This window comes from Leuresthes tenuis, unplaced genomic scaffold (assembly GCF_036924035.1).
Source record: "Leuresthes tenuis unplaced genomic scaffold, fLeuTen1.0.hap1 SCAF_2, whole genome shotgun sequence".
Taxonomy (NCBI): Eukaryota; Metazoa; Chordata; class Actinopteri; order Atheriniformes; family Atherinopsidae; genus Leuresthes; species Leuresthes tenuis.
The window spans coordinates 7,670,148-7,797,783 of NW_027325356.1; the positions used below are offsets into that span (position 1 = coordinate 7,670,148).

The 127,636-nt window shown below is 39.4% G+C and overlaps 6 protein-coding genes across 32 annotated transcripts; 3 read left to right on the forward strand and 3 right to left on the reverse strand.

Annotated features, from left to right (window-relative positions):
* The first annotated feature begins 11,320 nt into the window (after positions 1–11,320).
* Positions 11,321–13,737, forward strand: fibinb (fin bud initiation factor b). The gene has a single exon (XM_072380010.1). The coding sequence runs from the start codon at positions 11,683–11,685 to the stop codon at positions 12,304–12,306; it is 624 nt and encodes a 207-aa protein (XP_072236111.1). The 5' UTR covers positions 11,321–11,682; the 3' UTR covers positions 12,307–13,737.
* Positions 13,738–15,143: 1,406 nt separating this feature from the next.
* Positions 15,144–39,848, forward strand: bbox1 (butyrobetaine (gamma), 2-oxoglutarate dioxygenase (gamma-butyrobetaine hydroxylase) 1). Of its 2 annotated transcripts, none has more exons than XM_072380035.1 (8): positions 15,144–15,164; positions 19,150–19,593; positions 21,170–21,284; positions 34,262–34,460; positions 35,290–35,395; positions 35,559–35,755; positions 36,386–36,552; positions 37,797–39,848. In XM_072380035.1, the coding sequence occupies exons 2-8, from the start codon at positions 19,189–19,191 to the stop codon at positions 37,955–37,957; spliced, it is 1,350 nt and encodes a 449-aa protein (XP_072236136.1). In that variant the 5' UTR covers positions 15,144–15,164; positions 19,150–19,188; the 3' UTR covers positions 37,958–39,848. The 2 variants fall into 2 exon arrangements, with proteins under 2 accessions (XP_072236136.1, XP_072236135.1); XM_072380034.1 differs by lacking the exon at positions 15,144–15,164 and adding an exon at positions 17,214–17,305.
* madd (MAP-kinase activating death domain) lies at positions 39,183–83,640 on the reverse strand. Of its 23 annotated transcripts, none has more exons than XM_072380020.1 (37): positions 83,341–83,640; positions 76,159–76,357; positions 75,297–75,938; positions 72,361–72,664; positions 71,108–71,239; positions 70,866–70,979; positions 70,345–70,425; positions 68,462–68,518; positions 67,501–67,673; positions 67,134–67,369; positions 66,877–67,033; positions 65,541–65,644; positions 65,259–65,455; positions 64,925–65,061; positions 64,465–64,604; positions 63,552–63,653; positions 61,841–61,900; positions 58,566–58,674; positions 58,099–58,285; positions 57,518–57,668; positions 56,970–57,173; positions 55,586–55,636; positions 54,178–54,281; positions 53,797–53,880; positions 53,029–53,187; positions 52,372–52,492; positions 51,668–51,730; positions 51,081–51,201; positions 49,850–49,955; positions 49,636–49,746; positions 49,450–49,557; positions 49,205–49,369; positions 49,047–49,119; positions 48,665–48,771; positions 45,585–45,654; positions 43,139–43,185; positions 39,183–41,751 (listed from the first exon to the last, which is right to left on the reverse strand). In XM_072380020.1, the coding sequence occupies exons 2-37, from the start codon at positions 76,215–76,217 to the stop codon at positions 41,638–41,640; spliced, it is 4,950 nt and encodes a 1,649-aa protein (XP_072236121.1). In that variant the 5' UTR covers positions 76,218–76,357; positions 83,341–83,640; the 3' UTR covers positions 39,183–41,637. The 23 variants fall into 23 exon arrangements, with proteins under 23 accessions (XP_072236121.1, XP_072236113.1, XP_072236112.1 ...); XM_072380012.1 differs by having other exon boundaries at positions 53,800–53,880; positions 64,808–65,061; XM_072380011.1 differs by having other exon boundaries at positions 64,808–65,061.
* Positions 83,641–85,686: 2,046 nt separating this feature from the next.
* On the reverse strand, positions 85,687–102,194 carry nr1h3 (nuclear receptor subfamily 1, group H, member 3). Of its 3 annotated transcripts, none has more exons than XM_072380037.1 (11): positions 102,044–102,194; positions 98,805–99,024; positions 96,019–96,101; positions 95,203–95,445; positions 92,601–92,867; positions 92,282–92,484; positions 91,988–92,167; positions 90,368–90,467; positions 90,064–90,177; positions 89,787–89,881; positions 85,687–89,256 (listed from the first exon to the last, which is right to left on the reverse strand). In XM_072380037.1, exons 3-11 carry the CDS (start codon positions 96,059–96,061, stop codon positions 89,110–89,112), a joined length of 1,392 nt encoding a protein of 463 aa, XP_072236138.1. In that variant the 5' UTR covers positions 96,062–96,101; positions 98,805–99,024; positions 102,044–102,194; the 3' UTR covers positions 85,687–89,109. The 3 variants fall into 3 exon arrangements, with proteins under 3 accessions (XP_072236138.1, XP_072236140.1, XP_072236139.1); XM_072380039.1 differs by having other exon boundaries at positions 98,800–99,024; XM_072380038.1 differs by having other exon boundaries at positions 102,040–102,194.
* Positions 102,195–104,285: 2,091 nt separating this feature from the next.
* Positions 104,286–108,464, forward strand: arl14ep (ADP-ribosylation factor-like 14 effector protein). The gene is made up of 5 exons (XM_072380040.1): positions 104,286–104,452; positions 105,700–105,895; positions 105,978–106,103; positions 106,340–106,380; positions 108,026–108,464. Exons 1-5 carry the CDS (start codon positions 104,382–104,384, stop codon positions 108,252–108,254), a joined length of 663 nt encoding a protein of 220 aa, XP_072236141.1. The 5' UTR covers positions 104,286–104,381; the 3' UTR covers positions 108,255–108,464.
* Positions 108,465–118,938: 10,474 nt separating this feature from the next.
* LOC140302375 (gonadotropin subunit beta-1-like) lies at positions 118,939–121,055 on the reverse strand. 2 transcript variants are annotated; one of them, XM_072381202.1, is made up of 3 exons: positions 120,958–121,055; positions 119,547–119,730; positions 118,939–119,207 (listed from the first exon to the last, which is right to left on the reverse strand). In XM_072381202.1, the coding sequence occupies exons 2-3, from the start codon at positions 119,703–119,705 to the stop codon at positions 119,019–119,021; spliced, it is 348 nt and encodes a 115-aa protein (XP_072237303.1). In that variant the 5' UTR covers positions 119,706–119,730; positions 120,958–121,055; the 3' UTR covers positions 118,939–119,018. The 2 variants fall into 2 exon arrangements, with proteins under 2 accessions (XP_072237303.1, XP_072237302.1); XM_072381201.1 differs by having other exon boundaries at positions 119,547–119,772; positions 120,958–121,023.
* Between the last annotated feature and the right edge of the window lie 6,581 nt (positions 121,056–127,636).

A 127,636-nucleotide genomic window follows, 5' to 3' on the forward strand; every position in this document is an offset into this window, starting at 1 on the left:
AAAAAGAAACAAATAAATTGGAATGGAATAGATTAAGCTGAGTAAACATAATGCAAACAGCAATTACAATAAGATATTAGCGCTGATAATAATAATAAATAAATAAATAATAATTATTCATTTCAATCACATTAAACATATCCACATAAACTCTCTAAGAGGACCGATAGAGCACAAACTGTATTCAGCACCTAACACAAAAAATTACTTCAGGCTGATGGACAAGCTATTTGTTTTGCAGATGTTTGAAGATAAAGCAAAAGTTTTGAGCAAATAAACCTGAAGCGGATAAAAAAAAAAGATTATAAAAAGATTATTTTCAAACACATTTCAAGGCAATTCATCCAAATATCTCAGCCCTAATGCCAGTGGCATTGATACGGGAAAAGTCAGGGGATCATCAGAGTTTATTTGCATGAACGTGAATGTCAGCATCACATTTTACCAGAAAAAGATCTGTAAACTTTCAAATTTTTCAACATTGAATGTGTGTGTGTGTGTACATGTTTAGTCCGTTCATATAGTCGAAGTCATCAACTCTAATCCAAATGGCTCAGAGCACAGGGGCCTGAATGAGATCTGCAGTTGGATCCTACTCAGCAGACTGGCTACTCATACAGTCATGCTTGTGGTTTCGTTGCAGTGAAATTTCTCTGATAAAGTCTATTTCTAGTCAGCGAAGATTGTAGATGGATTAGACCTGTACGTGCTCTGCGTGTGCAGCTGTGGGCATTAGAAAATTGCTCACTGTCTAAAATATCCACCTGCCTCTATTGTAGCAATAGATGTGAGAAAAAAACAACACTCTTAAACCAACTAATCTGTTCATACCTAAATAGCTCACGACTTGCCAATTACAATACATAATTTGGTTCTGCATGTTCATATAAAATCTGGAATGTGTTTCAGCTATGAGCAAAAAAACATATTTACTTCATGAAGTTGCCTTGTGTCACCAGGGCTGAGGGAGAGTTTTTTCCATACATAAAATGGCAGAACTGTCAGCTCTGCAGATACAAGGAACCTTTAACCTCACAGATGCATTGTTTGAGGCTCTTTTGGACAAGACAATACATCTTCAGCCTTGGCTCTTTCCCTGCTGCACTATCTAAAGTCTCCTTTTTCCACAATCTGTCAGGAAATACAATAGATTTGCTGACTTGCGGAAGCAACTGATAATGAAAAAAGAATAAGAATGAACATTGGAATTTTTCATTGTCTCACATTGTGGAGTCTGATTTGCTTCACAAAAGTCCACATTTTGTATGATGTCACTGCCACCATTCTGTATTCACTGTGTATGCTGTAATGTCCTTGGCTTTTAGCTATGTAGCTACATGGCTTTGTGAGAGCCTTTCAAAGCATAGAGTCTGGCTTTAATTTAAAGCAAACATAATTTCTCAAAGTAAAGAAGGTTGTAAGATGTGCAGCCAAAAACAATTTCATGGGAAATTTTGAGTTTTCTTCTTACTGGGGTAAGACTGGAAATGGTTGAGTTTTGCCAGCTCAATCCAAAACTTATTCTGTATAATTGAAGTGCAACACAGTTTGTGTGTTTCTCCAATCCCCTTCAACAACATGATCTAAAAGAAATATATGAAAATAAACTGTAGGAACGTTTGTGGGACTTTGGGAGTTATTTATATAAAAGTTAATAGGTATGAGTATAATGTTCACTAAGAACATTAACAGAGAACCATCTCCATGAAGTAGATCGAGGGCTACTTTAACTCCTTTAAAACTCAACTGGCTCAATTTTCACAACTTACATTGAGAACGCAGTGAGTGGACACATTCCTGACTGTCACCAATCGCTTTGTTACTCAGGAATGGGAATTCGAATTTCACAAATGGTATCAAGTCACAGATGTACAACACTGCACAACAACTTGGAGAAGTTGCTCATACCTTTGCTATTTAAAATTACAAGAAGGTTTATATTTTTCATGTCACTTAACTAGGAGCTGGCACAAAGAAGCTCAAGAAAGGAGCAAAGAAATTGTGCAAATAACTTGAGTAATTGGCAATAAGCTTTTTTGGTTTTCCCTATTACACCATCAAACCTACACTGCTATTATCTGTAAATATCTGTATTTTTTGTTGTTTTTTTGTAAATTTTTACCCAAATAAGGGAGTTTTGTGCCTATACAAGTGGGAGTTAAATTCAAAGCAACTCTAAATGTTGAATCCTGATGCAGGTCAGTAACTACCGGTAAGTATTTTATGTTTGTTCAATATTTTGCATGTTGTTTAATCCTGTATGAATAATTATCTAAATTATCCACTTGCCAGTATAATTTATTCATCATGGTCTTCAGGACCTTGTGGCTTCCTGAACTGGGATTAGTAGATCTTAAAGATAATGCATATGTGCTCAGCTTCGATAATGCAAGTGACAAGGCTGGATGTAGTCCTGATTGGTCTCAGCATCAGCTTCTCTCCTCCATAAGGAGGTGCATTAGGAGTCTTCAGTATTCCCTCGTCAACACGCTGACTCCATGTTGTTGGCGGAGAGGGTCAATGTCTGCTTGTTTGCTATCCACTTCAGTTTGAGGCAAAGTTGAATATTCAGAAATGGAGAGCATATTCAGTACACATCACAGTTATAATAAAAATATTCATGCTTGCCATTTTTAAACCGCTTTTCATTTCAGTGCTAGCCATATTCTGCCGTCTACCGTTAAGTCTACAATTACCTGTCACTACAAGCACACCTTCTGTAATTATCATAATCAGGCTTTAAGTATGTACTGAATGTACAATACATGCACCCTTTGCCAGATTGTTCACTGAAGCTTTATCTTTTAGCCATCTGTTCTTGTTTTGCCTGATTGTAAGTTCTGATATTTGCCTGTTTCATCTGCCAGCCTGCTCCCTTTTGGACTTTTGCCTCTGCTGACTCTGTTCTGAACTTATCCCAAGTAAACTTCTCTCCCTTTATATTGCACTGGCAAAAAATGAGATCCACAAAAAAATTAAGGTTTCTGGAACATACAGAGAATAGGTTTTTAAGAAAGTTAAAAATCAAGCTTATGTAAATGTTATTAAAATATCAAAAGAAACTTTGTTAGTGTTGAAGTATCATACAACCGTACAATGTTTTGAATACCTTTTATAGCTGTTCCAAAAGCAATAAGGAAGTTTTTCACAAGCATAAAGCGATTCAGTGCAGGATCAGTGTCCTGATTTGAAAATCAACCCTTCTCTGCAATCATGAGAAGTGCTCTGAGCCTGGCTGCGGAATCTGCTTTATTCAAGCTCAGCTTGGGAAACAGTCTTCCAAACTGGGATTTAATCTCAAATTGGTCAATTTAACTCAAAGTTGGAGACACTTTATCACAAATTAGTTAGTTTAAGGCTGTTATATATTGTTAGATTCAAATATCATATATTACCAAGACTTCAGCAGAGAATCTGCTGCTCGTGTTTTGTGTTCTTGCTTCAGTACTAAAAGGAGGTCACTCACAAGGCTTTTTTATGACACTGTCCTATGTGAATGGGTGGAGCCGTTTCTTTCTTGAGAATGATTTAATGTAAATGCAATCAGGCAGCAGAATACTTCAAACCGAACCCATACATTGACTTCATTTTTCATTTATTTTCTTTTTTTTCACTTTGACACCAAATTTAAAATTCCCTTTGCAGCATCATGTCACAGACAGGCTCTATTAAGTTTCTCAAGGCCACTCAAAGCTTGACAGTAATCACTTTCATTTGCGTCAGCAGTGCAGATTTCTGATAAAAGTGGACGTGCAATGATCAACAGAAAAAGTCAAGATGATTACCGGTAGTTGTTTTTTTATTTGCACTTAAAACAAAAGCAATCTGCAAGTGTTATGAAGGTAAACAAATCAAAACAAGTTAATCTGGGATATGATTGTGTGAGAGCAAGACAGACAGCTTCTAGCTAAAAGTACTAAAGTGCAACAGATTACATGGCGTGTTCTTTCTCTGCCTGCAGGCAACCTGCAAAGGAAAAGCACATCAGAAGGAACACTGACAGCCACAGGCGGTCACAACATGCTGATGTATGTTATTACTGTGGGTAAAACCTATAATGGTAAATCTGCAGAAACTTGTGAGCAACAGTTATACTGAGAAAAAGACCAGGTGCTAAAAAAATGTTGAATTTTGACCTTTTCCTCTCTCATGTTGTCGAGGTTAGCTACAGACAGGATGGGATTAGGGATGAGGAAGTTCTCCACATTATAAATCACAATGATATGCATTGCAGACCCTGGTTTATATAAGCGTTATGTAACGTAGTCATACCCTGCTTTCATGAATTACAACCCTGTTGCCAAAAAAGCTGTGATGCAATGTACATAAAAGAGAAGAGCACATTTAAAGTACAGTTCATAAATAACAATATTAAAACGAGGATATTGGTTGATTTTTTTTCCTTTCTTTTTTCTTTTTCTAATATTTCAAATTTGATCCCTGCCATTTGTTTAGAAAAGTCAGGCCAGGGGCATATTTAGTGCAATGTTTCATCACCTTTTCTATTACCAACACATATTTGAAACTGAGCAGACCAACAGCAGTGGTTTTGAAAGCGAAAGTGTTTTCCCATTCATGCATAACACACATCATCTGCAGAATTATGGGGCAAATTACACAAGACTCATTTATTTTTGAGGAAAGTCAGTGCTTTTTAATAAATCCATGTCATTGAACTGAAAAAAACATGCTTTTCTTTAATAAAAACTATTACTGAGTATTGTCTCAAATGAGTATAAAAGTGTATGTAATTATAAGGCAACCTCTTTACAGATACTTTCAGCTGTATATTCTCAAGTTTTAGAGTAAGAATAAAGTAAGAGTAACGTTTTTAATTTAACAGGTTTTTTTTCAGGTCCATTTCATTGACCTTCCCTTTTAGTGGTTGTCATAAGCCTTTAAAACGTGCAGCCAGTGATGTGTCCATGATCAGCTTTCAGTGAGTCAGCCTTAATGTTCCAGGACATGTTCTTGATTTTCTGTCTGACACTTCCATTTGAGAAGCGTCCTCTGAGTCTCAGCATGATTTATGTCAGGTGAGACAACAGCAGTGTCAATATTGTCATGTCTGCGGCTTTTGATGGATAGCCAAGCAGCCAAATACCTAAATGTGCAATGTCATGCATGAATTGGAATCATTGAAGCTGTTGACTTTTTGTTGTTCCACTGCTTGACGAAACAATTTTCCAAGAATTGTGAGCATGTTTGGAAGTATATTTTTAATGAGTGTTTGACCTGAAAAGGTCAAATTGGCTAAATGGTTGTTAATAGTCAAGTGGTGGCTGTGTTTTACCACGACCATGTCCATGAGTACTGACTCATGCAATTGTGGCAAATTTTATATCTAATCTTTATCCAACCCTTTGTAATCAAGTTGTGCATGTTCTTCTTTAGATGACTGTTGCATCTGCCTGAAAGCCTTGTTTAATCTATTAATTATCCAAAATATTGATATAAGATGTTAATCATGTCGGGCTCGCCCTTCACTTTAACACAAATACAACAAATGTTTAGCAATCAAGTTAAAAATAGTGTCTTGGCATGATTATGTTTAGGATAGTCACTTGCAGTCATATGCATGTAATGTAGGCTTTCAGCTGCTCAACAGTTCAAAGCTTCCTTTGTCGTTTTTTTCATTTCATAATGCTCCATAATGTTTTTAGTAGGTGACAGCTCTGGACAGCAGGCAGGCCCATTTGGCCTTCACACGTTTGTGCAACAGAGCCTTGCATAGTGGATACCTTGCCATGGATGCCATGCCTTATGCAGTAGTACCACACATGCTTCCTTTTGAACTGAGGAAGTCTTTACATGCAGTTTTATATATACAAAAATCAGATAAATCTCAGAGGTTCTGAAGTTGTTATTTGAAAAGAAAGAAGAAGAAAAAAGTGCCTTATTTACCTATTCACCAAACTTGTTCTTATGAAAAGTTCAAAGAAAAGTTTATTTAAGATTCTTAAACTGCAGAATTGTCTACATCTGTGCATTTATGATAATGAATTCCATCTTCTTGTATACTGAAAGTGTGTGTGACAGTTGTTCCTAATTTACAAAAGCCCACACGTCACCATAAAAGGGCACAAGATTGCAGGGCCAAGTGAACAGAAATCCAGCAGGCGACAGTGAGACTTTGCAGATGGTGAAGCAGACGGCGTCAACAATGGCCACAATTTCCAAGAAAATAATATGACTACAGTTTTCCACTGTCACCTATTTATTAAATTATATGTTTCTTCTTGAGATTGATTAAAAGCTTTAGGTAATCATACTGTGGATGTCAAATAACTTTTTACTTAATTATCAATCGTTAATCATTATCTCTAATGATTACCACTGAGCCAAGTGTCTCCAGTGGCTCCTCAGTTGTTGTTTGCACCTCTTGCACAGTTAGTGTTTTTGGACACATAAGTTGAGAGTGGAATTGCTTGCAGTTGTAATATGGCAACAGATGTGGCAAAGGTGTCTTAGTATGCATGTGTGCAGTCTTTGGCACTAATCATGCTGAAACAGTAGCAATAGCCCACTGTGCCAGTAGACCTGCTTGGGGTTTAATAATGGCCTGATCAATCACTCAGTATTCGCTGGGATAGTTCCAATTTAACATAAATTACAGGAACTGAAGTGTTAGACTAATCAATTTTGTTAAGCAAGTAAAAGAGTTTATTTTTAAGACGAGCTTGCGATGGAGGCCCAAAGACCTAATACACAAATCTGTTTCGAGTTCTTCAGCTTTTTCCCTCATGTTTTGGTCTTATTTTCATTTGATACTGAATCATTTGAACATGTTTTAAATGAAATGATGGAAAAAATTCAGAGGGAAAATGCCAGTTTTGTGGAGATTTTAATAACTTGCAGACATCTGAAATTTAACCCAGACGGCTTTGGGTAACATGTCAAGTGACATAGAGTTTGGAGGCAGATGGTTTACTTTTAAACACTGTGCTGTATTTTGATTGCTTGTCATTTCATCCATTGTAGTAAATCTTTATTCTAAGGTCTCTTGTTATTAGAGTTGCTGAATAAATATACTGGAATGGATTTTAAAAACAGGACTGGTTTTTGGTTCGATATAATGTGTCATGTCACGTTTTGAGTTTTGTTTTTTGTCATGTCTTGTTTTCAGGTTTTAGGTTTATTTTTACTCAGTAGTTTTTTGCTATGTTTTCCCTTGCCACATTAGGTTCACTCAAGTCACCTGTCTTTGTTTCACAGCTGCACCCCATCACCAATCACCTCTCTTAGTATTTATTTCCTAGTTTCCCCAGTCACAGTGTCAGATCCTTGCCACCTTACTACCGGTTATGTTGGCAGGTTGGGTCATTGTTTCATAGTTCAAGTCATGTCATGTTTTGTTTTGTTTTGTTGGTTTTCAGGTTTGAAGTTAAGTTTTTGTAATCCGGCTCTGCTTTTTGTTTGTGTGTTAATGAATCAAGTTTTCTTTATAAATATCTGCATCCGGGTCCTCCCTCTACACAATTCCTGACATAATGTGCACAGAGATGTATCTGCGTTTTTCCATTTCTTTTATCTAATGTACATGATAAAATCCACATTTTCTTATTTAACCTGATTTGTCCACAGTCTTTCACAGAGCATGTTTTGAATTCTGAGAGTCTCAGCCTCTCTAGAATGCTCTTTTGATACCCATGTCATGTTACAGAAATGTTGCCAGCTAACTTGATTTGTTGTGATGTTTTCTTTTTTTAAGCTTTAAAAAACTTATTCTGGTGGCCCTTTCCCCACTTTGTTTTAAATACATTTCGGATATCAGATTGAAAAAGGCAATATGTTCTTATTTTCAGTTTTTTGTTATTATGTCATACGGCCTCCCAACTTATTTTGGAAAGGGAATTCTTTTTGATCTTCTTATTTATACATTTTTAAAACATGTTTACCACTTGGAAATTGTTTTTTCTCCCACTTAACCCAGGTCACAGCCCCAAATAATCCCCCATACTGTGGAAAAGATGAGAACGGGGCTCCTCAGAGCTAAGCAATCGTATAACTACTGCTTTTTCCACTGGAAAAATATGCATACACTAAGTGAAACCACTATGGGTTTAGAAAATTTGATCAGTGTTAGCATATTGGCTCTTGAACTACAAGATCATGGTTCAAGAATAAATAGTTATCCCCTTAGGGCATTGCCTCTATGACTATGGTGGCTTACTGGAAATTCCAGCCTTTAACTTATCTGCCATAATGTTTAGCTCTATTTGTTCTACATCCAAATAGCTTTCAGCATAGATGAGTAAACATTTAGACAAATTACAGGTGCTAACTGTAACACATTTTAACTCATTATTCATCAGGTTACTTCTGTGTATTTTTGCTTCCTTTGAACTAAACTTGACCTGTCATTTGATGCCAGCAAGTTTCCAAAAACAGGTGGTCACCATATTAAAGGCAGTTGAGAGAACATGTGTGTTGCTAGCTACACAGACATGACATAGTAAGCTTCACAATGATATTTGATTACATTGTGTTGTTTGAAAGTTATTCTTAGATACAATATACTGCAAAAACTGGTAGAATAAAATCACAAAAAAAAAATCATGGAATCAAGAAGCAGAGATTTGAACCTTTTAATAGTCCACGTGAGCCACAGTTGTTCTACAATATCAGGGCGTAAATACTGTTCTTCATATTACATAAAATTTGTGAGGGAACTTTAGTCACTTTCTTTCCTCAGATGACAATTTTTCATAGGCTTCTTGTTCACCAAAAGCAGGAGGAAAATATTCTCCCTCTCAAGCTAAATAAACTATTCAATAATCCTCCCTGATTAGACACAAAATGCATCATCTTAAAGCAAGGCTTTTCTTCAAGACTCATAAAAAGTTTACTTTTTTGGCACACATTTTTCTTACCATACAGTGACTCTGCCAACATATGATAATCTTCCAGTATGTAATATACTGTGGTAAAACTTCCCTTGATATTATCTCTTGAAATTAGCCCAGCCCAGAACATCTATTGCAATAATTAGCAACATAACACTAAGCAATGAAGCACAGCTATAAAAGGTATTCAAAACATTGTACGATTGTATGATACTTCAACACTAACAAAGTTTCTTTTGATGATTTAAGTATATTTTAATCATAGTTACATAAGCTTGATTTTGACTAAAACACTTCCAGTGATTTGTTTCCTTTCTTATCCATACTTTTGTGTAAATCGAAGCTCAGAAAACAAATTATGTAGAACTCTGTAGCCTTCTTTTATACAGAGGTTTATAAATTGTAGCAGGAGAAGTATTTTGATCATTTAAAGTTCTTGTATGTGACACATTGGACAACATATAGGCAAAAATGCACTATGATGTATTAATAATGATGATTTAATTGGTATAAAAAAGAATCGTTGGGTTTTTTACATGAATTTGTCTGCATTTTCAACTTTGAGCACAAGATGGCACTACACCCAACCCATTGGATCCTTATATAAAAGTTATACAAAACTGTGAATAAAAACTAATAAAAACCCATACGTTTAAGATGTTATGTTGGGTAATGATGACAAAACTTGAGTCGGGATAACAAATTCAGTTAACATCACACATAGCCATAATACATTCCTGCTTGTTCTGAGGATGTCTTTCATATGCATGGACACTGAATACTTTCTCCGACATGGTGTATCTTTGCTCAAATTGTATGATTGGCCTTTAAAATCATATATCAATTCATATTTTTCTCCTTAACATAACAAACCTTTATCATCCGAACAGTGACTTATATAACCCACTGCATATGACTCTATAAAATAAACAGACCACTGAATGTATTTGGAAGCACTGTAACTTGTTTACTTTTAACATTTTTAGTCAAATAGGGGGTCAGACTTTGCAGGTGGTACCCTATCAGATTTTAGCACATTACCAGCATGTTAACTAGTAGATCTTGCCCATAGTGGTACAATTCAATTTCAGATCTTTCTTCTTTTCCCTTTTACTTTCTCCATCTCTTCCCTTCTTCACCAGATTTTACCTTTTTAAGATACTGTCATCTGCCGAAATATATCCCCATTAGGTGTTCGTTCATGCCAGCCAAAACAACCAATCATACATTTGAAGAATATGTAGCCTCTTGTTGTAGTAAAGCCATCTGCATGTGAATTTTAAAAATGGTGTCCATGCAGGTGATAGGTGTGTTGTAAAAAGAATATATTTTAGTTCTAACCATGAACCTTTTATAACTATAATCAAGTACTTTGTATTTCTAACCCTATCCAAGTGATGTTACAAACCCAAGCAAACAAACAAGCAACAAAGTTTTCATTGTAATGTGTTGTGTTATATGTAAACGCAGCAATCAGCAAATTGCATCCATGAGGGTGATGGTCATGGTGTAAAAAGAATAGATTTCATTGCTAACCATAATCTTTTTCTAACCCTGACCAAGTAATGTTATAGCCAACATCATTTAATAAAGTGCTAACGCTGGAAATGTGAGTCATATTTTCCTCTTGCCAGTCGACACTATCATGATTTCTATTTAAGGATTTGAAAAGGACCGATACAACTGTTCAACTGGAGGACTGCTGGTCACATTATTGTTTATTAGCTGGTGGAAAAATTCGAAGTAGCAAAATAAACAGTAACTAACTGTGATGTAGTTGCACAAAATTTAAATATCCCTGCAGGAGAAGTGTTCAAAGGTCAGTTCTTGAATAAATGGATATATCATTTTCTACCACTGACCAAAGGCAGCATTAATTTTAGGCCAATATGGGCTACTCAGACTAATGTCACAATATTGTCACCCATTATATTAATCCCATGTTTTTTACATCAATACAATATGTAAGAAACAAATGAAAATTCATTCTGAGGCATTGTATCATGTAATATATTGTATATTTCTAATATTATATGGAATATGATGTTATTACATTATACTTTTGCCTATTATACTATATATTCAGTATAATCTTATAATCCAATCCAAAAGAGTATCATGCATGAGAATTTATAGTATTTCTGTCACATGTCATCAGGTATTAAGAGAGTAACTTCTCTAAAAGTGTGCCATAAGGCTGTAATTACAGGGCTGACTTGCTGGATTGAATTTTACGTTTATATGTGCCCACTTGTATATTTCTCAGAAGTGTATAAAGTTGAACCATCCATGGCAACTTGTCACGGTTGTGTGAATTAACACAAACTCGATCTTTCCTGGTCTCCGTGAGCCTCTACAACAGCTTTGGCCCCGCCGGTAGCCTGGACCAAACTGAATGCAGCCATTTAAATGACGGAGGGGCTGTAATTTGAGAGTAGCAGAGAGGTATTATTAGCCAAAAACCGAAGCGCGGCACTTGAGACATCCAGATGTTGCGTTTGAGGCACCAGGCGAAGTCGGGAGTACAACTGCTCCCAGAGCTCAGGCAAACTTTTATACAGCGCGTTTGTTCTCGCCAACGGTGATGCTAGTTGGCAGACTGGATTAAAGGACCATAAGTGGAGCTGTAAAAAAATTTCACGCTATTTCTGTCTGTTTGGAGACAGTAGACGGACTGACACTACTACCAAACTACAAATAGCTTCGCAGTTTCAGCGTTTAAACCTGGCCGCAGTATGTGTGTTGATATGAAGTAGTCCAACAGGGTGCCATTATCGATAACATTTAATACTCAAATATTTTGTGTTTGTGAGTTTATGTGGAACAAGTGGGCATCATGTTTTTTCTTCACTTGCTCCTGAGTGCCGGGATGTTGTCACTGCCAGTGTGTGGAGCTTTTTTCCGGGGACCGTTACATCCGGAGATGTCTAATGGCACTTTTCATCATTATTTTGTGCCAGATGGCGACTACGAGGATAACGACGATCCGGAGAAATGTCAGATGCTTTTCAAAATGACTGACGAGAGAAAGTGCAGTCTCGATGAGGACCAGTACGCCGTCATTCGGGATGATTTCACCATCATCAAGAGGCAGATTGAGGACTCTGCCAGGGTGCTGGAGGGGATCGGTAAAAGCATCTCGTACGACCTGGACGGAGAGGACAGCTACGGGAAATATTTGCGGAGGGAGACGGCCCTGATCAACGAGGCGTTTACAAACTCGGAGAAATCCCTGCTGGAGCTGGAGGTGAAGTTCAAGCAGAGCCAGGAGAGTGAGCTGAAGGAGGAGCACCGGCTCAGTGACGACTTTCTGACCATGATGGTGCACACACGGGACGTCCTGAAGGAGACGTTGGACATTTCTCTGGGCCTGAAAGACAAACACGAGCTGTTGTCTCTGATCATCCGCAGCCACGGCACGAGACTGAGCAGACTGAAGAACGAGTACATGAAGTTCTGAAAGAAAATAGTCCCTCTTTGTCTCATTACAATACTATTATGAATTCTTATATTTTAATTAAATTTAATTGAAATTAAATTGAATATCAGGGACATAAAACCAAAGCTTAATAGGTCAGTTTGCCTTAAAAAAAATCTTTGAATATTTTTGTGTGCAGATTGTTTTGGGTGAATTTGTCCAGATTTTGTGTATCCAAAGTTCCAAAGCCAGAAAAGAAAGGAAACAAAAATAAACTTCACATCAGCTAAACTGGGTGCTGTATTGTTACCTGGTCTCAGGGTCCTGCTTGGGAGAGCAGCCACTTGTCAGAACATGTTTTATTATTTTGGTTTATATTGTTCTCACATGGTCCATTTTCCTAAATTAAGTTGTGTTTGAAAAATAAAATATTTAATACTATGAGGTATGTACTTAGTGATTTATTTACAGTAATAGTAGGAATTTTAGAGAAGTCTATCTGTCTATCTGTATAAAACCGATTAGTAAAATACTTCACTATGAGTTGTGAATAGTACGTGTCCCCATCATCGCCACAGTATATGCAATTATTACAATACTGTGATAGAATTTCCAAACCGTCACAGATTCGTGCTTGCAAGTTTGTGTGAGTGTGCGTGTGTGTGTCAAACAACGGCTTAAACTAGCCTGCCTTTTAAAAAAGCAAGAAGCAGAGCCAACTGCTTCCAAAATGTAGGATTTATCTAAAACTCACTCAGTCTTCTTTGATGAAGAACAGAGGAAGTTTTAAAGGAGGTTTAGCAGATTCATGTGTGTGCATATCAATTCCCTTCATGCTGTGTCTTTGGTTTGGTTTGGATACCGAAATTTGAATGATTGAGTTTTGGGAAACTCTTTCTGTAGCAGCTGACAGGAATATGTAGCCTGATTGAAAGCTCCTGAAGCAAGAGCCTACAGTTGCTCTCCTTTGACGCGCACGATAAATGCTCCAAAGAAAATGAAATAATGTTTACATATGGTCATATGTATCTTATATATAACTGTTATATTATTGGTGTTTTTTGTTTTGTTTTACAGGCTAGCCAACTTTGCACATTTCTTTACTGTTTCAACACTAAAGGTTGTGACATGGTTTGAAAAGCAAGGCCTTCACTGTGCTGTTTTGCACACGTCATATAATCTTATAAAATGTACAGTATATTGTTAGAGGTAAGTAAATACTGTGATTGACAATATCTTTATTAGTGAATGTCTTCATCTGTACTCATTGTTCATGTAAAGTTTCAAAATCAATGAACATATCCATTTTTGTTTATCTTTAAGATATATGGCGAGATGTAATTCTTGATAAGACTGCAGGCAGCACTCGTGGAATTCTGTCAAACACTAATCTGTATGATAACGTGCTTACTGGATTGTCTTGTGTCTTCTCAAATAAAGTAACTGTGTTTAAATTACAGTGGTGTTGCAGGACCAGTGAGTTGCTAGTTGGACCAAAGCATTCGTCCTTTACACGATTCTCGTTACCTCATAGGAGTTCAGTGATGTAAAAGTGAGCTCAACCTGTTGCTTGTGTTGCATAAGAAGCATCCAGGAAGTCTTTGGACTTAGTGGTGTATAGCAGACCCACCCCCCAATGTGGCAGTAGCACCATATTAAATGGCAGTGCATAACATATAGACACATGCTTGTTCCCCACTATGCGCCTGAGAAGGTTTCGAGGTCTGCTGTGGATTGTACTCAAAGGCATCGGCCTCGTAATTATAAGTGCTTTGAAGAGAGAAGTTGCTACTCGGTATTTATGAGGAACAGAGATGTGAGGATGTGTGTTTTAAATGCTGCGGTGGGGCTTACAAACAACTTGTTTGTTCTCATCCAGTCTGTTGGAAACAACTTTTTTTTAAATATAATTATTCAGCATTTGAAGGGCATGTATGATGTTGAGTAAACAGTATGACACTTTGATTTGAATGAATTAAAATGTCATAACTCCTTAGAGTAAAGAAATAAAATGCCAACTGTTGTAAATTATGTAACACCGCAAAGGGCAGTTTTACTTGAGGAGACTTTGAGCCCACTGATTACACTCTGGATGTGGCTAACATACAGCTAACATACAGATGGGAAGCCTTTAGCCTACCTTGTATGTTTCCATGAGAGGGGAAATATGGTTTTCTCATTGAAGTTTAAACAGATTTTGGCATCATGTAGTGGAAAAATCATATATGTAACATGCATCTTTGACAGTGTAAGTAGTGTCATGAGGGCTTTTATTCTAAGTCTGCAGCAGAAATCCATTATCATAACTAGTGTTTTATATCCGTTCTAGTGTTACATAAAGTTAACATTTTTCATAAGTGACTAACCTTTGGTCTGCCAAGGAAAATAATTTCAGTGAAAGTTTTGTGCAAATTTAAGTGACATTAACAGGATGACATTGAACAGAACATTGTTACCTTCACACATATAAAGGTTTAATATTAATCTTTTCCAGATGACCATTGATGTATAAAGCAGCTATACTTGAACATCTTTCACATGCACAAATGATTTTTTTCACAATTATGATATTTTGTTTTGCAGTTTTTTGACAGTGAAAGAAACATTGACCCTCAAAGTTTTATGATAAAGTTCCACTTGAAACAAAAACACAAAGTCCACGATACAACTACAAATACACCAGTTGTAAAAGTCTGTAAAAGTTGTAATCATCACTAACCCTTTGAAACTGCAGTCACTCAAGTCATAATTTCGGTGACTGTGTGATCCTTGGTTAATAATTGCAAAATTACGCTTTTATAAACTAAACTTGAATGCTGGCACTTTGTCCACACATCCAATGGGGACTGATCATCATCTCTGAACCTCCAAAGGACAAAGGAAGAATTAAGCTGAAACAGGTATGACTGATATTTTTTACTGTTATTACTATGTCTATGAGATTCTTGATTTATCAAACAATCATTTGGTGTATAAAATGTAAGAAAACAAGAACAAGTGCTGAATATTATTTCAGAGACTAAGCTGACCTCCTTTACATCTTGGTTTGCACTTTCAAGGGAACTTTAAATAACTAGCTTTGACTTTGTTACATCTATGCCACCACCAAGGGATGGAGGGGATCCATGACTTCAGTCCAGACTGAAATATAAATAACAAATACTGAATAGATTTCCAGAAACTCTGTTCCAATACTCATGCCCCCCACAGGAAAACACTACTAACTTTGAGGATTTAGTCAATGTAATGGTTTGCATTGCTTTGTCCAAATAGCACTTTCCAAATAAAAAAAATGAAAAAACTTTACCAATGGATATGTCTCTCTGTTTAATTTTTTAAGAATCATGTTTGGGTTGTTGCTTTGTAGAGACACCAGCAATCCACAGAACCAGTTGCTTTTATATTGTAGATATCATACAACCATACTCTCTTATTCATAAGCTACATTCATTCATGCAAATTCAACATAAGTCAGTCAGCAGTGCAGTGATAGGCCTTGTGGTAGAAAAAATAATAATGATTATCCAAGCACTGTTAAGGTGAAAAGCACTATGCAAGCTAACTTCTTCTTATCTCTGGATGAGCTGGACGGCCTTGAGGAGTGCACAAAACAGAATGAACAATGAAATACAGAAATGTTTGATTGGAAACATCTTATGTGTCTAAGTCTTATAAGTGATGCCTGGGAAAAGGAGAACCAAGTTTCACAAGTAACAAAAGAAATATTGTGCTGTAACATCTTGTGCATCTAATTCCTGGGAAAGAATATCAACTCTTACAAGTGATTTAAGCATGATGAGACACAAGCATAAGGCTAAATAAAATTTTCCATTACAGCCTAATCTAACTTTTGCCACAATGTAGGCTGAACTGCCAATTAGTCTCATCATTCCTTTTCCCATCCTTTTTTTTCTTGGTCCTTTATTTATTATTTTAATCCAACTTTGATCCTTCACCATTTGTTTGTGGTCATTTTGGTCATATATTGGTCTAATTCTGATTGTTTTACAGCTGCTTTTGTTCTTAGAGGGTATTTTGCATCTTGTTATAGTCTACATCTGTGTCACTGTTAATGTTGTTTCTCTTTTTATTCAATTTGCATATAATTAAGACGATTTTGTGTCATATTTTATTCCCTGTTATGTGTCACGCATATCATTTTATGCCTCTTCAAGGCAGATCTAAATCATATTTATGGGATAAGACCAGGGTCCTGCCAGACAAATTTGGCTTTGGGGTCTTTGATTTATAGGCTGGTTCAGTATTCTATCCATGCCACAAATGAGTGCCCTCATCAGACAGGATAAATCCTGATCAGTATTTCTTTGATAAAGATCAGAGGCAGCACATGCGTTACTTAGCTCAACCATAGGTCTACCCTGTTTATCTAGCCAGGAAGGTCAAAGTGAGATACAAAAAAAGATGGCACCATAAAACAATATATAAATTCTACATAAGAAACTAATTTCAGATGTTCGTAGATACAGGTGTGTAAATAGGGGACTGTCTGTAGTCTGATATACTTTTGGATTTATGGGGCTCATTCAGTGCACGGATAGCATAAAGGTAGAGAGCAGCTTTACTAAGTTTTACTCAATTTATGTGCACCTCGGGAACATTTAAAATAATATTTGATCTAGTGCCATAATACAAATTAAGCATATGAATAAACAAATTAAAAGGTTGAACTATAGTAAACATCTGTTAGCTGGGATGCTGATATTAGAATTTGTCTCAATCTAGGGAGCTTTATCATAATTTTACTACGCATCGTTTGTGGAGTTAAAGTACTCTTTAGTATTAATGTTTATCAAAAATACTGGACATTATCATGACGAAGCGTATCCACTTTGGGTTCGTTATCAACTGGATAGGCGATTGTATTGTGGGTGAGAATAGAAAGTAGAGCAAAGTTCACGCACTTGCAGCGATTATGTTACTCTAAGACTCTTCGCCTACTTTCCGCCTCACACCCACGGTTTGTGTTGACGGCCGCCGCGCTCGTCAGAACTACCAACCAGCTGATATTCATACAATTCAGGTAACGTCTATTAGAGACCAACTCTTATTTCCAGCTTTTTAGTGCCACTTTAATTTACGTACTTTATAGTAAGTCGGTAAGACAGAGTAGTGAGTGTTGCTGTTCGCTTTGAAACTCGATCCGGATATGATTGTAGACCTGTCGGGTGCGTTTACTTTAACTAGCGTGCTAATAGCCGGTTTAGCATCTCCAAAAACGACAGGATAAACTAACGGATAAACGTGGCACTGAATGGGTTTTGATCTGGGCACCTTTTACAAAAGGTCTGCTATGGGCAACGCACTTTTTCTGCTCTGTCTACAAGCGCTTGGTATTCCTCTGTGGCTGTATGCTGTGTGCTATCAAAGCCACCAGCTGTTATGCATCTGTTTCCTTGTACTTTCACTGCATCAGAAAACCTGAGGTCAGCAGAGTAAAGAGATAAAGAGCTCCCACTGAAACATTGAAAACAAGCACCCTCGTCAATGCAAAGAGGAAAACAGACTACGTATTTAGGAGGCTACACTTAAACCTTGTCCCAGGAGCAACAAAACAGATGGCAGTCAAATGAGCAAATATACTTGGCTTTAGACAGTTAACTCATTTTTATGTCGGACAGAGTAATATATTTGATCACTCTGGGATTTGACCTTTATATTCCAGACCAAACAGATCAACAAAACTGACTGTAAGTGCACTATTTTGGACCAAATAATTATTTTTATTGCACACTATATAAATGCAACTACTAACAAAAGAGACCAGTATCACTTCAAAAGGTGGTGTGTATAAAAGCTCATATTTAGTTTGCCAAAAGCTTGTTTACTACCACAAATTTGTCGTACCTAATACTGACTCAACAGCCTGAACCCTCTTTGACAAGCTTTCTTGTAGTTTCTTTAAGCAGTCTTCAGGAATAGTTCTCCAGGCTTCTTGAAGGACATCCCAAAGCTCTTCTTTGGATGTCGGCTGCCTTTTGTTCCGTTCTCTGTCAGATGATCCCACACTGCTTCAGTAATGATGAGGTTCGGGCTCTGGGGAGGATTCATCACTCCACACGACCTGCTGCCACTGATTTTCAGCCCAGTTCTTGTGTAATTTGGCACATGTCAACCCTTTCTCCGTTTCTGTTCCTTAAGAATGGCTTCTTGACAACCACCCTTCCATGGAGACCATTTCCGATGAAGCTTGAGTAAACAATTTGATGGATTCATTGAAAGTCTTGTGTCACGTCTTCGCTGAATGACTTTGTGTCGACATATGTCAAGTTTTCAGCTAATTACTCTTTGGGAATCACCTTGTTTTTTAAAAAGATACTGTTGTATGCCTGTCAAACTGGAATCTTTGGTATTTTTAATCAATGTAATTAAAGTAATGGGAACACATGATGTGTCTTTGTGACAGACTGCTAGTAACAAAGAGCCTAAAGATGCAAAACTGTCTCTTTGCTAAGGTGTCTGTTATCAGTAGACACAATGCGGGTTCACCCCCTAAATACGGGGATTTTTTTTTAATGCTTGAATGATTCATAGCTTAATGAACTAATGAAAATGAGTGAAAAAGCAGCTAGTGGCCAAATAAAAACTGAACAACCTTCACAAATCCTAGAGAACTACTGCTCAGAGGACTTTAAAAGATGTAAAAAAAAGTCTGGCTCCTTGGAAGTAAAATATCAACTCTTTTTAACATAATTTTCTGTACATGAGGTTGATGGTTTACCATTAATTTTGACATGAATGAATTGCTCTTAGACGCTTAATATTGGTAGCTTTAGGAATATGGTGATTATTCCCCCTGTTTGTTCATTAACTAGCATATGATGTATAATTCTCTGTTTTCCTTTTCTTTTTTCTTCAATCCAACAGCATCTTGATATCTGAGCTTCCAAGAGTGAGCGTTTAGAAATGTGGATGAGTAAATTAGCACGTTGTGCCCTGCCTTCCCTGCAGAGGAGCACCTCTGCCATGGCCTGCCAGGCTCTGAGGGCTTGTTGCAGACCGGGACCAGCTGCCACTCCAGTGCCCTTTCGCATGACTGCGATGCAAATTCGTGGGCATCAGACACTTGGTTCTGCCTCACTCTCTTTGGCTCGCCACTCAGTGAGGCACGTCCGGGCTCTGGATGAGGAGAGACTGATGGAGGTGGAGTGGGGGGATGGAGACCACAGTCTGTACCCATTCACCTGGCTGAGAGACAACTGTCAATGTCCGCTGTGCACCCTGCAGTCGGCTCGGGCCCGCTTGCTCCTGCTGTCTGACCTTAATGTCCACACGGGAGTAGACGCTGTGGAGATCACCAATGATAACAAAGTAGGTTGTTGTCATGATTTGACCTCTTCACACACACACACACACACACACAATATGTATGTCTTATATTTAGAGTAAAAATGTGAATCCTGAGATTATGACAGCCGCAGTAAAGCTCCAGGTTTTTCTATCAGTCCTAGTTCAACATTTATTTCCTGATGGTAATAATGGATATTTGGGTGTTCTAACTTTCATTTTCACTTCCATGTGAATAGATAACAGAATAAGTAATGAAATAATCTCTGGATTTAAAGTTTGACTGTAAGACCCATCTTGCTATCTTACAGTTGCAGCTGTGGTAAGTGATAGGAAGGTGGTGGGAAATTAGAGGGCAACTCATTCTCATTCAACCAAGACTCACGGTTCATGAATTGCATTGTTGGTCAAATGTGTCGTCGCCCGCTTATTTCCCACCACTGGCCTATCAGTTTCCAGCGGCAGCTTATCATTGGTCAAATCACCAGCTGGCTTCAGCGAGAGTTTAGCCTCCACTGTCCTCTCAGTGGTCTTAATTTTGTCCGCTTAATTGCCAGATGGGGGAACTTTTTTGTCTCACATTATAGTAAACTGTATGTAGGTTATTTTATTTTTTATTATTATTTTATTTTATATTATTATTTTATTATTATTATATTTTTTTATTAGCTCTTTGAACAAATTTGATGACGTCTTCTTTGGCATTTTCATTGTTTTCTGGTCATTAATAGGCCAGATGAATTGATAAGGAAAATAAATGTTAGTCTCAGCCAAACGTAAGGTATTACTATTTCTCCACATTTCCCATCATTACAGTAAACAAAAGAAATGTTCTAACCCCCATAAAACAATTTATCTTGCACCAAGAACAAAGCTCAGCTACTTAAATGAAGACTTAACTTGCCTTAGTTTAAGAGTCCTGAATCATTGAAGGCAACTGCCAGGTGATAAACTTTGGCAGTTGTGAGGAAAGATGATCTAACCTCAGCAGAAGTACACGCTCAGGCTGACCTTTAGGCCCAGCAAAAGAGACCCCTGCTGTTATCTGTCTTTGGAGGATCCAGCTCCTGAAGTTGGACTCGGTTATTAACACATTGGTTTGACTTGATGTTCCTGCCAAGTTACCTTTTGCTATTGTTTATGAAAACTGAATACAACCAGTCTGGTCCTGATTTCTGTACCGAGACTTACAGGATAGCTCACTATAGCTTGCATCTGTTTTGAATAACTCATTTAAGATTTCATGTTTGCCTCGGGTGCAGGAAAAAAAAAAGAAAAATTTGAATTGATGGCATCTGCCAAAAGCTTCCACAGGTATTTAAAATGCAGCTGGTGAACAATAGAAATTCTCATAAAAAAAGCAATAACGGCTTCAGAGCTTCACGTTAAACGGACAGACCAATATTTTTGCTCATAATGAATTAATGAATTATGGGGGGTAAAAAAACCAAATCACTGACTTCTCCATCAAGAAAACTGTCAACGGCTGTTAATTTGTGAAAAAAGAATAATAAATAAAGGTGTTCTCTGAGTTGTTATCACAAGACTCTTAGTCAAAGTCATGTACGATAATAACTGCTTTAAGGAACTCTCTCCTCAGGTTTCCCTTGTGTGGCCAGACCAGCACATCAGTGTGTTTGATGCAGAATGGCTGAAGAAACGCTGTTTCTCTCCCACTGCCAGACAAGCAATGCAAGAGGAGCTTTTCCTCAATGGTGAGTCTGACTTTTAACTTTCACTTGGGACCTCTCCTGTGCTCGCTTTTTTTTTTCTTGGGCTAGGTTTGGTGTGTTTTAGTTTCAGAGTATTGAGTTTGTGCTTTCAATGACATGTTTCCAGTCTATAACAGCTTCAACAATAACGGTACAATATAACAGTCACAAATGTAGAATTTATTACGAGAGCTGCCATGTAAGAGTTTATTGAGTGTAAGCAATAAAGTTACAAGTAAAGTCTTTTTCAAACATGGGACATTAATGGCCTAATCAGTCTGTTAATGCAGCGCCATTGAGACATTGGCCACTCCACAGCTCTGACAGTGATGGAAAAGGCTACAGTGTGTGTTACATTTGCCATTCCGAAAAGACTGGACAGTAAATAAGTTAAAGTTTGAGTAAATTTTCTTGCAGCATCATATCACGTTGCTAAAAAATGTCACATTAGTATGATGAGCGCACTGTGGTAGAGTAAAATATGCCACAAATGGATCGGATCAGCTGAAAATAAAGCTTTTTTACATGCATGAGCACCTCCTCCCAGATGTATTTCCAATTACACTAATGTCAGGTGGGATATGTTACGGTTTTGTTAAGACTTAAAGTGATACACAGTGCACATAACTGCTGACAAAAAAAAGTGCCATAGAAATTTGGCTGCTCAGTTCTGACACTAATAATTTCTTTCTAATTGTTTTGATGTAATGGGAAAAGAGATTATTTTTAAAGCAGGCCATAAATCACAACACAGCTGTCTCACAATTAAAAGGAAGAGCAAACACTGTGCTGAATTACTTCGATTTAAAGCTGCAAATGAGAGCGCCAATTCATCAGCTTGCCAAGCAGCAGGTGTTACTTGCTTTTACTTAAATAGCAAAGCAGCAAATCTAATAAAGCTCGTCACGCATGACACTTCATCTTCTATGACAACACGCTGTTATGAGCACCTTTGGATGATACACCTTTGCAATACACGTCTCAGTCCACAAGGAAAGAAAAAGTTAATTCATTAATAATAGTTACTCTGCTGAGGTGATTCTTATCCTCACATATATACATATACAGACAAAAAGCACCCCTATCAATCCTTCTCTTAGTGCTGTTTTTGGTTAGTTTTACAAGTACAGAATTTTTCCAACAATAGTAAGTCTAAGAGTTACTTCTGATGCACGCCTGGTCCTTTTGCTGCATGTCATCCCTACCCTTTCCTTCCTTTTCTGTGTAAAAAAAATGTGTATACAGAAAAAAGACGTCTGACATGGTTGTGCTTTCTGCTTTAAAGTCTAAAAGACTAACAAAAACAATATGGATCTAGATTAAAATATGAAGGATAACATTTGACCTGTGGCAAAAACAGGAATCGATTTGATGTGAAATAAGTGCTGGTTTAATGTTAATGTTACTATGGAAAAAAAAAATTAGGGTACTTTCTCCAGTTTTTCACTTGGGAGGGTTGGTGAAGATGGCTCTAATTTAAAGTAATTCTTTTTCCTCAGAAACATTACAGGGTTGAAGGTTTTTCTAAAGACTGGATGAGAAGTCATTTTACAGCACATTTACAATGGCCCAATACACTTTACAGTCTGCCAGACAGCAGAGGAGAAAGTTCAGCTGTGGAACAAGGTAGCGGCACTTCAGTGGAGCGAGGGGTGGACTGTAGCCGGCTTGTGTGCACACACGTGGTCCTGAAGGACCCACAGGGCTAAGCGGCTCTTGTTCTGTTCCAGTCTGATTAAAGGTGTGTGTGTGTGTGTTTGCATTGCAGAACTCCTCAATCCATATTGGAGTGTAAACAGACCCCTCATTGCTATTAACAGATGGGTAGTCATTTTGTGTAGTCTTTGTCCACCCCCCTCTGCTTTTTTTTTAAGCTCTCAGCCAGGAGCACTCCTGGAAGACTCTGCTAAGCTCATGCACCAAAACACAATAAAAGATGACGTGCACACACACAATCTCTGGGTTTAATTATTTCCTCCTGAGTGCCGGACTGAAATTCCTTGCTTAGAGGATTACCAAGAAGGTCTCCATTCTCATAAGATGAATGATGCACAATTATTCACCTTCAAGGATTTAGCTCGGATTCTCACTCCTTCGTGTTAACTCACTGAAGTGAAGTCCACAGTTTGGATTTCTGTTTTCCTTTTCATGCAGTGCACCAAGATTTTACAGGCCCAAGTCTGCCTGTTTAGTGAAAGTGTGGTGCACATGGGCCCCCGAGGTCAATATGATAATTGGAGCTTTGGGGTTATTATCCAGGCTGTACTATACCTTCTGTTTTTATGTTTGAGTAAATGTTTTTCCCCTTTGCTTTTATTGTTTCTATGGAGTTGGAGAGTACACCCCAAACCACAGCATGTATTTCAACAGTGGGACACGGAAATAAAACTGTTCAAGGACAAAACTTGGTGTAAAATGAAAAAGCATGCCTATTAAATGTAATCTGATTCAGTTGTAAATATAGGAATCAACTAAAATAAGCTGAATTTGTGCCCCTCACACGTTTCAAATGAGTCTTTATGAAAGGAAGCTCTAGGATTCAGTTTATAAGCAAGATATATGGTAGATGACTTTGTTTTGTTTTTCTTTAAAACTCCCTTAACTCTTCATTTTGTTTTTTATCTTGTCTACCTTAGGTGCACTTGCAGTCGATCAGCATCTCTAATTTAACATTCTTGTGTATTTACTCAAGTAAATGTGAGCTGAGCGGTAGGTTGCGTGTGAGGCATTGGTGCGTCAGAAAGGCTGACGTCTGTGTAACTGAGAGACTCAGTCAGACCCCCGTCTGTCTCGGCCATATGGCAAACCGATTTCAAGTGAGGGTCGAGAAATATCTGCATGTTCTTACCAAACACAAAGTTGGCATGGACAGTATTTCCTTTCATGGGAATGAACAGATCCCTGAGCATACAGATCCCTGCCACCAGGACGTCAAACTGCCCTGTTTCCAAAACTGGACGGTTCTTACAGACGTTTTCTTCAAGGCTTTTTGGCCTTTAATAAAGTCCTAGAGACAGGAAAATGGGCAGAGGGGGGGGGGGGTGGACACGAAGTAAAGGACCACACACTGGGAGTCAAGCCTGTGTCAGCTGCATCGGGCAGCCTTCTGTCTCTGTAGATGTGGTGCCAGCTCAACCAGGCACATCTCATTTTATTAATACATTTCCTTCTAAATCTTTTTACAATATGGAGAAAGCTGCATTTTCAGCAGACAGCAATGTGACAACCCCATGGTTGTTGCTCTGCAGACGGCACTACATGTTGGTTGGACTTTTCCCAGCGTTTTTAGAGCAGATTCGGGGCCAAAATTCCAATCAGATTTGAGATCTGTTGTGTAGATGATAAACTGAAACTAACTCTACACACACTGCACACACGGAGCAAACTACAGCGCCGGCCTGGATTTTAAACACCGAATTTTTGCAAATGAATCAACATTTTTTTCATGAAATGAAGAAAGTTATTGAACAAGCATACTTTCTAAAAGTGAAATGAAGAGAAATACGGATGTTTTATATTCACAGGAGACCATAACAGATACGACTGATGTACATTTTGCAGTGTTCACATAAGCTGAAATAAGCAGTGAATTGTGTGCGACTCCTTTCAGTTTCTTCCTCATTATAGTAAAGACAAGAGAGCTGTCGAAGCATCATTAATGTTATTATTAAAAACATAATCATTGCAAAGGCTACAAGATGATCACTAAAACACTCACAAGAAGTTCTTCTTGTCAAGAAGTCTCATTGTTCTTCCAGAACATGGAACCGAGAAGAAAGTCCGTGAGAGTTTGGAGTCTGAGAAGTCTGAGATGGTTGGAGAAATCTGAGGCAATCATATGATGCATACTGAAATAAGGAGGTCTCCATAGGCAAACACCAAGGAGGACATCACTATAGAAAGATAAACATTAAAGATGGATCTAGAATCTCAGTATCAGTGTCTCTGGAATAATGTGCCTGAGGAAGCATTGAGAACTCAGTTTGATTTGGATCTTGGATATTTCAGTTGAATGACAACCCAAAGCACACTGCCAACAGCACAAAAGAATAGTTGAAAAGTAGGACTGTTTAAATTGGCCAGCGAGTCTCCACTTTAATCCCACAGAAAAAAACCTTTGGAGTGAGCTGAAATCTGTCATTGCAGTAAGGACTCCTGCAAACTTATAGAAGAGTGGGACTGACAGAAAACTACCAGCAGCTTCTAGATGACAACTTGAAAGATTTAAAGAGCTACTGCTGCACACGGTTCTGAAACCTAATTTTAAGTGAGAGGGGCACCAGAAAAGAGTCAGGGGTACGTTTTGTGTTTGTATGCCTCGTGCTGTCTATGGACATTTTAGTGTAATATTAATATTTCATACTCTGTTTGTTATCTCTGATGATATTCATAACTCTGTGCTTAAAATTCAGAGCCGTCAATAAAGCACTGTAAGTCAGAAAGTGTCCCAGTCAAGCTGTCTGAAATAAATGCTCAACCAGATACTTTTTACCTAAATGAATTGCACACATTGACTTTTTCTCTGGCACCCAGATAAGGATGACATTTGTCTTTTTGATTGAAATGTGAGGCAGCTTCAGAAAAAATTGCCAGGCAGTTTGACTCATTATCTTCCTCTCGGGATGAATTGCATTGATTTGTTAATTGATCCTTGACTTGATCTGACTTGTTAAGCGATGATTCCCTGTACCCACAGCTGGTTGATGTGCATCTCAGGCTTGTGTATTAGAGTCTGTGTGAACGGATCATTTGATATCTGCTCTACATGAAGGGTACGGGACATCAAAAATGGCCTTAATTCCCTTCAGTGTTTCTGCTACCTTGGTGGGCCAGACATCAGTCAAATAAGCTGCAACAAGCCTGCTTTTTTTTGTTTTAAATCAACCACCTTCATCTCTGTACTTGTCTCCATAGTTAATGACATCTCATTCATGTTTTCAGGACCTTCAGACTGCACACGGGCCATTTTCTTGCTAACATGTTTGCTTTGAAATTTTTATGTCACTTAAAGGAAAGTGAGGACTGTCCCTGAGAACAACAAAAGCTTGTTTCACTCTGTGTGGACTCCTTTCACTGATAAATCTGTCAGTGACTTACTCAGCGCCTGTCGGATGCTTTTAATATTTAAACCAAGTCATCATCTCAGGCCTCCCCTTTTTCTGCTTGTCATGTTTGTTTAGTCGGGGGTGGAATCAGGCTGAACTGGTATTTTAAAAGACTGAAAAAACAAATAACTGGTAAAAATAAGCCCAAGAGAGATATTTTGTAAATGGGCTTAATGAGCTGCACCCTCGACGACTCGTGACGGCATGTCATTGTTTCACGGCTCGGGTCATTTGTTCCGATCAGTCAGTGTGACCTGAGGCATCGTGTTGTTCAACAGAAGCAGGTACCACTCTTCTGTGTTGTTTGCCTCGCCTCTCGTCCACATTTAGTGTAGTTTTGCACATCAGGAAAACAGTTTGATGAAGGGAAGAAACAGGAAGTCTTTGGAACTTTTGCCTCTGTTTAGTTCAATCATTTGCAAATATTAGTTTTTTCTCTTGTTCCTGATTTCTAACTTTACATATAGTTGATGTGCAAAATTAGAGCTTTATGTTGGTCAAACTGATATGGTGGTCTTGAGTTTATTCTATTCATCTAACCTACTCTGAGCTAGTGGCTAATAAGAACTTTGTGTCCTTTTTTATTTATCAGTTGTGATCAATCAGTGAGACGTGAAGGCTTCATTTAAAAGAAAGATTTTGAAAACTTGGGAGACATTGAAAGCAACGTCCCAGACACATTTTTGTGAAATTTCATTTCTGGAATAGTGATCAGAAATTCTGACACTGTAGGTGCAATGAGATTTCTCTTACTTTAACAGCAGTCCTTTATTATTTTCTCCTTCAGCCTGCCAAAAATGTCCCGAGTTACAAGTTGCAGCCAAAGAAAAGGAAGCATCCCTTTTTCTTTTCTTTTTTTTCCTGGAGTCTGACAAAGGCCCTGAATGCACAGAGGAGTATCCCCCCCCCCCCTGCTGTGTGCACTGGAGCTGTTTGTGTAACTCATTAATACACTTTCAGTAACAACACAGTTTGATCTCAGGGGAAGACAAAACTGGCATGAATGAGTTTCGAGTTGAGCTTGGCTGGTTGAGAACTGGAATTAGGAAAGCAAACACTGGACTTGTGTTTTAAAGGCCTTTTTTCAGCGGCAAAGCAACACTTCCAAAAACCCAACATTTCATTTTTAAGGTACAGCAACAGTGACCGAACCAAAGAAAAATTCAATGTTTTGTTCTGGGAAATCTTTTTGTGTTTTAATGCAAAACGCAGATTGACCTGAAAACATTTAGTATAAGTCTTTCGATTGCTTTGTAGTCCGAATATTTAGCTCGTATACGAATTTCCACGACTGCTTTCTAATCAAGTCCAAGATCAAGTGCAGTTTACACACACGCACACACATCTGCTTCCACAGACACATTAGTTTTTTGTGTCTTGGAGTATATTTACATGGACATTTTTTGTCGACTTTTTATTTATTCTAAGTTGGTTTCAATGACATTTTTATACATTATTCTTACTTGTTTATTTTTGCTTTATACATTTTGCTTTAGAATGGTCTCAAAATAAAGTTGGAGTAATTCTACAGCTCTTTCTTGTAGTTCTCTCTGCTGTGTGGCTCATTATACTGACCTATTTTCCTGCTTTGAATAGCTGCACACGTCGTGAGTTAGTCTTGCATTTGAACAGCACATTTATTACTATAAACTTACTGAGTGATCACTACCTAAGTCATAAACGGTCTCATTTGAGTTTGGACTTTTCGCCATTAAGTCTGCTGATTGATTTTATAAATGAGCCAAGCAGCAGCAGATTTTTTTAGTTCCTCCTCTGGCTGTTGCTTTTTTTCTTTTCAGTCTGGTGTGGATTTAGCCGTCTGTGTCACTACTTGTCAGTTGAAAGAAAAGCTCCTGGAAACACGGCTGTGGAAGTTCATCCGTGTTCTTCCAAACTTGACCATCGCTTCACACGTCATTTACAACTTCAGCTAAACCAACTTTCAAACACATGCTCTTCAGGTGCTGCGTTATCAGCCTGAAAGAATTTAAGGAATCCATACTGTAAACCACAACTTGCATGTTTTTAATTTGTCATGATTTGCCTCTTTAACTGCTCTGTGTGCTGTAATGTGCTGCTGATAGTTGTCAAACATGTCAGAAAAGATCCGCCAAACCTTCACGCATATCAACTCTCTCTTCCCAGAAATTTCTCTTTTTTTCAGCCAGCTCACAACATTAATTTTTCACAGTGTATTCCTCTAATTCCTTCACGGATCAGCTATATTTGTCACCTCCTTTGAAGTTTCAGCACCTTTACGTCAGACTGCACGGGAAGCTTAATGATTACAATGATTGGATTTTCTTATCCATTTCTTATTTTTTTGGCAAGGCAGATGTCCTGCTTGGCACTTGAAGTCACACTGACAGCATTGACTGTAAATGGCCAAAAGGGACACAGTTCAATGAACTACTGCAAGGCTCGGTCGAGTCTGGCTAACCTATTCTTGCAGATGTGGAAAGCGTTCTGTTTGGATTAGTGTGAGGAGGGCCTGCAGCTCTCCAGTGAGAAGACAGAGAACACTGCTCTCACTGTCTCTTAAACTGGGAATGCAGAAGTCAGCTGCTCTGTCTTCCAGGTCTGTTTTATAAATAGGTGTTTGTGTTGGTTTAGTGAAGGGTGGAGTGAGGTTGTTTCCCACACACACACATATATGCTTTATGCACACTTTGCAGTACAAAAATGCGTGATATTTCTCAGTAAGAACAGGGTTGAGTGTTTACACGGTTGAAAACCCAAATGAAGTTTCTCCTTTTCACATAAAGTCTTCTTGAGTTAGTTTAACACAACATGAAGCCTCGTACAAGGCACAGAAGTCTCGAACACTGGTGTATAATATTCTACATTTGTTAACTTTGACATGAACAAGTTACCATATATGGTGCTATATGCTGTGTCATAAAAGCAGTTTAGATGCTCCAGTTTGTCAAGCACCGAGTTTTGGGATTGTAATAATACAACTAAAAACACAAATTCGTGCTGGGAAGCTGATTTAAATTTGAGTTAAGCATTTGTATTAATCTTATGAATATTAAGTGGGGACATTATATTAATTATGTATTACTAATGATTGAGAAAATTAGCAAAAAGTCTTAACGATACCCCTAAAAAGTTGCTTTTTTAGAAAAAGTTTTAAAGCAGACTGTTGGCTCAGTATAAAATTAAGCCTACACATTAGTCACATTTTATACACATTTTGTACATAAAATCACTATGTAAGCGCTATCCATTACTAGATATATTCATACTAAAACAAAAAGTCAAAAGGATCAAAGAACAGGATATTTTAACATCAAATTGTTGCTGAAATATCACCATCATGTTCCAATTTATTTCACTAAAATCTTTTCAGCAGTTGGAATCTGATTTATAAAGCCTTTCTTTTTGAAGAGGGTATTTATGCCCATGTGGTAATGAACCTTTCTCTGAGCATTCAACAGATGGACCATTTAAGTGAGATGATCTGAGCTCTGAGATAAAACTTAACCAAGTGAAAACAAAAGCTCTCCGGATAACTGCAGCGATTCAAGCAGAGCTTTGAAGGACTCCCAGCTGCAGAGAAGAGTGGCGCAGGCCTCCAAGCTTAAACAGAGCACAGTGAGGGGAGTGCCATGAGCTGCCTGACAGCCACAGAAGCCACGGCTTCAGGTTTCCTCATCTGGAAAAGCTACTGTAGCAGATTAGAAGTGAGGGAGAAACAGGGGAGGGCATTATGCACATATACTATCTTGTCAAGCTGTCAGAGGTGTCCCTTCAAGCACATGCCAACACGGTTCTTCCTGTAAAAAACAGTGATTTCACATAATGAGCACACAGCATAAATTCAAGGCTGTCTCATGCTCTCACTGTGGTTTTTCCTTCCATACAGACACTTAAAACACACACTCACACACACGTGCTAATTGTGGCATTATATATCTGTTAGACACAGTTGGAAGCTGTGCAGTAAGGATTGAGGTTGATCCAGGGGAGGAAAGAACAAACCATTGTGCTGGATTACCCTGGAGTGTTAAGTAGAACACAACTGTGAGAAACACATACACTTTAATACTTGTCGGAAAAATATTTGTTAGAAGACAAATATTTTTGGCTCGGCTTAATCTGAGTGTCCTGCCGGAGAACATTGGAGCTTACATGAGAGGATGCTGAGATTCAGACCAGATTCAGACCAGTCATCAAGAAATTCTAGACACCCACGTTGTTTGTCCTACGTGTCCATGCTTGTTACCCTTGTTAGGGGCGCTGACAGAGGCAATGAGCCGGAACACAGGGGTTAAGACGATGAAATTGTTCTATTTTGAGTATTGCTGGAGTTCAGACCTCTTTAGACTTTTTGTCTTGTTGGAAGTAGGTGAAGTTGTGTCATAACAGTTAAAATGCATCTCCACATGCATCTAGAGTGACCGCTTGTAATCAAATGTCACTTCCTTCGGGATGAATCTGAAGCTTCGGCTCTGCGCTCACAGCTGCTGACTGGTGAATGTTACATCATATATGTTTGGACTTTTTCCATGTACTTGCAGAGCCAGAAAATGACTTCATGGAAACCCCGCTGGTTGGGTGGAGGAATGTTAAGCGGTCAATCAGTGTGGCCCCGGACACATTTGTTAGAAGGATGTGGCCACATGTGTCCAAGTTTATTTTGCTGAGAATTACCCTTTTGTAATCTTATCCACCAGGACACGTGTTAATGCCAGGTGTAAATGTTGTAATGTTTTTACTTCAGTGTCACTACCAAATTAGTAAGTAATGAGTCACTTATTTTCCAGATAAGCAGATACAGAGCAATATTAAGCTTTTTTATGGCAACATTCTGAGTTGTCTTTGTGTTCATCTGATGGTTAATCTGATTCTGGTGCATAGTCATCATTAAATCAGGTTTACATCTGCTAAAAGATCCCATTAAAAAAAAACGTCCCTTCTAAGCTTTGATGAGGATTGTTCATGTATATGGGAAGGTTGGACCAGATGGGACACAAGAGATGGTTTATGTTTTCTAGTTTAGTTAGAGCTGGTAAATTGAACTTTATGCATTGTTTGCAATCATGTTGCAGGGCATCTAATCAGTTACTTAAAGTCACATCAACCCCCGTGCATGATTAGGATCAGTGGCACTGCATCATGAATTAACAGCATCAGCAATCTGAAGCATAAAAAGCTGTTTGTGATGAGAGCAGAGAGTTCATCCTCAGGCGCTCTCATCTGGAGAGCTGCCAAGAACACTAAAATCTCAGCCTCAGTCCCAGCTCAAGGCTACCAGAGTCCAGTTTGGCACCAGCCGGCCCATTTCCCTTCTCAACTGCAGGGCCAGAGTCTGCGTTTGTGAATGAGGACATGATTCTGCCAAACACTGACAGCACTGCAGTACCACAGAGATCTCTGGGGAGTGGAGTCCCACTTCTCTGAGGTGCCATTCTTTCCTCTTGCTTTTTCCTCTCTCTACCTTTGGCTTTCCATGTGTATACAGTGGAAAGTTCTCCGGTGGTCATTCTGGGATACTTTGCTGTTCCATGGCTTTCCGTACATGCACAATTTGCCATATTTTTGGACGGGGTGTCCCAGAACACAGCCATACTCTTTGATATTAATTACTGTAATTTGAAACTAATCTCTTTGAATGATGCCTCAGCTGATACAGTGCGTACTGTTTCAGTGTCCTCCTATTCTTGTGCTCTCCTTTAAACTGCCTCACGCAGCCCCCACAGCTCCTTATTTTCATACTATCTATGACTTTGATGTCATGTCTCGTATCAGTGTTTTCAGCTCTGTTTTCTACCCTGAGGGGTCTGTGCTGTGCTTTCACTGCCCCAGGCTGTCCGTATGTGAATGTGGAGGGGAAGGAAGGTCCCAGAGCAGAGCCTTACCTTCAAATACAAATCCCTAAAATGATAAGAATGGTCTCTTTGATTAAAGTGATAATAATTCATGTAGGATTACTATTTAAATTTTCATGGGCTGCTCTGGATTTTTGTTTTAATGCATGTAAATAAATTTTTAAAAAAAGGGGCATTTGAATAGTTCATTGATGATGATTACCATGGCAACAGTCAAAGCTTTGACCTTAGTTCAAACTGGCATTTAACTCTGTAAGTAACTGAAGTAACAGAGTCCCTTTAATCTAAGTTTAATGGCAATAAAAGTAGTTGTACAAAGGCCTCTTAAGTGTACTTACAGGATGCAGAATTGATGTATTTTTCAACTTGCTGTCTTTTGAATCTGTTTCAAAGTTGACCAGACTTGTATCTTCAGCAGTTCAGTTGAAAAGCTCCTGACTCTCTGTAGAAGAATTTTCTTTTAATCCTTCCCCTCTAAGATGTGCGATTAGCCTTCTCGGTAAAACTAGCTGATGTGGGGGCACTGATTAGACGGCAGATATTCATGCAAAGTTCACATATTTTCTTTATCCCAGCAGGAACACTGTGAACCCTCCGGATAGAAGCAATCGTGATCATTTTCAAAATGAGATTCCAGCTGATTTGCAGCCATCTGATGTATATGAAGACTGCAATCAGACCCGCGGCCTCTTTGTCACAATTTGACCCCCTCAGCTGACAAGCTGAAACACTGCCGTGCCTTTACAAGACATCCAGGTCCAGTTTCTGAAGTAATTGTAACAGTCATGGTTGACCTTTGCCCCAGCTTCTCACGCTCCATCTTTGTTTCTCTGCACCCTCATGACAAGTTTTAACAAGCAGAAGGTTCTTGACCCTTTGAATTGTGCAGCTAGAAACTGATAATTTGTGACAACAGCCTGAAGGGAGGTCTGCGAGTCATGATGAGAATTGTTTCTCTGACTAAAGTAGCATCTGGTTGCTCTTTGTGCCTTCATTTTAAAATATGAGGCATTAAATTTCCATATCACCAGTTCACGTCTTTTTGTTGCATTCCAAATCCTCACAGTGAACAATCACATTTTCTTTGGTGTTTTAAGACACCTTAGATGTAGATTAATGACACATGGAGCTCACAAGCTCATTCTGTGTCCATCAGGTCTGAGCTTTATCCTAGCCTTTTCAGATGGAGTCTTTTAGAAAGTTATGTAGGTGCACGCTGAAAAGAGACGCAAGGAGGGGCCATAAAAATCAGACAGGTACACAATCCTCTCCATTAAACCCTCCTCCACCCGCAAATGTTCTTTGCAGCTGTTTCTGTGGAAGTCACTGGAGAGGGAGGCTGCATGGAAAAAGGAGTGGAGCCAGCTGGGTGGAGAGCAATGGGAGGATTTTTTCCACTTCTGTCTGTCTGATGGAGACGTGCGGATTTTTCTAAGCTAAACATTCATCTTCAAGCGTGCAGACTATCACATACCATGGAAAGCTGCAATATTTTATGAATTTAACAGGTTCCAGGAAGCAGGGGGCACAGTGATGGACTGATTGGAGTAATTGTTTCCCTTTCAGTAAAACAAATGTTTTAAGACCAGAAGCCTTAAAGTGTGTGTTTACATCACACCACATTGAACAGAAATCATAAATGTCAGATGTGTTGAGATGCTCATTTGGCTGGTTGTGTTCCATTTTATCAGCTGAACACAAATAGCTTTCCGTGACAACAAATCTTACATGGATGTATTCTGAGTGGTGTCCATGTGTGACTGGCTGTCTTTCACGCCTGTTAAACAACTGTCAACTACTTTTTTGGCATGTGGTGAATGTGGAATAGAAGTTTTCACATCGGTTCACACTCATCCAGAGGCTAACCTGTTTGTACCAGTCAATGGGGAGCTGAAGAAAATGGATGCGACATCAGATCAAAATGTCACCAGCTCCGTTGTCATAGTACAGCATGTGTTTCTTTGTTTAACACAGCAGCAGCGGGACAAAGCACAGTCCATAAAAAGCTTGATTTTCTTCTGTGTTCTGCTTCTTGTTTCAGAGCGTTATTATTTTGACTCCAAACTGCGCATTCCCACAGCTGATTACCAGGAAGTGCTCCATGATGATAAGGCCGCGCTCGCCTGGCTCTTGGCGCTGCGTCGTGTTGGCATCGTTTACCTGAAGGGGGCTCCTGCAGAGCAGGGCCAAGTGGCCAGACTCGCTGAGAGAATTGGCTATCTCAGGCTGACATTTTACGGGTAAGACTTGGTGGTGCTTCTCCAGTGTGCTACTGCTTAACATCTGATTTCCAACTAAATTTTGGGCTGTTGAATATCTCACTGATCATATTTTATCCTGAGCAGAGCTAGTGTTATATGTAAGAAAGAAAAACATTATTTAGTCCAGAGAATCTAAAAAGTAACCAGATGTTTTACTGAAAGAAGCGCTCGGATTGGAACTTCAGAACACTGGTGTTTAGACAAATATGTCCTCTTGTCACTCATCTGAAGTTCCTCATATTGGCTGCTTTGAGAAGCTCAGAGAGTGTTTCTTGGCCTGTTTATTACACCAGAGCTCATCACTTTGATTTATTGCTGTGATGATTAATAGAGGAAAGAGATGGGGGGAAAAACAACCTAAAAGCATTCCAGCGTCTTTAAGCCAGAGGAATTACCTGGTGCACTCAGTCAGAACAGAAGTTTGGAGGATAGAGCTTTTTTCACTGCCAGGCGATGAGCTCATACTGCAGGAAGTAAAAAAGTCTGCACACTAAAACTGAAGGACTGCCATCAGAGAAAGTGTTTAATGACTCGGGGTTCATCCAAAACGAGGCATGCAAACAGAACATGGGAGATAACTTTACCTCATTAGTGCTCGACTCCTGCTGCATCTCAATGAAGAATCTACTTAAGAGTCTACAGTCTAAGCTTTCCTGTGAAGCCGCCCAGTTTCCCCTCAGGGATCTCTCCAAAGTTCATCTCATCTCATCCTTTTCTCCTCACAGCCTAATTGTCGTTGCTGATCTTCTAAAGCCAAAGTTGAATAATTAAAGTGGGGTTTATTAAAGAATGTTATCTATGTCTGCAGGCACACATGGCAGGTCCAGGACAAACCCATGGCGAACAATGTAGCCTACACTTCAGGAAAGCTCAGCTTGCACACAGACTACCCTGCATTACACTTTGCACCTGGGGTGAGTAAAACCTTCCCCGCATGCTGTTTAGAAGATTAAACTGCACTAAACAGAAATGGCATCACTTATGAATCATGTCTGGCTTTTGGCCTTTACGGCGTCAGAGTTGTAAAACGAGCATTTGTGCGACGTGCGTGTGTGTGTGTGTGTTGGGCTGGTGTAGGTGCAGTTTCTGCACTGCATCAACCAGGCTGTGAAAGGAGGGGAGAGTGAGGTGGTGGACGGCTTCCACATGGCTGAGCAGCTGCAGAGAGAAGACCCAGAAGCCTTCAGGACGCTCACCTCGCTTCACATAGACTTCACCGACACTGGCACAGACTACTGCGACTTCATGCTGCAGTCCAAGAAACGCATCATTGAGTAAGTGCTGATGGGCTGTTGGGTTATTGTTAATCCACACATACGTGTATTATGTCTGTAATACAAAGATTCACACCGTATTAAACCCCAAAACGCATACAGTGGAAGATATTATCTGTGTGAGTTTCTTTTATTTGAAATGAACACACTGCCATCTGCTGCTCAGTCTTTATATCAGCTTTGACGCCCACGAATCAAGTGGAGAAAATTGAACATAATATTCAGTGTACAGTGACACACATTTGTTGAAGGATGTTAATTCCTCTAGAGAAGCTGTTTTAATTAAAATAATAAAAACGTCCTATAAATGAACGTTTGAATGAGAAAACCATCTCCAAACACATTTGTACATTCAATCACGCTACTAAGAAGCAGGCATCATCACATCAGAGAAGCAATCTTTCATTCTCATTTTACCTTCCAAATACTAAAGAGGAAGCTTTGGCCTTCATTGTCTTCTGTGATATTAAACAAGTTATCATTTTCTGAATTCTGGTTACTAAAACCAGATTATCCGCTGTTTTCTTAATCAAATTGGTTCTAAATCATGTTCTTGGTAATCTATACAGTCAACTATTATTCATAGTTGGCTAACATTGAACTTTTCCCACTCGTCTTCTTTCTGACCAGTGTTGACTCTGAGGGCCGAGTTGTGAGGATAAACTACAACAACGCCACCAGAGAGTCAGTGCTGGACCTCCCTTTGCATCAGGTGCAGCGCTTCTACCAAGCACTGAAGGCCTACGTGGACATCATGAACAGACCAGAGAACGTGGTCACCTACGTGATGGAGCCAGGTCGGTGCACCCCACCCGAGTAGAACACAGTGTTTGTAATGTGTGCCCAATGTGTGAGGAGGTTCTTTCTTCCCAACATTGTGATTTATCAGAGCAAATCTAAAAAAAGATACAACCGGACAAGAGAATACAGCCAAAATGTCAGGATGCTCTCAGAGAGGAGCCGCTCTGCAGGATACTTCAGCTCGCAGTAAACGCATGTACTGTTACTGTCGTGCACATCTTTGTCATCGTGAAGGTAGTCACGACTTTGGATATGTCAGCGTCACCTCTGTCACTGCCGACCACATCCAGTTACCCGACTGTAGTGAAAGCCCTCAAAATAATCTCTGCCCAGCAAAGAGTCTGCAGCATCCAGAGCCTGAGAGGAACAAGTTCTATTAAAGGAGAGCTTTGGGAGTGTCAGGAGGTTTCATCATAGTTTCATTAGCATCATTTCAAATATTCTGGTTGGAAAGCTTCCATGCCGACGACCCCCCCTATGAGATTTCTGTCTGTTTGGATGTGTTGTCCAACCGTGTCTGAAGGCAACATTCAGATGGACAAGTTCTGTCACAGAAGTCAGCCCAGGATGGTGTGCTACTGTTAGAGGGTCATTTTTTTATTTGACCACTTTTTGTTACATGAGATTTAAGTAGCTGTTTGTTATACTCTCTGATTGTTATAGAATTATATATTGTTATAGTATTATATTAAATACTAGTCTGGCAATATTATCACTTCAAAACAATCTTCTGGAAACTGCTAAAAGTCAGATGGAGTGGCCATTTTGAATCAAGTGATTTAACTTGGAACATAAGCCACTGACACTTGTTTAAGTTTTGTCATGCACAAATGCATCATGAGGTGGGCAGTTTAGTTTGAAAAAGTTACAAAAACTGTCTCAGTCATTCATAAAATCAAACTCCTGTTTACTATCAGCCTTAACACAGCTGTGAATGTGCCTTGTGAGGACAAACGGTAGCTGTGTAATGATGTTCCAACCAGAGAAGGCATTCACTCTCCCTGAGTGTGTTGTAATCTGAGCTGCTCTGTTCTGTTCTGTAACAGCATCCAGCAAAAGGTCTGTTATTGCATGCAAGTCCCTGCTGTGCAGTCAGGAAGGAAGTTTGAGATTTCAATAGTCAAGACCTATTTATGATTTTTGACTGTTTTAGACAAGTTAGACTATGTGACCTATATGACTTTACCTCAGATGAGCGAAACATACCCCAAATTAGATCTTGATTGTGTTTTGCTTTCAGGTGACATTGTGACTTTTGACAACTGGCGTCTGCTGCATGGGAGGAGGAGCTACGTCAGCCGGCCGGACAGGCTGCGACACCTGGAGGGCGCCTACCTGGACTGGGACGAAGTCATGTCTCGTCTCCGGATTCTCCGCAGAACGGTCCATGGGGACATGTGAGCTGCAGGCCAACGAGCATAATCGAGGATAATCGAGCTAAAGCTGCAAGTTGCTCTTAAAACACAAAGGCAAACAAACTGACAAGAGTAAAATCTCTTACTCTGTAGCTTTTAAGCAACAAAGTGCAACACAACAATGCAAAGATGCTTTTTGAGTGAACTTAAATGTATTTTTCTTTCATTTTACTGATATTTTATACATTGTCCTGTGTATCTGAGGCAGTTCTCTCCATAGGGGATCCAAACAGTTTAAGAAAAAGCTCAGTAGAAGTGGGAAAAATAGGACTTTAATGTTTGATTTAATCAAAGTGCTCACATGCTTTATTTTTAGAAGGGATTTGACTGTTTTTCCCCAAAGCCAGAAACTAATAAATTAGGGCATTAGTTTATTTAGAATTGTCTGGGTTTGTTAAACAATGAGGTGACAGCGGTTCACAGCTCAGTGTGGACTGGATTTAACATAATTATGATCCAAACTTTGTCTAAGGAGAGCTTTATTCTGCTTGTTTTTCATGATTTATCATTTATCATTTATCATTCCCTCTGCTCTGGAGAAATCCTGGCTCAATATTTCCCGTTTACAGAATCACAGAAATCTAATTTCTGCTCATCATCTTGTAGGCTGATTATCTGTCAGTGTTCAAAACTGTTCCAAACTCACTTTAATGATTTTTAAATGTATGGCTGAGCATTTGAGATAATCATAGGGGGGCTCTTCCCCGCCGTAAAGTTGTTGTTGCCACAGCCTCCGTCTGATCCTCCGGTAACGACGTGACATCCCCGACTTTCCCTTCATTCTGCAGAGTTGCAGTCTGGACTCATGACTGCCTTAAGCGACAGAACAGTCGCTGTACGAGGAACACAAGTGTGAAATAACTGCACTTTTAGAAATGTTAACTATGCTTAAAATGGCTGCCATCGGTCTAAACGGATGGATTAAGAAACATTTTATATTCCCGTTACTACTCTGCCATCATGAAACAAGTCATCTCCTTGTTCTCAGAGGCATCGTTCTCAGAACAATCAGTACCGTTACCAGGGTGACGTTACCATGTAGGTGCTGTAGAGCAGAGAAAGTTGAGCTTCAGCAGTGCAAGATCCGTCCTGCTGGATTTGAACTACAATCTGAACTTTGAGCTCGCTGACAAGCATTGTGAAATAAATCTTTAAAGCTCCATGTCCGTCTTCATCTTTTCTTTCACAGAAGAACGAACACTATCCCGAGCTTCATTTGGGACAACTTTATTATATTGCCAAAGCTGTACATATTCTATAAATACCTTTTTCAAATACTGGAATACCCACATCTTGCATCTCATTACTTTTATTTTCTTTCTCTTAACAGCAGCCATCAAGTACAATGACAGAGATGAGCTGTAATATTCCAGTTTAAAAGAAAAGAAAAGGAAAAAATCCTCTTTAACTTGAGCAGGAAATTCCCAGATCAGTGAGGGAGAAGCTTTGGATGGAATTAATGAAACATCTGCTCAGCATCTTCCAAATAATTCTCCTTTTCACAGTTAAATTACTAAAAATACAAGCATGTCAGGACCAAAATAAAGCCTCTTCCAGTGATATAACTGTACCAATATATTGCTGATCTGGAGAAACTGTTCACCACATGACCACACTTGTGCACACACACACTCTCACTGTGGAAGTTAACGGGTCAACGACGGGACAGGATTCAATTATCATGGAGCACACACAATGTTAAGACTGGATGAGCGCCTCACGGAGCGGACGACTACACCCGTTGGCTTCAACACGTCTGAAGGGTCAATCACAGGACAGAAATCTGCTTCCACTACTTGTAGTTTGACTTTTGTCAAACAATAATTGGTTGTATAAAGCAGGCGTTTTTCTGCGCAGGAAGTGCCAGAGATTTTCCATCTACTGCGACAAATGGAGGCCAAAGCCGACTATCGCACCATTCTCAGAATTAAATATGACCACAGGAGTGATACTTGCTTGGAGCTCATCGTGTCACATCTTTGAAATGATTTACGGAAAGGTTAAGTGGATGGAAATATTTGGATGCTGCATTTCCCTTTTCTAATTTCCAGGCACAGGAAGGTCGTATTTCCTTTGTCAGCAGCTGTAACTTTGAATTTGTCTGCTCCTCTTGACAACTTTCCCCCTCACATCATTCAGTTTTAATAACTGGGGGGAAGCAGCCAAGTAGATGATGTGTAACTGGAAACTTTAAGGTCCTGTCAACACCGGAGTCGTCGGACAATATCTGTACCTGGAAAATGAAAAAACGTTGCTAACGTGTTGCTACAAATACAGCAGGATGACGAGGAAAAGCTCAGACATGTTTGTTTTTTCATTCCAAGACTTAGAATTAATGATCTCATAACTGAAAAGCTATGACGTGAACATGTTTAGATGCACTTTTTTATTTTTTAATCAAAGTGATTTCCAGGTGCAGCAACACAAACACAGGCGTTGGTAGCGCGACAGTTTGAGCATCGTCCAAAGTCGGCACAGAAACGACACAAACGTGGACGATAAGGGACGCACAGCCCGCAGCGGCCGATTACGGATGGAAAACCTCTGCCGACAAGCAGCAACAAGCCGCCGACTGCTGCTTAAAAACACCTGCTTTGACAACAGTCACCTAAATGCAAACTCGTTTTCTGCCTCATGTGATTCACCGATGATACCTTTAAAAGACACTTTGAATATTCTGACTTCAGTGTGACATGATCAATACGCACTATAGAAAAAAGAAATCTTACATTCTTCACTCTGAAAGCCAGTTAACCCAAGAAAACCTGGCAATGGCGAACTACTTCTGAAGTATTGCACATCTAGCAAATCAACATACTGTAACCTTTTTTTTCAGAGAAATGTACAGTCAATATATATATATATAATATATATATATATATATATTAAATAAATACTATATATAGAAATATATATAATATTTATTTTTAATCTTCATAGTAACATGCAGTTAATAACAGCAGACCACAGACGAGAAACTTTACAGTAGAACTAGAACAGTAATTGAGCCTGATGGGCCAATCTAGGGTAAGGGAACACATCTGAAAACACTCACAGTATTTTAGGGTTCACCATTAAGAAGCGTTTGCATGCGGTGCTCTGGTGCAGTATACAGTAGCTTGTTCAGCACGGAACATCCTGCATTACAAGAGGGCCCTCTGGATGTTCCCCCAGTTTAAACTTGGACAGACTGGAACTTTACAGTAACCACGCAGCACAGAATAACACACGGTCGTATGGATACAGGTAGGAAAGGGGAAGCTTCGCTGCAGTGAATGTCAAGGCTGTGCACGGGACCTGCATGCACTGTGTGCCTCGGAGCAACCCCCTCGCGTCGGTAAAAACAGTTGGGTCTTGGCAGCAGGAACACAAAGAGACTTTTCACTTCTCCCAAGTAAAGGAGCAGGCAAATGTTTAGCTAGCTGGGTGTGAACATCAGGACAACAGCAGTGACGGGTTGGAAGTATTTACACGACATCACAGACCAAACATGTCTACAACAAATCTAAAAAGGGTCTTAGGCTTATATACACAGGGGAGCAGGAATCGTGTGCTTAGATTTAAGTCGGGGATTGTCAAAAGTCTGGTTTAAGAGCTGAGATGCCATTTCAAGTAGAGGCACGCTGAGGATGGGGGAGGGAGGGGGAAGAAAGCACAGGGTGTAAACTAGCTAGGAAGGGGTCTCGGTGACAGCATCTTGGGTTTTCCTTCCGCCTCCTTCCCCTTCACGGCCGCCACGTACGAGAAAAGACAGAGGACAGAGTAACAGATCTGATGTGCCTGCAGAGGAAAAACATGAGCAAGATGATGGCAGAAGTATGAGCCGACACTTGGAGTTAGTTACAAATTATATGAGGAACAAAGCCAGACAAAGTGCTCCCTTCAGTCTAAATACAGAGAGCTGCCTGCTTCAGTATTTAAAGGTACCCCGAGGAGTTTTTAATGACTTTTTAAAATAAATAAGTCATCGTGTTAAGCAGATGGATCCTGAGAAGTGAATAAATCCAATGTCAAACACATTATGATTACTTTTTTAAAAAAAATTTAAACTTTATTTAAACGCTTAATAACACTAGGTACTCCACAGGTCACCTTTAACTTGTACATCTTTTGCTTTGCGACGCATTCTTAATGTTAGAATCCTTTTTCTGATGTTTATCAGGCAGGAATGTGTTTGAAAACTACCTCTGAAGAGTTTGGACACCACCAATCCAGAGTCAGACAACAGGAAGTTTAAGACCAGTGTTTCCCTTAAGCTAAGATCACTAAGGTAGCGATCAGTCAGTGAGGTCAAAGGATCTCAGAGGAACCCACTAAAAGCCTGTTTCATCAGGCAGGATTCACCCAAACACACTGAATGGGGGAGAAGTCTTGTGTTGCCAAACTAAATTCCTGGTTAGCTGATAAGCTTATTGGCATAGGAAACAATGTGCAGTAATGCTGTGCATGGCGGCGCGTCAAAGAGGCTGCAGTGTGCTGGAGATCAGAGGATGAGCCGGAGGGCCTTTGGAAAAATTATTTGTGAACGCGAGACTAAAATACAACTATTTGTTTGAAATAAAGAAATTGTATTTGGATCATTTTTTTGGAAAATCTGGACCAGGAATTCACCATCACTGACTAAACACTGAACTCTGATTTATACCAGCGAGATTTGAAGGAAAATGTTCGGACATCAGACTGAGTGTAAACAGAAAGTGAATCGTGTACAAAATGATAAGTTAGTTCCTGTCACTGCGGAATATGTGATGCTGGATATTTTTCCTTTTTTAAAGAAAGAAAGGTCTAAAGTAACTGGGTTCTCTTAATCCACTTTATCCCATTTGTACCACTTTGCACTCACAGCATAATATTGCTGGATTCTTGCAACCATAACATCATAAACTGTAACAAAGCATTTGGTTATAAACTTCCTTGTGCTGCTTTAAATTCAGCTGCAAATGGAGAGGAGTGCAGTGCAAATACAAAGAGCACAGATTTGTTTTTACATGATTTTTCTTACGCTGGCATTACCTAAAGACTTTGTTGTGCTGTAAATCACTCAGACTCATAGATACATTACTCAGGATAATCGGAGTCAGGATATCAGAGACTTTGCTGTGTTAATTACACAAAGAAAAGTGATAAAAGCAGGTAAAAAGAACTGACTCGAGACAAGATGACTCACCATGGGGGTCTTGTACTTGTGGATCACCACTTCTTTAGTTTCAGGAACTATGCCGGTGCAAGAGACAAAACAAAGAATTCAAAGGCAGCAGGAACCTTGATGAGTTCATGTTTGAGAGCTTTGAGGGTTACAGGGTTGCACTTTCAAAAAGGAATAAAATGAGATGTGGGCCAAGAGGAGTTCACCATAACAGTAAGGAAGGAATTTGGTTCATTTTAAAGAGAAGAAAAACAAGGGCAACGACTAGGTTAAATATATCCATTTAGCAACAATCAAACTGATCAGAGCTCGACTTACAAATTTTTGGGGATTTGTTTATCTGCAAAAAGCCTGTTGGTGAGACGTTCATGGCCCACAAAAATGGACAAATAAAAACACAAATGTCTTGTCTAACAAGAGACTGTAAATGTTGAAAGGTCTGACAAATGAAAAACAAAGTACAAGAGGAAAAAAAGGACAACCTCCCCTCCCCTCCCCAATCCCTTCCACCTCAGTGAACCGACAGTGTGGACATGACAGAGGAGCAGCTACGATCCTTAGACCCAGAACCACGTCACTGCCCACAGGACAGGCTGACTTTTCATTAGTAACTGTGAACCCATAGCAGAGATGAACAGGCTGAGATCTGGACAGATGAAGGGGGATTTTGAAAGTTTACTCCATCTGCTCAACCCCCACAAACCACCTAAGATCTCCACTTTCTGAGATACAAAGGCTGACGGTCTGAGAATGATGACCACATGAGGGATGGAGTTTGGATTGATCTCCAAAACGAAAAGCAAGTGATGAAGGAAGCAGAGGAATGCTCATTGGTAAAGAAAAGGAAAAAAAATAAATTCAATGCAACGATGGAGTGAATGAACGATCTGCACGGAGTTAGTTTGAAGAAGAAAGGTGACAACACTTTACCTGCTGGAGAATGAAGGTTTTCATAGTGGCAAAGATGAGGGCAACATTACAAAAGCAGCACAGAGGCACGACAGTAACCCAGCCAGGCGCTCAACTTCAGCACTCTGATGATTGTGAGCTGCACTGTCATGCTGTGAGTCATCGTTTTTAACTTATAAACCACACTCGGACTATTCCTACAGCTGCTCACGACAATCTAAGCACAGAGATCAGAGCCTGAGCTGCGAGATGAGCTGTTCTATATAAAGCTTTCTATACAAGTCTTTCAGGTTCTAGCTTTAAATTTGCTTCTTTTTAAGTTCAATGAGGAGATACAAACAGTCCATTTCTGCTGTTTTTATTTCTCAGAAGTCTTAAAAGCTACTCCCTACTGCTTTTAACCTTTATAACTCAAACAAAAGTGTCATTGAAAACGACTTCTCTAATGCTGCTGAAGCTTAAGGATTGTGGCAGTCAGAGCCAACAATAAGCCCATCTCAGTCTTTAAAAAACAGGCTGAAAACATTACTTTAAGCATTTGCTCCAATTACTCTGGTTTATTTTGAGCAGCAGATTAACACACATTTACTGCTCTGATTATTATTTTGAGCAGCAAACGCAGTGTGTGGAGCTGAATAAAACTGCAGAATATGTTTCCCAACACACCAGCGCGGCTTCACTGATGTGTCGAGGTAATTCTTTATCGATTAAGAAATAAATATGATATCAGAGACCATCACTTAACAGTTTGTTCAGGCTGCATGCAAATCAGATTGTTTCTCCCATCTTCACAGACTTTTGTTTGCAAGAGATGAAATCAGGCGTCAACGGAGGCTTCAGAAGCTCTTTTTTCTTCTTTATCTTCTTTGATCATTTGTACGGATCAAACAGTAACAGTGTCTCAAGAGGTCTTTTTCAGTCGGTGTAGAAACGGCTGGTAACAACACCGAACCTCTGGCTGCACACAATGCTTTGAAATCCGATCTGAGCAGCCAGAGCACCCACACTGAGACCCATCTAAAGAAATCCAATAGAGACCCCATTTCAAACCACACATGTGGCTCGAGTCTGACTCACAAAAATGGGATTCTGTGTTTTTGGTTGGTTTCTTTTGCTGCTGGATGCACTAAACCTGATAGAGGCCGTCATTCTAAGCAGTCTAAACAGACATTGTTCTTCAAGTTTATGGAATTAGAAACCTCAATTTCGAATTTCATCTAAAAAATAAATTTAAAAAAAAGAGACTCATCATCGTTTTAAATGTGCCTTTAACTCTGATGACAGGAACCGACAGCTGCCTCTGAGTTACAGCCTTTACCCGCCAACTCCGTCCCTCCTTAGCAGCTAAATGAAAATGGAACCATGTGACTGAAAACCCATCCAGTGAGGAATTCATCTGTCTCTTAATCATCTGGAAACATCAGTGTCTCAGTGCTCCTCAAGCAGAATGAGTATCCAATTTAGAGAATCTTTATAAGCTCTCATCAATACTTTTGCCATGAAGCTGAGTTACTGCCGTGCCGAGTACAGGCCTAGAATCAATAGATGGTGTAATTACCAAATTCCTCCAGGACAAAGACTCCCTTCACTGTATTGCACTTTTTAATGTGACTCAGCTCTATGAAAACCTAAAAACAAACAAAAAACAAACAAAACAGGACAGAACATTATTAACTCAACAACACCGGATGAGGAATAAACACTTCATATTTGAAAATTAGCCATGTTAAACGTTTCCTTATTCAGTATGAAAGGTAAAAAAAATACAAATAAAAACAGCTACACATGGAATGCAAGCTCTTAAAAGCTATCAAAAGAAAAGAAAAGAAAAGAAAAGCACACTATGAGAAGTTTCCATGATCGAACGCATACATGGGCAGTGAGGAGGAATGCAGTTAGTCTGCTCAAAGCTCAACACGAGTTCAAAAGGACTCGTTTCATCAATGAGGTGTATCACTTTGTGGTTAGATTTGACTGTGAATGTTAAAGAAAGATAGATTCAAAGAAAAAACATTTCTCTTTTATGCTCAGATGCAATGTAGCCCATATGATGCATACATGGAAGTTCCATACAAAATGAAGACAAAAGACACAAAATTAGACTTGCCATACAGCTACGACAGGAAAAAGAAAAAGAGATAGAGAAAACAAAAGGAACCCAATAAGATGTAACTGCTAATAAGCAAACACAGCAGAGGTTGTGTACCTTCCGCTCCTTGCAGGGGGAGAGAGCATGGGAGAGAAATGGTTTGGATTATTATCGGACAGAAGAGCACAAACACTCGACGACACTCCGAGAGGGCGCTATGCACAGGAGCCTCGTACAGATTGAGAGGTTAACAGAGCCAATAATGAAAAACCCATCACAAGAGGACTCAGCCCCAAAAAACTGGCAAATAAGAGAGGAAAAAAAAAAAGAGAGGGCTAGAGGTTCGAGTAGGGTATTGAGAACTGGATTCACCTTTGTTTTCCTGGACTTTACACATCTCAGTCCCCCAGAGCCCTCCATGCCTCCTCCTCCAGCAACAAGGGCTGGCACCAACACAAATAGCTCACACAGCAGAACAGATACATGAGGGCGATCACTGATGGACAGTAAGTCCCACTACGATGCAAAGTATCGCCTCCAAAAGCAGCTCACTGCAGAGCTGCCCACCTCCCGCTCCCTGTAATGCTGCTACAGTCCCATTTAGTGCTTATTAAGGCCCCACCGAGGTCAGTAGACAAACCAAAATAGACTAGAAACCTTGTGTGAGGTTTCAGAAGCTGATCTCCAAATACAATCTACTGGAACACCTGCAGAAAAGTTTCCTGCTGAGAGCTGGCAATATGGTGCTCCACTCCGAGCATTCAAGCTTCAACCCTTTTAGAATATCAAGCACAACAAAGAGGCCAACAGTGTCTCAGTAAAAGGGTTCGTTCACCCCGGTTATGAAAAAACAATCTGATACGACAGATTTTTTAATCTAAAAGTCTGATTTAATCCTGTGTTTATGAATGATGCATTAATGACTGCATTAATGGATGTGATCTAAATAAATGTAAACCATCTGTTTCTTTACGGATGGTACATAAATCTGAATCATTTTCAACCATAAATGCCAAAATATTCATCAGTTACAACTCCATAATGTTGATTATTTTTACCTAATTTCATTCCAATTAGCCTCTTCTGGTCATTTTCAGGTTCTCAGGTCACGCCTGGCATAATGGAGAATATCATCAGCCCAGTTTGGAATGAATAGGAGCTAAACTGTCTTTGTGTGCCAATAAACTTCTGCTAATTGTAAGTTCTTGGTTTGAGTTTGAGCTGCTCTGGAACCAGTTTTCCTGGCCAACAGTCTGTTCGTATCAGCCGTCGAAACGTGACAAACTGGTTTGAGAGTAGACACTGGAACCGCCTCAGTCAAAAGGGGGATATTAGATGCATTAACATTTAATGAACCGAAAGGTTAACTGAGAGAATGTAAGTTAGTTGCCTTTACAAACGTCCCCAAAGATTTCTCCCCTTCTGTGTAGATCTAGTAAATCATTTAAAGGGCAGACATGCATGTGTGCCTGTGTAAACTGTGCGCTTTGAAGAAAATGGGTCTGATTAATGGCCTTTGGATTGTCAGGATTAATGGGACATTGTTTTTCCCCCCTTTGAGGCCAGAAAACTCTAAACTTGGAGAAGGTCAAAACAATTTTTATTGGATTTCAATGGTAAACAAAACCATCTGTTCTCCAACTTGTAGCAGTTTTGAGAAGTTATTCGTCTATTAAGGAAATTTGAGTAAAGTAAACGAAAATGGTGCATAAAAAAAGCAAGAAAATCAGACTTGATGGGTCTGACTGAAAACAACCGATAGCAATAAGTGAGTGTAGAAGCGCCCCCACTCTTTAGTTTAACTGTTTTATTTATGCTGAGAGATAACTGTTACCTGCAGTTGTGCCTCGATCTTTCAAATCTTTCAGTTACTATTCAATCATTGTTCGATCACAGTTTTGCACTAATCAACCTGAGAATTGATGAGTCCGACTACCACTGCCTGCGCAGATGTAAACACAACACAGGACGATGTTAAAGGGTCCAAACTTAAATCAAAAGTTGCTATCACATAGCCAATTATTAATGAAAAGTCTTTGCTTAAGGTCGTCAGTCTTACCACTGTTTTACAACACACACACACACACACAGATTAACACCTTGTTTCCTCCCACACAGTAAATGTACATGAGGTTTGAGCACCACAGATGTCAAATGAAAACTTGTGTGGCAGGATGTGTTAATATTGTTTGGGGAAAGGCATGCGTAAAAACTCACAAACAAAAGCACAAAGTAAAACCGAGGAAAGCAAATCCAAAAGAGCAAAAGCAAAAAACTGGGATTCTTCCTCTAAGGGACAACACTGGGTGTTAGTAAAAGCCAATTGAATGTGTTAGAATCAGTTATCACATTTCATTTAAACTTTAATGACAATAGAGGAAGACTTTACAAGATGAACAGAAATGATACAGAGGCAAACGAGTAGAGAGACGAGTGGAGAGGTGGACAGAAGGACGGGATGAAGACTGAACCATCACGAGTGATTTTATATTCTCATGCCCTTATATGAGATGAGAAGCAGTTTCTCTGAAGTGGTTCTGGTCTCTTACCTGGCTGTGCATGAATTTAAGGTTGATTCCTTCCAGTGTGACCTGAAGAAGTCCGCCCTCGCCGGTCTTCATGTCCTGGACGGGGAACTCACCGCCCAGCTCTGGACCTGAGGAGGGAGAGTAGAGCAGGAATGTTTCAGTTCACTGAGCTGTGGATTTTATATTTTAATCCTAGAAACTGAAAATAAACTCATCTAAAAAGGACATTCTGAAGCTGGATCTGGCTCTGAAGTGGACGCTGATAATAAACTGCCAAGCTATGTGCACTGTGACACTTAACTAAGTCTCATGAGACTCTGCGCTCAGTCAGCGCTACATGGTAGAAGGGCAGGTTGGATGGCCTGAAGCCAGAAGCAAAGACAAAGAAAGAGAAGGTCTCCACCTGGTTTGATGCTTTGCTGTCTTGCTGCAGCTCTTTCCATGCTGTCTTTAACGCAGTAGTAGAGTTCACGACACTGGAGTAAAAGGAGGAAAATGATTTGAATCAACAACCGATGTCCTCCTAAAGTCAGCTGAAGCACGAGCTGCACGCTTTCTGACCTTTTTGGTGTAGAACTTGTTGAGCTGCGTCTCTTGGCCGTTGCGTCTCCACAGACACAGCACCTTGGTCTTGGGGCAGTAAGTCATGTTTATGAGCTTCTCGTACCACCAGCGCTCGTAGACGGTACCGATGTTGCTGCGCAGCACTATACAGTCATCACAGACCTGACGCGGTGATTGGTAAACGTAAGATGAAGCATTGAGGAAATTTGCATCCACATGCAAACTGAGAACATTTCCCATACCTCCATGAAAAAGATGTCTCCTGTTGTGTCAGTGCCTGCATGAACAACGAATGTCTGCTTCTTGATGTGACGGCTTCCACTGGGCCTGATGGACAGCTCACGGCCGTTCTGCACATTTGGTACACGTCATTACAAAGAAACTGACAGAAGCTGAAATAACTGAATAACAAAAGGGCTAATATTCACCATATGGGCCAGTTTGTCCAGGACCTCGTTGATCTCTTGGCTGTATGTGAGGCCAATGTGGGACTTGCCCATCAAACGCCTCACTTTCTTCCTGATGTCATTTTTGTTCATCTAAAATCAACAAAAACATCCACAGACATACAAAGTTCAGATTAGCGGAGGTGACAAAAAGGCAAAGAAGTCTGGCATCAAACAGACAAAAAGGCTTGCATACTTTCAACATTAGCATGTAAGCAATCATGTTGTGCAGCAGGGTGGCCAAGAGTCTGTCTTCATCATCCTCCAGACGCTTGCGGTCATGCTCCCCAAGAGAAAAATATCTGTACAAGAAGAGCAACAACAGTATTAACCTACAGTGGCTCTCATTAAAGAAACAAGCATTACCTGACCCTGACATTGTCAAATTATGTTTAGAGAAATATACATATTCATTTATGGAAAAACTTGCACATTCAGTGTATTCCAGCTATGGACTTTTTGGGCATATAATGTTGCTAAATCGAGACCAGGCCAAGTGAGGCAACCCCAGATCATAAAACTCCCCCCAGAGGTTTATACAGAAGGCGATTGGCACAATGGGTGCATCATTTCATCTGCCGCTCCTCTTCCCCCGATGCACCCATCACTCTGGAACAGGATGGATCTGGACTCACACATTATGACCCTTTTCCCATTGCTCCAGAGTCAAATCTGTATGTAGTTTTAAGGAGCCTGACTGATAAGTGGTTTTCTTAAGGCTATAAATCTGTTTAGTCACATTTTCTTTGCACTGTGCATGTGGAAATGCTCCTAATTCCACTATAAAACAGTGTAAACCGGAGTTCTACAGTTGATTTTCTTCTATTTTATATCAACAAATGTTTATGTGATCTCCGATCATTGTCTTCAAGATTTTCTTCCGACAATATTTCTCCTTCAAGGATGATTCTTCACCTCCATCCTTCCAGGTTTTAAAAACGTGTTGGACAGTTCTCAATCCGATGTTTTTAATACTTTCAACAATCTCCTTTGTTTGATACAGACCATTTATTTTGACCCCCCAAAACAGAGAAGCTTCTTTTCCACGACCACAAAATGTGTGTTTGGTGTTTGGCTGCCCACCGCTCCAGTGTCTGGCATCTGTCTCTACGAGTGTGTGACCCTGTGCATGTGCACGTGTGTGTCAACAGGTGCCAACCTGGATGGGTTAAAAGCCGAGGACAAATTCCGTGTATACACATGACAAATAAATGTGATCTTAAGAAATGAGAAGCTACTCGCTGCATCAGTTAGAATAAAATGTGTTAATGCCAGCGGAAACATTCTGATCACAAGACACTCCAAACTTTTTGTTTAGTTAAATTCAGGTGGTGACTTTTTTTGGCAAGCAAGTATATTAACAAAATAAATATTTAAAAGCAGTAGAAACAACAACATCTCAAATAAAGATGCTGATCAGGCTGAACCTTTCGATCATCTCCTGAGGTCCCTGGTCCATCCCCATGCCCTCACGCTCCAACATCACAGCATCTAAGAAGGCGTCCTCCCAGAACTGCATCTGGTCCCACAGAGTGGAGCGCTCCTTACCTGGAGACAGAACACAGAGCTCCTAAAATCTGTAAAGCTCCTTCAGCAGCTACACAGCTGATCCATTTACACACAGCCCACAACATATGCAGCCACGAGCATCCATTCTCTCATCCCAAAACTCAATCCAAGGGGAAAACTTCTCAATTTCAACTTTAGAAATTAAGGTGCAAGTAGCCTTATGATGATCAAAAACCAACAATTAAGTCACGGATAAACAATTTTCACATGAACAAAAAGGAAAATCAGTTTGACTACTCCATTTTCCCCCCACACCATATTCAAAAGGTTTTAACCGACTAAAGATCTGTGAATGTTAAACAAAGACACACACACCTCACCGTGAACACAAATGGTTTACATCACATTTAAGATTGAACACAGAGCTGGCCGAGGTGGGTACTGGATACACTCCACAAGCACACAAACAGGTAAAAAAAGGACAAAGGCGAGAAGTCAGCCCTACTTAGAGAAAATGTTTCCATGGCAGCATCCTCTAGTTGATCCCAAACGGAGCTCTTATCCCGCCCTGGAAGAATTCCCCATGAGGAGCAGCAGGAGAGAAGAAAAGCAGCGAGAGCAAGAGGGGGTTAGGCGAAGAGGTGAGTGGGTTTGACGGCAACAACAAGAGCAGAGCCAGCTGAGACGCACACCACAGGAACAAAATACGGGCAAACATAGACAGCACGCTCATTTACTCACAGCCTGTAGCTTTCATTGGCCTTTCTCAACATGTTCAAATCATCTTTTTACAGCAATGTATGGTGATGTGGCTGTATGGTTCCAACAGGTTTAGTTATGATTTAATATATACAGAACACTCAATCTTTAATTTTTCTCATTTTCCTGTTAGTCCTCTTTGCACTTGCATGCACCTAAATGACTTCAGCTTTTTCTCTAAAAATATAACTCTTTGCACGATTTCAAAGTCAGCAATGGTTTCATTTACAGGCAAATAAAGGAAGAGTGTGCAAGTTTAAGAAAAGAGAAGGTCACGTTAAAATGCATGAGATTTAGTAACGCTTTTCTTATACAGGACTGGATGAAAAGAACAGAGTCACTGTTAGTAAAGCAGAACAATGACCAGTCACAGAAAAAGGAAGTGATTTCAGAGCAGCCTTTAAACCTCAGCATACATGTCAGCTGTAAAAACTGGAGATAAGCGCCTACCCAGCAGGCCTTCACAAAGGTAGATCCTCATACTGATGTCCTCCATGGGCTGTGCAGGAGGCCCCTTCACCATAGCAGGTACGTGATCTTTAGCACCTGGCTTCAGTGTGTGGGTCTTTCCCTGTGGAATCAGGAAAATGTCTTCTTTGTTTCCACAGCGACTACACTGACCATAAATATGACAGCAAATGTTTGCTTGTTGAATTTATCACGTGGCAAAAAAAAACGTTCAGTTTGACAAAGAGTGTTTTTGCACCTGTTTATGTCCCAAAAATGTAAGAATGTAAAATGTAAGAAAATGCTCATTCAAACACATGATTTGAGCTCCAACAACCACAGCCTCTGAATTACAGCAGCTGCAGGATTGCTCACGGCATTTATTTTTGGCAAAAGAAAAGCAGAAACAATTTTCCAGCACATTAAACTTTCTCACTTTCACTTGTTAACAACTTCTAGCAACTGGAAAACTGGAGTGCAGTTCCTGGTTCGTGTCAGATGCATAGGAAACAGCCCCAGGAACTTTTAACAGATGTTTTTAGAGCAAAGTTCAAAGATCAAATTAAGTTGTTTCACATTAAACGGTATTATCAGCTTTATCAAATCAAGCCTTGATCTCACATCAGAACTATATAGTCCACATAAGCAAGTCTTACTTACAAACACTGAGCTTGTAGCTGGATTGGTTTCTATCTCACTGTCGGACAGAGTCCCTCTGGACTGATTTAAATGAGCAGCAGTTCTCCCTCCGAGTCCGTCTCCTGCTGTGCTGCTAAGATCGCTGTCAGCTCCAAGAGTCTCTCCAGAGCTATTGCTTATCTAAAAATTATATAAAAATGTAATGCAAGAAGAACACAAAAAGGTTTCGTATTCAGAAAATTTTGCTTCCATACACATGGCTTATCAGCAATGTGCATCATGCAAAATGATTTCAGTGAGTAGAACACATAGATACTGTGAAACATCATTTCTATCAGTTTAATCCAGCTCTTCACTGGTTATGTAAGCATTCAAAAGAACTAAACATGGTTCATTTCAAATAGGAGGATTGAAATATCAATAAACTGGATAAAACTGACAGAAAGCGTGTACATATTTTCCTTAAACCCTTCCACAAAATGTATACCAGCTTACATTACATCACATTTATTGGATCAAGATAAAAACAAACAAACCTGAACTACAGTCAGTACTTAGATGTAAAACTACATAATAGAGGATTAGATTAGATTGCAGCATATTATCAGTTTATCATAACTTGCAAGTGTCAGCCAGTTAAGATTAAGAGCTCCAAACAAAACCTAAAAAATAGCAACCATGGCTTTAAAGACCTAAAACGGCAACAATGCCAGCGCTTTTTCAAAGTTGATTCTTTTAAAAAGACAGAAATGTATAAAGGGCATGATATCCGAGTTGGCCGTGCCCTACCACTGTGCTGGCCTCTGAGTCTTGGCTGGTGCTTCTTGTCAAAATTGGTGGCTCTGAGCTGGTTACAGACTCTGTGTCACTCTTCTGTAAATCCAAAAGGGGGAAAAACAGGACAGAAAACAGTGGGACATTTCAGTGGTAGACACAAAAATGAGAATATTAGCATGATAAAAATGAAGCCATACAAACTGAACACAGGTACTAAAGGTGAGTCTCAGGCCCATCTACCATGTGCATCCTGCATCCTCAGGCCTTTAAAACTGGGATTTTAATTATTCAAATGTAAAGCACCACAAAAAAGACTGGTGACATCAATGTATTACTGTAATTCTCTACTTAACAACAACCAGGTTTTCAAACAGCAGTACTTTGTGTACAAACCTGAGATCCAGACGCAACACTAAGGCCACTATCAGCACTGATCTGGGATTTTTTCTCCTCTGCATCGGCCACCTGTGGGCGCTGCTGCTTTGCTCCTTCAGACCCTGTAAAGTACACACGATTATCAGCCTGTTTTCATGAATATGACCACATTACCGTCTTACCTTTGTGAGACCAGCCTCAGAGCCAGAGCATGGAAACACTGATACTACACCCATCTCAGCTGCCAGAGCTTGTTTAAACACTTCATTATGTTCGGTAATATCAAGGAAATAACACTAGCTTCATTGTGAAATTGTATTCCAGTTCAGGGAGACTATAATGCCTCTAATCTAAAGAAGAATAAAAACTTGTTTCATTATTATTTCACAACTTTCTCAATACAAGACTGTGGTGTTTAACCGGGTTAAATAAATAAAGACCAGACAGAGAAAAGACAGAGGCAAGCAGAGAGTGCAATAAAACTGGGAAAACATTACAAAATGAAACAAAACTGCAAAGAGCGCAACATTACTTCTCAGTCAGTGCTGCAAATGTGGTCCAAGTTACATCAAAAACAACAGACAGACACAGGCAGTTAGGCATGCAGACAAACTGATGGACAGTGAAGGAGACATTTTCTGTTTCAACTGGGATTTCTCATTTATCCCCTCCGTAGGTGTGGACACGTACATCCTGACACTTCCTTGAGTTTTTCACTTTTCGTGACATTTACCAAAACATTTCATAAAGCCAGCAACCGTGGAAATGTTGGCTGTAAGGACACGTTACAGAAAAGAAAATTAAATAAAATGTGAAGAAGAGCAGGACAGGGCGGCAGGTATTTATTTCTGCTCCTGATACGAGGTCACAAGAGGCAAAAAAAACAAACACTTCAGGCTTGAGCTGCAGCCAGTTAATAGAACTAAGAATTGCCATTGTTTTAAAATGTGAACTTCCTTATGATGATCTGCAGGATTTGTGCCACATGTCTACGTCAGTAAACAAATCTTCTATTTTTTATCAAAAGTAAAAAGAAAACTTGGCTGAGTGGCTGCCATCTCAAGTTTCGGTTCAGAAATAACACTCAACACAATCCGTTAATTTCTCAAGTGTATTTAAACTAAACTTAAGCTAGAGGATACTGAAAACTAAAATACAGTTAGTTACTTGCACTCCGCATGTCTCAATTTGTTTGGGGGGGGGGGCGACGACTCCTGAGCTGACATTAAACTTATCCACATTTACAACTAGCTCTTACATATGCCTTCTCTGGGGGGGGATTATTCATTGTGACGTTCTTTCCAAGCAGTCCTTTATCTTTTTTTCACCGATAAAGACACTTTTCAAAAGGGGCTGAAAAAAAGTCAGCAAATGAACACCCCAATCTTTGTTCTTGTTTTTATTTGGTGTGTGAAAAGTCTCTTACTCTGTGGTTTTTCCATAGCTTTTTGCTTATCCTGGTGCTTGCTCCACAATTCTACCCAAGATGCATTGCAAGCAAGGAGAGAAAGACAGAGAGAGAGTCAGAGAGCTGGTTGAAAAGGCATGTATGGTGGGTGAGCATTGAAACCAAAACCAAAATCAAATAAGCATTGAAAGCCTGTCGTTATTGAAGGAAGGTGTTTTGTAATGTTTGCATGTAGCTCTCCTTTAATCTGTTAAAAAAAAGAAGGAAAAACGTCATCTTTTGGAATCACTGTGTAACAGCTACTAAGGGAACATTACAACACACCCAGAGCTCCCAGCACAAAGTCCTGGAGAGCCACACAGTGGCATCAAAATGAGATTTGGCTCCGACCACAGGCCACCTGATTTCATCGATCGCATTTGTCTGGCTCTCCAGAGCAAAGGTGGGAAACAGATGGCTGATTCGGAAAAGAGCATGGGATGGGGTTGAGCGGCCGATTAGCCAGCGAGTGAAATGGAGCAGTTGCAGAAGCCAGGATGCGAGTCTCACAGCATTCTGTAGAATTGAAGGTGCAACTTCGAACAGGTAGAGAAGGGGTGCAGGTAGGACAGGTGTCAGGGTGGCTGGACTGAGAAAGTCCCCCGTATACAGACCCAGAACTATTCATGGAAAGTGAAAGACATGAATAAAACTTTTTTTTATTTTTTAAAGTTATTTCTTCAATGACCAATGGAAAACACCTCTGCTGTGACTCTTGGCTGGGACTGTTTACTGGGGAGTGATGCTTCCACCCTCCATGCTGAGAGCAAAGGTAGCTGCTATTTTCTACAGCACGCCTTGCAGAAACCTGCAGTAAGGCACAGACTAACACCGATTTTGACTATCGATGCGCATACCTCTGGTTTCCCTCGTCCACTACTGCAGATTTACACATTGGAAGAACAAAACAAGGACATGCATTCAAGGTGCTAGGAGGCCAACAACAGAACCTCAGAAAGGAGGCAAACAGTTGCACAGATGTTTAAGGAAAGGGAGACAAACACACGCAGTCCAGGCTGGAAGACAGGGATATATTCCAGACACTTTTCAACATTACTTACAATTTCTGAATTTTGACCTCTTGTAAGTCTGATCTTATTTTTGAAGAAAATTTCTAGACACGGAAATACAATTTAAGCGTATTATTACTTTATAAAAAGCGCTTTTCAGCGGGTATTTTCAGTCAAAGTGTGTGGAATATAATTGCACCTGCAAGAATCTGTCTGGGACAAGTGAGGGGATCTTTCTTTGAGACGGCTGGAGGAGGGGTGGGAGTATAAAATTGATGAGCTTGTAGGGGGGGCAGGGTAGGGGGGGGGGGATTTACAGCGCACATGCAACCGGGCTGGAGTGGTGTACACACCAATCGAGGCAATAAAGTTCTCCTCATTCAGACTCCGGGTATCAAAATGGCGGGCTCCTTTGCCCGTTGTGTGGTGCGGCAGCTGCAGGCGGGGAATATTCAGGAGGCCCTGAGGTCTGGCGGTCTCCATACGGCCAGAAGGACTCTCTTTACTCCCCGGGCTGCCAGCACTGTCTGTGGGGCTTCGCTTGCGTTTTTCTGGGTCTACCAAGTTGCCAAAATTAATGGGCCAAAGACAGAATTCATCAAAATTACAGAAAAAAACTATGTGGAGATTTAAAATGGGAAAGGATTAAAAGAATTTGACAAAAGCAAGATACAGTTTCAGTTCATGTTTTTAGTGAGTCAAGGTCTAACATGCAGCATAAAACTGAATATAAAGACAATACAAAGACTTGGACATGTGTTAGTAGCACAGGCGCTCCGCTGTTATGCTTCTCAGCACAAACAGTCTTAAATGAGATTTAAAAATGAAAAACTCTTCATCCTATAAACCCACAAACGAGAATGTAATTCAAACGTTCATGTGCAGAACCTACGGCACATACCTTTGGTTTGATAATGTGTGCGTGCTATTTCCAGTAAGCTGAAGACACTGGCCATTCCTCCGAGGCCTGCATTAGTGTAAGAGTGCTCCAGACTGGACACTGTGCACTTCAAGATGTCCAGCATGCCTTTGTAAACCTTTCTGCTCACCTCCTGGAAACGAAACGCACAAAAAGAGTTTCAAACTGACAGAAACACTGCAACTCCACCATCTCACATCAAAACAATGTCATGTTTTCGGTTTGACAAGTGCGACCTTTCCCTAGTCAGGAGAAAAAAAAAACAGTCCTTATGCAAGTGAGTTCACTTTAATGCGAGTGTTACAGTCCATTTCTAGTCACCTGCAACAGAAAAAACATCGAACTGCAGGTAACTTCTTTGATAAGTCTTACATCTGCAAGCACCTTGGTGATTTAGTCATAAATAACAGATAATTAATTAATTAAACATATCTTATTCCTTAAATAAGAAAAATGGAATTGCATTTTAATAGAGAACAGTACAAATCATACATTCAAATCTTTATTTTTGAGGATTTGTAGTTAATATTGTGCACTGTCGGGCACAAAAACAAGTATCTCACCACGTCACGTATGATCTCCTGTCGGGCGTCTTCCTCCGACTGGACGGCTCTGTTCAGCTTACTCAGCACGAACACACGAAGCTGCTCGTTCTCCAACAGGCGGCGCACTTTTTTCATGTTGAGCCAGCCGACACCCTGTCCATCCAGCACACTCTGAACCACTTCCTTCAAGAACTGCTGGTTCTCACTGGATTAAAAACAAAAAGAAGTTACAATCGTGCCCTGTGATGGACTGGCGACCTGTCCAGGGTGTTCCCCGCCTCTCGCCGATGACCGCTGGGAGAGGCTCCAGCCCCCCCGCGATCTGACCGACGGATTAAGCCGGTATAATGGACAGAAGTTACAATTGTGTTGTACAGATGGAGGTAATTACACAAGTCTTGTCAATTAAATATTTGTTACCTTTACGCCCAGAAAAAGAAAGATTATAAACACAAAGATCATGTTCTTTAGCGCGAGTTCCCCACCTTGTGTTGTTAACTCGACCCTGAGGCGACGGCGATTCCCTCTTCACCGTTGGACTGTGTTTGATTACTGAAGACTTCTGGTCTACTAGCGCTCGAGGGGCACGAGCTCCTGGAAGAAAAAACAAACATTGAAGTGTCTGGACACGACAGAGCAACATAATCAGAATATAGAAACAAAACCTCAAACTATGAGCTAACTAACCTAAAGAGCACTCAGTGGAAGTGGACTGGAGTTACAAAACAAACCCACTTGCTCATCAGAAACTTTAGACCACAACAGGAAACAAATTTCAAACTACTCATTTTGTGAGCTACAACATCAAATAGGGCACAGAGCATCTCTTTGGGAAGAGGACAGACATGTTTGGAATCCACTGAAGGTTTTCTACTGCGGAACAGAAAAATGACTGCAGCAGCTATAATCTATTGTTACAACAAGAGCCGTGAAGGACAAATCCAACAGGGACACACACTCACACACACAAACAGGAGTCTGAATGGTGCTCTTGGTGGAGGCATCACACATTAGCAGTTTAGGGAAGTGAAGGTCAGAGGGAGGACGGTGCGTATAGCACTACATCAGTGACATCATGCATGACAAAAACAATGAAGTGAGTGGATGAATGGTAGCCATTAGTATAAAGCTCCGATGCGGTGGGATGCTTGCTGCCTGCGAGTAAACAAGTGTATTGGGGTTGCTAATCATCAGATCAGCACATTATGATCCAACCTATAAATGTGAGCTTGATGTCTTTTTACTCAACTCACTCAAAACATATATATGTGGCTTAACCCAAGCCAATACACATGACCGAGCAGAGGGAGGGGTTCCGACCCGACATGAATACACAGGCGTCATGTTGTAAACTCACATCCACTTCAAATGCAGCGTGTTGAGGTCTGCAGATAACTGGCCGTTCAGCTCAACAATCTGAACTGGAAATGTGACAACGGAGTTGTTGGATACTGTAAATACTTAGCTCTTTGTGGTTGCTGATAATACAGATTTACATACTACAGCATTACATGTACATATATAAAGACGAGGGTTATTTTTTGATCATCCAGTATACCTACACTTCCCCAGGGATCTTGGTCTGTTCCCAGCGTGTCATCAGACAGAGACTGGTCTACTTCTAAGGCTTGAATGTTGCCCCATTCAGATCTGATGCAAAACACGTATGTTTTACCGTTAATATATGTGGCAAAGTGAGCATAACATCACCCTTAACAAGACAAACTCAATCTTTTTTTAACATACATACTGACAAACTCTGCCACGTTAAAGTCAGCAATTTGCAAAAAAAAAAAAAAGCCTAATGTTTAACCTCTCAGTTGGCTTTTATTTAATCTTTGTGGTTTATTCAGGGACAAAGACATACATTTTTTAAGCTGTTAAGAAAATGGGGATTTTAAAGGCTTTAGGTTTGAATCGGTTAACCTTGCACAGGGTATTTAATTACCTCAGCGGTGCCACACTTCAAAGAAAATGTCAATCTTGAGGCGTTTCTTTTTCTAAAGCTGAGCAGACGCAGTGCATCACAAAACACCAGTACTGTTTATTTACTACACATTTTCATCACCTTTAACATAAACTTGTGAGTTGTATTTGGATTTACTGGTTAGTTTTGTCAGCTGGCATATCCAGCAAAGATCGTTTTTGTTTTCAAAGCAATTTCCAGAAAATTATGGAGCTGCAAATGGTCAGACTATGTACACAATTTTATTTCCACCATTCACTTTATGACAAAATAAATGTTGTTTCATAACATTTCAATATTAATTCAATATACCAGATCTTTGTCAAAGTGTAGCTGCAAAAATCACGATCATTAAAATAGAGGAAAACTGGTAAAACTTTACCAACACAGTGACGTGTATCCAGGGTGTATGTTCAAAGCTCAACAAAGACCACACATATACCATTTTAATAGAAAAAGTAGAGTGTATAAACTGATTTTTATATGAGGCTGAATGGAAAAAGTTTGCTTTTTCCAAACAGCAGGATTTAGCAAATGTTTCTATTTTTGGGGGGCAGGACAGTCGGCCAGTCTTAGAAAGTCCCCTGTGGGTTTTTACAGAGGCTAGAAAATAATGCTTAGCATTACAGGTCAAATGCTCGATTGACCAGTGTAACAAGGGAAATGGAAGTGAAATCAATTTGAAAACAAACTTTGAAAAGTGTGAGGCAGCAAAAGCTCAAATGTATCTGCAGTAGCAGGTCAGACTGCAAACAGACTGCTGACCAGGCCAAGTGGAAACCCATAAATCCACTCAGCAGAACATGTTTGAATGTGCCTGCATGTAGTTCTTACTTTAAAATTCCCCTGACACCAGATAAGCGTTCAGTTTCTGTTTTTTTGCTACGAGGTGTCTGCAGCAGTATCTCTTCTTACTGTGCACAGGTGACCAAACTAGTTTCCCTGCTGGGGATTAGTTAACTTGTCTGGGTCTCGAACAGTGGGATAAAAGAAATAGCTCTGAGCTTAAACTTAACCAACGATAAGTGCCTTGTCCTGTTTAACAAAGGATAAGTAACACTGTAAATCTAAAAAGCCCCAAAAAAACATTCAAATTCCTCAGAATACTTTTATTATGCCGACAACAATCCAAAATATCTAGATAAATGTCTAATAAAAGTGAAAACTTCAGACCCTAAAACCCCTCCTGGAGTGGAAGTATGGAATCAAAAGAGCTGTTATGTTGGAGAAGACAACCAATCACTCCCTTAACAAAACGCTGCCTTCAGTTAAGAAAAGGTTTGTCTCCACTAAGGTTTAGAATTAGCATAATTTCACTGCAGACACTGCTCATTGTGCTCAACACAATCACAGCATAATTCAGCCCAACCCCGTTTTGTACTCATGGAGCATGGAGGACGAGAAAACAATGACAAACAATGGATGCTGGTAAATGAGTTAGTCTATTCTTATTCTGCATACAGCATCCTGTTCTTTGTCCTGTACTTCCTGCGCTTTCTCATGGTCAACTGTTGTATGATTGCTCCAAAGCTGCCATTAGATCTAGAGTCTTTTGAACATTAACTGTGATAAGATAAGTTTTGGATATGACATTAAACATTTTATGGAGTGAACAGTTAGTCTGAGAATCACAGTTATCATGAATGACAGTGTGGAAAGAATGAACAATGTCTCACTGGACCTTTGATGATTCACACAGTGACTGAAATGGGGAGAAACATAGGGGATGCTGGGAGATGTCATTGACTGGCTTGGAGAAGCATGCAGCTCACTCGATAAAAGGGCAGAACCCACCTTCTCCGCTCCCCGGGCCGGCCTCTGTAATTATCTCCATTAGAGAATTTAGCCCAAATACTGCACACAAAACCCAGAATTAGTGCCGCAAAAAGGTGGACAGAGAGAGGGACACCGGCCCAGACACAACCAGTCTGAACATCAACCCATAAAACAACAGACATGCACACTCAACAAGGTGCCAAAACAAAGGAAAAACATAAATCAAAAAGTAACAGAAGAATGAAAATGGTACAGAGCCCTTAAATGTTCAATCAGATGGACAATGACCAGTTTTTAATTAATATAGTCAAAATTTAGCAAATACATTGTTGTGTATGCATCAATGGCCTGAACCATGTAAATGATGCTGTACATTAAACAAGAACAATGGATGGAGTTGTTTCTTTAGAGGTTGTTGTGCACTTTTTCCACGGGGCAGATAGCTTCTTTTGAGCAGTGATCTTAAAAAGGGACGTAAACACTCGGCAACAAGAACCACTCAAGGAGCAAACAGCACGTGAGGCAGGTGGGAGATTATTTCCATTCACTGCAGACAGATTTCTCTGTGAACATCATTCAGTGATTCAAATGTTACCACAACAATGCTGTAAGGATGTGAATGCAGATCAAAAATATCCCACTTGTAGTAGTGAGAATGTGCAGCTATCACATCAGTAACGATTGCAGTCACAGAAGAAATCTTAATTATAAATGTGTGCATCAAAAGACTCCCAACAGTCACACACAGAGGAATGGTGGAGGAATAGAGGGGAAGGCAGATGTTTAAACGGCTATTAGGGGTGTATCTCCTATCTTAGTCCTACACTGAGAAGCAGGGTGTAAGAGAGGTAGAGGCCACTTCAAAAGGATAAAGTAATGCCTAGTGAGGGAGTTAAAACAAACTATCACACCAGACGTAACATACCCGGGCTGTCGGGGGAATCTGAACAACAAAGACAAAACACATCATAATCAAAGGAAAAGAACATTTCTATGGCAGCTATTCCACATGGAGTGGAGCTATTGAGTTAGTTCGCCATGCTTCACCTGTTTCTTTTTTCTCTCAGTTTAAGTGAAAATCCAGCCTCAACAGAGCTCATTATTATCCTCTTAAATCATCTCAAAACGTGCAGGACATGACAAAAACAATTAAAGTCTGTTTTTAAGCGGATTTTCCCCATTTCAATTCTCGAGAGAAAAACATTAATTATTTCCTCAATATTCTCCTTTAAATAGTGCCATATATGTTTGGCAATCCAGAGGGAGGAAAATCAAGCCGTAAAAACAGTTCTACAAACCTGCTTGCTCCATTTCCTCCTCAACATCAAAATTAAAATATTCTTTTACCCCAATAAATGATTTTTAAAATAAGAAAATTTAAAACAAAGAAAAGGACAAACAGTAAATCAATCAAGGGCATAAAAAATTGTTTGTTTTTTACATTTAATTCAGTCTATATTATCTATTATTTGTTTTATTTAGCTAGTAAAGGAAAAGTCGGAACTTAAAGGCATCCTAAATATGATAATTCAAACAGAGACTGCAAACATGAAGCCAGTAATAATAAAATGAATTAAATCTGTGTCGATAATGACACTAAAAGGATTTTTACACAGACTTCCTTTTGTTGTGTCTTTACAAACAAACAACAATAACCACACTGAACAGACATCAAGTCAACAAAGAGATTTCATGAGGGAAAGTGGTCAGAATAGCTGTGCTTTCCTACCTTTCAGACTGGGAAACGGTGTTGATTTTTCTCTCGCTGCCTTGTTGGGAAGACTGAGATTCGACAGACTGAAACTGGTGCCGTGGTTCTTGTAAAGATTACCTTTGGTGGGAGTAGGCATGTGGTCAGCAAACAGCAACATGGCTTAAATGATGAAGCAATAACAAGGTATACAAGTTAACACTAATAATTCACATGTATTTTACAGGTATCTAATCCCATCAATATAACAGGCTGTTAAACGCAAGTCTTCTTAAGATATATGCCTGATATATCACTCAACAGTGTAAAATCTGATTTAACAATAGCCTGCAGCTTTGCATAGTTTATGTGGCCAGGAAACAAAAAACTATGAAAGGAACATCTCCATTACGAGCAGCTTTGTCAATACAAGTGCTGTGGGTCAATGTTTTTATTACCCATAGTTAGCTTAAGTAGATCTGTTACACAGAATAGATCTATTTAAGCAAACAGAAACAATGCAAACACAATAGCACTGAATGTTTATTTAAGTCCAAATTAAACCATCTGTTATGGTCTAATTTCATCAAATGTTTTATTTTAGCAGAGAAAAAGAAACAGGCATCAGTCACATGATCTCTAATATGATTTATTTATCCATTTATTGGTAAGCTGCAGACAATGGAAAAAAAAATCTGCACACAACAACATCCTAAGATGCTTTTCACGTAAACAAAACTGTAAACTAGGCATAATTCTATAAAAAACAGCTCTTCTTTTGGTATATTTTATAATGCAAGAGGTGCGTGTAAAGTTAATGGCTAAAACTCGCCATCAAACTTTAAAAGTGGATGAACTAAATCTGACCATTAAATTGAAATAAAACTAAGAATTAAACCCTGGTTACAGATTTGGCTGAAAATAATCCAAAATAAAATGTTATCATCCTTACTGGCAAAGGACATTAGCCCTCCAAATCCATCATTGCTGCTGTTGGAAATGGTGGAGTTTGGCGAGCTGTTGCGAGAGTCTCCCTCTCCATCGGACTCTCCCGGAAGCCTCAGGCTGCTAGGACGTAAAGGCCGCTGCGCCCTGAACAATGCAAGAGGCCAAGACATTAACATGCGACACAGACGCTAAAATTTATTCACAAAACATGGAAGACTCAAGCATTCAAGCTGCATAACATCACACCACCAAAGATTCAAGACCACCATGACAAGAACATTGCATGGCTGATCAGAAAGCCCATTTGAATGATGTTATCATTCAAGTGATGAACAAGTTTAACACACTTGTTGCCATTGAGGTTCTGGTTGAATCGAGGGGTGTATGATTCCACTTGTTCTTCTGCATCAGGGTCATCCTCTGAGGGGAAACCATACTGAGGCTCAAAGTATGGGTTGTCATACTCTTGCTTTTTGTTGGCTGGGTCCACCAGACCAGCATCAGCTGCAGGTCTGAGGAATGGCTGACTGCCCAACCCAGGTACAGGGTTCTGTAAAGCGGCATTTGCTGATGCTTCAATTTCAGGTGCTTCCACCTGCTCCTGAAATAATAGGAACACGGATGAGTATAATACAGTAAAAATGCTTGCGTTATATCAACAAATATGACCATTAGTATACAGTTTATCTCTTAAATTGTAACAACAAAAACAAAAAGATGCTCTGTTTAAGCTATCCATCTAACCCAAGACATTTCGAGGTGAGAGTACGGTTTTCGATGACTGGAACGATAACACACATTGTTAACTCCCTGGATGATTGTGCTGGGACTTGAGCTTGCTGTTGTGCTGGAGCTTGAGCGAAGTGTTTGACCATCAGACGGTTCAGCAGCTCCATCCCCAGTGGGCGGATCTTCTGTGCAATGACCTTCTGGCAAGTCTTGAAACTCAACCTCACTGGGATCTCCCAGAGCAGCATGAGTAGGCGGATCCAAGCCTAAGACATCGAGGTAAGATTTTTATACAGAGAAAACGGTATTGACATGATAAATGTGCATCTTTCAAATGAAACAACAACTTACTTGGCGTGTCCCCCTGAATGTCACCTTGAATCATCTCACTCACCAGGTCTCCAAGTGAGGAATATGACGAACTGGAGTCATCGTATCCCTCACTGTCACTACCACTGTGGCATATTAGATTACTTATTATCGACAGCAGTAGGGCTGCACAATTAATCGTATTTTGATCGTGATCACGATTTTGGTGGCCACAATTAAATTAACCTGATCGTCGACAATATTTACATTCAAAATGCGAGCTCTGCTGCCTGCATCTCTAACCACACGTGTTCTCAACCAGTAGTCTACCAACCACCAGGGGGCGAAAGCATGGTTAAGGCTTCATTAAGCTGCCTAAATAACAAGTAGGCAGTGCAAGGCAGCCTGCAGCGGCAGCTATTTAGACAGTCTATGAGTAAGACTGATGAGAGCAAGTCATGTCGAAAGCCGAGAAGAATACAGTAGCATCTGATCTGGGGATTGCGAGGAGCTTGTGCCTTAAAACGGGGCGACATCCATTGTCTGGACTTGTTTCGGATTCAGGGCAAGTGACGTTAAACAAGAGCAAGTTATTTGCAAAGAGTGTAACAAAGTAGTGTCTGCCCCACAGAGTAACACCACTAATTTGTTCTTAACCCACTTAACTTAACCAATACATAAGGCACACCTGATTATAAGGCGTACGTATTACCCAATGTTCTCGGATTGGTTTATCGCTGCCAGCACACGTAGTGTATGTATTACGTCCCTGTGTCAGCGGGAAATGGTCCGACGGTGAAGGACAACATCGTTGGTCGTTTTTACACTTATAAACTGCATATCGGTGTGCATCACCCATCTCACTGAAGATGGGTGATGGTTAGGTATTCGCCTAACCCTGGATTCACACTGAACGCAAAGCGAGCGACAGAAGTGGCCAGTATCCGTGACAGATTTTGGAATCCAGTGCACACATAAAGCGCACCGGATTATATGGCGCACGGCTGATTTTTATGAAAATTTAAGGCTTTTAGGTGCACCTTATGCTGCAGAAAATACGGTACGTTAAAATTTTAAATGATTGGGTTTTTGTCTTTATTTTGCTTTATTTATAATTCATTCTAATTTAAAGTTTAATTTTTCACTAAAATTGTTGGCATATTGTTTCTTTATAAAGGGTGCAATAAAAATACATGTTTTTCCAGGCATGATGAATAATCGTGATTACAATATTGATCAAAATAATCGTGATGATTTTGGTCATAATCGTGCAGCCCTACACAGGAGACAATCAGATTCCACTGAATATGACATTTTTTAAATAAAGCAAAAACCCAGTTAGCAGGAATAACATGAGAAGGATCACAGTCTGTCTCACCTGTCTGTGGGGTCAGACTGATTTCCCTCGTCCTCCATGGGACCGGCCATAGCCTCAACCAGCTGAGAGCTTCCATCATAGACTCTGTAGACTACTGGCTGTAGCTGGTGTGCATACCACTTGGGCTTGTCTCCAATTAAAGATGGATCAAACACATCTAAAACAGAGGTGTACATAAGGACGATTGATTTTTATTCGACAATTTAAGGAATGCACTTTCACAAAAACAAATTATTTGGTTTTTAAATAAGTCTTACTGTTATGTATCCTCTGAAAGGCGAGGTTAGTCGGATTGAGAGCCCACTCTCCATAGAACTCTACTGCCTGAGTGTGAGAAAGTTTATCTGCAAACCCAGAGCGGCGTGGCCGAGAGGCAAGAAAAGATGATGACTGAAAAGCAACCACTGGTCGGGGAAAGAGACGCAAGGTGCGAGTGTGCATCTGGAAGCCCTGGAGGACATTTGGAGAGTTGAAGAACCGCACCATGGCAACCCTGCAAAACCAAGACGTTTTAGTTTATAAATGTTTATCTTAAGAGTTGAATTTGACTTCAGCATTCCTGGAACTGTGGGTCAACTGTGTAGAATCCAAACATTTAATGCAAATCGTTGAGGCAAAACTTGCCTGGTGGCCACATCCACAGAATCAACGTCATTGCCGTAAATAAGAGGGTTGAACTCTGTGGAGGACGGTGAAGCTTTATCACGCCCAGGTGGGAGCAGGGGCATCTCTTGGCCTTCCTGGAACTTCTCCAGATTCAAAATGGGTTGGGTGTTCAGACTCATACTGGCCAAGGCCTAAAATGCAGCAGTGATGTAGATTAAAATCATAGCAGTGGATCGAGAGACAAAAACACAGCTCTGTGATGGCCCACTCCCACGACTGGCATCAACATTGTTTTATTTTAAATGGGACAAATTTATCAGTGTTTTTCACTGAAAGAAGGTCATCAATTAAAGCCAAAGACACTTGGTTTAGGAGAGAGCTTTTATGGAAAATCTTGTTTAATTCTAAAATGAATCTGAAAAGTTCAACAGGGTGCTAAGAAAATCTCAAAAATAAAGGAGTTTTAACCCAACTTTGATCAATTTTCCATTTTACTTTACTTTTCTATTATATAAAGTATGTGAATGATCATTTTTGAACATGCTGATGCCTGCGGTGGGTGTCCCATTTTGGAGAAAAGGAGCACAAGGGAGGTAAGGCACTATGCATGATTTGCTATAAGGGAACTGTTGCAGTCTCAGGAATTAATGTTTAGCTTAGCATAATGGAAGATTTAGTTGCTGGGTCTGGATGAATGTTACCTTTGTCAAAGATATAAAAGGAGATAAGCTTCATTTGGTATTAATTTGGTTACGAGAACACTCACTGATGCCAAGATAGATGCACGCACATTCAGTCATGCTCAAGCCAGAGCTAAGCAGTGTATTAAAAAACTGGTCCGCAACATTCTGTGACGCTGTTATGCATTTTGTTCAAGTCTGGAGAACAAGAGACAAGTAGTAGTGACAAGCAAAAATAATGTATGAGAGGATATCCGTGCAGGGGCATTACACATTCCACAGGAGGAAAAATAAGTAACCTTATTTTCAGAGGAGAAGATCTGCTTTTGGGTGATCACGGTCAACCTAACCAGACACTAGGAAGGGGATAAAAGAGATGCGAGGAGAACCACATGAAGGTCTGGGATGACAAATTTGTGACTGACACTGGAACAAGAAATGACGGAAGGGTCCCACCCACGGCCCTTTCCCTTTCTTTCCTTTGTCTCCTTTCAGTAGTACTTCCCAATTTGTGTGCTTCTGCTGACAGCAAATAAGTGTATTTCGGAGTCATCCAAATGTGACTCAATCAGATTTAAGATCACGAGGAGAAGTATTCCTTTTGGTGTGTTTGTGCATTGAAAGAGGCGTTGGCCTTCATCATTTCCACTTCAAATTTTAAAGTCCACTAGAGTAAGGAGAAAAAGAAAACGTGATGATTTGTGTCTGCTTTGGAAAAGTGAAAGAAAGTCAGGAGAGCAAGAGGATTGTTAGACTGAGTGAAAGTAGAGAGAAAAAGACAGATGAAGACACGCAAGATGCTTTTTATGCTTAGTATGATAGTGAGAAAAAAAAAAAAAAAAAAACAGAATTCACCAACCGAGAGAAAGACACGACAGTCATCCATGGTGAGCAACTGGGTAAAACCAGTGCTCACAATGGAGTGGCGATGACAGATACAGTACAAAAACAGCAGATCTTTTCAGAAACAAATAAAATACTTGAACACTTAAATACCTAAAGAAAATTTAAATCCTATATTGATTCCTAAATACTTAGGGAAACAAATAAGCTGTACTTAAATAAATCAGTCACTTGTAGGACCAATTTATCTTTGTAAATCCCGAGTTCAGTTCAAGTATTTTCAGAGACTCACAGAAGCAGCATTCTGCTGTGGCATCATAGGCTTCATCAAATCCATGAAACCACGTCTAACCACTGACATTTTCCATTCACAGATCAACACTGTGAGCTTGTTTCCAAATATACAGCAGCAAAAACAGAGGCTTTGCACACTCCTACAAACCAGCCTCCCCGGCACACACACACACTCACACTCACACAAGGAAAGAGCTGCTAACCACACACTGCTAACAAACTGGCTCTGAATCAAGGCATAGGAAAGCAAATAATGATTTTTAAAATAGCTAAATGTGAAGTGTGAGAAGAGGATAAAGGGGAAGGTTTCTTTTTGGCATTATTCGATGAGACATAACCATAATCAGTAAATAATTTATGAAGCTTTAAAAAAAAAAAAAAAGTCTTAAATCATCTTAATTAAAAATGATTGTAAATGTCAGTGATGTCCTTTGCCGTTTAAACTAATAATTAAAATGTGAATGTTAGCTAATTAGTATGTCGGCCTTTTTAAGTCACCAAGTTGACAAAAATGGATTTAATTTGACTTTTTAAAATCCCCAATGTGTGGGCTTTAGTGTGAAAAAGAGAAATGCTGCATACATTTCCTCCTGTGGTACCTGAAACAGGAGAGTTTAAGTACATAAAAATTAGGTGTTTCCGTGAGTCAGAACCAGATTATAGTGTAATGCTAATCAAACTGGGTTAGGGGGAAATTAGTTGCTACCAGTATCACTAACAATTTTACTTGGGTCCTAGCATCATATTTTACCTCCAAGAGCTAGAGCATGCAAAGAAAACAGGAAAAAAAAGAAAAGATCATTTGTTAGTGCACTACAAAACCTGTTTTAAATGTTCTCACACTCATCGACAATACATACAACTCTGCTGATGAGGGAGGCACCTACTCTTCAAACAGCTGAAAGAGAATTTTTACATTTATACCCGTGTGATCAACTAGGAATCCTAGGAAACGTCCCACAGGCTTGAGCTGAACACCGCTTGCCACCGTGCAGCAGAATCAGAAACACTTTACCAGAAAAACAAGACAAATCACACACATTACCTGTTTCAGATGTTTCTTAAGCTCGCCCGCTTCAGGCTCTGGAAGAGGTGGCAGAATCTCTGCATTGGTAGGTGCTATAACCTGCAGGTAAAACAACATTTTAAATCCATATCTAATAAGACCATACATTAATCAGATTTAAAAGTAGACAACTTCATAAAAATAAAAAAGCCTTAATTCCCTCTCACAAGAGGTGTATGGTAGTGGATTTCATTACAAAAATCATACCTTCTACCTTCATTTTCCTAGTTTCATCCTATTTGGGGTTGCAGTCTTTATGTCAGCAACAGTACTGTAGCATGAGGACTATAAAAACCAAGTGACTATCCAAAAACCTTGTCTGTTACTGTCCCCAGATGGCCCAAATCTCTGCAGCCTGATCTGACTCTCATCTCTAATGCCTTGGAGGATCCAAATGTGAATGCTGGGTGTGGTAAAAAAAGGAAAATAATATCTCTGGCATGTCTTTAAGACGACCATCATGAAGACAGACTGTCAGTCAAACCTGTTGACGTACAAACCTTGCTGCTGTCAAGGTCAACAAGCCAAACATCATCTGGCATTTTGAAATCTGATTTGTAGAGAAAGAAGCTGGCTGGCACACCGATAATGTAGGGAGTGGGAGCAAGAAGGAGCTGTGAGGAGAAAAAAAAGCACATCAGTTAGTCAGAATGTTGATGTTACAGCAGCAGATATACAGCAGGGTGTATAACAAGACACAAAGTTTAGTAAGAAATATCTTAACCACAAATGTTAATCTTACCTGTTCAGCAGAAGCCATACATGTTGGCAGTAAGGGGATGACGGGGAACATGTACTCCAGTGGGTAGATCATCGCCACGAAGGCCATGACACTCATAGACAAAGCATTGTAATCTCGGGACTGCAGAATGACCTGATGAAAAGACAATGGATTAATAGGATTTTTCAAGTGAATTCTGTACATATTTATTTCTGAATTGTAAATTTTCATGCAGTCTCACTGAAATAACACACATTCACTTAGCCATCCTGTCACCCAATAATTTGACTGCTCTATCCATATTCCCTTTTTGTTCACACAAAACCCATGAACACTCATGTCGCCCTGGATCTGAAACGGCAAAATTAAAAACGGAGCCTTCATGAAAAATTAATGTGGCAGCATAAAGTGCTTGAAAGGACTGTCATTCTTAGAGCTTGCAGGCTTTGCTTAGTTCAGCTTGACTGAATTTAATGACATACTGAATTAATCTTCTTCAAAGCCCAAGATGGATCACTATAAGGTGCCAATGTTTCGAACAGGTAGAGAATGTATTTACTGTAGTTAAACCCGAGAGGAGTGTAGGAGGGTTCAGGAAAACTTTAAAGTTAAAAGTCCACAGACGCATCCGGGGAAAAAAAATTCAGGTGGTGGAACGTCGATTTACTTCGACGGTTTTGAAATTTTCATGAATAAAAGAAGGCAAAGCAGAGGAACTGTACAGCGTTCAACCAACACTGTGATCTACCTGCAGTGTGAATGAAACTAAGAGGCAGATCCTTTGACTGGAACTGTTGCAAATGAGCCAGTGTATCCATGCCACTGTCTACCATGAGCAACATAACACCAGCAACGGGCAGACAAGGATTCTTATTACAACCATACTAATGGATCTAGAGGTTTAAGATGGCAGATGCATAGAGAAAAGAGAAGACAATTTCCTCTCATTCATAAACTGTTCACAGTTAATAATTTGACCCATGCTTTGGGTAGACTGCAGTGAAATATCTTCATGGGATATTATACAAACAGACTTATTAGGGTTACTTGCTAAGTAGATCTTTGAAAAGGTTTTTTGTCCAGTGAGCTGTTCATCAGAGGAAACATAACATCAAACCAAACATAACACAGAACATATAGCTTTGCAGCTGAAGACAACCACACATATCCTGGTTTTTAATACATGTGGACATTTTAAACAACATAAACAGACAGATACAAGGTATGACTAATAACAGTAGAAATCCTAGAGCCTTTGTCGTGCCCATCCTTACCTTGTGTTCTAGCAGCACACAGCTGAGGACCTGAAGACAGGCGTCCACACCCAGCAGCTCCAGGGGCAGGTGCAGGGGGAAGTCGACCATGACAAAGCGAGAGTTGTCAGGCAAGGCGAAGGTGAGCGACCGTTTGAGTTCATGAGGCAGCACCTCCACATCCACACGTCTCTGACCTGCCACTGGCACAGGTGAACGCAGCAACCGGTACACCCAGGATTCGATCTCCCTTAGGTCGGCCAGCAGCTGGCTGCCTTTCTCCTCCACTGATAAAGCACCCGTAAACACCCGCCACATGGTGTCCCTGAAATGGAAAGCGATTCATTTTAGAATTGTTATTTATCTAATGATCTAACCAAATCAACCGTTTGAATTCTTAAATGTAATAAGCCAAATTTAATAAAACCTCAGAGTAAATCAGATAACATTGGTGTTCCTAAAAAGTCTTAATAGTTGATAATAGCTACAATATATAAAGACAAGAGAACATAGAGATGCACCTGCTTATGTTACTGCATCAAATGCTCACACACCATATAAAGCAGATGTGGAGTTGACTGTCGGATCTCATTTTCTAACATAGTCCAAAAATCCAAATCCAAAAAAGTCCAATATGCTTTTTTTTTTTTTTTTTAAGTCTTAACGTACCCAAATATCCAGTCACCCAAAACAAAATAAAACCCTACAAAGTCTATATTTTAAATGTGCCATATGTGAATTTCATTGCAAAAGCCACTCTTAAATTCCAACACCTTGTTGGAGCTACGGTGTCTCAACTCTTAAGCTGAACAACGTATTTTCTTCAGGTTGTGGTACACTGCATATTGTGAAACACTGAACATGGTTAGATGCTGACATAAGGCAATGGTCAATTTAGGACTGAAAGCCAATTGATTAGTTGGCTTATTTTATTGGTGCAAATAGCGGTCAAGAGGCCTGAGCAAACACCTTGTAAAATCACTAATCTGATGAGTAAATGCTACTGAAACACAGGAGAGGCTCTTAAGCAATCGCCGAAATATTGATGTGAAACCCTCAACTAGACACACACATGGTGTCATTACCCTTCCTGAAGTGTATACTTTAGAGTGCGTGTGTGGCAAGTAGAAAGGTAAATCATTAGTTCCCTCCCACCAACTGCAGCTGCTACCCAGCGGCAGCCAGAGACCTCAATCTGTCAGAGCCGCCACAGCACAAAGAGCTCGCAGCCATTACGCAACGGCTCTCCTCCTTCCTTATCATTGCAACATCACGTTTCAACCAGTCGTACCAGAAAACAAAAAGGATTATCCGGTCTGTTCAGCCTATGGCTTCAATGGCCTTTTTAAGGTTTTGGTGAGTAAGATCCACCGGATGATTTTGCAAAAATTAATATTTAAAAAGAAAAAACAAAAAGGCCAAAGTGTAATATTAATTGTGCATTAAACATTCAATTCTTTGTAGTAATAAGGAGGAAACAGCCACACCCGTCCAACAGCTTAATCAAGACTTTGTCGATTACTATCCTTTTCAACATAGATGGTGTGACAGTAACCCTAAGAGTATTTTCAGCTACTTAAATAAAAAAAGAAGCAATAACCCCTAAGAAAAAATCCAAATATCATCAACACACTGTATCAAGTCTAAAAACCAGAACAACATCTTAAATGGCAGTTTTTTGATTTTATTTCAAATCATGTTGACAACAATAATCTTTCTCTTACATTATAATATCCACAGCCTCTACTGGATTGAATGTTTCTAGATATTAACTAAAACGCCAACTCTGAGTGCTTCCTTTAACAGCGACTGACTCAGATGCAGCAGCCTCAACAACTTAAACAAGTAATGTAGTATAGAGGTGTGTCCTGAGGTGTGCGGGATGCTTAAAAATACATTCTTCTAAGTTGTAAATCGATTCTGGACAAAAGCAAATGCATCAATGAAAGGATTTTTCCTCAAACCGTTATAAGAAAAGTCATTGATGGCATGTCTCGGAAACTACTGAACCTATGAAATTATATAACATATATTAACCTTTTCAGATCTAAGGCTTGTTTAGAAAAAAATCTCAAGAAGTGAGTAGTTTTTGTTGCCAACTAAAACCTTAATTTCTCAGCCTCTTCTCCGGTCTAAAATGGACATAAAGCGGATTAAACCAAAACCTGAAAGGCTGGATGAATTCATATTTCATGTGCGACACATCATTAAAAACCAAACTGAATATATATACTGTGGATATTTTGGTTTCCATTACTCATCATTAAGGTGTAGTGCGACGACATAAAGCAAACTGTGAAAACAACACGAGGTGCAGATGGCCTGCAATGCTGCATGAGCCCACAAACAAAGGTTCTTGTATTAATTCTGCTAAACAAACATGCATACAGCATGTAGACAGTCGCAAAAGCAAACTGGGGGAGAGAGAAAACGGTAGGTACTGCAAAGCATGCCAACAAAAACTGTGACAGTGTTAAAACTGAGTTAAAATAGGAGTTGACACAATTAGTGGGGTCATTAATTTGCATTAAAAGCACAGAAACTAATGTTTACGTATTTTGTGGTATTGCTGTTCATTCCTCTTGATTAAATTTACATGCGAGTATGACAATGAACAGATTTTATGTCAGTCAATTGCTTGTCCTTGAGGCTGTAAAATGAGTAATGCTCCATATAATGTTGAGAAGAGTTGACATTGTAGTTGTCATTTGGTGTCAAAGGTGTTGATCAACTAGTGGGCATAAATGTGCCAGCCATCACATTTTTGGTATTGTGAGTATAAAAAGTTTGTTCTAAAAGAACAACCACCATCCTCAAACTAAATGATCCGGGTGCTGGGACTCTGGCTAATGAAAGTTCTGTCTGAGTAAAACAAAACAAAAAAAAAGGTGCGTTTCACCATCCAGTTAGAACAAAGAATCTGTTTTTACACTAATGGATTCAAAGCTTCATCTCACCTTTGGGTGGCACGAGGGAGCCCAGCTCGTAGAGTTAGCCTCTGGCTGCAACAGTCCACAAGCCTCTTGAGAATATATAAGCACTCTCTGAAGGTGGAGAAGAAGGGGTAGTGGCTGAGTATGCACAGTGAGGTCAGGGTGCTGTTGCGATTCCTGGCTGCCACCTTTGCAGCACTGCGTCTGTGCTGTGGGGACTTGCCAGAGTTTAGCTCGGCCGCTGGCTGTCCACCCTCTTCTCCAGAGGAAGGTGGATTTGCTGACTCTGTGTTGTTCGGAGCAGATGACGCAGTGGTTGGTCCTCCACCGCTGCCATCAGACACTTCACAAGTGGTCTCGGCCGCCTGTGCTGCTGCCTCTGAGTGACTACTCTTGTCTCCTCGAGCACGGTGATGCCCACGCTGAAAAGATCGGTAGAAGTTGACGCAGATTCCATAGCGAGTGATGCCCGAGTCCTTGTCAGTCAGCGTGAAAACGAAGGAGGAGTCATCACGCAAGCTAACCCTACGCTGGCGTATACTCAGGCAGCCCTCAGGTTGGCAGAAGAACACCACATCTGGTGGGAGGGGGAAGTCGTGATGGTCCTCTAGTGGGTATCGACGAAGGAGTTGAGGGGTTTGAGCCACACTGTCACTACTTGGTTGCCTAAAGAATAGATTAACACATTTTTGTTCTGCTTAAAAATAACCGTAACCTATTGCCATCAAATCCCAAACTCCTCAAATTAAGATACTGACTGCTCACTAATTTCCCTGTCATTATAAAACAATACAAATACAACCATGAGGATTCATTTCCATATGTTCTAAGACTTTCTAAGACAACGCAGTGCTATTATCTAACCAAAGTCAGGTTTAGCGCTTACCTTGCTCCGACCACCACCAAGTAGTCGAGAAGGCGTGGGCACATTTTCTTTTTCTCCATCTTGGACTGACCACGTCCTGTATGTTAAGGCATCCAAGAAATACTTTCCCTCTGAGTCACTGGTGTCTTTCCATCACAACAGCTGTAGAATCGAGACGCAGGTCCTTGATAAGCATGATGGTTGGAAAAAAAAGCCAGACCTGTAACAAAAATGTAAAAAATGTGCATCACGATTGTTTGACAACTGGGCAAAGATTTCTTTAATAATTCATAGTTCAACATTTCATTTTTAAGTCACAGACCATTCAAAAATTGTGTGCACAACAACTGCATTAAAGTTTGTGGTAGTTTCCACTCTCCCTCTTCCTATTAACCCTTACCAATAGAGTTGTTTCTAAGAAAACATTTTAAATGTTGCAAAAATTAAAAAAGAAAACGGCAAAAAGGAGAAAAGCTTGGGACTGTTTCTAGGAAGCCAGAAAACTAAACACAGAAGTGTCATAAGTGTCACAAGTCCAGTGAAACGCAAAAATAGAGGCCTTGGCTATTGATAAGAAAAATGGATTTCAAGGGGAGTGAAGATTTATGGGATAGATTTTTCAAGTGAGGAGTGGTGAAAGAAGTGTGTCATGTTTTCCACTGTCTGCAGTCCCTCCAAATAACTCATCAAGGAACTACTTTAATTCATCAAAACAGAGAAATCAGCAAAGATCCATACTGTGGAGGCCCTTGCCAGTAGAGAAACTGAAAGTCTTTTTCCTTTTGTTGTTATTTGTCACATGCAATTATTTTTCTTCACCAAAACGGTGACAGATGCTTTTTAGACCAAGAACAATGAAAGGACGTCAGGCAAACAAAATTGACAGTCGAACAGAATCAGGCAACAATCCCAGTAACATCAGCAGCTTTTTCACTGTCCAATGATATTGCCTACACTTTATCAGTAAACTTGCAGCTCTTTGGAGCAAACTTCTGTGTTTTGTGACAGCTTGCTGCTTTTGTTGGAGGATAAAGAGAGGCTCACCGATGGAGTAAGCAGCTTAGGGGCCTTGGTGGAATGAGTGCCATGACAGCTTGTACTATGACCCTTAAAGCCCTGTGATTTGCAGGTGATGGCAGAAAACTCAACTCGCACCACTACAAATAGATATTGCACTAATATACAAACAGTTATTTATCCTCTCAGACAGGTCACAAGGAGAGGTAAACAATGGCACAACTGGACAGCTGTTCTCTGACAATAACAACCCAATCTAACTGGGCTACTTCTTTGACAGTGTACTACAGATGAGCAGCTGCTCTTCAGTCAAACAAAGCTGAACACAATTCTCCTGGAAAAGCTGGCAAGAATGTATAACCCATTAAATTAAAGGAAAAAAATGACAGATTCCAGGGTACGGATTAACTTTTAAGAATCACTTATCAAAAACTATTTCCAGAAACACCATTAAGCTCAAATTCACAAGGGGGTTTCATGACATAAGTAGCAATAATGGGATACAGTGCTGATCTAAAAATTGAACTTCACACTTCCCTGTACAGGAAAATGTCAGAGGATCAGGATCAAACTCGACCGGCTTGTTAAAAAGTATTATTGTGCTTTACACCTGCAGCACAAAAACAGAAACTAAAGAACAAACAGAACGATTAGGGCTGGTTAAAAAACTATTTCAATTTATACACATTTCATCAATGTTAATGAGTCATAAAACCAAGAGATTGGTCCTGTCAAAGCACAACTTTATTCTCTTCTATTCTTTTCCATCTACACAAAATTTGTATCATATGCCAAATAATCCAAACCAAAATGAGATTAAAACCAAATTTCTAACTTTGGACCAGAATTGAATCGAAAAAGGAAATGTGGAAATGCCGGTTGTTATAAGACTGCAAACAAAAGGCTTTTTCATTTCAGAGGGCATCATAAAGCTGCATTAAATACTGTCGTCTTAAGAAAAACACTCAGCGAGAGCGTCTGGCTGGCATAGATGCTACAAAATGGCTGCTCAACAAAAAAAGCCTGTGCTTGTTAAATCTGAGGAACGAGAAGTGAAATGTGAAGCTTTAACCTGCTGAAACCTAAACGACTATCCATTATTTTATTGTACAATTTACTTAAGAAGGAAAAATACATTCCTGGCACAGCGAATAATAGCAACTGCAATAACTGCAATGTTTGCTGAGAGAAAAGTCTCCCACGACAGGATCTACTCCTACCAGTCAGCGTCCCGTGGAGAACAGCCTTCACTGTAAGGCCAACAAATGCCACATGATGCCATGCTTCAGAAACTCCACCCTGAAACACAAACACTGAACTCTGAGTAGTTTTCACTGTCATTTACAAGCACTTATCCCTGCACTGATACGCTCAAGGATCTATAATTTCAAATGGCCAGACCTGCATTAATGTAGTTACTGCAAGTAGGATGGAAGCGGAGGGTAAAAAACTAAAATATTGTTGCAGCACACTGAATAAAGAAATATACTGCTTCAAAAGGATCTACACATACATCACAATGTATTTTATTTAAGTATTAGCTTGAATCTCTTAACAATGTGCTCCAATTTTGCACTGAAGGTCTATCCACTGTGTAACATTCCTAAAAAGAGGTTTTTCCATTTTGTGATATAGGTTGACTCAACACTTCTCTCATTAGTTTCCCTCTGCAGTCGGTATCCCATCCATGTAAATCTAATTTTGCAGCACATTGTGAAGCTGACGTCGCCAAGCAACTGTGTGGTTCAGAGCTCGCCTCTGGTCAGAAGGCAAAAAGATCCTTACTTTTGACTAATAAATATGCTTGCTGATTCACAATCCAAGCACGTGGACCGTTTCCACAGATTTGCGACACACTGAATGTTCCAAAAACCAATCAAAAGTGGCGGTGTTCGCAGGACGTTAGCTGCTCCGTGATGGTGCTAGGTAAAGCCGATGCGTTAGCACAGCTTCTGTTAGTATCGCGTCAGCTCGCTCAAAACCTTGGCTACTGAAAAGGCGCCAGTTACACTGTACTAGGTACAAGGGAAAGCCAATACCAAGCCGTTACACACCATTTAATGGAAAAGGATCACCAGTGACTGTGTCAACTGGACACAGTTCAGCTGTGGTATATCCTAAAGATTTTGTGTTCATTTTTCTAATTTTCAGGCTTTTGGACTTCATTTACATGAGCTACAGCCTCATCAATGTACTTTCTCTAAGAAATAAAGTATTTTCTTCTAAAGTACCTGCAAATGAACACTGAAAATAATAGGAAATATATACTAAATGAGAACTCTATTAAGCTATGAAAAATGTAAACGTTTAACAAGTGAATTCGATGCCTAAGAGCTGTGGACTCGTACGGCAAATCAAGGTGAGCAGCACAAAGATAAGTGGGCATAAAAATGGACAGCATGTAAAATAAGAGCCATCATTAACCACAGCAGCTACAGCACAACCAGTGTGTGACACTGCTGTGACCAGAGGACATTAGGACATTACAGGTGACTTAATCGCACAAGGCTTCAGATGCATTGTGGGTGCAATTATGTCTAATAGTTCTACTTAGTGGAAGAGAAGCCATTCACAGTAAGACTTAAGAAGATTTATCTGAAACAGACTTATCTTGATGAGTCTAAATTATAAAGAGGTCAAAAATTAACTCTACAGTAATATCAGAATACACAGACGTACCATAACAGTTACATTTTAGTTTCTCATCAAGCTTTTCACTAGAAGAAAATGAGATTGATCGTACGTGACAATGTTAACAATCTGAACTAACTGGACACGGTTAAATGCAACAGCATTTGATGTGTGAAGTGTCCAACTGAGACACTGTGGGTTCAAACAGCACTTCACAGTGGGCTGAAACATGTCTTGTTAAGCTTAATGTCAGTACTCATCACACTTAGCAAAAGTGCTCAAATATACTGTAGGCCTGACAGACTCCTACTGGCTTCTTTATGTGTTGATACCACAGCAAACTGGCACTTAGCGCAAGTACAAAAAAAAAAGATCTAATCAGAGACACTAATGTAGATGCATGCTATTGACGTCAAAACAATTCAGGATTCAAGGTATTAATAGAATCTAAATATATGTAAAATGCAACAGAAAATTCAGGTTTAAGAATAGAAATAAAATGAACTGTATTCATAGCACTGGTTAAATTAAAAGAGGAAATATTCTAAACAAATTAAACATTTCTACAGTCAGGTCTCAGCCTGCACAAAATATATATACAGCCCTTTTTATCTCACAAAACCATCAGCAGAATGAATCTACATGCAGGTGTGGCAGCATGAACGCTTCCTGGTACAAATCCAAAATGGCTGTTTTATGAAGCAGCAGAGCTGTAGGCAGCCTCATCCTGCACAAGGATTCAGAATCACAAAATCATCTTTAGATGACGATCTGAAGACCGTGCCACCTCTCCGATTGCCCTTAATAACTGTCCTTAAAAGGCTTCTCAGTTAAGAAAGTAAGACTATCACAACACTGTTTAATCTTCCAAAGCAAGATGATTATGTAGGTTAACATGACAGATGAATCTCTTCAGAGTTGTCTCCAGGCAGTAGTCACTGGTTATGTAAGCACACAGTGGAGATAGAAATGATTCACAGGCCTCCAACATGGATAGCTTTTCTTGCCAGTCCACAGCGAACCACCGTGGATATCAGTGAAGAAGACTGGTGAAGTAGTTTCAACTCAGGAAGGCCACAACAACAAAAGACGGATGGTGTGGACTTAAAGGATTGATTCACATTGTTAGACTGCGTTTTTTTCTTATTGCACCAATATATTCAAAGGCTGAGTTGATATTGATATATTTTGTTCCCCTGTCAATAAAGCTTGTTAGCACCAACTGATTGTTTGGACCTCTTGTGACCAGAGGACTTATCCATCAGTTCCAATATTGATTACTGAACATTCCTAAATTGGCCAGGTTTCTCGACCTTAACATTTTGATCACAATTTTGCTCACAAAACCAAATCCGTTTGTGCTGTTCTGCTAAATGCATTAGCTGAAAGTAATACCTCACTATATATACCACATAGTTGCCAGTGTCGGAGTACTAACCGTCTTTAATATAATAAGCAGCATCCTTTTTAGTTCCCTCTCATCGATACGGTTCAGGTGTTACTCAACATGTCAGCTGCCACAAAAGCCTACAAATTACATGTAATGGCTACAAGGCTGGCATTACTCAGACAGTCCTTTACCTGAGCTTTAGTTTGGATCTAGAGTGCAGACCGCGCTTTCTGTAAAGTCAAGTCTATGATGGAAGACTCCAAGGTCTTCAACAGCAGGAGAATACAGATTTAGATTTCAATGATCAAAGTTACCACGGGTTCGATGAGTTGATAGTACCACCTCAATATTTGGCTTAGTAATTGGGGCCACTATTTGAGGGTGCAGAGGTTAGGTCAGAGTGAAAACAGCCAAACCTAGTTGCATTACCAAAGTATTTGACTTTGCAAGATATATTTCTTAACACCACGTGCGCTTCAGTGCACTTTTCCTCATCCAAATCAAGTTTTTTACTAAGAATCTACACCACATAATCACTTTGTCTCATTAAATCTTTGTGCAACTTTCTGCAAGTTTGATCTTTAAGATTGCAATGACCGTGACCCTTCTTCGCCAAAGTTGGATAAATACAGTCTTGTGTCAAATAAGGCGTCCGTGCCTGATAGTGAAATGTCCTCCAGTGTTCCTAATCTGTCACCTTCACAGGTTTAGGATGAACATGAAGACCCAGCAACCATCAAATCTGAGGAAATTAACTCTAAGTGCTTCTGAGATGCTGGACAAAATGTGTTTGGTGAACTCCCAGGGCGTTGACTTCTTAAAACAAAATTGAGGTTTGCCTCGAGTTCAAACTAGCATCAGTGCAAAATCTGATGTTGCATATTGCAATCACAAGAATGGGACAGACAGACAGACAACCCAAAAACATCATGCTTATGGCTGTCAGCCTCTCAGGGGCATAACTATTTCCATAACATCCTGGAGGTACACTTCAGTACCCAATATTTGGGGGCAGTTGTGTCGTAACGGGTCATGTGGAGGTCATGTGTCCTCAAGCAGACACATGACAAATTGAGTATGGGGAGCTTTTTCTCAGTAACAGAGTAAGTGAATAATATATATATGAATATACCTTTGATTCCACTAACAATGTATTATTGTGCTGAACATATTGAGTATATGTCTCCTCTGTAACCATGTGTAATCATTATTTTGTATTTGTGCATTTTGTGCTGAGACTGACACCCAAATCATTATTTAGTTTATGATAAATTAAGATTATGCAATCCTTTCTTTAGTCATGCCGTCGACGTGAGCAGGTAAAAATAAACCTTTCTTCTATTCTTAACCTTATTAAATCACAATAAATCTCATAAATGTACAGGATGTTTATCAAAGTATGTATCAACATACATCATGACGGTATAGGATCGTTCTTTGACACGGTTCGGATGTTTAAAAGCTTGTTGTTGTCTCTATTTACCTCTGAATTTACCCAGTCATGGTCACACAGCCCATTTACAAATAAATTAGCTGCCTTATCTCATGATCTCTCGTGAAGCCTGCCACATGTCACTTCGTGTCCAAATATTATTTGTCAGAAGCTTGTTCTGGACAAAACGATGCTTGAGGCGTGATAGCTGAAGGGCTCGCAAGGACACGCGATTTTACTGAAAAAAACTGTCATGGATGTCAGTGACAGAGCTGGTTACCAGGTTTGTTGTGGGAATACTACTAGTTCCTTCAGTTTGGAGATAAGTCGGGATATTCACGGTCAGAACAATCAACACAATAGTAAAACGGATAAGGCAATGCCAACGCCTCCACACAGTCCACAGACACTCGGCTATCTTTCTTGTGGCTGCGTTATCATTTTTATATTTATGGCAAGCTGTCAGACATCGGCTCGTCCTCGATGTTCACACCAACGAAGCATCCCCTCACCTCCTCTGTCAGCCTTATGCTCGCCTACGTCACGAGTGGATTAGCTAGCAAGCTAACTAGCTGCCTCACCACTAACAGTAGCTTTTGCCGATTTATCTCATAAATAGCAGCCTGTCAAAAGCAACAGAAGCTGGCCACCACAGAAGGAGACTTTGAACAAACACAAAAAATGCGCTAAGTCGGTTTAAACAGCTCAGACAATGTGCAAGAAGCATCCTTACCTGATTATATTAGCCTGTTAGCCGCTAACGCTCGCTACTAAGCCAGCTGCCAAAGACGGCCTGGCTGCTAGGTGCCCTCCTCTGTCACCGAGAGGGGAGAGGCGGCGATGATTGTATGAATTTAACCTTATTTCTGTGCGTTTACGGTTTACCATTGGAAACAACGGACCGGAACAATAACTGAAAATGATTGCGGCTCCGTCTGGCTGCCTCGCAGCATAGTAAGTGATGCGATACGTGTGAACGCCTCCCTGCTCGATGAACGAGTGACTTGGTCAGTTACAACCTGCTTTCACAACATCCTCCTCCTCCCTCTCCTCCTCATCATCATCAGTCTGCAGGGAGTTCCGCATACTGAGAGCCCGACCTAACGGAAGCAATAAATACGCTCTGAATGCTCCCCACAGGGACATAGTAGTCCACTCACTTATCAATTTGCTTTATTTTTATGGTGTTTTATCACCTAACAGGACCTACCAAAGCCTGTTATACGACCCGTAAGATAACCATTTCATTACCACCTGTCCTACATCAATTACTGAAGGCAAGCAAACAGGTAAAATTACATTTAGACGTTATCTCTATTATTAATGCTGGGTCTTTTTTAGTATCTGGTTCAAATTAAACATGGTGATCACAGTGTTCACCAATACCCGAATTATTTTACACTAAAACGACTCAATGTTGACTCCTAACTCTGTAGTTATCAAATAATCAGTCTGAAAAGTTTGCAAAGTCATTTTTGGGCCCATGATGATTAAATTGCCTCCTTCCTCCTCCAGATGTCCAGACCAAGCAGCATAAATATAACTGACAGTTACAATTACCAGCTGTACTAATATTATTCTTGAGTAATTAGATGTCAGACTTGGTATTCAGTTCACTGAATTGTCAAAATTCACCACCAGTAACAAACTGCTGTTTTTCAGGTGAAGAAACTTGAGTTTAAGTCTAAGTGATGGAGCCAGAGGCTTCTTCAGTTTTCCAGTTAACTTTGTGCAGAAATGTCCAAAACTTTGTCTGGATGAAGTTATTTACTATTTTTATGGCTCCAGTAGGACCTGCTGAAATCTAACTGAATAACTCAAGTGTCACTGAAAAGACTTAAGACTTAAAAGTTGTCAAATATATCATCTCTGCTTGAGGTTGTTGGCTTAAGGCCTTGTTTGCCATTAGAAGCACATCTGTAATATTGAAGCCAGGTTGAGGCGTAGAATTTGTGTGTTTAATTTTATTTTATTTTGTTTTCTCCATCATATTCTTTAAATGCTCATCAAATTCTCCAAATATAGTGCTTTCTAAATTATATGGGCCTACACTTCAAATATGACCAAGATCAATTTAATCCTCTGTGCCAACAACAACTGGGGTTTTTTTTTGCCTTGTGGAAATTACTCCAAATTTAGAAAGAACGTCCACTTGCACTCAAGAATAAACTCATTAGAATTCTAGAATTAGAATAAAATTACCTAACATCAAAGTCATTGCTAATGAGATTTTCTCCATAAGACAACAGTTTAGACCAATTATGGAAAACTTTACCCAAGTGATGACTTGTTTTTTAATTCAGAAGGTCTACAGTCAACACGGTGTTGTCCAATAATCTGTTTTCTGGCCTCTATCAAACACCCTAACCCAAGAACAGAAGGGGATGTTGTAACCGGATTTGACCGTAGGTCAAACACTGAACTGGTGACGCCTATGTTGGCTCCCCACCTTCAAACTTTGTTGATGTTATTGATGTTTTCGACTGTCAGGTTGAAGGGGTGTGTGAAGTTTTTTATCCTATAGCTTTGCCTACTGTCATCTTTATGAGAAAAACATTAAAAACACCGTTACTGGTTCCTGAATTTCTCCAAAGTACTCACCTAACACAGACATGTAAACTACAACTTGACTGAGTAACAGAAAAAGACAGCCATGATGTGATATTTGCTACTGTATGTTTTCTTTGATATATGTCGCGTATAGAAGTGTAGAACCAGTAGGATGGCATATCTACAAGGAACTTAATGACACCTATGAAAACTGGATTTCATGTAGTGTTTAAAACAACCGTTTTATATAACTGAACAGTTTGTGTCACAAATCTTGAAGAAAGAATTTATTTAAAAACTCTCTTGGGCCCATCCTTCATCTTTAGGAATCACAGATCTGAGTTAAGGGTCTAAATGTTTTTCTCTCCCACAAATACACAGACATAAACATTCATCTCCCATATGTGTCGTATAAACCCCAAGTACAACTCAGAGTCTTCTCTATACATAAATCTAACTTGAGTTCATGAGCAGCTCAGGTGAAATAGAAAAACTGACTGACGAAGAAGCGATTCTGATCCCAAACACATCAGCACTACAGTAGAGCTTTAATTCATACTGTACATACAAAACAGAAAATCTTCAGGAGTTACAAGTATTAAAATAGGTTTGCATTTCTATATTTCAATGTTTACAGTGTCACCCTTTGAAGACAGGAATTAAATGACATCAAAACTTACAATTACAGTATATACAGTACAATTAACCTCGATACCTACAGCATTAACATGTACAGAAAGAGCCAAAAACTGATTCTTCTTGAGTTGATTAGAGTACAGCACACTGCGACATGATAGTTTCAGTTTCATCATAATCCACCTGTCAACGAGCACGAGATTCAACTAGGGTTAGGTGTAATAGTCACTTTCATTGCACAGAGGCTACTTTTAGACCAGCTGGTTAGTGTTAAGCTAGAGCCAACCTGCGAGCATCAAACCAAACAAACCTCACATTTTCGTTGCAAACGGATACAAAGGACTTTCAAACAGACAAAAATAAAAAAAATGATTGGTAGAAACTCAGAATCCTGTGTGCGGTCTCATATTTAACAGCTTCGCTTGACTAAATAAAAATACATTATTGAAGGGAAATGAGGCTGTAAGACAAAAACAGGTTGAATTCAGATTTGGGTAGAAAGGCAAAAAGGCTTGATAAGTAGTCAGAAAATGCCAGAACACAACCGACTTGTGTCATTATGTTCTTCTGCTGCATTAAAATTACCCCAGGGTACAATTTGCACTCTTTATTGCACTTTTAGGTTACTGATATTTGGTCTACGTTTTTTATGTTTTTCTTCAAGCAACTTTAAGATTAGAAATGCAAGATGACACATCATCTTAAAGATGGGGCTGAACCCCAGGCTGCGGCTTAACTGCACCTGCATCCAGTGGGAGGAAAACTGTCGTCTTTTAACAGACGTGAAGGGAGAAAAACTCTGCGAGACATTTCTGTGATGATTCTGCAGCCTCACTTCACTCGTAAGAGGAAACGACGGCATCCAATTGATTGGATCATCACAGCCATGAATTGCTGGAGCTTGGAGAGTTTTACGCAAACACAATCTTTACATCGTGATGTGCAACAGCCATATTAATAATAGAGCAAAAAGGTGTTCACACAGCTAAATCGAAGTTTCTGATGCATCAGGCGGAAGCAGTGAATTATGTGTCACTTAATTATCAGAACCAAACATAATCAATTGTATAAATCATAGATGAGCTAATGAGCAAAAACAAACATGGGAGTTATTTCATTACATCATCCTACCATAGTTCCATTTATTTATTTATTTATTTTAAATCAGACATTTAAATTTTTCGCCTTTGGAAAAGCATTGAAAACCATTATCAACACATTTTCCCCACTTTTCCCGGTGAAGCCTTGCGTTTATTAAAAACTTGAGCTCATTTGTGATGTCCAAACAGGTCAGGAGATTAACATGCAAATTCTAACACGCCGGTGGATCGTGTAAAGAAAACAGTAACAGCTGGGTTTAGTTTGCATCAGGCATAGCATTAAAAATGAGTTACAAAAAAGAATAAATCCATTACATAGTCTAATTTGGCTCAAATGGAACTGGAACACCACTTTTGCCTGTTTGTTAGTTGTGTGGCTTTGCATTTCTAAGCTCCGGTGAGGAATAAATGTCACATTTGAGCTGTGGCATGAGAAGTGTTCAATCGTAAGTTAAAACCTACAAAAATATCTCTGGAAATGTTCTGCCTATCATGCAAATGCCTGATTTTACCTGCTGCCTCTTACCAAGTCAAAATGAAACCATTTGTGTGTGGTCACAGAAGTCTAATGGTGATACAAAATGGCTACACCAACAACGTGTGAAATTACCATCATTTCAAAGCAGACTGCAATGACATCAGCCACTGCTTTTAGCCCTCTTGACAATAAAGGGGAAGCCAGAGAGAGTAAAAAAAAAAAAACTAGAAAATTTACTCTGAGACTACCCGATCATCCTAACTTACTGCAAGGGACAGTGAACCGAAAACAATGCATGATGAATATAATCTTGTGGATCTCTGTAGTTATGAAGTTCAGTAAGACTTAAATTCTAATACTTCTCCTCACCTTTTCTCCCTGATGAAATTGATTTTGGTACATTATTTGTAAGGTTGTCCATAATCTGACCAGTTAAAGCTGCTAATGTTGAGTATATGTTAAAGAAAGACTATAACAGAGCTTTATTTCAAGTTAGTTCTCAGACTAGATGGTGATCTTTTGTCTCAGTATTAAGCTTTACAATGTTTTATCAAAAATAAATGGCTGCAAAAACTAAGAAAAGTACTTTTTTTTTGCAATGAAAACAGTTAAAAGTACATATCACATACATGATGACAAATGAGACAATCAGGTCCTTCTATTTTGGTTATTTGTGAGTACAACTCTGTCAGAATGGGGTCTCATTCATTTGAATGAAGAGGTCACAGCGTTAGTATTTTGAGTTCCTTTTCAAGCCATATCCCTATCTTTCCATGAAATCTTACACCACTTTCGCATCACGTATTTCAAGGTACCAGTGCACAGAGTAAAAAAACGGATGTCACGTCACAGTTTTCTGTAAATGACAGCACGGTCAACCAGTCACCTGCAGTTTTACCATCGTGTGCATTAGGATGTGATTGTACATTCCCATGGATACTTTTCATGTCTATGCTCTATACATCTGTGTGAAAATAAATAATACAATTTACACCATAGTTAATGGGCGTCTATAAATGACCAAAAAGGTCCTTTGTGCACTTGGAAGAAAGCTAAAGTATTATAACAGAAATTAAAGAAGCTTCCACTTTCTAGAAGATGACTTCACATTACTTTACCTGAGCAACTACACCAACCTTTTGACTTCTGTACTAACTCCAAAGGGAACACAAACTATTTGTTGCCAAATCGCAATGCACAACAGCAATCAGATGGCCTGCCACTTTAACCAAAAATTAATCAAGTGAACAGCAGACCCATATGTGCTCAAGCCCAACTCTGTATCCATCACTTTTCATCCGAATATGAGACTGTGGTCCTGCTGTTTGAGACCGTCACAGCCAAACCCTGCTCAGTGCTTCCTGATTTTGATTAGTAGAAAAGAACAGAACGGCACTCGAAACTGACATAACTTTCAACTAATATTAAATCAGACAGATAACTGTCTGAAAAGCCAAATGCTGGAACTTAACCACAATCATGTCAGAATCTACAGAAAAGAAACAAAAAACAAAGGTTTTCTGGGAAAACTTGGTGTTCATCTTTCTCCTAATGAACACAAATCCATTTAACAGTCTGTGAGAGAGCAAAGGGGCAATGATGCTCTCCTCCCTCAAGAATAATCTCAACGCAATAACCAATCCTTGACCAGAACGGCAGGAAGGAGTCAGTGATCTTGCTGGGTGCCATGTCTGTCTCAGGGTTCATAAAGCCACAGAGTGCGACATCAGGGCTGCAGTCACTCATTAACATCCCAGATTTCAGAGAGCAGCGGGGGAAGCTTCTTGTCCTGGAGGCGGAGGGCAAAAACCTGCTCCGAGTGGACACTACTTAATGTGCGAAGGCTCACCAGTTTCATCAGCATGCGGGGGAACATCAAGTGATCCTGGGAAAACATGGACAAAAAGATGTCAGCAGAGAAGACTTTTAACTCAGTCATCACAAAGCGTACGTATGAGCAACTAAAATGTTTAACCTATAAAGACAGGAAGCAATACATGTGCATCTCTCAGACATGAAGCAATGTGAGTATGCTTTATATGATTTAATCATGGTCAATAATTTAAAAAGATATGAATATAAGGGCTAGCACATCGATTTATAATATAAGTCAAAGTCACATGTCAACTTAACCTTTTCTTCCAGTGTCGAGAAATAACTGTTTTCAATCAATTTCTTAGGTTTTACAATGCTTCTCTAAAGAAGGACTTCAGTTTTAATGGGTTAACTGGAACAGATATCTGCATCCCAGTTTCTCCAAATGGAAACATCCAGCTCTCAACAACAACACTACTCTCAACCAAATAGTATAACCTCAGCCCTGACCCAATGTGCTTATTGTGATGATGTCAACCAGGTTATGTTGACATACTGTCGGTCAGAAGAGTAGAGGTTATGTAAAGCGTCAGTACTTACATTTGGTCTCTTTATCATGATGTAAGAGCGCAATGCATCCACATAAGGCTGCTGCAGCCTCTCGACCAGATCGTGATCCTGCACATTTGGCCGATCTACACAGAAAAGTTTGCAGAAAAAAAAAAAAAATAACATAGGCAAGTTAAATCTCTTCTTGTATCAGAAAGATTTGTTTTCAGATACGATGTACGTTTCATCAAAATGTAAAGTTTAAACCATCCATTTGATGATTTAAAAAGGGAAGCATTGTGAGCCCAGCATGCTGACAGAGTCTGACCTGCAGAAAAGATGTTGATAGCAATGAGCAGAGCATATTCAGCCTCGTCAAGGTGCAGGTCATTCATTCCTTTTGAAAACTCAAAGATGGGGTTTATGAACTCAAACTGAAGCCCTGAGTGGGGATAACATAGACACAAAGGACAAAAAAACACTTTAAAGAGGGAAATCTGGTGCAAATTACGCACTGAGGGCATGTCACTGTTGGAAAGTTTCAACGTATTACACTTAGATGAGTATTAGACAAGTATTACACTTAGACGTATTACACTTTAAAGATTTGACAGGGAATAGAGCAAGTGCACCTGCTTTGGCGAAATCCTCCTTATTATAGCTGAAGTCCTTTAGAAATGTAATGCTATCGATGGCAGGGTTGTACCGCCGTGACGTCTCGAGCAGCATAATCTGAGAAAGGCAAATGTCCGTGAGTGAAATACTGGAACAGAGTAAAACAAGCATCAATGCTTTAATATATGAAAAGTACTGAAAAGAAAAAAAAAAAAATTGTGAATTACCAACTCATGTTGTACATTACACTGATCTTTGAAGAGACAGAGCAATGCAACAATCAACCAATGCCAATGTCCTGTTAAAAACCTGCAAATAAGTTCAAGTCTTAGCATGCGGCTACGGCTGCAAAGACACGCTAAAGTAATTGAGTCATTGTAGGCAGTTTATGCAGAGAGCTCGGCGATTGAATTTTATGTTGGTTATAATTATGACTCTCAATGATAATGAAAACAAGATAATCGGCCTAAAACAGGGATGTCCACATCTGGTCCTCAGGGGCCACTGTCCTGCAGGTTTTAGATGTTTCCCTGCTTCAACACACTTGATTAAGACCAAAGCATCATTAGCAGCCCAAACTGACTCTGCCCTTATTTGTGGATGTATAGTTCAGTTTGAGTCCCAATGTCGGACCGAGGTTGATAACAAGTTGTTTAAAGGAAATAAAACAACCTACAGAAACGTTCCCTTAAGTACCCAGACTGAGGAGTGTTACTCCCCACAGCTTCAGTGCAGGTCAGAAAAAGTGCACAAGGTTCCCTGAGCCTCCCGTCAGCACCAGCAGCCCCCCACAGGTTTGTGAGGCAGACTTTATGATCACAAACATTCTGCAGTCCGGTCTTTGTTGCTCCTGTTTCCTTCCACTAACACAGTTTTTCGTTGTTGCTTTTCAATTGTATTTTATCTTATTTAAAGTTCAAGAAAAGCTGATGTTAAAAAGTCAAATTTCATTAAAAAAATACTAAAGAATTAATGTTGTTTTAAAAGTCACTGAGTAATTGTGTTAAATGATCATGAATCAATATAGTCAGCATTATAACTTTAGCTATAGTTGATCCATTATCTTCTGCTTATCTGAGGTCAGAGTCTCTGAGGCAACAGGTTCAGGAAGGAAACTCAGACATCCCTCTCTGCAGCGACACTCTCCAGCTCCTCCTGGGGGACCCCTGAGGGGACATAAAATCCCTTCAGCGTGTGCTGAGTATGCCCTGGGGCCTCCTCCCAGTTGGATGTGCCTGAAAAACCTCCAAAGAGAGCCCAGAGAGCCCAGCCACCCTCCAAAGAAAAATCAATTTCGCCACTTGTATCCACAACCTCATACTGTTGGTCATAACCCAGATCTCGAGACCATACATGAGGGCTGGAACTAAGCTAGATCAGTAAATGGAAAGCTTCCTCTCTCAGCTCAGCTCCCTCTTCACCACAATGAAAACCATCTATGACTGAGCAGGCCAAATACAAACTGACAGATGAATAGAAGTTGTTTTTTAATATTTCTTGGCAAATTAACCTAAATCTTAATCATCTAAATGGAAAACAACCTTTAAATTGAAAAGAATAAAATAGATTAATTATCAAATAAAAATAATTATATACAACCTCACAAAAAGCCTCATGATGACCGATCAACAACGAACCTCAATAGTAGATGTTTTCAACAGAGCGATCTGATCTTCTCTCGTGAGTTCGAGGAAACCAGGAAGCTGCTTAGCAAAATCCACAATCTCTTGAACAGACATGATTGCCAGCTCAGTGAAGTGGGCGAAGCGCTGCTGACGCACTTCTCGATTCTGCAAATCCTGACTCTGTGGCCAGGGCTGTAATTAATCAACAGTAGTCAGCTACATTATATTGTAAAATATTCAAAAGAACATCAGTATTTGAAGACATACTTCTGTTACGCTACGATTTCCTTTTGAACAACTATTTACCGTCACTTTAGGTCGGTCGAGGAAAGACCTCTTGTTGCATTGCTTCTGCATGGCCACCAGCTTCTCAATCATCTCCTGCTGCTGTGGATCGAGTGAGGCTGCTTCCTGTGGAGGGGTGGGTGTGACCACTGTGGATGTGCGGGCCGTTTCCTCTTCCTGCTTCTTCATCTTTTTCAGTCTGATTTGTTCCTCAGAAAGCACACCTACAGGTCAAACAAGATTTACATTTAGACTAAAGCTCAATCTCCAGGTCAAAGGAAGGTAGACACAAATGCAGTGAATCTAAATTTTCTTCATCATTTAGCACCCGGACACTTACACTGCTCCAGCATGCCTGCCTCCCGACACTTACGCAGGCGGCACTGCTGGCACTTGCGGCGCATGTACATGTCCATTTCACAGCGGCCATTGTTCTTGCACGAGTACTGGGCACTTTTAATGACGCTCCGCCGAAAGAATCCCTTGCATCCCTCGCAACTCAACACGTTGTAGTGGAAACCAGAGGCCTTGTCGCCACATACGCTGCACACCTCATTTCCCAGCATCTTCGGGGCAGGACCCTTCTTTCTTTTCACAGGCTGGCCATCTACACACACATTTAAATAGGATCAATAAACCTTACCAACCACTCCATTAGTAAATAAGGTTATATGAAACAGCAAAACGGTCACAGACATTTCCACAGTACAGTTTGTCTAACCTGATTTAAATGGGGAAAAGACTAATAGCTCCAAGCATTCTGCAGAGGAATTTTTTCAAAGGAGGTGTAATCATTTTGCTGACACCTGTATCAGCATTAGACACAATGTACTTTGTGTAAAGTTTATGCATCTTATTTTTTACTATGAAGTTCAAACGGGGCCAGATGACCAAGCAGTTTTCATCGACGAACACCAGGAGAACGCACAACTGTGGACAATTTGGCTTTTTTGCTGGACGTTGAAGTTGCCGTTCACATATGCTCTTCACAGCGGGGGATTTTGTGCTGAAGAGGCACTCTCACAGCTGTGTGTGGAGGAGGGGGTACAGCGTCAGGCAGGCAGGACATGATGCAAAAAGTCTGTTTTGGAAATAAATAGCCAGGCTTACACTGCACTAATAGATAGATAAAAATTGACTCGTATTTAAGAGATGTAAATCAAAATGGGTGAATTGAATCAGTAAAAATAAAAATAAAATTTCTATTACTGTACAAAAAGGTTTAGACAGTCTTTTGAAGTGGGTTTTGGCTCTTTTAACAAAGACTTGATGCACATGAAAACAACTTTGTATGAATGAAAATAACTTTTTGAAACACATTGGATCAAGCAAAGACTAAAAGGGCGTGATTCACCAGCTGTTTCTGGTCCGAGCCATCAGACTACTAACTCATGTGGCTGTCTGGCATCTTTTCAGATATGATATAAGATCCCAGATACTCCCAGGGATTAAAGCAATTCCTGCAGAAGAGCTTTCTGTTTCTTGGTGGCTTTTCAAAAGATCACTTCAGATTTGCTTTACTAGTGAACACAAAGCTGGCTAATATGTGCAGTTGGAGCACATCAAGGAAGTAGATGACTCCACAGGGTGGCCATCTTTATGTTGACGTCAACACCACGTGTGTTGGAATGTGTCCACATGTGGAAACTAGCACACAGGTCAGCAGAGAGGAGTCTGAGACAGTAAAAAATTCACACTAGCAGAGTGAATGCTCCAAAATACATTCACACACATCTCATTTGACGCTCTATAGGAGATGTTAGTGGGGAACTTCACAAAAAGTCTGCAGACATTTGCACATGTACATGTGAGGATCCCCTGGAATGAGTGCACAGAGCAGGTCATTTGTTGTGAGTAGGTGTGTGGGCTGATGGTTCATTCGGGACACTTTTTAATGCTGTATTTGCTTTACACCGTTTGGTTGATACTGCAAATAAATCCTAATGCACGTAGTGTTGACGGTAGTGCAGTGACAGTCCCTTGTAATGGCACTAGGTGTCCTTGTCTATCCTCTACTTTTGTTTTGCTGGTAATGAGAGGGGAGCAATCAGTGGACTGAGCTACATCTGGAGTGCTTCTCATGAAACTACAGAGAAAGAGAAATCCAAAAAAGAGACGAGAGGATGGATGGGACAAAACAAAGCCTAAGCGAGAGTAATGAAAAGCTGTTATTGGCCCAGTGTGCTCTGCCTATTCAAACTCCCCCTTTCTGCAGTTATGGCTCTCTCAGTGGGAACTTCCACTCTCCCGGGGCAGACTCGCTAACAACATGCTTATTCTTTTTTGTGCTTTGCCTCACAAATACTTTCACTTACACAACTTGACATGCTGAATCTCACACATTTAACAGTTTCTGTAAATAATCCACATTTCTTGTTGTTTGTGGTTTCTGAACCAGGCTTTTACAACATAAAAAACAGTCATGACTGCAGATAAGGAGGGAGCTTCAACCGCCATCTTAGAATAGCTTAAAACAAAACACGGCGATTTCCACAGCAGTTGTTTTTGGATCATATCCTGCCTCTTTTGTGCTTAATCTGAGTGTTTCTAGTTGCGAGAGTGCTTCTCGCAGCGAGAAACTCCTGCTGTGGGGAAAGTCCAGACATTATCTGGTGTTTGTGTAAACCTGATAGAAATCTGCTGAGATTACGGGCAGGATTAGCAGGGAAAAAAATAACTAAACTGGTTGGTCAGGTCTGACGAGGTCGTCACACCAGTTGGATTATAAACAACCCCATAACTGAACCTGGCTCAAATTCAGTCTGGTAAACTTTTTCACTTTAAGAGCAGCTGTGAACACTTTCTCTTTCCCTAAAAAATATGTCAGCATTATTTTGACCAGTCTACATACAGCATGCTGCATCTTATTCTGAGGAAACCTATACAAAAGTTTACATTTATGATGACTACTGCAGCTTTGAAAGAAGTTTTTTTTCTCTCACCTGTGCTGGCAGATGCTTCACCTGCAGCTGGATCCAGCTTAATGTCATTCAGCTCTACTGGCAGAGGGCTGCTCATCTCAGTCAGTGAAGGGCCATTATGAGGGGGGACGGGGAAGTCATCTGGCTGGGAGAGGTCGGTCAGTAACAGCAGGCCGTCTGGCTTCATTGTGGCGCCACCACTGCTTTCCTCAACCATGCAGTCCAGCTGCAGCTCAGAGGCCCCGTCAAACACCTTTCTCTCATCTGACAGAGAAGAAATAATCGCACTCAAAACAAAGACCTATTGTTGAACACTGTTTCCACTCATCTTTATCTGTTGTGACAGGTGTCCAAAACAAACTAAAGTATCATACAAAACTTAAGATACAAACACTATTTTCGTGAACAGAAAATTTCTGCTTGAACTGCTTATTTGTGAGAGGCTTGTAAAAAAATAGACACTACAAATAGATCCAATTCAGAAAAAGTCTTCAGATGAAAACCACACGATCATTTAATTTAATTAGAAATCAAAACATTCCTTTTAGGAAGCCAATTTATAAGAAAAAAACCCACAAACACTGTGATAATAATAGTAATAATAAGACAATTCAGTATTCTAACTCCTATAATATGTAAACTTTGTGGCAATATTGAAATGCATTTCAAGAATAATATTCTCTTTTAGTCCGATCTCTCTTTCTGATTGAGATTTAAGATTCAAGAGTTTAAGATTTTTATTGTCAGCCCAGCCATATACAAGTACATAGAGGGCTGAAATAGCGTTCTCTGAAGCAACTGGTGTACATTTAGTAAGAAAAAGGCTTTTCCTCTTACCATGACCAACATCCGGGATATCAGTCACAGACAGCGTGGACATCTTCTGCACAGCAGCTTGTCATTACGAAATCAACGTGTACCTGTGCAATAAAAATAGCAAATATGTTCAGTTTAACAGGCAGTTTTACAGTAATTAGGAGGGAAAAAAACATTCAAGCAGAAGAATAACTCCTATTTGTTTTTGTTTCATCTTCAAGGAAATCCACCTCATTTGACACCCCTTTGATTGTACAGAAATTCTGTTTATGGAAAGTTATGGGCATCTTAATGTAAGATCCTGCTGCACCACCCATGCTAATTTCAGAAGAATGTCTTTCTCCTTAAGACTGCATGTCTCTGAGTTAAGCATGTGCTCAGGGATAAAGGATTTCCAATGAAGAGATTAACACAAATACAACACTGACAGTATCATGTAACATACAACGTCTGACAAAAACTGTGGAATCACAACTGTTGGAGGATTTTTTTCCGTTTCTTTTAGATTAAGTAGAGGAAGGAAAATGGGATCTGGAATCACCTTTTAATTAACATTCCTGAAACAAATACCTGCACAAGACTAAACCTGCAAATTAATCTGCAGTTAAAAGTGTGCTTAACAAGTTGTTGCACCTGACTGACAGGAAACCAGACAGTGCAAACAATGGAGAGGATCATAAAACTTCAGCTGTGTCTAACAGTTGGAGCAAGCAAAAAAGGAAACATACAGGTCAACCAAGGAAGATGACAGAGCATCAGGATAGAAAACTCAATATGCCTGAAAACAGAAAATACACAACAAAAGAGATGAGAAACAAGTAGAAAGAGGAGTCTGTGTGTGTGACCAAACTGTGAGAAACTGGCTGAAGGAGGAAAAAGCCAAAGGTAAGCCATCACTAACTCCTGAACAGGAGAAAACATGCTTACAGTGGGTTGAAGAGGAGCAGGCATGGACTGTGGATGATTGAATGAAAGTGCTATTCAGAGATGGATCACCAGTCTGCATTTGACAAGGAGGCGATTCTAAATACGGCTGAAATATAAATACCTGAGTAAAACAAGCACATTTCTGCTATCATTGATGATATGGAGCTGATCTCAAGAAATATCAACTCAGTGACACGGCCGGCGCTCTGTCCGGTTCTCTAACCAACTGAAAATTTATGCTGGAAATTGGAAAAAACAAAAGGTCTACGACAAGACTCCATCCTGCAAAGCTGACTGCTCAACTGCGGTTCAGGAAAGCTGGAGCCTGAACGATAAGTTTTATCTTTTTATGAGTGGGGTGGTTCATGATTCTGTCATTTTTTTCCTCATGACTGAATGATTCCACAGTTTTTTTCCTTTGCTTCATCACGTTTTTCTCTCTTAGGTTTGTTTTACAAAGACACAATTTTCAGCTATCAAATAAATGAGGGATGCGTCATATCTGTGTTTTGTTTATGTTTTTACAAAATATAAAGGCTGAATCACCTCCAGCTGCAATAAACAGGTGGAAATCAACAATCAGCAACAGTGCGATAAACTGCTGACATGTGTGCGAGTCCAACAAAATTCGGATCAAACTCAAAACACGGACGTGGTTAGATTGCATCAATGACAGGGCCAACATTATGATCTTACACAGCATAACGCAGTTCTTAGAAAGATTTCAAACAGAAAAAGTACAGATATGAGCCCAGGTGCCACTTACACAAATGTGCGTACAACAAAGCCAACTGGGAGTAAAAGCAGAATTGAAAGTCTGTCATGTGCCACATTTCAGGAAACTGATTCAGCAGACACACAAGCACGATTTTTGTCTATTCTTAACCAGCCAGTAGAAGACAAAACTCAGTTTTGGAAAACAAAGACTGTGTAACAAAAGCTAAAACTCAAATATATAAAGAACATAAAGATGTATTGACTTTATGTTACTTTTATCACGTCCACTTCACTAAAACTTATGAAGTCCAATATAATCATTCACATTTAATCATTTTTGTGAAAAGTTTTTAAGAGCGAAGTCTGTGATCATTTCAGCGGCTGTATAGCTACGTTTAGGAGTTTTAGACGTTTGGTTGATCTCCTTCAGAATAGAAATATTGTGGAACGTAGTCAACCGCGCAACACTGACAGAAACACCCTACAATCAAAGCTACCTTTTCAATCTTATTAAAAATTATTCAATGCGCTCACTAGCTGAATTATAATCCACGAAGGGTCCAACCCACTCGATCAGCACGAGTTTAAACAGTAGAGACTTGACTTTGACATATTTCAGTCATCTCATGGTGGATGACATCATCCTGTCTATCAATATTGATATAATCATAATGAAATCAGCACATCTGGTTAATGAATTCATTTGAAATTACATAACTGTGGTCTGATTATTTTCATTAGAAATGAAAAGGAAAGGCTTTTATGAAACTAACTCGAACCCGTCAACACCTGCCATGCAGGTGACGACAGCTACTTGCCAAGCCGCACTGATAAGACTCCAAACGCCACAGTTGATGTGTAAAGAAGTTACGTCTCGAAACAGTCAAAGATAAACGCTTTCACACACGACATAAAAACAAAACTAACATTTTCATTATCACAATGGTGAACTTGTTAACACTGGCAGTTTGGTTTCTTAGTGTTGGCTAATACAACTTTTGATCAACATGGCATCAAAAATTGGCGATGGCCCGTAAGATTACAGTAAAGGCACCTGATGTTTTTCATTTAAAAACCTTTTCTACTCTCCATAACATCAGCTGATGGCTAAATTAATCTACAACAGTGACTATGTGACAGGTACGGTGCCCGACTGACCTTACCTCTGAAGGTGATGTTTTATTTATCGTCTATCCATCTTGCCCATGTGAGTCCACAACCTCAGCCTGTCGATATCTCTGCGCTGATGGGAGGACGAGCTTGCCTGACGGGTCTCACAGGTGCCAAAACCTCTGTGACTTATTGTGCAGAGGTTTTAATGACTTGATATCTTGAGGAGAGTAAGTTGGAAAGAAGTCCCTTTCTGCAATGCCCTATGGGAGACTGGAGGGAAAACAGAGGGGGAGGGAGGAGGCAGGGTGAAAAAGGGAACACCAAAGGTTACTATTGGTCATTTGCATTGCTCTTCGATCTCAGAAGCATTGTGGTGGCTCTAGTCTTTTCGCTTTGAGGACTTGGGCAGCCCCATTTTATTCAAACAGTCTTGTACCAGACACCAAAGGATGTGCAAATCTTTCTTCCACTTTATCTAAAACTTGAAAATATAACCACACTGTGGTTCACTAAGATCCTAACTTGACACCGCTCAAAGTGTCCGAATGAATTACCCGAAAGACAAAAGACTAACACCGTTTACTGAAATTCAGAACATATTGAGAAACCACAAATCAATATGTGAAACATCCTGTCAGAAGAGCCAAGCAATAGTCTCAGTCTGATTTCTGATCATTCAAAAGCAGATAAAACAGGCTCTTATCTGTTTTACAGACAGCAAGCATAGATATCAAAGATATCATGTTTTATTGACTGAATTCACTTTCTTTGGTTGTAAAACATTTCTCCTTTGCTTGTGACCCTGTGTCATCCCCACCCTGGTTTCATTGTTAAAGTCCAACGTCCTCTGCATCTTATCAATAAGTCACCTTTGTCCATGTGCATGTTTCCCCAGACGGCTGGAAATGAAAGTGCCCACAAAATCAATAAAGCGAAATGAACATCTTTTGTTGACCTCATGTTATTACCTAATCTTACCCAACGTGTCATGCACAGATATTTGGCAACCGCAAAATTAAATATTTATAAAAGACCTCATTTTGTCATTTTTAACTTCAATAGTTGATCAAATGAAAGGATAAGTGTTATCTTACATGGCAGCTAGTCAAACATGAGTTTTGCCTGTGTACACTATCACAATTAAATTTTCAGTTCACAGGACGTTAATCAATTTAAAAACAATTTAAATAAATGTTGATTAAGTTCATTTTAGGTGCAACATTTTAGTTTTGGACAACTGGTTGGTCCAAATAAACTATTTTCCTTCGTAAAGTTGGCCATTTGGAAATTACAGTCAGTGTCAGCAACCATGTAGGTGAGTTTCAGTGGTGGTAAGAAGACTGTGTTCATAAATATCCTCAGAGTAAAAGAAAAAAAAACTATCATCAGCAGGACTCAGTGGGAAATGTTGCTTTCTATAAATCTCAGATTAACAACGGATGTAACTCTCACTACAGAAGCAAAAATTAAATGACTGTATTCAGCAACAAGTTGGTGTGAAAGGAAGGAGTCTGTTCTTTTAGGAAATCAATCTCCTCAATGAATCTATGTTCCCATGAACATGCTTGTGGAAGAAGAAGTAATTCACTCAGTGCTTGTGGATCCACCCTGATGCTTTCACTTCTTCTGACTGGAGATCCACTCTCAGGTTTACACTGAAGCTGTGCTGGGAATTAAGTCAGATTATCAATTCAGTAGAAATTATACGGAAGTAAGACAACCTGCACTAACAGCAGGTGAAACTGACATGTCTGCAAATAACCAGAGACGAGACGTAACCCACCTAGTCAGCTTTTACTCTTATTCATTGTTGGGGGGAGTTTGTCCATCCTTTCTATAAGAACTCTTTAGTTTTGTGAGATTAATGGAACATTAACCTTTCACTGCTCTTTAGAGATGTTTACACCGGTTTTTACTTTCTTTAAGTAGGGACTGTGACAGCTGTGGTCAAACATTCAGCTTGTACCCCTCACAGTAGTCCACTGACCTTTTTTGGTAGGTATAGCTTCATTATTCTGTTGTAGGAGCCAGCCTCTTTTCATATCCACATTTCTATTTGTACTATGTGATATTTACACCCAAACTGTACTAATATTTATTTCAAACCCATTCCTCTGTTGCTTCTACTGCTGCAAAAGTGTGACAAGACCAACTCCATATCCCACTCAGAACGTATCTAATAAATATGTAATCATTTGAACTTTTGAACAAAAACCATCTGAGTTACAACCATGATCAGAGTTGATCAAATTCCCCAAATTCTTGTGAAAGATGCAGCACTGCCAAACAATTGTGGTTGGAATAAAGATACTATCAAATAAAACAGTGACTTTCATATAATCAGTTCATTTATAATTTGCCATTTTTACATAGTCTGTATGAAACATTAAGAATGCACAAGGTGAAATATTTACAAGGCACGAAGCTTACCACAGACATCTAAGTAATAGTTTCTGATTATTGTCACAAGCATTGAGGCATCTGAACATTTATAAAACTTTGCTAACTAAATGTTAACTAACTAAAATGTTAGCAGAATGATTCATTTTGAGTTTTGGTATTTTTCCTTTGAAGATCTGTTGCTTTTCCCCACTCATTCAGATGTTTACAGCTGCAGATTTTGACCAGGGCACCCCAAACGTTTCCATGCCTCAGCATGTGGGTGGGGGAAAGATCTATAGGGGCTTTTAGCTCCAACCTTGGTCATACCAACAATAACTTTTCACAAAACAGGAGGAGTGAGATCGAACAGTGTCAAATTAAAAAAAAAAGTCTTTGTTCTGTGAAAATTGGCAATGATGTCATTGTTTAAAATCCCACTCGATAACCAGTTGAAATGGCGAATGCCGATTATAACGCATCATTTGCTGTAACAATGGTTGTGGTACATTTTGTGGTTTTCCTGACAACAAACTCGTTGCTAAAACTAGCTAAATTGGTTACTGTTGTTAATGAATCCAGATTATTCACACTTAACATATTACGATAACAAATACAACGAAGCTAACTGTAAACATTAGCAAGCTAAGATTAGCAAAAGTTAAATGTACCGAACCTTTAGTCACTGGCCTGCAAAGAGTTTTAGTGATAAAATACAACAGGATGTCCAGGTGAGATTAGCTTCATGGTCAATCCACACAAGGCCAATATCGTCAATGTTAGCATAACACCTCCGCACACGACACAAACTCCATATTAACAAGTTCAACTTAGCTAGCTTAGCTACCTTCAGGCTACGGGTTGCACAAACACATCTGGAATTAAAACAAAAAGCTAATTCATTACTTGCCGAGGACTGCACGCCTTTGTACCAGCTTGTCACTTAGGAGAGACAACTCCCTCCGTACGCCGTTCCTGACAGCGGCTTTGACAACCGAAGCAAACACCTTAGCTAGCTAGCCAGCGTAGTTACATCATGTGATTGAGCCCAGGGCAGCTCGAGCTGCGGCTGGCTGTCGCAGCAGGAAATATACGAGTTCGCTCCTTCCCCGTGTTTTGTCTTACAGGCAGAAATAATTAGAAAGGTCGTTGTGAAATACTCAGGCAGACGACTTTAGGTCGCAGTTACAGCGCAAAATATTCAAAATACCAAAACAAAGCTCACTGTAATTCACCACTGTTGGATTAATCAGGGGATTGGTATAAGAAATAAAAAAAGCTATAAAGTTTCACTTTTGATAAGGTACGCAGCTACCCAAACACCAAAAGTAGTCCAACTATTGGAATAATGTACAATGGCCCTACCATTTATGAGCTCCCGACAAATTAATGCAGTTTAAACATTTAAACACAACCGACCATGGTTTTGTGAACAAGACAATATTCTTTGTGTAAAATTGGAAGTTGTGCCTTAGTTATTCATTCATTCATTCATTCATCAATTTTCTGATCAATTTTCCTTCTTTGAATGGTGGGAGGAAAGACAGAGTACTGGAGCATGCAAAACCTTTATCAAACCACAAGATAAGACTCTTGAGATCTAAAATCTCTTTCTCAAAAGTGTCCTTGCCAAGACAGGCAGCAAGTCAGCGCAGCTAACAATACACACATGACATTGCAATGATATACACAAAATGTATACGTGTATTTATCACATGAAATGACCAACAAAGCCATCAGAGACAGTAAACTTTGTGAGCTATAGAAATTACCTTTCTATTTCTGTGTTTGAAATTGGCAGTTTGTCAAATTACTAGTGACCAATTACAGAGTGGTGAGTTTGACTCTTGTGTTATAATCATGAATAAAAATGGATTGCACTGATTTACAAATCATAAAAATAAACTTTGTGCACAAGTTTTAAAAGATTGAATTACTGAAGGTGTTCATTCATCTACAAACTGTCTGACTATACAGTACTTTAACAAGCTGCTTCATCTACCAACAAGCAAGTGGCAGCCGGTTGGATACTTAACGTAACTTTTCTTGGCAGAATTGACAGAATCCAGTTAAAGTTCTCATTTTTGCAGCACAGACCTGACCTCTAAGTAGCGTCAAAGGAATCAAACATTTTTAACAAGAATGAGGTCAGGACTTTGGAAAGGCCATTCTTGTCTGATTCAACAGCTTTGATGTGTGTTTGGGGTCATCGTTGTTTTGAAAACTCAGCTGTGTTTAAGTTTCAACTGACAGTTTGAGATTATGATGAGGAACGCGTAAATGCATGTGCTCAAATCTGCATTGAAATCCTTGGCCTTTCCCACTGAACTGAGTGTTTGTCAACCCCATGAGTGCTGTTGTCCAAGAAAGAATATTTTTATGCAGGAAAAGACAAAAAGAAGGGCAACAGTTCACCTTTTTTTCACAGTTCCTATTCCAACCTTGCATGAGCACTAATAGGAAGTACAGCATTGCTAAATGTGGGAGAAATGTTTGGTTAGAATCTGTGTACTTTCCAGGAAGATGATGTCTCACAAACCATAACTCTGACTGTGGGTATCATTATGCTATGTTTACAATTCTCCTGACAGGTTAAACATGGGGTAACAAAGTCATAGTCCAAAGTCAAAGTTCATGAGTTCATGATTGTTTTCCGTGGTTTATCTAAAATTCAGGTTAAAATATCCTCGTCATTATTAGCAGTATTCTACACTCTGCTCTACGAGAAAAGTGTACCGCACTAACTAGTGACATAATGATACAGTTGCTAGTATACTTCAATGGGGAGAGATAAATCTTCTTTAGTTTGATGTATGACATATTGAAAATACAATATAGAAGTAAGGAAGTGTTATTTCTTAAATGTAATTTAGATTGTATCATTATATCAGACGTATAATTAGTATTACAGTTTAGGCTACTTGATCTTGATTTAAATAAATCATATAATATATATATATTAATTGATTTTTATCTAATATATGTATGATTTATGTAATAACCATTTAATGAATATTAAAAATGATAAGAAGAAGAATCACTGTTTTATTTTCATCCTGAGTAATTATATGAGTCGCCGCTAGAGGGCAGACTCGTCCAAGGCGAAACAGGAGGCAGAGAACATTTCACTTCCGCCAAAGAAGAAGACGAACGACAGCAATCGCAAACATCTTTTCTCTGCTTTTTTTTTTAGCGCGGCTTCTGCTTAATTTGGATAGTTATTGTGTAGTTTTCACTAAAGGGACACCATGCCCGTAATTTGTGCGGCAACGGGTTGTAACAATAAGTTTGTTAAGGGATCGGAAATAAGATTTTACAGGTAAGTTTTCTACGGTGAAGTGGAAGCTCTGAAGTTTTTGGAACCATTTAGCTTTTTGGATATTTTGATGAGGCATGTGTCAGAAATAAGAACTGTATTTAGTTTCACAGAACCGTCAGTTCATCAGAGCTAGACAACGTTATCATTAGTCCTTCTAACCACTCTAACCATATTTTACGCTACAGTATGCAAGACAACATGCTTGTACGTTGTATTGAATTTCTTATGACATTAATATTTGTCCGTAATTTTGATCAAACGAACATAAACATCACAAAAATTGCTCTCAGCAAAACAAACTTTGCCTCTGCTGTTTAGAAGTTTCTAATCCAGATTGTTTAGTCTATAATATCCCAAAATTCCCTTAATATTACAACCCACTATTGAGAAAGTTGTGTGGCCGCGGAAATTTAAGCATCACTGCATCAAAACAAACTTGATTCTGTGGTGTAAACCGTTTAATTTACGTCTTAAAAACATTGTTAGTGAACAGTTCGTTGCTGTATCCACAAATGCAAGTTAACACTCTACGATGGGAGTAAAAAGCAGATAAACACTAAATTTAAGAAGAACTGAGTTGAAATGGAAAACTTTCCTCCACTGTGATGAATTACAATCAAGTTTTTTGGGTGAAATCAAGAAAGCTGCATCCTCTGGGATAGAGAGGAGGCAGGCCAGTCGTTCTTGTTGCCAAAGCACTAAAATCCAGTGTCTGTGGATGGGTTAACTTAAGAAATAATAGTTTTAAAAAAAACAAATAAAATGAACAGGAGGAACAGACCTGTGATGATTGCAAAGGTAAGAACATTTTTCAAAGTAAGCTTGATTAATATTACTTACTAAAGGAAGTTTATAAGGGGCACTTCCAATAACACAACATTGAAACAAACAATTATAAGATGTGAAAAATACTGTGAACATTATCACAAAAATATCAGAAAATAAAAATATTAGAGTAACAAATAACAAATCTGCACTTGTCTGCTCTCCCCCTCCAAACATGAAGGCTGCTGATTTCTTATTTAGCATATTTCAACCTAAATATTTCCACCAAACAGAAAAGAATAAACCATTTACAGATTTAAGTAGAAATTTAGCCAGGTCTAAAGGCAGCCAACAGTTTAACTTTATATATCTGACAAAGCCTGATTTTTCTCCTCAGTTGTGTTTAGCTCTTAGTAAGCATTAAGACTAAGGTTAGCATCCTACAGCCTCGTCTGAAACATGTCCTTCCTCTCCTCTGGCAGGTTCCCTCTTAGTAAGCCTCAACTGGCCAGCAAATGGGTGCAGAGCCTGGGGATGAAAAACTTTATCCCAACTGCCAACACATGCCTCTGCTCAGAGCATTTCAGGACCGACTGCTTCAGGGACTATAACGGCAAGCAGTTTCTGAGAGAGGATGCAGTGCCCACCATATTCAGTCAAGGACAAGACATCTCAAAGGTGTGGGCTCAGAACACTTTAGTTTTGCTCTTTACCCGTGTGTTTTATAGTCTGATCAAGCGATCCCGTTTCAATCCTACAGATTGAGCTGCGTAAAAGAGGTGTGATACCAAAAGAAACAAATGTGGCAAATCAGATGGGAACACAAGCAGACAGAGACCGAGCACGAGAGGCTGCTCTGCGCAGAGACAAACGAGGAGGACTCCGGGTGAGTTTTTGTCACTCCATAGATAATGTTTTCAACATGAGAAAGGTTGATCAATGATACTTTAGTTTGTCACAGTTTAAGAAAACTAAGTATATAAATGACATATTTCCTAATAGTATCTCTTTCTCGGTGACTTTGGTGATTTCTGTTAAAGTTACAACTTGCTGCTGGTTATATTCAGTAATACAAACACAAAGAGGACTGTGTACTGTCATAAACCCCTGATGTTGTTTCAGGGTGGACGAGGCGGTCGTGGAGGAAAACAGCTGTCTGATAGGTGAGACACTGTGTTTCTCTTTTTTTTTCCCAGTTATCTTGACATGTTACTTTACAGTTTGCAACTCTTTATTTATACTCTCCCAATGAATAGAGCAAACATCTTGTTTCAGATAAACAGTCTGTTTTGTTCCACTCACTTACAAATTAGATTTGTATGGAGATGATGCCCCAAAGTATAAGTTGCTTCTCTTCTGATTGAACAACTTGTGGCGCTGTACTGCTGCTGGTGACACATCTCACATATCTGGGGTTATCAAATATTGTGTGTTCTTTGAAATGATCGGGAAGTTTAATAATGTATTTCTGTGACAGCAGCAATAAATCAGTAGCACTCGGATTTTCCTTTTGGCTCTCCAGTGCTTTGAAAATCTTGAACAAGGTTTAATCATTGTTTCATATTGAAGTGAAAGACCAAACTGTCCCCAGGTTTTTCCTCTCCTCCCTGATTTCTTCACAAAATTAGTTGTGTTAGTTAATGTAGATGTACGCAGGCATGGTTTGTATTCGGCTGTGATCATTTCACACTGTCATGATGGGAGACATAATTGGAAGTGAAAAGTACTTATAGAAAGTATAATATAATTCTTAGAGGAGACGTTATGTCCTTCTTTCACAAGCTGATACTATGTACTGAGGTCTTAATGAAATGTCTGACATGCTTTGGTCAAAATAACACAGAGAGACAGTCCAGCAGCTTTGTCATACATTATTTTACACCTCTATTCAAGTGGATCATTTTAAGGTGTAGAGTGAAACACTTGACTCCACTCCACCCCTCTCCTCCGCAGGGTCTGCCTCTCTTGAGGTCTGTAGTACTTGATAAACCCTTGGAGCATGTTATTACTGCATAAGAGAGTATACAGTAAATAACCTGAGCGCTCAGTTCACACACCAATTAAGAAATGCAAATAGTTGCATTTTTCTTGTCTGCAGTTGGACGATGGGCAGATGGAAAGCTACTGACCCCTCTTTTTGGCACAGTCTCGTTGCGAGTCGTGTCTTGTTAAAACACTCTGCTGAACATGATGGCTGCAGCACACCACTCCTTATCATATCATCATACCGGCTTCAAACCTCCCTCCTTTCTTCGTGTTTCGTTTAGATTTGTAGCAGCTAACATTAAGAATGCCGCTCATTTAGGGAATATGTTACCAGTGTTTGTTTTAGTAATGGCTTTTACTAGTGCTGTACTCAAGGTGTATTCAATGACGAATGGAAATCTCACTTTTTAACCTCTGACTGGAATTAAAAATGAAGAACTCCAATTAGAAATCAGATTCCCTTGTCAGGATATAAAACATTAAACAAAGTGCTGCTAGAGCATTATTAGCTCTTTATTAGAGAGCTCAACTATATAACTAATATATGTTGTTAATGTCCAAGCAAGAGTTTGAACTTCCCTCTTCTGAGGTACAGAAAATAATACATAATCTGAAGTTGAGGCTAGGGGGGAAATTGGGCTGGATAACCTCGTAAAGTGACATGTTTCTGTAAATCTGAACAGCTCACTGAATGTTTTCAGTTCTGAATCTCAGAGTTGTGTTTTTTCTGAGCTTCTGAGGGGGTGATGACCTCAGACACCCAAATATGTGCTCTCAAGCACAGAAATAAAGGATTTTTCCCTTCAAATCTTCCTCGTGCAGGCAGAGTGTTGCAGCCAAAAGCCGAGTGTACGACAGCAAAGGCCGACTGCTCTCCAATGGAAAGGACATGTGCGACTGTCTGGATGTGGACTGTATGGGCTGCTTCTACCCCTGCCCAGAATGTGGATCACGCAAGTGCGGCGTTGAGTGCCGCTGTGACAGGAAGTGGCTGTACGAGCAGGTGGAGGTGGAAGGTGGAGAAATCATCCGGAACAAGTTTGTTGTATAATTACCATTGACTTCATTTGAATGCTCAAGCATATCGTCATGGGAGCTTCTGGAAACTACACTTCCCTTCTCCCTGACTTTCATTGTAGAGCAGCCTGATGGACCAGTCCAGACTGTGACACTTTATACAATTTGTTCAACATTCTAACTGATATTTAAAGATTTGTTTTTCTGTGCCCAAATATGTTAATAAATCTTTTTCTTAATTTTAGTTGTCTGCACTTTCTGGTATCCTGTGGCAACATCAGAGCTGGGAATTATTTAACCTCAAATGTCTGACTGATTCACGTGAAATCCCAAAATCAACACTGTTCCACTGTTTTACAGACTTTGGTTACTTATAGACTTTGATATTTAAAAAAAATGTGTTTGTGGTAAATAGTTTAAAACAATTAGTGTGTCTGGGTGATACAAATGGTTAATGTGGATTAGAGAGTTTGTTAGTCAGAGACATAAAATGTACCATCACAATGGTTTACAGCAAAGTGAGAAAAACTTTCCTTTATAATGATTCCAACTTTAAAAACCTTCAGTAAACCCTTTTTTTCTTGCTGTATCTAGGCTCTGATCGTGTTTCTTTTAGGAATGTTCATCACAGCCACGGCTGTTAAGCTAGAAAAGACAACAACGTATAAAAAAAAAAAAGACACACCATTTAACAGAAATAACATTTAAGCCTGAAGTGTCCTCTGAATAGGGGAACACATATAACCGTGTTGCATCAGGTTTTTGGGTTGACAAATGTTGGAGAGCCATAGCCGCTTCTCTCAAACAGTTTGTCTGCTTGTCTTTTTTTCTTTATTTGTAACAGGAAATAAAGAAACACAGTTTAGTGTTTTTGTGACACTGACTGAGAAGCCAACAGGGGAGACAGCACTGAGTAGCACTCGAATTTAAAAAAAGAAGCATTGAGTTGCGAATGAAAGAATGCGTTATCTATGGACCACAGTTGTGGTTGAAAGCTGTTGAGCCCTGTTGATAACACCAGCAGACTTTCAAAAATAGTTTGAGATACGTGGTCATTGTTTCGCTGATGATACTGGTCCAATATTACATGTTGTTACATGAGTTTTTGAAGTTAATTTGAGCATGAAATTTTGAGCTTCTTTTTTTTCTATTAAGAAAAAAGTTCTCAACAGATTTGTGGAGGCGTATCATGGCGCAAATTAATTTCTAAGAACCTCAGAGAAAGAGTTGTAGACGTACATCGGACTGGAAGAGGTAAGAAAACCATCTCTAAAGAGATTAGACTCCACCACTCTAAAGTCGAGCTGACTGTTAACGAGTGGAGAATACAAAACTGCCGTCACCTCCACGGGAATGGCCAGCCAAGAAAAACACTGCAGCAAGAGGTGAAATAGTCCAGGAAGACATTAAAGAAAAGTTCAGAAAAAGGAAAACAACTTATCCCACCTGTGAAGCACGGTGGTGGTAGTAGCATCATTGCTTGTGCATGTAGCATGCGAGACAATTTTAAAACCAAATTCAAGGTGGCCACATGCATGTACATGAGCAGATTATCAGTCCTACAGGCCAGACTTTTCCTTGATTTACATACAATCAAAGGGAATTAATCATTTAACAAACCTAAACTCATTACATTTATATTAATGCATATTAATTTGAATATTCTTTAGAAGAATTCAACGGATCGGGACGATACCAGTATAGAAGCATATGTAATGGACCAGAAATCCTGTATTTATTCTGTAAACTACAAATATGTGACAGATCGAGTAAATTATATGAGATGCGTAAACTTGCATATTGTTGGATATCCAGATACAGGTATTTTTTGTCCAGTCACAGAGGTGTGGATATTGCTGTTTCATATTCAAAGTATCTTTTGTGTTTTTTGTTGTTTTTTCACTGGTGGACCCTTGCTGCAGTTGCAGAGATGAGATTTACTTCTCATGAGCTTCGCATGCAAGTGGATACATCAACAAGCACACAAGATGTTCAACCAAAGATGTTCCAAAAGAATGTTTGGAAGTCAGAACCCTGACCTTAATCCAACAGAGATGTTAGGAAAGCAGGTGAAGTGAGAAGTTAATGTGAAGAAAGCCATTATCCCCAGAGTTGAGGTTGCTCTATACTGAAGAACGGTAGAAATTCCTCTGAAAATGTAAAAAAAACCTGTATATTAAGTTTTTTAACGACTTCAGACTATTACCGTAACATGTCTGTGTGGAGTCATCTCACTAATCCAACATGTGAATTAATGCACCTTTAAAAGAGAATTACTTTAGATTCTATTTGGTCATTTTTGCCTGATCAACAAGAACTAATCATTTCACCTCCCTCTCTGTACTGACCTTAGGCAGCAAGCAACCGGCATGACACAGCAGTTCATCACACTGGCTAAGCTGCGAACTCCTCAGACAGTAATGTCCCATTTATACACATCCTGCTGTCCTCATGCCCAGCTGTAGGTGAAGGGTAGCTTCGCCTCATAAAATCTGCGTATTTCAACAGATCATTAGCCAGGACTGAAACCCAGGGTCCTGCCAAACCTGAACTTTGCAGTACAAAGCTAGGGAAAATGTTTCTTTTAAAGGGCATGTTAGGAAAATGCAAGAAGTCGTTTTCCTGAAGGGGAAATGTGTGCAGTCAGCTTTCCATAACATCACAAATACAATGTAGCTTGATTAAACGTAGGAGTGCTGTTTTATTCTTTTTGCCTTTTAATGCCTACGTCTGGTGCATTTTATAGCTCATTTGTAAAGGGGCTGCAAATAAATTAAGCTTATTAATATTTATAAAATGCTCAGGGGCGAGTCGATGCAAAAAAGCCATTCATCACTGCAGAAGAGGTTTTGTTCCACCCAGCCGCCGGTTTGTGCTGCTTGAAGCTCAGAGGAAAGCAGATAATTTAAATCCTAGCATCAACCTTAAAATATCACCTCTCTTCTCTGTTATCATGAACGCTTTGTTGATGTTGGGAGGGATGTTTTGTTAAGAAAGCAGTTAATTTTCTCATGTGTTAATGAGAGTCTGTTAATGAGTTCTGAATAATGACTTCCTGCAGATCCGATGGGATATTTCAAGTCAAATTTTTCAGCTTGTCTGGAGTGTAGCTTTAGTGATGGGAGTGTCAGCTCCACTGAAATAGCTTGACAACTTCTGGATGAATTGCCACAAGATCTGTTTACGTTCATGTCCCATGTGGATAAATTACAGTAGTGCTGATCTCCTTTTAATCTGGTGTCACAGAGACATAAACCTTTGGTCACAGACCAAATCAGACGCACACTTGCTAAATAATAACACTTCCGTCAGCTGGGTATGTTGGTGTTAATTACTAAATGGAGCCGTGCTAACCACGGATACATTGTCAGTGTGAGCATGTTTTTGTAAAGTGATAATGGCACTCAGAGCTGTTTTAATGCAGCCTGTCAGAGCCACAGCACTCACACCTGTACTCTCCATGGATTAAATCACACCAATTAACACTAAGCTGCCAAACACCATACAAAAGCATGAAAGTATAATACAGATAAGTAATTCCCATCCATATTTAAAGGTTTTCTCCCCTTCTGCAAATATCTGAAGATGTGTCTACTGATTTGGAGCTAAGTATACAATCATGTACAAAAGAAACAACACCTTCTTTCAGTTCAACGGTTCTACATTTCAGAATGTAAACAAGATCAAAGTAAATACAACCTCATGACAAATACTGTGTCACTGCAAGTTGCATCTGAACAAACTTTGACTAGATGAGACTAAAGTGGAGATGTTTCATCATGATGTACAACAGTATTTTTGGAGAAAACCAAACACAGCGATTGGCTCAAAAACCTCAAGCACGAAGGTGGAGGGCTGGTGATTTGGGCTTGTTTTACAGCCCCAGGAACTGGGTAGCTTGCAGTCATTGAGTCCAGCATGAGTGTTACGTCCACTTGAAACCAGTTGACAGACAATAACATGACGACCAGTAAATCAAACTGAGTCTCAGTGGAAGTGAACAAATGAGGTTTATTGTAACAAAAAGAACACTCCAAGGTGGGGGAGGATGGAACAAAAGTGATTGTGCCAAATAAATTAGATTAATATAACAAACGAAGGACTGTCTGAGCTACCTCTGAAGAAAGAAAGTAAACAAAACTGGTTTTACTGGCTTGTCTAACAAAAGACTCTCCAAAACAGTACAGTGGTGGCACAACCAATAAACTTTGTGGAATAAAAATGATCAGCTACGTGAGTGCAAAAGAAATGTAAAGGGTACCCCAACTTACCTAGTCCCGAAACCTCCCACACCTACCTGAACAAATATGTCTCTGAAAGAGCACCAAAAGAGAAAAGGATAGCAGCAATCATGTGCAGCAAAATCAAGAGTCAAGAGTGGCGAAGGCCCGAGACGTCCTCCATTTTAAAGTGGCTCCTCTTTTGTGATAGACCAGAGGTAGAAGTAATTATCCAACCAGCCACACCACCTGCCCACACAGGCGAACAGCATCCAAATGTGAGGCCATCTGTCTGATAGAAAAAACTTGGCTGAAAGAAAGTTACACAACTGTCATGATTCGCCCAGGACTCACAAAAACTCACAGACCATGACAGCAACCGGACAATAATCCCAAACACAGCAGTAAATCTACAACAGAATATCTGAAAAAGAAAAGAATCAAGGTATTTCAATGGTCCAGTCAAAGTCCAGATCTCAACCTGACTGAAATGCTGAGGTGAGCTGTGCATAAACCAATGCTGCAAACCTCAATGAGCTGAGGCAACGTTGGAAAGAAGAGTGGGCCAAAATTCCTCCACAACCATGTGAGAGACATACAAGAAATGATTACTTCAAGTTATTGCTACTAAAGGTGGTTCTTCAAGCTACTGAATTTTGGGATGTACATAGTATTTCATGCTCTACATCTGCATTTTGCCTTCATTTTTTGTTAAATAGAGACGCTAGTATGTCATGTGTAGTTGCTCATCTAAAGCTGTATTTCCCTAAGATATTTTGTATTATATTATGAAATGTAAAATCTGAACTGAAAGTGAAAGTCTTTTTCACAAACAGCTGTCCTAAAGGTATCTACTGTCCACAGTTTCTGAAAACTTTAAGAAAGATTTCAACATGGCCTGACTACATCATTGTGATGACTTCCTCTCTCCAGCAGAGGTGGTACAGCAACAGACTTCTCCATAAACTTGATAAAATGTCTATAAATTATTGGCTGCCGCAGCAATCAGTGTGGGGAGAGCACAGACCTCCAGGGAGCTTGTGCATAAAAACAACCTGCCATTACAGGACACCGATGACCTGAGCAGAATAAAAATCTGTCAACAGATATCCAGCCTGTTGTGTTTACTCTGAACTGGAGCTGTGAGAGGAATCTTTCAAAGGCTGAAACAAAATCCATGAACACAAGGGTGAGAAAGTCAGAGGTCCATCTGTATGTTCACAAAGAGGATGAAGTAATGGCGCTGTCACTTATTTTACTTCACTGCTACACTACACGGCCACAAACCCGATGAACAGCTAGCTTATTTTTGAGAAATTCAATACCGATGAAACAATAGTTAGCCTTAAGGATAAGCAGATATCCGTTGACAGAAAATGGACGCTTTGAGATAAATGCTACATTTAGCATGTCAAGATTGTCACAATGACCCTTGTCGATATCTGCAGTGCTCCCCATTCTGTAAAATTTTTACTCTCACAGAAGACAGAAATGAGAACATCAATACTTTTATAGGTTACCAAACATCTAACAGTTCATCCTGACAACATTTCATAATCCTTCCAATTGACTTACCAACTCTAGCATCCCAGGAACTCAAAACACAAAACAGTAGATTATTCCATGTCTTAAAATTAGGTTTGTACAAACCTCTCCGCTAATTTGAATACATCTCTTCAAGCTGTTAGAACTTGACAACTTTCAAGTTTTTCTTATCTTGCTATATTTCGTTTTCTTCAGAAGGATTGATTTTATTTTCTCACCAATCCACAAACAATCCTCAACACTGACAATATAAAAACAGGTTTGTGGAAAGACACAAACATTCCAAGTATGTTCACATCCAGGTCCTTGGTCCTTACTTCAAGCACATTTGGCAGGAACGGCAGCCTCAGTTTATGTTGGGAATGATTCTGTGTCTGTAGGATTTGTTGTTTGTTCTCCATTTTTTGTTTTAATGTCATGTGGTTATTCCATTTAGCTTTGGTTATATGTTGTTTTTTTGCCTTAACCCTGCCTGGATTCAGTTAATTTTAGATCTGTTTTTAATTCTGGTTGTTTTTACTTCCTGTTTCATTTTGTAGTTCCTGCCCCCTTCTATTCATTACAGCTAGTCTTAGAGTCACACCAGGTTTCTGTTTCTGACTGCTACACCTGCTCAGCATTACCTCCCTCAGTATATCAGCTCCTTGGCTTTCAGTGCCAGATCCTCCTAACTATTTTGGTTTTGTGAAGCCACATTAGTTCTCATCAGGTTTTGCTTTTGGCATGTTGTTTGGATTTTCTGTTTACTTTGATATGCAATTTCAGCAGCACCAGAGCTTGACTGTGGGGATGTGATCTTTTAGTCCTACAACCAAACCCTTAATAAATCTAGTTTTGCTCCAAAATAAATATATGACAAGGTGAAATTTAACAAAATGTGGAACCTTTAAAGAAGCTGAAAACAAACATAGACAACAGATAACCCACCAGTCCTAAAATTGTTGACTGTCCTGTGTTTGTCTATCCAACAATGGGCAAAAAGCCACAGATAAATCTGATTAAAAAGAGCTGGTTTGTCAGCTGCTTATCTCTTCAGACTGCCTTGAAACCTCCAGTTGAGCCTCTGGCCGAAGAACAACTTATTATAGGTTGGCATTGATCTCAATGCAGGATTTTTCAGTTTTTTGCTGTAATTACAATAACAGAGAATTATTTCCAGCTTCAGCTGTAGGGTTTGGAGTCAATTAGTACAATTCTACTAAATGTGGACATGGGAGATGTGTGTTTTGGGCTATCATTCAGTAATTGGAGATTTGAGCTCTTGTTTAGTGCGCCAGTATTGCCAGAAAAATCTACTTTTTGAGAACATCTTAACTTCCATGATCTTAACTTAAAGGATAAGTTTCATGTATCCTTTGGCTATTTGTATGGGAAGAGAAAATGTTGACGCTGTGACATAGTAGAGGCTAAGAAAACAGCAGCTCACACTGTACCTTCAGGCCACAGTCAATCCTTTTAAACAGCAGCTTGTACTCTGCTACAAGCAGCTTGGATCAGCTCTGCCTGCAGGGTCATTTAATCTACTCTCAGCTCGTCTTCTTCTCTGACCCCTCACAACAAGCTGAAAAAGTAGAAAAATCCATCCATTCTTCCATTTTTCTGTTTCTACTTCATCCAGTTCAGTGCTGTAGGGGGAGCTGAGCTGTTAAAGGGCAAGAGGACAGGTCACCAGTCCATCACAGTGCTATGTGCAAAAATTGTTTCTGTAATTATCCCACGTCATATATCTTATTCAATCTATTTTGCTGTTATTGATCATTCCATTGATTGTATCACTCATGAGGATGCTTTGGCTTTAACATCAGCATTACTTTGTGGCTTAAATATCGGCATCCTTTGAATACAAGTTGCTATAGCAGTACCGTTAGAGTCAGTCGCACTTAAATTTTACAGAAAAAAAATTTCAACAGTGACTCCGAGGCCAGCTGTTTGTATACATTTCTTCATGTTCAAACTCTGCAGAGTTAATTCAAAACAAGTACACCTGTGAAAGATTTAATGAAAAAAAAACTGAGTCACATTAATCGGAAATGTGGGATCTTCAGCACTTGGAGCTCGATCCGCCCTACAGATTAAAAGTTAGGATACCTTGTTTCTTGTTTTGATTTCAACAGCTCTTTGTTTAATGAATCTATTGTGAGTCCTCTGATGTAGGGAAAACCAATATTACAGAGTAGAGTAATTAATGAGGAAAGTCTTTCAGATAGAGTAAGGATGCATGGTGGTACAAGGAACTCAGTCATTAAAAACCTACCAAATAAGCACAATAAACCCATATTTGTGAGTGAGGGGTTGCAGATCATGGAAATAATGCTGACAGTGAGTGAAAGCTGGTGAGTTAACCAGTGTCATTAACAGGAAACCCAGGTTTGTTCATGCCTCTGGCTTGATTCAATTTTACAATAACAGTCTGCAGACTCTGGGGACACGTCTGTTTTTTGTTAAGAACAAGTCTATTTTCCAAACTGTGTCACAGAAACAACAACAATCTGTGCAGGCTTCAGAGCTGATTAATCTTTTCCCTGCAAACTGTCCATTAGTTATGTTTTTGAAGCTTTGGGTTCTAATTTTCTGTATCTTAACACCTAATTTACTCCAAAAAATGTTTTTTAAAAATTTTGTTCTCATATTGTATAAATGTAACATTGTCAGCTTTTGTATTTCCAGGCTTGATAAGCAGCATTCTGAGAATGGATCAGGCTCTGTGGTCAATGGTGCCTGTCATCCTTTATACATTTAAAACCAAAATAATACAATAAAAAGGTAAATTGTTGATTTTTGCCAAACTGCTTCACGTCATGTCACGCTTACAACCAAAGCTTAAATACCATTTGTCAATAAAACTTAAAATATAATTGTAAACCAAAAAAATATAAAAATCTTGTCCCCTGCCTGCAGATTCTACACATTTTTATGCAGACGTTTGTTCATAAAAATAAAAATTAGACAGTTATCTGATTGTCTGTAAAAGTGTTGATATGGGGAGCAAGAGCAAGAACTCAGACTCTTCTGAATGCAGGCATTAAAGGAACAGTTCAGCATTTTGGGAAATATGATTTTTACTTCCTAGTGTCCAATACCACTATATATACTAAACAAGAAGCACAAATACATGAGAATGAAACCAATGATGTGCCAAAGTACAATTTAAGCTACCTAATTCTTTTTTATATACCCACTTCACAACATATGTGAAGGAATTATAGCACCGCTTGCTCCTTCACTAGATTCATTTGCAACTTTAGTTATCAGCTACTTTTATGATAAGTATTTATCATAATTTATAAAATAACAAGGTTTTAAAATATCTCACATTGTTAAAGATTAAACCAGTGGTTTCCTCACTTTTTGGTTTCTTATATCTTACAAAGAAATAGGGTGTTGACAGAGTCACCTTTAAAATGTCAGTAAATGTTAAACTGATCCAAAATCCCACCACAAATCAAAGACAAAAGAGAATAAATAAACTAAAACACATATGTCTATGTATCAGAACCCTTTCTTCTTTCCTCTTAATCGTGTCTTGATCCCACAGACTTATCTTGTGTCACGGTGAATAAAACTGCATAATCAGCAGCCCAAACTGGCTCCACCTCCACAACAGTAACAGGATGTATTTACACAGGACTATATCAATAATCTGTACACATAACATGTAATAATGTATGTAAGTATGTAAGAGGTCCGGTTCAGTTCTATTACATGTCATATATTGTCAACAGAAATAAATAAATGGGCATCAAGGGGAGCTTTACATTTATAAAACTTCCCTTGGCAAAGCAAATCTGTTTGGCATCAAAGATATTCAGACGACAATTCTGCTGCCATAATGCTGAACAGGACAAGGGGGAAAATAAATAAAAAAAATAAAAAAAATAATGTATGTAAGTGCTTTTACCATATTTATTTTACTACATTGTGCTTAAACTTTTTTTTAAATTTAAGTAGACTTTTGAATGCAGTGAGTCCTTTTTTAAAGTGCTATATTGGTACTTTTACTTGAGTAAAGTATCTGCATACTGCTTTTATCACTGGTTAAAACTAGAATAAATTCAGCTAAGCATAAAAAAGCTATAAAAGTAGTGTCGTGAGCCAGTAAAAAAACAGATATCCATCATCATTCAGGTCATGCTTCTGGCTTGCTAAGCTTTTTCTACTTTTACTGTAGTGAATCCCACTGAGAAAACCCACTGATCAGCAGGCACGCTTGTGGAACATTTAGATATACTGCAGGCTCTAAATTTTCATTTCCACCTGTCAAAAAAGAGGTGAGGCTTTCTCTTTCTTTTACACGACCTCTTGTTCTCAGAATAAAAACCTGACTTGCAGGATTGCTGCACTTTAGGGGTCAATCACCTCGGTCAAAACAAAAAAGGGAACTGTTGGTCGGACATTTGGCTTCTCTGTCAGCCTTCCAAATCCAGTCTTAATGCTCATGGAAAATAAAACTAAGCGCATTTAGTTTGAAAACTTTGATCTACTTGGCAGTTCTGCTGGCACCTTTTGCCCCTTTTGGCTCCATATAGTCACTCTTCTGTCAAAAATCTGGGTGTGTTTTTATACAGCTCTTAAGTTGGATGAGCAGATCAGTGCAGTTGTCAAAACAAGCTACAGAAAATGCCAAAGTGAAGCCTTATCTCCTCCTAAGAGACCTGGAAAAAGTTACTCACGCTTTATCACCTCTGGACTGGACTGGTGCAATAGGCTGAGCAGCAGGTCGTCTTCTCTGCGTTATTTGCAAATGTTTCAGAATGCAGCAGCTTGTCTTTTAACTCCGATCCAAGCATCCCTTTACTGGCTTGCTGTCTGTTTTAGATTGGTTTGAAGATTTTATCTTTTACTTTTAACTTTTCAAACAGAAATATTTATCTTATCAAAGACATCCTCTTCGAGATATTTCGAGATAGAAATTAATTCAAAACACAACAGACCTTCAAAAAAAGAACAAGAATGTGAACGATACATTTTTATTTTAGTTCCAGATTGAAAGACAAGAAGATAATAAGCTCATTTGTCATGAACAAAGTGGTAGTCTAGCAGATGTCTCTCTGAAGGCGGCTGCAATCAGTGTTTAATGTGTTGCATAAAGCACACTTGCAGTTTCGGGCCACAGGGTAGGTGACGCCAACTGGACATCCCTCAATGTATTTGACCTCATAGTACCAGTCCCCATTGCAGATCTTCTGCTCAGGTGGGTTATCAGGGCTGACGATGACAGAATCCTATCAGCAGCAGCAACAGACGGCCGTGAATAGACACAAATACAAACACAATCAATTCAGAGTGATAGAGAAATGGTTGCCTAGAATAGTAATCTTTAACCCAAGTGAGATTAATTTTGTAATAATCATGCCATAAATGATGAATCTTGTCCTTTCCTCCACCAGACTTAACATTAACCTGTATCCTGCTAAAATATTTACTTGAAAGTTCTTTCAATGAATAAAAATGATAGAAACACCTACGATGTTAGCTTAGTTTAACATATTCCCCTATATAAGCAGAATAAATGTCTTGACATGTTTCATTAATCATTGCTGTTGGTTTGAATCCTCCATCACCTTGTGGAAGCACAGTCCTTCACATATGGTAGTGTGGATGAACTCGGTGGTGCCACAGCTCTCCACCGGGATGCTGACGTTTTTTGGATAACAGTTGAGGTGGCAGCCTTGCCCCATCTCTGCCAGCACCAGCACTGCTGCTATGACAACCAGCTGCATCCTCTGCCGAGTGCAGCACAGATGCCTGCCGCAAGAGGGGACCAGGTCTCTCATGAGATATCTTAAACTATACAGACATGTGGTGCAGTGAGAGCCTAGCTTTGGTGACTTTTTCACAGATTTATAGTGCTTGAATTATTTGGCAGATTGTAGATGGATGGAGGAGGCTGATCTATCTTTCAAAAGTCTATATCAAAACTGCTTTCTTGCAATATTGTCATGATAAGAAGTTAATGTCTAACAGCTAAACGGTGGAGCTTAGATCAAGCCAGATAGTGTAAAAGTGCTATAAAAGTAGTAGGATGCCTGTATTTGCCATATAAAAGATTATTATCTGTGATGGAGGTATTTTTTTCTTTAATTCTTTCAGCCTGGAAATTGTTGTTTTTTTGGAGGACACGTGTTAAGAGAAATAAATGTTGTCAACGACAAACTTTTAATAATTTTGTTGACTTCCTATTATACCTTTTAATATTCGGTTTCAATATGTTTATCTCCATCCAGTGTAAACAGATGGATTAATCTCAGCTAAAAGTCCGTGAATTAACCTTTTTTTCTGGAGCTTTCTATCAAATGAAAAATAAAATGAAAAATTTGTGTTTTGTTGGTTAAATCAAATCATGAAACAAATACATGACCAAATTAACAAGCTGTGTTATTCAGTAGTGTGATGGATGTTGTAATGAATAAATGGTTGTTCTATTGAGCTGGTTTTACAGTCTATAACATCTTCCTGAGGTAATCAGTCAGATTGGGGGTTATTAAGGATCCAGTGTGCCAGAGTGAGCACAGAACATTTGCAAAGAGTCTGAAGGGACGAATAGTCCTTTTTCAACTTCAAAGTAATTTTTAATGCTTTAAGAATTAACTTTATCACTCAAAACTAGAGACAATCAGACAGATATATAAATTAAACAAATAAATGGTTAATACATTATGCAGTTGTTTTCTCTGATGTATGCAATCGACCTCACTTTAGTCCAACTGATGGAAAAATCAGGCACATAAAAGCCTGTAAATCACATTTACACACACAGTATCGTTTTCTGTATATTAAAGATACAATTTGAACAAAGTACCTGAAATGGAGAGAATATTTTTTTTACAGGTTATGCTATAATAAGTTGGATCTTAATCATTGGGTTTCACAGAAAAGAAAAGTCTCTTTAAATTTAATTTCACTTCACTAACAACAGAATGATGAATACATTTTCAACAGCTTACATGTTATCGATATGAACAGAAAGCCTACCTGTAGAGCTCTGTAGTCACTTTGAAAAGTGTTTCTTTTGTTGCACTTCAAACATCTGTAACAGCTCACTATCTCTGTTGCTTAAATACTCCTGCTCATAATCCTTTTAATCTGTTCGGCCTCGGTTCGGTTTCACATCTCCTACCTGTTTAGACTCAAGGCAAAATCCTCGTCTTTGTCCCCTCAGAGGTTCAGGGTGGGCGCTTGGCTCAAGGCCTTTCCTCCTACTCACGAGGAGGGGCAAACTGTATCCTCAGAAATCTTGTTTAGATTAAATGAGTGAAGGGCTCAGATGGAGCACCGAAATACAGAAATAAACCTGCCCCCACACTGAGATGGAAAACATTGATATGAGCGGCAGTAATTCATTTGCAGTGCTCCACCTTTTTTCCTTTGTGCTTGTCTCTGGAACATCTAGTCCACCTTTACATTTGAAGTGATGTTTGAAATGCTTCAGGATTTCCTAGAATAAAGAGCTTCTTATACATTTATATGAACTGAGGACAAAGAGGCCTCACCAACAAACCTTTGAAAGTTAGAATTTAAATTCTGACTAGGAATTGTGGTATCATTCAAACCATTCTGTCATAATGAATATTGGAAAAATCTGTGGCCATTTCTGAACATTCACTGTACCCTGATGAGCTGTACGGGAGAATGCAAACATCAGAATGAGTTGGTTCAGACATTGTGTGAGATTTACCCTGCCAGCACAAAGACTGAGTAAAGTCTATTTGATCCCATGTTTGAACAGAGCAGAGTAATGTCCAGAGAATGATGCTGGATAGTGTGACTCCAGCATACTTTGTGCATCGTGTCCATCCTTCTGCACACTTCAGCCAGACAAAAACAGCCAAGTGTTCTTCCTGTAGTGAACTGGGAAAGCAAGACTTTCATCTCCCACTTCAGACAGTAAGTGTACAAACATGGCTGATGCGTGCTTCTGTCAAGGAAAAGTCACATAAATGGCACTGTGTATCATTCAGTGACATGTTGACTGGCTTTCTTATATATTTTTAGAATCACAGACTTCCGTTGTCGACACGAACACTATGACATCCCCCAGAGTCACTGTTTTAAAGCCTCACATTTATCTTTTGACCATTACTATCCTGATATTTTGAAGCCATATTTGATCAAGAGGGTGGACACCTGAAACCTGTTTGAAGAACATTATTTAGGGACCTAATATTGATTTACTTCTGGGATCATTTTCAAAACTATCATCAACATATTGATCAAAAGAGCATGTCTCACTTTTGATAGATAAAACATATCTCTTCTGTTCAGCTGAGGCAACTCATCACTGACACTTTCAACATAGACACTAGATTTAAGACTCAAGATTGTTACACTACAAACCATAATTAGATTAAAATGTCATCGACATACCACATTCTGAGGCATAATGGTTTAAAAATAAAGTTTTCCAATGTGGCTTTAAACATTTATCTGAGCTTGATCTACAAAACCAATGTCACGCAAATTTTTCGAGAAATGCAACAAAAGTTAAGCCCATAATGTGTGTACAGCCACCAACTTTATCATATTTTGGCAATGTAAACAAATGTATAATCTGATGCCCGGGTCTGTGTCTGAATGCGACATATCAGCTGATCAACAGTCCAAGGTCATCATTTGATTTGGTTTTTCATGATGCCCCGCACATTTTCCTTAGGAGACAGACGTGGACTGCTTTTCATAATGAAATCATGAATAAATGTATGCATTGTTGCATTAGCTGGTTTAATCTAATTTAATTTAATTTAAATCTTTAATCTGGCTACTAATCATAAATTTACAATATCTAAATTTATCTCTAAAACATTTTCATTCAACAAATCAAAGCAACCAAAGAGGCAATTTTGTGAGGCGTTCTTTAAACTACCATCTCTACAAGCAGCAGGAGGGAAATAAAACCACATAAGCGTTTCCACATCGAAGCAGATGTCATTTTCAAGTCTTCAACAAGCTACAAAGTCTTCTTAAGGAGGAAGGAGAGGGGAGCAGGTGATCCATGTTCAGTGGCTGTAGTTCCTTGATACATCTGGCTCAGGTGTGATCCCAGCCTGGGGCCCTTTGCTGCATGTGTATCCCCTCTCTCTCCATCCTCTTTCCTGTCTACCTGCTTCTAAATAAAGGCGACTAGTGTCCAAGAAAACCTTTTAAAAAAAGGAAAGAAGAGGGGTTAAAAAATGTTAACAGTAGGGTTAAAGTACACTCTTTTTAGAAGGCCCCCATAACCTTAATGGATGCCACAGATGTTGGGTCTGCTAAAATAATCCATTTTGTTTAGGAACTTTCCTGACAGAGCAACATGATCCAGAAGTATCTGCGTAGCAACCAAGATAAGAGATGTTTGAATCCTTGAAATACTAACGAAAGGAGCTCCAATGCTTCCTTATTATGTCCTTTAACATAGGATACACCGGCACATCTTTAATGAGAGAAAGGAGATTGTTCTGTCCCATATTTCCTTGCGGTTGCAGATTTTATACCGACACTTTTCATCCAGTCGTACTAACTGGGATTCATGTAGATAAATATGAGGATGGAAGAAGCCTCCATTGCTGCTATCGTCACATTCAGTAGAAAGTTAGAAATGCACCATGAGTTGGACAGAAAAACTATTTCTTGGCCAGAAGCCATGCTGCATCCAGCGACTGCTCTGTCTGCCCTTGCATCCACCAGGGACTCAGATTCCCCAGCATCTTGCTGAATTGCCATACCTGCCGAACAAGGCTGCAAGGACTTTTAATGGAGTCACTCTGTCGTCTGAGGTGCTAATTCCTTTGGAAATCTCAGCTGAAATACACAATTATTTGCACGCATTCTGTCCTAAATGAGCAGGGGTCATAGCTGATTAATCTAGCATTAAGAATAGAGCAGATCATTAGTAATTTTCTGGTGATTCCTCTTGAAATTAGTGCATCTGTACTGAAATTCAATTTATAAAGTATGGAGCCGTAACTCTCACACCCACGCATGTGCTGCATTCATATACACATCACATCAACGCCTTATTTATAGTCGACCTGCAATCCGGAAAGGGCAGATAAGACTTTCAAGTTCAGGCCAATATTAGAGTCCCAAAAACAGACAATTTGTTCTGCTTGAAAAAACAAAATTGTCCTTGTGAGCGTCTTTATTTTTCTTTCCCACATCAATGAGAACAAGGCCTGTCCCGTAATGTCACATTAATGTCCACTGGGGATCAATTTGGAGGTGATAGATGAGGTGATGGTTTTTGGACATAGGATGATTTTCTGGTTCATAACTCTGAGGACTACAATAAACCAAAGCTCCTCTGGGTTTAAAGGCTCATACGAGCTATATATGAAGCCACATATAAAAGAGCTCAGAGATGTACATCCTGCTGACATAACAAATTTAGGTCACAGGTTAATGCTCCTCAGCTCAGGAACAGAGCCCTCTTTCTCCACAGCAGAAATACTGTCCTAACATCCTTGGAAATATCTACACCCCCACTCAGTTGCCCATCTCTTTGCAGAAACCCACAGTCTCTTTTAAAGCCATTTTGTCACAAACTGAAGCCTTCAACACGATGCATCACCCCACACTAACATTTTCTCCCTCTGTGCATCTGGTCTAAACAAACGCCTCCACAGCGCTGCCAAGGTCAAGTTTTGTTTGGTTACTGTGCTGGAAGTTTCTGCATGCGTACTGAGTTTGGAGGGAGGCGGAAGGTTTGTAGCAACTAACAATGATTCTTTGCTGAGCTTTTACATTTACATTTGTTTTTCTCATTCTTTCTTAGTATCTGTGTTCTATTGTTTAGCATAAATCTTACATCTTTGAATTAAAATCATACCTTTTATTGTATGATTCAATCATTCAAATCAATACATTCAAGTTTAATTCTTTGTAATTTGTAAAGTTAAATATTTCAGAGTTAGTTCTCATAGTTAAATATAAACATTTAAAGAGCTAGTTTGATTCACATTACTTGGAACTTTAAAGGATAAATTAATGTATTGATTACGACCAAGAGCTGCATGCTGGTTAGTGCTGTTACCTCACAGCAAGAGGGTTCCTGGTTTGATTCTTCGTTCATGTAAGGGTTCTCTTCGGGTGCTCCAGCTTCGTCCCACAGCCTGAAAACGTGTGTTAGGTTAATTTGTGACTCTAAATTAGCCCACAGAGAGATTGTGAGCATGCATGGTTGTTTGTCTCTATGTCAGACACTCAATACACTCACTCAGGGTATACCCTGCGTTTGGATTAGGCGATTATGGATGAAAATGGATTGATGGACTGAATAAGTTTCATTGATTTATTTACATCTCAGTGGCCCCGCCTATCTATTAGAATAGTTTTTTCTTATTTTGAACCCTCTTGAATCATCAGATCTTAGAGTGGGCGACTGTTAAATGCGCTTAAAGTGGAAACAAAAATCCACAGACAGGCAACTTTTTACTACCATGGCCTACATCTCTGAACTAACCTCCAGAAGATATGAGGGCCTTTTTAGTCCAATTTTAAATTAAATTCATTGTTATATTTAAAATCTATTTTACAACTCAAAGTAGCTGTTCAATTAATCTTTAGCATGGTTTCTAATTTAATTTTATTTAATCAACTAGCAAATCAAATTACCCACCTTTTCACCTTTTGTCACTTAATTTGTCCATTTATTTAATCTTAAATCAAGTGTTTAATCGAACTGTATTCATTTAGTTTATTTCATGTATCTATCTCTTTTCTGGTTTCCCTCACTTCTATATTTCGCCCCTTTTAGAATTCCAGAAATTTCTGATTTTGCTATTCCTGCTGTTTTCTCATTAAAAATTTATGAGATGCATAATATCCCTTTATGATGATGTGTCCTCAGTTCCTTCTTTATTGAGTCTTTTTATTTACAACATAGTAATTTATTGGTTTATATGTGGGTGTGAGGAGGTCTATGGTACGTTTGGGGGTTACTGTTGTGTTTACTGTGTAAAACTGTGTTATATAATGTTTAGAAAGAAATACCATACAAAATAAGACTGGTTGACTGAGAATCCCCTCCTTGGATTTAACACACACTAAAATTCTCAGATTACCTAAGAATATTATTTAAAATTCACAGTTCATAATTGTAGCTGAAGCAGTAAATGCAATCTTTCTATAATTCAACGTTTTGTAGGCGAATGACAGAAAGAATGGTTAATTGACTAGCTGCCTAGATGAATATGGTCTCCAATATTATTTCCATTCAAATCTTTTTTAGAAATGTAGTTCTTCAGCTCTGGTGTAGACGTCTCTGTCCATACAACCACTCTGTGGGCAGCGTCCCTCCAACAGCACTGATCTGACTGATGTAACGTCTTTTAGACTGAAGGCCACAGAGGTACAGAGGAGCTCATTTGCAGACTGAAACACAGCTCAGCTCGCTCACTGCAGCTGCTCCAAATGGGACGTAGTTGATACTGACATACCTGCACTTAATTCCTCAATCTTATGATCTGTTTGGGAGCTGCTTGTAACTTTTGATTTGAAATAAATGTTAAAAGAAATGTGCAAAATAAACTAAAGTTAAATTTGGACCCCAAGATTTTTTTTTTCACAGCAAATGTAAATAAATAATTGATTTGATGATGACTCATAACAGTTGTTGCTATGTGCTCTGAAAAATCCATATCTGTCAGCCCCTGATGAAGAGCATGGTGCAGAACTACAGTGAGCTCCCTCTGGAGCCTCCCTTTTTTGTTGTTAAAACAACATATTACATACAAAACTGTTTACTCTGATGTTAAAAGACAGTGGAGATCACAATCAACATCAGACGGAAGAGCACAGTAGAAAGAGTTAACTCTGCTCCATGTCTGACCACCGACCCCTATGTCATGGCTGCAGTGTGACATTATATCAGTGGGATTCAGCAAAGAAAAGTTTTGTTGGGGTTATATGAAATTTGATTTATCAAGCTTTGCAAATATTTGCCTTTATTGTGATAAATGTCTTTAAGAGAGAGACATTTGTTTAAAAAAATTATATTGATCAGTCCTGCATGAACTGAATAGCTGGGCTGAATGATGAAGTTGTCATGCTGTTAAATCTCAGGAATCTAAGTCTCTCAAAGAAACCTTGATTTTCCTACAAACAGACAAAGTAGAAAGGTTATCTTATCAACCAAGTCAATATATATATATATATATGTGTGTGTGTGTTTGTTATGATGAGTAACCACACCAGTTGGAGAGTTATTGAATTTGTGGAAGAAGCTGACTTAGCTAATGCTCAAAACAAGACCCTAAATCCAGACAAGTTGAAGAAGAGATGTCATGTAGAACGGGGACAAAACAGAGAAATTGGAAGAAACTTTAAACCATTTCTTCCCTAGGTCTTCATTGGTAATGTGATATTCTTGACAAATAGAATGGAAGCATTTTAGGGAGTTCTGATGAGGACACAGTGGGAATGTTAAAAATGTAGTATCATATGCTTCTCCAGGACGTGGCGGCGGGAGCATAATCTGGAGTCCAGCGCTTATTTTGCTGCAAGACTTTAAAAGCAGAAAGACACTGCTAATGAAGTGATATCAAACTGTTAGCTGTGAGTGTATGTCCATTTTGTCACGCGATAAGAGTTGTCTTACCTGTCTTACCTGCCAATGCTGCATGAGACGTCATCAGCTTGTTGCTAGGCAACAAACACAACACCCCAATGCATTAAT

What these genes read in the sequence shown, in the direction of transcription:
- arl14ep (XM_072380040.1), top strand. Translation starts at nt 104,382, where the DNA reads ATGCCCGTAATTTGTGCGGCAACGGGTTGTAACAATAAGTTTGTTAAG. An exon ending in TCGGAAATAAGATTTTACAG is followed by an intron (nt 104,453 to 105,699) that starts GTAAGTTTTCTA and finishes CTCCTCTGGCAG; the next exon opens with GTTCCCTCTTAGTAAGCCTC. An exon ending in GGAAAACAGCTGTCTGATAG is followed by an intron (nt 106,381 to 108,025) that starts GTGAGACACTGT and finishes TTCCTCGTGCAG; the next exon opens with GCAGAGTGTTGCAGCCAAAA.
- madd (XM_072380011.1), bottom strand. Translation starts at nt 76,217, where the DNA reads ATGGAGAAAAAGAAAATGTGCCCACGCCTTCTCGACTACTTGGTGGTG. An exon ending in GTGTGCTGCTAGAACACAAG is followed by an intron (nt 71,240 to 72,360) that starts GTAAGGATGGGC and finishes TCTTTTCATCAG; the next exon opens with GTCATTCTGCAGTCCCGAGA. An exon ending in TTAAATTCATGCACAGCCAG is followed by an intron (nt 45,655 to 48,664) that starts GTAAGAGACCAG and finishes GTTTGTTTTTAG; the next exon opens with GTTTTCATAGAGCTGAGTCA.
- LOC140302375 (XM_072381201.1), bottom strand. Translation starts at nt 119,759, where the DNA reads ATGAGAGACCTGGTCCCCTCTTGCGGCAGGCATCTGTGCTGCACTCGG. An exon ending in AAGGACTGTGCTTCCACAAG is followed by an intron (nt 119,208 to 119,546) that starts GTGATGGAGGAT and finishes TGCTGCTGATAG; the next exon opens with GATTCTGTCATCGTCAGCCC.
- fibinb (XM_072380010.1), top strand. Translation starts at nt 11,683, where the DNA reads ATGTTTTTTCTTCACTTGCTCCTGAGTGCCGGGATGTTGTCACTGCCA.
- nr1h3 (XM_072380037.1), bottom strand. Translation starts at nt 96,061, where the DNA reads ATGTCCACGCTGTCTGTGACTGATATCCCGGATGTTGGTCATG. An exon ending in TCGACCGACCTAAAGTGACG is followed by an intron (nt 92,168 to 92,281) that starts GTAAATAGTTGT and finishes GATTAATTACAG; the next exon opens with CCCTGGCCACAGAGTCAGGA. An exon ending in TGAAAACATCTACTATTGAG is followed by an intron (nt 90,468 to 91,987) that starts GTTCGTTGTTGA and finishes TGCCTTTCTCAG; the next exon opens with ATTATGCTGCTCGAGACGTC.
- bbox1 (XM_072380035.1), top strand. Translation starts at nt 19,189, where the DNA reads ATGTGGATGAGTAAATTAGCACGTTGTGCCCTGCCTTCCCTGCAGAGG. An exon ending in AGAGGAGCTTTTCCTCAATG is followed by an intron (nt 21,285 to 34,261) that starts GTGAGTCTGACT and finishes TTCTTGTTTCAG; the next exon opens with AGCGTTATTATTTTGACTCC. An exon ending in CTCAGGCTGACATTTTACGG is followed by an intron (nt 34,461 to 35,289) that starts GTAAGACTTGGT and finishes CTATGTCTGCAG; the next exon opens with GCACACATGGCAGGTCCAGG.